The sequence below is a fragment of the Cottoperca gobio genome, chromosome 24 (assembly GCF_900634415.1).
Source record: "Cottoperca gobio chromosome 24, fCotGob3.1, whole genome shotgun sequence".
Taxonomy (NCBI): Eukaryota; Metazoa; Chordata; class Actinopteri; order Perciformes; family Bovichtidae; genus Cottoperca; species Cottoperca gobio.
Genome location: NC_041378.1, coordinates 6730749 through 6874927, shown reverse-complemented (window position 1 = coordinate 6874927; position 144179 = coordinate 6730749). Strand labels below are relative to the sequence as shown.

General features: G+C 43.4%; 6 protein-coding genes across 13 annotated transcripts; 2 read left to right on the top strand and 4 right to left on the bottom strand.

The window, feature by feature from the left end:
• Positions 1-40791: 40791 nt before the first annotated feature.
• Positions 40792-43589, bottom strand: mrpl19 (mitochondrial ribosomal protein L19). The gene is made up of 6 exons (XM_029425412.1): positions 43433-43589; positions 43106-43220; positions 42887-43005; positions 42367-42501; positions 41509-41690; positions 40792-41317 (listed from the first exon to the last, which is right to left on the bottom strand). Exons 1-6 carry the CDS (start codon positions 43509-43511, stop codon positions 41090-41092), a joined length of 858 nt encoding a protein of 285 aa, XP_029281272.1. The 5' UTR covers positions 43512-43589; the 3' UTR covers positions 40792-41089.
• A 601-nt stretch (positions 43590-44190) lies between these two features.
• On the top strand, positions 44191-113450 carry eva1aa (eva-1 homolog A, regulator of programmed cell death a). 6 transcript variants are annotated; one of them, XM_029425936.1, is made up of 8 exons: positions 44191-44548; positions 63473-63696; positions 65655-65778; positions 68175-68327; positions 76715-76858; positions 107337-107471; positions 110006-110188; positions 111056-113450. In XM_029425936.1, exons 1-8 carry the CDS (start codon positions 44440-44442, stop codon positions 111433-111435), a joined length of 1452 nt encoding a protein of 483 aa, XP_029281796.1. In that variant the 5' UTR covers positions 44191-44439; the 3' UTR covers positions 111436-113450. The 6 variants fall into 6 exon arrangements, with proteins under 6 accessions (XP_029281796.1, XP_029281802.1, XP_029281801.1 ...); XM_029425942.1 differs by lacking the exons at positions 44191-44548; positions 63473-63696; positions 65655-65778; positions 68175-68327; positions 76715-76858 and adding an exon at positions 86946-87020 and having other exon boundaries at positions 111056-113445; XM_029425941.1 differs by lacking the exons at positions 44191-44548; positions 63473-63696; positions 65655-65778; positions 68175-68327; positions 76715-76858 and adding an exon at positions 86948-87026 and having other exon boundaries at positions 111056-113445.
• Positions 113451-113632: 182 nt separating this feature from the next.
• efhc1 (EF-hand domain (C-terminal) containing 1) lies at positions 113633-117728 on the top strand. The gene is made up of 10 exons (XM_029425698.1): positions 113633-113879; positions 114506-114727; positions 114829-115116; positions 115252-115401; positions 115927-116119; positions 116269-116492; positions 116606-116746; positions 116851-117064; positions 117307-117459; positions 117609-117728. The coding sequence occupies exons 1-10, from the start codon at positions 113814-113816 to the stop codon at positions 117635-117637; spliced, it is 1680 nt and encodes a 559-aa protein (XP_029281558.1). The 5' UTR covers positions 113633-113813; the 3' UTR covers positions 117638-117728.
• Positions 117729-117900: 172 nt separating this feature from the next.
• tram2 (translocation associated membrane protein 2) lies at positions 117901-127288 on the bottom strand. Of its 2 annotated transcripts, none has more exons than XM_029425699.1 (11): positions 127075-127288; positions 124687-124750; positions 124358-124467; positions 123197-123313; positions 122960-123018; positions 121817-121901; positions 121515-121585; positions 120176-120280; positions 119901-120044; positions 119175-119332; positions 117901-118995 (listed from the first exon to the last, which is right to left on the bottom strand). In XM_029425699.1, exons 1-11 carry the CDS (start codon positions 127192-127194, stop codon positions 118883-118885), a joined length of 1146 nt encoding a protein of 381 aa, XP_029281559.1. In that variant the 5' UTR covers positions 127195-127288; the 3' UTR covers positions 117901-118882. The 2 variants fall into 2 exon arrangements, with proteins under 2 accessions (XP_029281559.1, XP_029281560.1); XM_029425700.1 differs by having other exon boundaries at positions 117901-118959; positions 127075-127285.
• Positions 127289-127997: 709 nt separating this feature from the next.
• xkr5a (XK related 5a) lies at positions 127998-133641 on the bottom strand. The gene is given in 8 exon segments (XM_029462618.1): positions 127998-129945; positions 129947-130167; positions 130500-130611; positions 130826-130995; positions 131408-131620; positions 131718-131902; positions 132117-132300; positions 133411-133641. Coding segments are annotated over 8 exon segments (1944 nt in total). The 5' UTR covers positions 133544-133641; the 3' UTR covers positions 127998-129219.
• Positions 133642-134678: 1037 nt separating this feature from the next.
• prdm1c (PR domain containing 1c, with ZNF domain) lies at positions 134679-143116 on the bottom strand. Of its 2 annotated transcripts, XM_029425287.1 has the most exons (8): positions 142866-143116; positions 141190-141444; positions 139723-139842; positions 138578-138830; positions 136239-137260; positions 136000-136128; positions 135510-135570; positions 135117-135370 (listed from the first exon to the last, which is right to left on the bottom strand). In XM_029425287.1, exons 1-8 carry the CDS (start codon positions 142890-142892, stop codon positions 135261-135263), a joined length of 1977 nt encoding a protein of 658 aa, XP_029281147.1. In that variant the 5' UTR covers positions 142893-143116; the 3' UTR covers positions 135117-135260. The 2 variants fall into 2 exon arrangements, with proteins under 2 accessions (XP_029281146.1, XP_029281147.1); XM_029425286.1 differs by having other exon boundaries at positions 134679-135570; positions 142866-143114.
• Between the last annotated feature and the right edge of the window lie 1063 nt (positions 143117-144179).

Genomic DNA, 144179 nt, shown 5'->3' with positions numbered 1-144179 from the left:
GCATATTTGCTTTATAAATTAAATACACTATTAAAGATCCCTTCCACTGTTTTCAGGGTCAAAACCCAACGACATTTCACCGCCCACATATCCCACCATGCCGAGTGCTGCGCTGATTAGTTTGTTTGCAGAGTAGTTAGCTTTGCTTGTTTTATATTCCAAAATGCAAATGTTGCTTTCAGTTAGTGTTTGTAACACTGTCCAATGTGTGCCTACCTTTTTGGGTTTGATTCTCACCAAATGTTGTTGTGTTTTCTCTCTTTTGTTGCTGTTATGTTTGTGAAATGACACCGAAAGTCGTTGCTCCGGCGTCGCGAAGCCAGCGATATCCACTAGTCAACCCCGCTCGAGCAGCGGTGGGCGGGACGAGTCCAGGTACAGAAAGAGAAGGAGAAAGAGTACTTGTGCTTCCAGCCCCTTTTCAGAGTGTTTTTTATTCACGTTCTATGTGTGAAACCCAAGTTAAACTAAAGATTAATCATAGCAGAGTATTTTTTATATACTTTAAAACATTTCTGGAGGCGGACTTTTGAAAAGGATTATCTAATCGCTTAATTGACCAATCATTTTAGAGCTAAATATAGCTCTATATCTGAAGAAACCTTATCTAATCCGGTCTGCTTATATCTGGACACACATGTCTATGTCTGTGTTTTTCCTTTCATCCCGGCTCAAGACTGCAAAATGTTTGCACGCAGCACGAGTTTCCTCCCAGTTTACTAAAGAGAGCCCGTCTTCGCGCTGGTTCTGCAGCTCTGCTCATACAGTGGAGGGTTTGAGTGGCTGCCATAAGGAGCGATGGCCTCAGGACCTGTTGGTGGAGGTCAGTGAGTACAAGAGGCGACAGCTGTAGAAACGCTGGGAGCCCGGTGCAGCATGAATACTGCCGATTATAACTAGCATCACACACACACACACACACACACACACACACACACACACACACACACAGAGTGATCAGATCCTTATCTAAAGGATACATTGTTTAGAGGTCGCTGGAGCGCCGCCTCACAGGATATAGACAACTGTTAGAAAGTGTGTCCGTGTGCGTACAAATGTGGCTCTACAGTATGTGAGTATGCATGTACTGTAGTGATACCAGTCCAAAAGTGTGTGTGTGCACGCTCATGCCTTTTGTGGGGTGTTGATGTAGTTGTATAGTTTACAGGATGTTGAACTGGCCTCTATAAGTTAGTGTCAGTGTGTGTGAGCAACACTGCTGCTACCAAAACTGTGAGATCTCTCGTATAAACGGTAGATAACTGCACTGACTGGGTCGGCTGTGCGCGTGGATGTCTTCTGATGCAATCATCCCTCATTCAAAGACGCTAGATAAATAGAAAGAATAAATGATAGATAGAAATTAAATGGAACTTTTAATGTTTCATAAACAAAAGGTCTAATATGTAAGTGTCACTGAATACAGTTAAGTTCACAGTTAAACTAGGAATAAGAGCATGTGTAATTGTATATTTAGTATGTGGACTTAACTATATGCAGAAGTACTCCTCATACAGCATCAGTGCTGTCGGCAGCTCGCAAGTTCTCTACGTAGATCAAATGAGTCACAAGCAGAACTTTTTTTGATATGTGATTCATGACATAAGGCACTGTGACTGTCCCTTTAGGAGGAACCGTCATCTTCATTACTGCAGCATTAGTCAGTGTTAAATTAATTACAGCAATCCAAGCAATATTAAATCAAAGCAAAGACTTCCTTATTGTTTTTTACAGAAGCTTTGAAGCCGCCTAATTACTCTTCTTTTCATTTCACAATGTTGTTACACTTCTAAATTACTATTGAAAGTATACCTTCACTGAAATTACAGCATTTCTTCTGTGCTGTCATTTTATTGTGGGGGGGGGGGGGGGGATGTGTTATGTAGCTCGTCATTATTATTACAGCGTCATCACTGGACTGTTCAACCATCAAATTAGGCATCTTGAAATTGCCTGAATCACATTTATTGATCCAACACTGCAGATGTTTTCAGAAAGTGGAACATGGTTACTCATGTTTGCGCTCATTTGGTGGCATTTTTGTAACTTAAATACCGGGAAACACAAAGTCTTGAGTACGTCATGTGTCCAATACCACCTTCAATCAAAGATATGGTTTCGGTAGCAGCAGTTTCTCCAATTAAGGTGACCCCCAAGTTTCTACAGACATGGAGCAGTACCTTGCAAATACCGTTTACACGCAAACCCTTCAATACCAATTCTGAGCTTGCTATTAGAAAATACAAATTACAAAGTCACCACAGAGCAAGATCCTCTGGAAACAAATGCCCTCAGCAACACCTCGCAACCTGTTTCCATTTATTGAAAGGGTGTTTTGGTCCCTTAAATGCAAGACCCTTGGCCCTTGGGGAGGGACTGGGGCCACTGACCTAGATGCCCAATGGAGAGGTGTTGCAGCTGGGATAGTACTCTGGAGAGACGGTGCTGGTGCTGGTGGGAGCAGCTGTTGTGTGTTAGACTGTCAACACAGTAATGAAGGAGGGGTTGGATCTGGAGTTTTGCTTGAATCTTATTCTCAGGTTACATTAGTATGTAAGATAGTTTGGAGGTGGATGTCTTTGTTGCGTCGGAGATATAACATGAAATGATTCTCCAGTCGGTGAAACCAATACTCTGGCAGTACCACCCAGCCGTGAGGTATTTAACATGGCTGACTTTTACATTCTGAACATCTACACACCAAAGAACATTGAAGTCCGCTCTTCAAACCCTTCGTCGCCATCACCATCGCTTGGATCTCCGAGCTTCCCCCAGTTCTCGTTCTCATGGGAACTTCACCGCCTCCTTTCAATGAGCCGCCTGGTTCACCTCTCAGCACTGGCCGCTCTGGGGTTAACTCCGGAGGTCAAAGGTCACAGGATCACAGGCTCCACAATGACTCGGATTGTTGATTGTTGATGCTAAGGCGGGCACTGAGAGGAGGGGTAGGACTGAGTGAGTGTGTGTGTGTGTGTGTGTGTGTGTGTGTGTGTGTGTGTGTGTGTGTGTGTTTGCATTTGTTTGATTGTGTGCGTATTTATCTGTTTGTGCATGTAAGCTCGCGTGAGCGCTTGGATTGCAATGCGTGAGCGTCGGCTTTTTCTGCACGCATCCGGACATGTTTGCGGGTGTGCTCATGCATGCCAACGCAGTGCATGTGTGCGCAAAAAGCAGGAACCTGATTGGCCGGACCACCGTGGCAGATGAAACTTGATGGACTGCAGGCTCTCTAAGCTCCTGTTGATGAGGATTTGGAGGCCTGTCTTTGAGGGGGGGGGGGGAATTCAATTTCCTCCCCCTGCTCGCCGGCGCTGTTTGGATAGCTTGGCCCGGGATTGGAGAGGGTGTGTGACACTCCAGATTACTCAGTCACTGAGAGTCTGCTGAGAAAGTGCTGTCTGATCTGCAGCGTGCCATGACTCAGCACAAGAGGAATGTGGCACTGCAGAGAGCTGTCAGTCAGTCTGTCAGCCAGCGTCTGCTACGTCTGTCAGTCCTTACATTTTTACAATTTTCAAAGAGCTGTTCAAAAGATTTCCATATGGCCACAAAAGCTTTATTTAGGTATTCATCTTGTTAGGGCAAAGTTTATGCAAATCTAACCCTTTATTGACATCTGTTGTTTTATTGATTAAGCGTGATCAATGCTTATGTTAAACAGATCATGTGTTGAGGATACTAATTTAGGATGCACTGCGGCAGACTGTTTGTACTGAGTCTTTTACTTAGTGCTGCATGTTAGATCATGTAACGTAGACCTCTATGTCATTCTATTTGACATTTTTTACTAGTTCCTGACACCTCTTTACTTACTTCTACTGACAAATGTACTGACTTTGGTTGCTGTATTATAATACGCCTTTCTACCTTTCGCATCAGACTTGCTTTGTGCCGGTGTGAGCTATTGTTTTTCAATGCGGTAAGTAAAGGTTGGATATGCTCGCGATATGTTTTCTGACCACGACGAAAGGTAGAAGTATTTATACTGGATTTAAATAGCCAACCTTGAAGGCGAGGTGAAAAGCCAAGCCGTCATAGAGAGGAGGGATATTGTTTAAATATGGGGTTAATGGTGCACATTGTCAGATAGTCTCTCCCTGGAAAGCTTTCACAGTGTTGCACTCAGATGTTCGCATGAAGAGTGCCATAAATAGTTGTCCAACAATCGAACCCAGCTTAGTTTCTCACCTCTGTATGCCTGGCCAATCACCGTGTAAAGTTGGTGTGAATGTTGCATCGTCAGTTACAGAAATGGTCAGACGTAATTTCCTTCTTTTCTGAGGTTTAACTGAAATACATAATCCCCTAAAATGGACTTTGCCTCGCTTGTTGTTTTGTAAAGTCAAAGCTCAAAAACGTTTCTGCGACGTGAACACGGTGGTGTCACAACCCCCACAGCTCCCACTGCTGATCATGTGCAGTGGATCTTAGTTCCCTCATTTGCTGTATTCTCTCCAGTTCATCCCCAAAATGTAATGACATGTCATCTCTTCTTCATGATGAAGACAGTCCAGTGAGGGGGGGCTCCATTTAAAAACACATCACCATACAAGGACTGTCGCACAATCATTGTATTTCATGTTAATGAATAGTTGGTCTCAGAGAGCAGGGAGGTGACTTAGAGGTCCTGACTAATCATACATTAACTTAACTCATCTCCACTTGCTGTAGCAAAGATAACACCCTCCAATTGAATTTAAACACTGAGCACCTAGTGAGCCTCGTAATGGCTTATATTTACACTGCACCGAGGTGCTGCGCTGAGTGTGAACAAACAAACATGTACAATCATGTTGGGGGGTTGTTCCAGCTCATCAGGAATGTCAATTACCTCTGCATTGTTTGTACTGTTGTTTGTTTGTTTGTTTGGCCCAGAGGAAAGCTGCGATAGGGATCAGGGGAGGCGGTGCAGTGTCAGTGACACTCGAGCCGTTCGCCTCCTCATTACCCCTCAGACATCTCTCTCTCTCACCTAGCGTTAAAATAAAAGGAATGTCTTTAAAGCCTTATCCAATTTTACTGGAGCACTGACCACTTCATCATACGCAGATGTGTGTGTGTGTGTGTGTGTGTGTGTGTGTGTGTGTGTGTGTGTGTGTGTGTGTGTGTGTGTGTGCTTCGCTGGGTCACAGCGTGTTATTGTTCTTGGAAAACCCTCTTGATGAAGGGGTTTGTTTTCCTGAAGTCTCATATTTACTGCTGGAAACAAAAAAGAAAAGGTAGAAGAAAAAAGTAAACAACAAGTATAATAAAAAGTGAAATGAAGATTCCTTTCACAGAAACGTGATCGGTCAAATCTGTAAACGGCCAGAATGTCCAAGAATATACTGACTCCATTAATGATGCAGGATTCTGGATTTAACAAAAGGACAAGAGACGTAATGGAATAGGTCATTTATTATTACATGTTAAAGTATTAAATGTTTAATTTGAAACACAATTTAAATTCTTTGCTAAAGAGTGATTAAACACAGTAATTACCAGCAGCAGCACATAAAGCTGCGTTCAGAGCTACGTTCAGAACATTAAATGTTCAAATAAACTGTGGTTGTGGCTCTTTATAGCAGGTATTTTAAAATGGCATTTAACATGACTCAGCAAGTCAGAGTCAAAGACTAGAGCTGACATGACTTTAAATATTTCACTAATTATTGGAATGACGTTTAAGTCATAAAGAGAAACAAAGAACAGGTTTTGAATGTGGTGATGGTAGTCAGTTTTGCAATGATTGCCGTGATCACCTTTTTTTTTTGGGGGGGGGGGGGGGGGAGTACTGTCAATGTCAACCTTCTGCGACCCAATTCTTGGAATTCCCCTCATGATACATGTTTTGAAACTTAACTGCAAAACTGAGATTTGTGAATTGTTTAAGTAATGTTACATGAAAAGTTAAGCTGTTATGATCATGGACTTTAAATGATGAATGTTTGTGTTATTGTCCGTTAATGTGTGTCTATATAAATTCCACCTCTTCTACTTTTTGTTTTGCTTTATTACAACAAAGTGAACATGCCACAAGGAGCATCATTTTGTTAATAAAAGAAACTTCAGCGATAGAACCAGCTGCTAATGTTTTTACTTTTTCAGCTCACCAACAACGTCTTTTGTGGTTTTCCAAAGAGAAGCCTAATGTCCCTGTTTCTTTTGAATTTGATACTTTCTGAATATTGTGGGGTACTTTCAGAGTATACAACAAACAACTGCAAAGAAATCGAAAGTTATGAGCTGTTGATCCTGCAAGATTGTGTGTTACAATCAAAAGCTCATAACTTTCGATTATTTGCAGTGTTTGTTGTATACTCTGCAATATAATGAAAGTACCCAGAACATCTACTAAAGTGGAACCTCTCGAGCTCCTCTCCTCTCCTTTCCTTCCACCTCCCTCTTCTCCTCATCCCCTCTCCTTCCCTCTCCTCTTCGCCTCTCCATCCTCGTCCGCCCCTCCCTCTCCTCGCCGTCCCACCTCCTCATTCTCTCCTCTCCTCTCTCCCCTCCGCTTGTACCCTCTACCTCTCCGCCCCCGCTCATTCCTTCCACGCCTCCTCTCCTCCCCTCTTCCTCCTCTCCTCTCCTCCCCTTCCTCTCCATCCCCTCTCCTCTCCTTCCACCTACCTCTTCTCTCCATCTCCTCTCCTCCCTCTTCTCCTCTCCTCTCCTCTCCGCTCCTCTCCTCTCTCTCCCTCCACCCTCGCCTTCCTCTCCTCTCCTCCCCTCCACCTTCCCTCCCCTCCTCTCTCTCCTCCCTCCCCTCTCCTCCTCCCTCCTCTCCTCTCCTTCCGCCTCCTCTCCTCTCACCCTCACTCTTGCTCATCGTCCTCCTCTCCTCTCCTCCTCTCCTTCCCTCTCCTCCCCCCCTCTCCTTCCATTCCTCCTCCTCCTCTCCTCCCTCTCCTCTATCTCCTCCACTCCTCCTCTCCTTCCTCTCCGCTCCTCTCCTTTCCCTCTCCTCTCCCGCCTCCCCTCCTCTCCTCTCCTCTCCTCCTCCTCTCCTTCCCTCTCCTCTTCCTCTCCTCCCCTCCTCCTGTCCTCCCTCTCCTCCTCTCCGCCTCTCCCCTCCTCTGCTTCCCTCTCATCTCCTCTCCTCCCCTCCTCCTCCTACCTCCTCCTCTCCTCTCCTCCTCTCCTCCTCTCCCCTCCTCTCCTTCCCTCTCATCTCCTTTCCTCCCCTCCTCCTGCCTCCTCTCCTCTCCTCCTCTCCTCCTCTCCTCCTCTCCCCTCCTCTCCTTCCTTCTCCTCTCCTCCCCTCCTCCTGCCTCCTCTCCTCTCCTCCTCTCCTCTCCCCTCCTCTCCTTCCCTCTACTCTCCTCTCCTCCCCTCCTCCTGCCTCCTGCCTCCTCCTCCTCTCCTCCTCTCCCCTCCTCTCCTTCCTTCTCCTCTCCTCTCCTCCCCTCCTCCTGCCTCCTCTCCTCCTCTCCTCCTCTCCTCCTCTCCTCCTCTCCTCCTCTCCTCTCCTCCTCCCCTCTCCTCCCCTCCCCTCCTCACTGGCTCTTTTCCCATTTGTCTTCCGTCTCATTTCATCTGTACTCATCTGTTCACCTCCTGTAACTAATCAGGTGTAAAGCACAAGTCTGGGCAGAAACCGGATGCTACTGGTGTTCCAGATATCACTCACACCTCATGACTTCTGTTTCTGCTGGCCCGCGAGAGAAACAGACGCACATATGAAGGCTTTCAGAGCTTCTTCAACGCCTTTGATCTATATTGGTTTATTTGGGTATATATCAATCAGCCTCCACCAACCCCTCTCCTTCTCTTTCCGGCCACAACTTCCTGTCCCAGATTAGTCCTCCATCCTGCCCACCTCAGTGGCTCATGATGCAACAGCACTTCAGGATCACAGGTCAGGGGGCAAGGGTCGAGCAAAGAGCGTCGTAACGATGTCCAGACTGACCGGTGCTCTGGACGAGTGTGTGTGTGTGTGTGTGTGGAGGTAGTTAAATGGTTGAAAGGAAACTGTCCATCAATGGGAAATCTGAAAACAATTTGACTGCATTAAGGCATTTAAAGCGTCTCCACTGATTTCCCTATTGGCCTCTCGTCAGTACCACACACACCCGTTGCTGTGTGCAGCGGGGAGGAGCGCACAGAAGCCCTTTCACAATTATGCATTCACTTGTCTGTTTGCTTCTTCATTTACACATTTGTTTATTCATTTATTCATTTGCTATTGACTTTGTTTTGATCCAGCTGTCGTCCGCTTTATAACGGATGAACTGGGACTTTTTATTTTCTGCATGTGTAACTATGTAACTACGTGTGTGCACGTTCCGTATGCATGTTATGTGTTATTTAAGTGGCTGGAATGCAATAAGGACATCTGAGTGTGAACAGATCTCCTCGTACCAATAATCTGTTTCCACTCTCTAATTCACTCAGCCGTCGATTGTCCAATAACACATAATAACATGATTAATAACTATCTAAATTCCCTGAAAACATGCAGCAGACCTCTATATTAGTTATATAACACTTGTAAAAGGTTCTGAATGCTAGCATACTTCTGGAATGACTCAGCACACTGTCTGTCTATGTGTATAAAATGTGTATGAACACTTTCAGATTTTTTTCCCCCTGTTGTATATGAATATATTCCTCTGTGTACAGTCCATGTTTATGCATCTCCGCCCATGTTTAGCATAAGCTCATGACTCAACCGTTCCAGCGCTACCACCAGGACAGTTTGTCAGCCTCTTCGCTCCACAAACAAGGACTTTTCTCCCAAAACTCTCCAAACCCCTGCCCTTGGCTCGCTGTAGCGGTTCCCATAGAGGAGCCGGTCGATGCCTCTTTTAATTGTAGCATGTAATCTGACTTAAACACAAGGCTGATAATAGTGCTGTCTATGTGGAGGTTAGGCTTAGAAAGGCCCCTGATTCCTACCAGCTCTCTTATTATCCCCTCAGCCCCGGCCACAAGGAACCGAATGGCCGACATGCTTGTTTCAAGCAGTGCCAGTTACTCTGTGACTCATCTAGGTTGAGAAACGCTTGAGGAGAAAGGAGCCCCTGTTTTGGTGTGTCAGCGTGCTGCTTGTGGCTCTCTGACAGACTGCCGTGAGATGTGAAGGCGAATCTCCCTTCATGCTGTGCGAATATGGAAAATACACACGCCTTCACCTCAAGTTATGCAGCTCGACCGTACTCCCAGGGAGCTGCTGTGACTGCATATTTGAGGTACATGTTAAAAAAAGAAGTTACAGTGTGAGCCATTCTTAAAAGTGGAGATGACACTTTTACAGTCATTGCAGTGCTCAGAGCTTCCCAAACACATTAATATTGAGCTCTCTTTTTCAAACTTAGAAAAATACAAGATGTGAGTAATCACATCTCGTATCCTCTCCTCCTATCATTTGATATATTACAGGAAAAAAGCTAGACGTTATTTATTACATATTACCTTGGCTCTGCTCTCTACATTGGGAGGGAGCGCTAAATATAGATGTGGATATGTCTTATACTGTATGTAGGGCTTCTTTCTTTTTGATTTCCATTATGACAACAGAAAGTTCAATAGTACAAAAGTCCAGCAGAAAGTCAAGTAAATAAGATCAAAATAAAACCCTAAAACAGTCAGCCTTACTTATATACATATAAGTAAAACTAATTGTTTAAGGTTGACCTTTCCTCGTCTATATTATAGATGAAAGGTCACAGGTTTGATGGCCAAAGTGCCATTGAGCAAGGCATATAGCTTTACAACTCACACATGCTAAGTAACTTTAGCAGAAGCTAAATGGCCACATTGTAAATATCCATGGCTCATTTGTTAAAAGGTGTTCACTATGGTAACACCTATAGATTAGTGTGCACTCAGCAGTGTGCATCAGGGAATATTCAGCACAAACGCTCCTGATCAATAGACATGTTTAAATCAACTGCTACGCCCCCTATTATATTGATTCTCAGTCCACTGAATCAGCATTTCTCCAGCTGTAGGTAAGATTAGATGAGTACACACACACGCGCACACACACGCACACACACATGCATTTGTAATCACACATGTTCATTCAAACACACGTGGATTCAGCTTGTTTGATGACTGCAGCAGGAGCCCTTGTCTTTATTGATCCTCCGGCCTCTGAAGGACAAGGTCGTCGGGTCATCCGTCACCGAGCTGAGGGAGACAGTGACACACGCACACTTCAAACGGAACTGACGGACCATGCAGTGGCCAGACGTAGTCGGTTAATGAGGGTCATGAGGGAGTGTAGGTTGTGGTTAGGGCAGAGCTAACATTGTTAGGCCGCATTTGATCATGTTGGATCATGGAGGTTACAGGAGATAACCGAAAACTACAAAGGAGGCCTGAGCTGTCAACGAGCTACAGGGGATTTCCTCACCTTTTACCCACTTATCAGATTTGATCATCTCTGTGGACATTACCCGTATCTGGATTTGTAAATCAGTGTCATCAATGTCTGATAAGTGGGGCTCAATGGTGCCAACTGTGTGCATGTTTGAGTGTAGAAATAGTAACTGGGAGGATGTATTTTCATCGACAGTATATCTCCATATTCCTGTTGTATCAGCATATCAGCTGGAGGTCTGGAAGCTGAAATAAGAGAGTGCCTCACTTGAGTCTGCTGCTGAATGCAAAGTATGCCGCTGACACAGCCTGAGAAGTATTCCTGCTATGCTTTATTCTGTTTCCGCGCCGCTACATCCTCACTTTGACATTTGGCTGTGATAAGAGGAAAGCCTTGAATCCCACACATATCCACAGCGAATTCCGACCGCTGCCGAACACTGGATCCTAACTCCACTCCCACACTCTGCCGTACAGTAAGACTACTGCGCAGTCCTCGGACAATGCTCGGATTCAGGCTGTATGCATGAGGCCCATTCACACTTCCTATCGCTAGCATCTGCAATGCTAATGACTGAGTGACAGAGTGTGTTTCTCTCTCTCTGGCAGGGAGTTTGTGTCTTCTCTATGCATCTCTGTCCCTCCATTCCCCCCTCCCCCCTTTCAACAAACTTCTTACTCTCTCCCTCTTCGCTGGGCTCTGCAGTTGCGTAGGCGGCACATCTGAAGCCGCATCAAAGCTCCAGACGTCAAAAGAAGCCGTATGCCTCAGCTGTGCGCAGACTGTGGCACAATCTTGGTAGTAAATGTCATTGGAAAGATTGTTTACTACATTTCTTTGTGGTTGCTCCATCAGATCCATTGTGTGGGCAAAAGCATGGGGCTGATGGGACTGCAGCTGTGGGACACTTTCTTTAACTTTCTCAGCTGATCTCCCTTCAGGTTCAAATTTCCATTCAGCATTAAACAGTTCCTTGTAAAGCCTACTTTATAAGTCTACTCCAACTGCACCGGATTTATTCAACCTGAGAAATGTTCTCCATCAATCTTAAACACATCCTCCCCTTCATACACTCCACTTCCTCATTCTCTCTCTCTCTCCTTGTTTCTGTATGACTCTCTCTCTCTCCATCTCTGTCTCCAACTGCTCTCCATCCACCGTCTCTCTGCCTCCGATTTACACACACACTGGGAGCTTTCTTGGGACTTTGTTGTATCAGTGTCAGTTTTGACTTTCCCCCCTTAACCGGCTGCCGGCCAGGCAGCGAGGAGGACTGCTGGCGGCGCAGGGCCGTGCCGGAGGTGACTTCCTGTTCAACAGCTGGGCCCTTGTTCGGCCCCGGCCCAGGCTACACTGATAATCTCCCATGAGTCTTTCCACATGGGCAGAGAAGCCGCCGTGTCGCACCACTGTTTTTCCTGCCTTCCAACAAAGAAGAAAAGGTGATTGTGTTGAGACCTCTCAGCCCCTGCCCCTGTGTGTGTGTGTGTGTGTGTGTGTGTGTGTGTGTGTGCGTGTGCGTGTGTGTGTGCGTGTGCGTGTAAGCTGTGAATCATTTTGCTACCAGGATGAATGCATGAATCAGCCTTTTCAGTAAGTCTGTGAAGCAGTGGCTGGCTGAGGTGTACAGATCGGGAGCGTTCAGCTGTCACCAGCTGACCTCACCACAGACACACTTTGTGCTCAGAAGCGAAGGAAACAGGGCTTCTCTCTATCCCACCCCCCTCTGGAGAACACTTACACCTCAGTTGGTTATCCTTAGATAATCAGGACTGAGTTGTGTGTGCATGTTGGAGAGGGCAACTTCCATCTTTTAAAAACTCCCTTTTCCCATCGTTCCTCTTTCCCCTCCCCTTGTCATGACCTTTGGCTCATCGCGAGCCCTGAGGCGCCCCTGTGCACAGGAACTGACCTGTGCAAAGGTCACCTGAGTCTGCCTGGGTCCTTGTGTGCACTCATAGGACTTTGATGGCTTATTAGGCAATGTAATGGTGGGTAAAATAGTGGGAGTCCCAGGCTCCACCGCCTGCTGGGCGACTAGACCAACCTGTTATTAGAAGGATCATCGAGGTAGAGAGAAAAGGTAGATCCAGACTTTTCATAACAATTACAAATAAGCAGCTGGGTCTGCTTTTAGCTTAAAACATATTTAGATGTAGGCGTCTGTTGCAAAGCTGTTCTTAGATCAATTGGAGTTTTTGAAGCTTTGTACTTCAGTTTTATCATAAAATATATTAGCCACATCACTCTTAAAAGTCTATTTTTAATATGAATGAGACTTTCAGTTTTAATAAATGCAATCCTTCCTGTCCCCTAATGCGAAGACACGTGCAACCAAAAAGAGTGATGCCGTTGGGTTCACACAGTGCTGTTCTGAACTTCATTTCCAACTGAAAGGCAGATGACACACATGCAGCTACGATTCAACGCGACAGCTGCTCCCAGGATGTACAGAGGGCTTTGATTGGCCTTGGCAGCTGCCCATGCCGAGCTTAGTTTTAGTGCTTGCTAAGTGTGTGTGTGCATTATCAGTGAGGTCACCACTTTACCATACCGCACTAATGCTTTTGAGCTGATGTTTATCCCGCTAATCAAGTTAAGGTTTTGACCGCTGCGGCCATCATTGAAAGGAGGGTTGTTCAAAAAGCTGCTTTGTGTGTGTTGTGTTCGGCGCCTCTTTCAAACATTATTGAGTTGTTTTGTGCTCCGAGAGTTTTCAACCTGCATAAGTGCATTGAGATTAGATGTTGATGCAATTTCCCAGTTTCCAGTCTTGCCGTGATAATCTTGTTTCTTTAAATGCACTTTGTTATAACAACCACTCTCTCCCATTCAGAAAGTTTAGTTTTCTGTTAAAACTCATGAGCTTTTTGTTTCAAAAAAAAAATGGACTTCACCAGCCACCATAGGTTCTCTTAACCGTTTGTCACAACAGGCTTTTAAAATGAGACATTTTGCAGCCAAATCAATTCATTCCAATTAAATCACTGCAATCAGAAGATCCGCTGGAGGATATGAAATGAATCTGTCTTGACAGTGCTGACCTTTTTGAGGAGACAGAGAGCCAGAGGGTTACAAAATGAAGGAAGCTATCATATCGTGGCTTATTAGCTCAGTTACATTATTCACTTTTATTTAACCACCGACGATACATTGGAGTAAAAACAGTTCAACAAACAGAGCAATGGTTTTAAAAACATTTACGAGACAAGATTTGACTGTACAAATATGTCTTTTGAATAAACGTGTTCCTTTGTCAACTGAGCTAAGCTAATGAGCTAACTAGTTTGCTGATTGACCACTAGCAAGATCTTTTGCTTTGAGAGCTATATTTTGCCTTTTTAATAAATCTTTTTGGAATAAAATGGTGTTTAATGGCGAACAAAGAGTTAAAGGGAAGTAAAGTATACAGTAGACAGAAAACCTAGAGAAGCTCCGGGAGCTAATGTGACTGGATAGCGCTAGTCACTTAACGGTTAGCTCGCCAGCTGAAGCAGTTTACCAACTAGGTCTGTGAGTAGTCACCGCGGCACCAAGCTTCCGGCCCCACCTTTTTCACGTGGATGAGCAAATTCACTTTGTGGTGTGACTGCGGCGCTGCAGAAAGAAGAGGTGTTGTAAAATAACCACTAACCAGTTGTCGAAGAAGGACACGCTCATAGCAGATCCTTAAAACACACACAGGGAATGTGTGACCTTTGAACACATGCAAGCTGCAACACACAGAGTTATTCATGGAGCGCTATTGGAAGACACATTTTGAACAGCAACTTCAAGAAGTCACCAGCACCCATCTTCCCTCCCTCCATGGTTTGGTTTGAGCCCTAGCGACAGCTGAAGTGATTACATAATCGTGCTCTTATGAAGGACCGTGCCACCACTGTGGCGGGAGGGGTGCCACCGTGGGCCCTGCCACAGATGGCGGTCCTGCTTGCCCGCACCTGTGAATCATTTGGACCCAAATTGTTTATTTGGCTTTTCTTAAGTGCTACCAGTGTTTCCTCTGTGCATTTGTGTCCCCTCTGAAACCCCCCCGCCCCCTCCCTCCACCCCAAACAGCATGTCCCTCTGGGCGATACACAGCTTCAGCATGACCACCAACAAAATAGGGCCAAATTAACCCAAAGGACACTCCAGTTTCCCCCCCCCCCTCCCCCCCCACCTTTCCTCAGGCTGTCCACTTCCAGAAATGCACAGGCCCTTAACACAAATAAAGAAGTAATTCAAACAAGCTCTTTAGAAGGAAACACGGAGCTGTTGTTTGTTGGCGTTTGTTGCCTCTCTTCCTGCTATTCTAAATGTATTTGTGTGTTTGTTGTTGCCAACGCAGAAGAGGAGGCTGCGATCTATTAAATTAAACATTCCTCTCAACCATCTAAACAGCAGCGTGCAGTGGGTGACTCAAGCTTGTGGTCAACATTTATGGCTGCAAGCTCTGTCTTTAAGTTGGTAGGATGATGCACGCACACACTCACACACACACACACACACACACACACACACACACACACACACACACACACACACACACACACACACACACACACTCACTCCACTTGCCTTGGCTGATGTCTTTCATGTTGATAAAATTATTTTCCTTAACAGCTTTCCTGTGAAATAGGAAATCAGAAATCCAATCATAAAGGTTTATGAGCACTCGCAAAATCTGATAAATCAATCTCCGCACCAAACAGCACCATCCTGGCGGAGCGTTCAGGTGCTAACGAGGTCCACTCAATTTGGTAATGAGATAACGAGCTGGCTAATGAGGCCCTGTAAGAAGGTCATGATGTAATGGGATACCCAGCTCACACCAATACAGTGATATGAGAGATGTGCTCTTCTGGGGAATTAAAGATCTTAAAATGAATATGTAATAAGGTGGTCTATTATAACTCTTCCCTGGTGGGGATGTTTCTTAATAGGAGCTTTGATGATAATAGTCAGGGAGATAACACATACACATATTAAAATAAGGATCAAATCAAATGAGAGAAAAGAAGGGGAGATGTTTGTGTTTACTATTTGTTCAAGAAGAAGAAGAAGAAGAAGAAGAAGAAGAAGAAGAGGTGGTAATTAGGAGAGCAGCAACATAAAAACACACATTTTAGATGAGTACGTGTAAATGAGCAAAGTCACTTGCATTGTGTGTTAACGTTTCTGATGTGTATTAAAACAAATGTGTTACCGACCACAGAGAGCGTACTTAATCGAGTCACATTCCCATGGTTAAAGTATTTCTTGTTGTTACTGTATATTTTGTGGTGTGTGTGTGCAGCCCCCTCGTACATATTTTTCCTTGCACATAGAGTTGCACATATGTGCTATGTGCATTTTTCTGTGATCACGTGTGTAAGCCATGTTCCCCACCATCTCTTTTTCTGTGATTCAGTGGAAAATTCCCAGATTGCCGTTGTGCTGGCTTAGAAAACATAGAGGCTGTAACCAAAGCTCCGGCTGTTTCAGTCATAATCCCTTGTGCCTCTCCCTGCACTGCTTCCCCATCAAAGGAGCGCTGATTACTGGGAACTCCACTGGGAACGGGGCTGGGAGATGGGAAGTGGGAAGTGGGTAGGAAGGGAAGTTGGAGGAGCAGACTTAAGAACAGGACTGTAACCAGTGGATTACACTGTACCGATCAATTGACCGGCCAGTGAAGTAATAAAGTTCTGCAGTGAAGTTTTTTATACAACAGCAGTGAAGACTTTCAAGACACTTTCAGCCACAGTAGCCATGTGGGAAATCTGACTGTGGAACTGCTCAAACAGCAAGCCAACCAAAACTTTCTGACGTGCCAGAAATCCAACCAATCGTTCGGGGTCAGATCATTGATTGTTCAGGCAATTCATTAATCAAGGCGTCTTTATGTCCCTCAGAAGGCACGGCAAACGAAGGGCGGAGCATCATTTTGGCCGCTCCGGGCACCCGAAACGTAAAGGTTTGGATGAATGCGCAATGTGTTTAACACACACACACACACACACACACACACACATCCTCATTTATATCACCGGTGACGTAACATTTGATATTTGAGCGTGCAGGCGCTAACCAAAGTCCTGCTTTTTCGCAGTTGTCATACTATGATTATCTAACCTGACTGAGGGAATCTGCATTATAATGGTATCTCTGCTGTAGTAGCAAAACTCCTTACTAAAATAACGGTTGGTTAAAATCTTCATTTGTGTGAGAAAGAATGTGCTATATGCATTTAAAAGTTCCATCGTCTCACTTGATGTGAAACGTTTCCTCTGAGAAGTGTGGACTTATACAAACACTGTATGTATTTCGTTAAAGTGGCAGCCTTTACTCTCCACTGTATATACACTGGTGGCCTTTTCACATGTCCTGTAACCACATAACAGGCTTGATGATGTTTGACTTCTGAAAGGAAGAGAAAGGTATTCAAAACAAATCACGGCTCTAGAAATGTCTGACTCACTTGTGGCATAGGGCAGGAAGCAAAGCATCCTTTGTGTGTGTGTGTGTGTGTGTGTGTGTGGGTGGGTGTGTGTGTGTGTGTGTGTGTGTATTTTTCAAAGCCTGAAATAGATTAGGGAGTGTATCCGCACATTCTCTCCTCGTGTTTTTAATCTTCCTGTCCATTTGTCCATCATGTAGTGCTGCAGCACTTCCTGTCTGTGTCGCAGCGGTGATGACTGCATGCAGCCAATAAAAAGTCAAACAGGAAACTGAGCGGAGACCCTCTGATTGTTACTGAGGTGTCTGGAGCAGGAGTCCCCATTGTACATCCGCCGTGCTTTTTCCCTTTTAATAACACACACACACACACACACACACACACACACACAAGCACAGAAGTCTACACACAGGCAAACAAAAGCTCAAACAAGATAAGAAGAGAGAAAAAAAAAGAACTTGTGATTATGCAAAATCAACAAATATTAACACAGTCGACCCCTTGTTGTGTACAAAAACATACAAACATGCACGTAGACTCAGCGGGATTGTAATGAGAGTGGAAGTGAGTTGAGGTGAGGAACAGACAGAGGCAGGAAGACAGAGCTGCTGGATATGTAATGGAAACCGGCCAAGAATGGTTGAAAAATCATTCATGTTTTGTTATTTCCTGCACAGTGATGAAAGAGTGTGGTGCGAGAAGACACTTCAGCATCAGGTAGGATGTCAGTCACACTCAACCAGCTGTAAAAGTACGCTAAATTGCCTTGCAGGTATTTCCCCTTGTCACATCCTTTCCTATTTGGTATGCATCAGGGAGACAGATTATTAAACCAAAGCTACAAAATGATCTTTGAGCAGATGACCAGATTCAGTAATCAGAGGGTCTCGCAAAGTTTTGAAAGGTAACTGCAGACAGTTCAATTAGGTGGTCTTGTGTCCCATACAGAGTGGGATGTGTAGGGCTGGTGGCTGGACAGGAGCCACCTGGTGAAAGGCCAAGGCCTGGGCTGTAACCCTGGAAGGAAGTGAAGGTCCTGAAGAGCACATGAGAGGCTATAGGGGGCAGGATGTGTAGGAGGGGATGGAAAGAATCTCCTACTATCCATTATTGTTTGTACTATGAGACCAACCATCAATTATGTTCTATTCGCTTACATTCCCTTCACATGATAGGAAATGTTCTCTGCGCTCACCACAAAGTAGGGCGCAGAGCCCTGGTGTTGAAGGCAGCTAGTTAGTTTTGACCTCCCATGCTCGCCTGTGCCGCTTCATACAGCTGTTATCTCATTGGTTGCACTTTGAAAGGTCAGCGGCAATGGAGGTCAAAGTTGAAATAATTTGAACTTTGGGCGCAGCGCTCTGGGGCAATTTGGAGCGTTGCGCAGTGTTCAATTTGAGACACCGTCCCGTGTAAGTTCACGCTCTATGCAAGAAGGTAATTAGTGTTCACGTGTGACTTGAGACCCAGCAAACATTTTCTGTTCTGTTTCGTTACATTCCTGTTCTATTCTGTTGCGTTCCAGTTACAGAACAGAGCGGGACATTTCAGTTCTTTTCTATACACTTATAAATCAGCATCATGTTGCTTTATCACTGACAAATGTAAAGCATTACTTGGTTGTGTTGCACAAAGTGATGTGCACTGTCCAGCCAAGTACATGACATTCCCACTTAAAGAGTTTGGACACTCAAATTAAATAGCAGACGACACATATACTGCACTGTACAGTAAGTAAGGAGTGACATTATCTCACTTCCTATATTTTTTAGAGGCTATTTTGCCGCTATTTCCTAATATTTCTGACGCCAAACAAATCAAAAGTGAGCATTGTGAATAGGCTCAGTGAAAACTTTATAGCAGAGATGTAAAGCTTTGAGATATACAGTTGTAGAACAGGCAGAATGGAGCTTAAGAGGTAATCACACTAAGTCTTGAGTAAATTGCTGTTAAAATGTGCTGCAGCAGCTCCGGGTGTTCCACTAACAGCAAACTAAAAGCCTGAATGTGTGAAAGCATCTTTTGTTTCTTTCTCACTCCCTCATGCTGCTGCGCCCTCTTTCTCTCTTCCAGTGTTTTGATTCTTGTTGCGTGTGTTTCTGTGTTTTTACGCAACATGCGGCGTCACAACATGACCGTGTGCCAGTTTCACCCATTTTTGCCAGCCTCTCAGGCAGTCGAGCCAAACCCCTGTCTATAGTACGTACGCACGCACACGCACACGCACACACACACACACACACACACACACACACACACACACACACACACATCCGGTTCCTGAAGGCACGAGCATGCATTCACTTGTGTGTTTGCACAGAATACACCCACATGCACAAACACACTTACTCGCTCACTGAGATAAACAAAAGCAATTATTTATTTCCAAACTTTCACACAAACTTATTTTGAGTTATACTCCCAAACACCCTTCTCCACGCACACATGCAAGACACATAAACACACACTCCAGTGCACCTTAATAAACAAAAAGCCTCTGTTTTATGACAATATGATTATATAATAAGTGAGTTTATAGATTGTGGAGCATTATAAAATGTGAGAGTATGGGAGCTGCATGCCAGACCTCAGGCTCACCATAACCAGCTCAGTGTGTCTTAATTGAAATTCTCACAGGCCCGCAACTGGTTATCACTGAGAATCAGCTGGGGAGAGGCTCTGGGGTGTTGCTGGCTCAGGCACTGCATGCAGAAGCTTGCGCAAAAAGCCACCAATTACGGACAAAGGGTTGAGATTTCATTTGGTTTCGATTCAAATGTCTCACTTCATTCTCCCACGATGTCGAGCTGTAAAAGCCTCCGAAGCAAAGTGTATTCCTGATGTAATGTAGGTCACCACTTGTGAACTGGAGGCTCGTGCCAAAACTGACAGGCCCTAATTAGCTGACTCACTCGCTAATAAATGATCAAACTGATGCAGTAAGTTTTCCTCCCTGTGATTTAACGAAACATGATAAACCGTGTGTAAATAAGTGAGGAATGATAGTCGCTGACTTGTAAACAGGAAGGTCTCGTTGATTCTGGAGTACGCTCTCGTGGTATCTGCGGAACGTCACGACCTGCAATAATAAATGAGTGGAGTTATCTAATTTAGCTAGGATTCTGTCAGAGGTCAGGGAGGGTCACCTCTTCGCCTTTGAGGTCTTTCTTGGGGGTCAGCGGAGGTGGAGGCATAGCCACAGGCAAATGCACACACAAATGCAAACACTCCCACACATACATGAGGACACCCACAATCCCAGTCTATCTGCTGATTTCCAGCAAGGTCAACACAAGGTTCTTTGGTGCTTTCAGTGCTTTGAATTCCTGCCTTCTGGTCTTCAGAGATCACAACCAGGGTCAGTAATATTTCTGTATGGTCCACACTGTATGGCACTGTACTGGGAACCCATCTACGGACAAGGTCGAGCCGAACACATCAAAGCTGCCCGTCGGAGACTCTGCGCTGTGGGTTTTTCATAACTGCTCGCACACAGACTCGGTCCCTCCCCGGCGGCACCCCTCGGCCCTCTGACCCTGTGAACTGTGCGTGTACAGAGCCAAGGCGGAACTAAACGGGTGGCTCCGGCGGCGTCATGAGAAGAGCCCGCCGTCATCCATGCAGAATGCGTGTCAGGGGATTGGGTAACTCTGCCAAGGCAAGAAAAGGCAGGCGGCGCACACTGCACACATTGTTGAAACAGAAGACATCTCACTTACACAAGACAAGTTCGCAGTGTGTGTGTGTGTGTGTGGGTGTGTGTGTGTGTGTGTGCACAAAGAAGCATCTGCAGATTTGTATGCATGTGTGTATGCATCTGCATGTGGGTATCTCTGTCTGTTCGTATGTATTTGTCAATAGGAGTGTGTGAAGGCGCAGATTTGTCTATTTATATGCGTAAGGGGGCATCTGTGAATGTATGTGCCTCTTTGTGCGACTGAGTGTGCCTGCATGTGGTTATGCTTCTGGTTGTAACCCCCCCCCCCTGCAACCTAAACATATTTAACTGAAGCAAATGACCCCTCATTACTCAATGTGCCACAATCAAAGGTGATAGGTCACTTGTGTGTGTATGTGTGTGTATGTGTGCAAGAGCATCCTTGCATTAGAGCAGGTTTTTGTCTCTGCATTTAGACTTTGAGACTGTGTGCGTGCGTTTGTGTGTGTGTGTGTGTGTGTGTGTGTGTGTGTGTGTGTGTGTGTGTGTGTGTGTGTGTGTGTGTGTGTGCCGTTTATCATCGGAGCTTTGTTTTCCCTCCCCTCACAGTGTTTGTGTTTACCTGTAGCTCTTATCTGATCCGGCCACACAAGAGGTCAAAGTCACAGCATGCTCAGGGAGGGATTGTGTTGAGTCCATCTGAAGGACAGATCACCGAGGATCAGCTCCCCTAGTGGCGTCACCTGCTCACTGTGACACTTGACAAAGCTGGAAGAGATTTCTTTTTTCTTTTTCAAACACATCACAATGAAGTATACAGACTTGGCCGAAAACAAGTCCTGTTTTGAGTGATTATTCAGGAACTGGTTCTGGTTTGGTAACTACGGCCGGTGGTGTTGACGGATGCGGTTTCATCCGTCTCCGAACTGTCTCTCTGGCTTGTTCGTCCACAAACTCCAGTTCCACCCTGGAAATGCTATTGAGCTGAGGCAGCTTGTCCTCCGTCAATGCCACTTGAAAGTACAGCGTTGCTGCTGTTCACGAGCTGCTGTATGTTCACACCTCAGAAACTGCACAGACTGTAAAGACTGACTTTCCCCCGTTCACTCTTCCTTTCTTTCATCTGCAATTTGGTGACATTGACATTGTGTTAATGTACTACTGATTGGTTTGTCAATCACTGAGAGTATGTTCTTCTAAAGTTTTCCTAGTGTAGGAAGTGCTGCATTTATATACCACACACAAGGTGTGGTTGGGGTGGAGGACGGGCGTACAAAGCTCAAGACTTTAACACCAGTGACCAGGATCCACATCCTGAGTCTCACTAAGGTTTAGGTAACGAAAGCACTTTGATTAAAGTGATGTAATCTCTCATTTCTGCATTTTCAGTTGGAGTAACTTTATGAAATTGGCTTGATAACTTCATTTTCTCAACCTTGAGTTCAGTATTTCAAGTCCCCTCCCCACTGTACTACTGCACCTAGCTAACGCTAGTCTTATTTAGCCGTGTCATTTGGCCATCCTACCCTGTAGTTTAGCCGTGGATAAGAATGATAAAGTGTTTTTTATCTGCTTAGCTAGAGAGGGCAGTTTCATTTGTGCCATAGTGAGGACAAGTATAATTAAATATTAGCTTATTTGTGTACCGGTCTACTACATTTTGTAATATAAATTAAAATATTTTGTCAGTCACACAGATAGTCTTGTAGTTCCACTGTAGGCGACTTAGCTGCTTTTTTTTTTAACTTGTGACAGACTAAAAAGTAACTTGCATAAATCAGATTGATCAACTCTAACATATATTTTCATTTGCCCACAGAAGACGTTGAGGCCTTGATACACAGTTGATGAAAATTACCTCCCTTCTTAAAAGCTACTTCATGAACAAAAACATGAAAAAGCTCAAAACTGCTACAGAGAATCTAATTCGAGCAACTTAATTGCTTAATTGTTGAGTCTGAAGACGGCAACTTTGAAAATGAAATGAAATCTGGGTGTTGGGTTAGAAAGCAGTGAAAACCTCTGGAGCTCCTCATCTCTGCTTGAGGCTACCAGCAACCGAATGCCGGTTGCCAAGTTGCATTGTGGGTAATGTAGATAGACGGCAGATTTGGACAAACAAGATGAATTTGTAGAATGAAAAAGACGATGGCTCTGTTTCTGCTGCATGGATTCTGATCCTATGATCCTTTGATCATCACAAGAGCGGATATTGTAGGAAGACCAATGAACTACGTTGTGTGTTCTGTGTCAACATTTTGTGTCTTATGGCAGATAATTAATAACGGTTCCTCGTGAAGTTGATAGAAAACGTAATCCAGGCTGCATTACATTTCCCTCAAAACATATTTGCTGCTGCGACTCAGCGGGATATAAAAGTAATTTCTAGGAGTTAGGGTTGTTCAGCTGCGTAAGCAGCTTCCTTCTCGTTTAGTTCAAAAGTGATTGTTGTTTTTCTTATCATCATCATCATCATCATCATCATGATCATCATCATCACTACGACCAATCCCTGGCCATATCCGTTTCCTCTTTACCGCACAGTGCTAAAAGACAACAGTCATCCAGACAGCACATACAGTAAACCCCATTATGGGTTTCCTGAGTCACATTCCAACCAAACGACCCAGTCGACTGATGCCCGGCGCAGAGCAGGCATTCCCATCCTCACACTGATCCCTGTACATGCTCCTAACCATACCCATACTTTGAAAACATCCGGGGCCCTATCGGATGCCCTGTGGAACGCCGCCTGGCGACTCCTCACGTCTCTCAACCAGCTGGCTCACATAATCAGAAGCTTTGAGGAGACACCCGGGAACGCCGGCATTCCCTTGGATATCATTCCCGTTCTCGCCAGTGTTGCTGTCAGCATGAGTAAAAGGGGCTCAGGTTCAGCGGCAGCCACGGTAATGGGATGGACAGATGTTTAGATGTGAGGAACCGGGCCCCCCTGGGGCCCCCTACAGTGGTACACTCTGACAGAAAGCAATCAGCTTGATGTGGAGGAACAGAATACTGTACATTCACAGAAAGAGCTGCAATATGAGCCAGGAGAGAGGGATTTAGATATAGGGATGGATAAGGAGGGAAATTAGCAGCGGAGAGAGCAAGCAAAGAGCAACGCACAGATCATAGTGGGTATAAAATATATGTTAAATACTTGAGAGAAACAACGCATTTAAAAATAAAAAGCAGGAAGGATCCACTGCTAAATTATGTGCACACATTCTTGGATTGGCAAGTGATTGAGACTGAGGGTATGACAAAAATGGGGGAGAGGAAAGGAAGGGAGGGAGGGAAGGTGCAGATAAAAATGAGTCATGTTGGCAGGAGAGAAGGGGGAAACAGCTGAGAGGTTTTTGAGGTGCGTCTTTGGCTCTGATCGCACTTTTATTTTGGCTGAAGTAAGGTGATACTTATGAGCAAAAAGGGTCTCTCTCTCTCTCTCTCTCTCTCTCTCTCTCTCTCTCTCTCTCTCTCTCTCTCTCTCTCTCTCTCTCTCTCTCTCTCTCTCACCAACACACACTCGTTCTCTCTTTCTCTCGCCCTCACCCCCTCCTCCCATCTGTCCATGCCAAGTTTTGTCCTGGGAGGTGATGTGAGTGTTTCCACATGTGGTAGGCCAGTGCTACTAGTTTGGCTTGTATCACTGACTCGACACAAAGCCCCCTTATAGAAACAGAAGAACAAACAGGAAAAAGATGATTACCTCATAGTGCTTTACTTTTAACTTGACGGCTCAGATAAAAAAAAAGAAAGGGAGGCTTTGGAAAGGAGAGCAAAGATACTGTAGGTGTACTGTCATCAATTTACCATATTGTGTGTAATATTTTTAATTAATACCATTTCATTTAATTACTATGTATGTGCCTTTCGGTTGCTTTTTTTTCTTTGTATTTCCTTGTGGAACTACTGGGCAGGTCAATTTGACAGTAATTGGTATGGATCAATACAAGATCCCACCCGTGGTGCTGGGCGTCATTAGCGTGAGTGAAATAAACATTAATCTGCTTGGCGTGCTGATGGTGCCGCTGGCAACCGCAGTCTGCCGCGCACTCCATCAAAGAGACAGAGCAAGAGGAACGATGGATGAACACTTTACTTATTTTCTGTGTCCTTACAGTACTGCTTAAACTGGGGCGAGCAGCAAAGGTTGCGTGGTCATTTAATCTAATATTAATATTCTCATATATCACCACTTTTACTCAAGTAAGCCATTCAAACATTGTTGACGCTAATGAGACTATCAATCTATTTGGCTCTTCGGGTCGTGACAGAAAGTTGACAGTTTCGCAGCATGTACTTGTACAGAAAAGTGCTTTATAATTTAATAATTTGTTGTATAAGTGCTTACGTCTGTATTAATTTGTGCATCTGCTGGTACGTGCACAGTTTCTCTCTGTGCCAGGACACCAGGGTGGGGTGGGGTGGGGGGGGGGGGTAGCTGAGCACGATGGAGCTGGGGCGGTAGGGAGGAGGAGGAGGAGGGTGGTGATGAAAGAGAGGGAGAGGATAACACACACTCACACACACACACACACACACACACACACACACACACTTTACTCTGTCGTCCGTTAGTGCCTGCCACCGTCACAGTGGGGGGGCTGTGGCCTCTGCATAGCCTGAGAATGCTAAAGGCTAATCCTACAGGAATGCTCCAGGAATGTGAAAGTTGAGTCAGGGATCGAACAAGAGAGGGGTGGAGAAGAAGTAGAGGTTGGGGAGGAGGGGGGGGGGCAGAAAGAAAAAAAAGGGAGACTTAGAGAAAAGGGTGGCATTCAGGAATACATGAAATGAAAGCGAGAGAAAGAGAAAAGGGGGAGGGGAGGGGGGGTTCAGAGAGTAAGAGGAGGAGGAGGAGGAGGAGGAGGAGGAGGAGGAGAGGTTGAAAGAAAAGAAAAGAAAAGAAGAGTTTGACAAAAAAAAGCAGAGAAAAGGAACAAAGAGAGAAAAAGAGGGGAATGGAGAGATTGGCAGGAGGGCTGATTGCAGAGTGTCCAGTTGTAAGATAAACGGTGGGATGCTTTCTTTTTCTCCCTGGCATTTATAGCAGTTGTTATGGAAACAAGGCCAAAAAAAGCTGGTGTAATATTTTGAAAAGACATCCCCCTGTCCTGCAGGTACACAGAGATCGTCCAGATAGTTTCGCTGGAAGACTGCGCGAGCTTGTCTTGTCATGAAACAAACGAACTTTGTGCAGGCTTTCGTAACAATGGCAGTTAGGCGTCCACCGTTGCAGCTTAGCTGCCAGGATGAGTCTCTGCTTGTCCTCGTTTCCTGGTTCCTGTTACAAAGATGGTTTTTCCACCACACAAGTGTACTGTGACGTAACCAAACCGGCCGGTATGTTCTCCCTTTGTGGTTTGTGCACCCTTGGGTCTGGTTCAGTTCTGCCTGAGAACACGCCGGTGAGACTCCCTTAACAAACATTTGGCACGCTTCCACTTTAAAAGACTTACCTTTTGTGGAAGTGTTTACTTTGTAACGACATCACAACTCCTCGATAACCTCTTGATATTCAAAGCCCTGATGTGGAAAAACCCTTCACGAAACGTCCTAATACAGATCAGACATACGTGAGTGATTGTATTATATGATATCTTCAGTTACGTGAAAGGCAGGTGTGCCCCTGTGTGTGTGTGTGTGTGTGTTTGCCTGAATGACTGCTAGCACGTGTAGGAAGAAAAGTTGTCTACACTGCACATATGTGTGTGTTTTCTTTGTCTCGCCGCTCTTGTGCAACAGTAATTACAGTTAGTTACGGTTACAGTTAAACTTGCTGACAAAACATTGCAGGCAGCACTTGCACAAATGCAGCTGCTCCATTATCTCTATCTTTGTGCGTGGGTCGATGTTTGTGTATATTTATGCAAACGTCTGCGTGTGTGTGTGTTCTGAAAGTAAATAACGGCCTTCTTAATTTGATGAATGAATAAACGGAAACATTCCTTCTGTTTTAATGAGTGTAAACAATACAATTCAAGGTCCTGGTGTTGTGCAATGCTGCCTGTTGTTCTGTCGTCACTTACTGTGACACTTATGAGAATGGAACATTATAATTAATGTTGTTAGTAACACCTGTGCTTTTCTTACTACGGCAGGTAACATTTTCTTCTGTTTCTAAAGAATTCATGAGAAAGTTCAAGTCAAGGGTCCCACTCTAAGGTCGGGTTATACTTGATGAGAAAAAGTTTGTATGACGCGTTGTCTGTTCACCCTTGACACCTCGACTCTTTTTCTGCTTTCTTTTTTGGGCTCCTTTGCGGAGGTGGAGGCATTTAATCATGACATGCATATACTCTAAGAAGCATCCCCTATCGTATCTTCTCTTTTTCTACCTTAGCCGCGCGTAGAAACACATTTTTGTGTCATATTTCAGCTTAAAACAAGTGGATTTTACTGTTTGATTGTGTTTGTTGTTATGAAAATATGATTGGTTTTATATTTCCTTACATGAAATGTATCATTGACTGAAAGAAGTCTGATTTTATAACACAAATTAATAACATGACTGGTCACAATTATGAAGCTTATAATTGATCATTTGTACGAATCCCCTGAATAGATGTGCATCTGTCTCGTGGCAGGTTTGCTTGTGAGTGTGTGTGTGTGTGTGTGTGTGTGTGTGTGTATGATGTAGTGTGTGTCTGCTGGCTGTCAGGAAGTGCTCTCATCATTAGGCTGGCTGGCTTAGTGTGCCTCTGTGGTCACCGGATTCCCCGAGAGACAAACTCCCTAACTCACTCAAGGACAGACCTCAGACTTAAAAAAAACAACACCACAGAGTGAGAGAGAGACAGAGAGAGAGAGAGAAGGAGAGAGCGAGCATCGAGGGTGGGAGGACGAGTGATAAATAGTAAATGTTTGAAGCCAACTGAGAGTGAGTGGGAGAGGAAGTGAGCAGATGGAAACTGAAGCGGTGGTGAGAGATTTGAAGAGGGAGGGATACGGGGAGAGACAATAGGACAGACAGGGACACAGAGAGTCATGCAGTTGGAGGAGGAAGTCCCCTAATAAAAGGTTTCCTGTCTCGCTGAGCGTCCCTAGTCTCTGATGGCTTTTCACCGAGGCCTGCTTGACACCAATTAAACCTGCTCTGGGACTGACTGCACGGCACCTCCCCCCCCCCCCCCCCCCCTCCAGGACACAGCAGACAGACAGCCATGCACATGATGACCCAGGGCTGTGTTAGAGGACTTCCTATGTAGGAATACAATATAAACACGGACGCACACACACACACACACACACACACACACACACACACACACACACACACACACACACACACACACACACACACACAGCTGCACTTACAGTCAGTGTAAATTGATAGAATTCATGATCATTTTGCGCAGATCTTTGTGAATTGGACCATTATTGCAATGAGGCTTATTTGCATTGAAAGGTGACAATGTTGCTTATTTTCCTCAGGTCCCACATCGGTCCAGCTAGCGTTAGCTGTGTCTCTCTTTCATGGCTCCATTTTTTGGTGATGGAAAATGACCAGACTTTCAAAACTCACAGCTGAATTGAATCAACACGGAGTAACTAACATGATACTAGAGTAACTAACGAACAGAGTAACGTAGGGAGTGGAGTGTTCATATCACAGATGAGACTATGAAACAGCTGACCACATCGACCTTTGTGACAGTTGGAATTGAAGTGATATTACAAAAAAAGGTTAATGCCCATCCCCACACAGATCAAATTACTGGTACCAGCATTATCAGTCCAAACCAAAAGAAATCATGCCCCCCTAGAAAGCAGTAAAGAATCTTCCATTTCAAAACAAACACCGAAGTCTGATTTGACTTTCTAAATGACTTTGGTTGTCATACACACTTTTGTGAGCATGGGAAAGTGATTTAACATGTGGCGGTGTAGAGGCTATAAAAACATACATGAGAGATTGACTTCTGAGAGAAGTTCTCCATTTGTGTGGCCCTTAAGATCCTGGAGGATCCGGGATGATGCGGCTCAGGATAAAGGATTGGGACGCAGATTACAGGAAAAAAAAACAAAAAGGGGGTAGATTGGCGGAGGCGGGGGTGCAGGCAAATTGGAAATTGGGCCCAAAGCCCGGCACAGCATGCCACGCTCCAGGCTTCATCCAGCCCCGCTTCAAAGAGCCCTGAAATCTCTCCAGAGCCACTCAGACAAATTATAGTAATAAACAACAAGTCAACCCCCCCCCCCCCCCCCTGATCTCACCGCCTCACCTCCCAGGGGGAAAACAAACGGCCCGGGATCCCGTTGTCCCAGCAACTGAACCCTGACCAGCCCGCCCAGCCACTGACCGTCTGTTTCCAACTTTGTTTGTTTGTTTGTTTTACTCAAAGACACCAGAGACTGCGGCAGCGGGGAGGGTTATCTTCACAGAGCTCAAGCTGAAAGGAGTTGGAAAAAATAAAGAACCTTCAATTACTTGTGATTTAGTCCATCCTGGGGTATTATGGGGCTGGTGTGTTTGATTGGGAGAGATAAGCTGGACTGTGAGTGGGCTCTAATGACCGACCGGCCTACGGGAACGCTGGGTGTGCTTTGTTCAATTGTGTGCTTACTGTAAATCATAATTGTATCCTCATTTTACAAAGCCTGCGTGAAAGGCCGAGGAAACATTTTCTCTCCAGTCTGTTTTCGGACAAATCCAGGAGGAAGCGACGGCGGCGGCGGCGGCGGCGGCCCGCCTTCATGTTGAGTGAAGTGTGGCACACAGTGAGGACTCGTCAGGTACACAAGGTCTCGCCCCAAACTATTGGCAGGTATTTGCCAAGAACTCTGCTTTTTTGACACACACTTGCACGACCCTGCATGTGTTCGGAGGTTAGGAGACTCAAATCGACGCTATAATCCTAATGGTGTGCCGGTGCATGTTTCTTCTGCACGCCATGCCCCTTCCGTCTTTGACCCTCACTTCCCACATCGCGTCCAAAGGGGCAGTAACAACTTAGAATGTATTAAAGGGGAAAGAAATGTACCACTCATATACTTGTGCAGGAGTTGAAGTCTTTACCTCCCGTCCAAGGCCATCGGCACTCAGAAGGTGTGGAATTCGACAAGGCAATAACTCAGAGCCCTCTACTGTAGCTCACATGGAACTGCTAACAGAAAACCTAAGAAGGCTCTGGGCGAAGAGTGGGCTATCAATCACGACTCTCTTCTTTTATCTGGTTTAGCTAAGAGGAAAGCCAGATAAACACTCTCTGGTACCATTTCTCAGAGGTCAATCCCTGTGTGACACTAAAGCCTCGCTTGGAGACCCACCAGACATTCAGGTGACAGAGGGAGAAAGGGATGCACGGACAGACAAAGGAAGAAGAGGGGAAGACGAATAGATGAAAAGATGCTGGACCAAACATAAATGTTTAAGTTCAGGAGCTAAGGGGGGAGTGTACCTCCCAGAGCCTCGCTCCGGCAGATCAATCATGCCAATATCAGACAGTCATGGGAGGAATGTCAACAGCGCTCACCTCTAACCTCATGTGTGAAGGCATTACAGTGGAGCAGTAACCCCCGATTCTCCTCACGGCGACCTCCAGGCAGCCCTGCTCTAATGGAGATTTTATGGATGGTGTTTCACTTTATAGACACTGTAGGCCTGACTCTGCGGCTCTGGGAGCCAGATGTGTTATATGGACAAAGTAGGCCAATTACTTGAGACGGAAAGAGCTCTGGATGCTTTTCTCAGGTACAGGCACTGATGTGTCAAATAAACTTCACTCAAGGCGGAGGAGAGCACTAATGTAAAGAAATTGAAAGCTTGTCTCCTACAAAATACATTTATGTACTAATGATTTTTGCCAATTAACTTGCTTGGATTGCATTCAACTGTAATGTTTTTGTTTTTTTTTCCAAACTACAAAGTACAACATCATACTGTAAGTCATTGGGTTCATGGTTGGAATTTGACACTGGAGGTATAAGGTGCTTTCAAGTAGCGAACGGTTGCTGCCGCCTGGCAACGTCCATGTTCTGTGTTTTGAGTCATAAAAATGAAAACATAGACTGGACTGCATTATTACTGCTACAAATCGTGTACACAGTAGCTTTTCTTTGAGGTAATCTCTCCTCGCATTAAAGAGTTACAACAGTTAAGACACAGAAGCGTGGAGAAGCTGCCTTTTGTTATTATTGAATGCAGAAAAAAGGGGAAAACTTTCTCAGAACCTCTGTAAATGAAAAGAAACATCTTAGGACTGACCTTTTAATTCAGTTTTTAAGTAGTTTGTTCCTTTTTTTTATTGCAATTTGTTTGTTTAAATACTTTAAATGTGTTTTTCTATGCACATTTTAGGTATGACAGGTGCTTAACACATAAGTTACACATTATTATTTGTTGATTTCCAACTTCCATCTAAGGTTTTCTTGTTAGTCAGAGTGAAGACTGATGATGAAAATAACAACAGCTGTGAAGACAGTGTTGGTAAGAAGAAACTGGGCAACAGCTTCCTGATCGTACAACGTCCTCCTGTCAGATAAAGAAAGAGAGTTACTTACTTAACCCAGAGAAGAGACGTTTGAGTTAAAAATCAAGAGAAACAAAGATAGAGAGAAAGAAATACGTGGATAAAGAGCTTCAAAGACACTGCAGGTTTAATTAGGTAACACATATAGAGATACCCGTCCACATTCAAACACTTCATTGGTTCACTGAGACGTCACTCATTTTATTCATTTGACGTCAGATAACAAAATAGGCATAAATACAGGTTGATGATAACAAATGTTTTTGAGTGATGAGTTAATATTTACATTCAAATGGTGTGATGACAGGGTGGGCTACAGGTGATGGGCTCCATCACACTGAAAGTGGCATTCCTGTTTTTGTAAAGCTCCATTTTTCTGGGTGTAATGTAGACACAAGGCCAAATCACTGTGGACATATTCTTAGAGAGAGAGAGAGAGAGAGAGAGCGAGAGCGAGAGAGAGCGAGAGAGAGAGAGAGAGAGAGAGAGAGAGAGAGAGAGAGAGAGAGAGAGAGAGATTCCCCAAGGAGCAGAGAGCTGAGACGTTGGATAATTCCCGGTGCTTTCCCGGTGCCTATAGAGAGGGGCCCCCCTGGATTTGTCAGTTGTGGCTGCAGCTGTCTCCGGGCAAAATGGACCACAGTGGACCTGACACTTGATCTCTCTTCTCTCTCTCTGCCTCTCTTTCTTGTCCTTTTCTGTCTCTCTGTCTCTCTGTCTCTCTGTCTCTCTGTCTCTCTCTCTCTCTCTCTCTCTCTCTCTCTCTCTCTCTCTCTCTCTCTCTCTCGTTAGCAGGGAAGTGGTGGAGGAGAGGGTCACGGCCAGTTCCACTTCCAGTGCCTCCACTGATACCCCTGCTCCACATGACTCGCCCCTTGCAGTCCTGAAACGGGGCAAATCCTGGCGATTCAGGGGGCACAGACCTCTCCCACCCTCCCCTGCTTCCACTCCTTCCTATATACGTCCTCTCATAATGATTTGTATACGTGTGTGTGTGTGTGTGTGTGTGTGTGTGTGTGTGTGTGTGTGTTTAGGGGATGAGGAAGGAGAGGAGGGGGCAAGTGTGAACAGCTGTGATGTATTGTCGTCTGGGGCATGATAATATACCCATGTCATTAGGGCTGGACATTGCTAACATGTGTGTGTGTGTGTTACGGTAGGTTTTAAAACAAGCTAGTCACAGTTCAAAGGAGGCCACAGCTTGCTGGCAAAGTCCGATTACCTGCTGCGCCCGTAAAGGAAGCAGAATGAGGTGAGTAAAGTGAAATGAATGCAGCCTACCGCCACAGAGCAAAATAAAAATGCGGATATTAGTAAGAGAAAGGGGCTCTCAGGTGAATGTGTGTGTGTGTGTGTGTGTTGGAAGGAGGAGAGGGGGGGCAGTAGCTGGAAGGGTGAGAAAGGTAGAAGGTTTTGATGTTTGGAGAGGGAGTGCAGCAGGGGAGCGCATCGTAATGTATCTATTGAAGTTCAGACCTCTGTGTTTGATACAGTACATCTGTACCCCATTTCCCTCTTCTCCCCCAGCTGTGCACTCTCACGTGTGCAGGAACAATAAGACCCGGGCCCATAAATTCCCTCACTCTCTCTCTCACCCTCCCTCCGCATCCATCTCCCTTAGCGTCCTCTTTTTTTTTTTTTTTTTTTTTTTTATCTCTTTTCCTCTATCTCTTGTCAGTCCTCCCCCCTCCCTTCTCCCCTTCTCCCTTTTTGATATAACGTAATGATAGTAGCCTTTTGTTATTAGCTCTGATGTCTGTCGGCCTCAGATTGCTGACTTGGCTGCAGCCCTTCATCGCAGACACCGCGTCGTAAAAGAAAAGAGCTCAAATTAATTGATTTCCTCTCAGTAAGAGGGGGTCATGTCTTCTGCTCTGGTTTCCAACATCCCTTACTTACATCCCCCCCCCCCCCCCCCCCCTTATTCCCTCGACCTCACACTCCCCATCTCCTCACCCCTCACTCTCAGCGCACCCCCTTAACCAAACCCCTCTACCGCCACTCTCCGCAGTGCAAGAGAGTGGAAGTATCAGTTGGCCCCCGTCGGGTCCGCTGGGGTCTGGGTTGCGCAATAAATGAAATATGGTAGCTGTCGCATTAGGAAATCCATTGAAGTTAATTAGGGCCGGTGTTCTCCGCGGATCCACATCTGCTGCTGTTTAGGCGCCAACACCCCCCCCCCCCCCCCCATCCAGACACTACTGGGGGGACTGTTGTGTGGAACAGGAGGGTGGGAGTTGATACCGATGGCGAAACTGGACCTGGGGTATTGAGTGGTACTGGCCAGCGGCTGGCTGGATAGCTGGAAGCTGAGTGGCTCTGAGGTCGTGACCTCCAGGTAATTCGTGATGGTGGCTGCACGGAGCATCGAGTAATGGATACAGCGTTGTTATCAGGGCTATCAGCTGGCTAAGATGTTGTAAACCAGCTACTCCACACCCACATGCTATAACATCAACCAGCCATCTGAGATTGTTTCAGGATGTAGGATAATTCAGCACCCGCTGATTGGCTCATTGACGGTCAAGCAATGTCGCAAAATAAAAGATGAAACTGTCTCATATTATTGTCTGGTAATGAGCTGTGAAACAGATCTTAGTCATTTGGAAGTGAGGGCTATTGCAGGGTAATGGGGTGTAATTTTGTGATGGCAGCTCAGATAGAACAGTCAGAGGGCGTGCGAGGCTTTACCGTACGCCGGAGGATTTATCATACCCCGACAATGTACAACAGCTGAATTACATCAGGAGGGATAATGGCAAGCAAACAATAAAGACAAGACAAGTAAACTTAGTGTGACCGAGCTGACCACTACATCGACAGTAGTCACTGAACTCAAAGGGCAGCGTTTTGTCAAAGAGAGACAGACACGGCGGGGTCAAAAGTTTAATGATAGTGTGTGTGAAGCGTTGCGACTGGGAAGTGTATTGGCATGTAGACAAACGGTTCAGAGCTGCCATGAATGGCCGGTCACAGCTCTTTAAAAAACGAGACCGCGAGTGCCGGAGCGATGGGTCAGATCAGGTTCTGAATCATCCGTCGGATTCAAAGAGCGTCAGGCGGGCCCACTTGGCTGCTCCAGGGTTTGTTTTTATTTCAGGCTCGGGTCAAATATTTTGCCAATTAGTTTTCTTTGACTTTTTTTTGTTTTGTTTTGTTTTAACGTGCTTGGAGTTCCAGATGGGGAAAAGGTTTACTGTATCAGCACAGTTCAAAGAGTGTTTGGTGAGCTGTCAGTCAACAGAGTAAGTCAGTTGACATTAAACTTTTCTGTGTTCATTGTGTTGCCCCACAAAGACCCTCATCCATCTGGTTTCTCAAAGGGTTTAATAAAAAAATAATTAAATAATTCTATGTTTTGGTTCGAGCAAGGGTCGTTAAGGTAGCCCATATGTTTATTCTTTTTTTCACTTGCGGAGTTTAGCCGCATTTTTAGTTTGACATAAATCTTTATGATGTACAGCATATTCATAATAAACAGATGTGTTTAAAAGTCTTCTTAACATGAGGCATCAACTACTGGTTCTTTAAAAAAAAAAAAAACAGTTCAAAGTCTTATTGTATTTAGTGATATGAAGTGAGTGTAGTTGGAACAGCACTGTTGTAACTTCTCAACAAATTCAGCGACTGTTCACGTATCGAGGGTGTAAGGACAGACAGTGTCGTATGTCAAACTGATTGCCAAGCCCTTTGAAGCAAATGTGTGATTATGGGCTACATAAATACAATTAACTTGGCATGACTTTCAATTATTTTCTCCCGGTGCATAGCTTATCTAAAGGTCTACTATTCAGCAGGAGAATGAAGGTGAAGAAATGGTCACTTAACCTTTGTCAAATCACAGAATAACCCACCCTTGGTCAGTCATAGCAGGGGGTCAGTACACCCAACTGAGGTGGCTGACCATCTGTCACCTACAGTTCAGTTCAGGGAGAGTCTTCACTGTGTCATCCATCTTCACTTTGCATTCTAAGTGTGTGTCCGCAGTGTGTGTGTGTGTGTTTCACACCATTTGTCAATAGTTCAGAGTGCATCTTCACTCATTCGTCTTCAGCGAGCATCTTAAGTGTGCATTCTTTGTGTCCATCTCAGGTCATTAGTGGTCAGCACGTATAATGGATGAATGGGGTGGGGGGGGGGGGGCTATCAGGATAATGTGAAGGGTTTCTCTCTTCTGGTTTGAAACTGATTGGACAACTTAACACGATTGTGTTCAAACTGCTTCTTTTTTTTAATCTTATGGCCAAATATTTCAAATGTAGTATACTGTAAATGCCTGAGAATGACTTTGAGACTTTCAGTTCTCATACAGAATATTTTAAAACGTAGAAATCACAAACTCTAACGCAATATTAAAAATATTGTTGCTATTATTGTTAAATCATTCAGATGTTTTCATATTCATCTGCTGAAGGTGGTTTCTCCGTGCTCACCTTAAATCTCTTAAGATGTGTGCGTACTTACTATATTCAATTATTAAACAAGATTTTTGTTTAGTTTTTTGTCTGATGTTTATTCATACATGCTGTGTTTTGTGTTGCGTGTGTCTTTATTTTAATTGAATTTTTTATTAATATATTTATTTACTGAATATTCATCTGTAAAATGCATGGGACTGCCTTTTTTTATGTTTGTGAAGAACATTTCTCAAGGGGATCTTTAAGGTGACCTTTAACCTTAGCAAACTGTGTTAGCCATGTTACCTCACAAGATCTTACAGGCAGTAAGATGTACGGATTCAGATATTCCCCGTATATGTGAATATCTTTCAATCTATGCTGGCAACATTTGACAAAATATACACCTAAGATCATCAGACAATTAAAAAGCCATGCCTCTCAGCTGATAGAAACCCCCCCCCCCCCCAGAAAAGAGGCAGTGAGATGAAGCTGGCAGTACCCGGTCCTGTGAATGTGTGTTCTGCCTGCATACTTGGCATCAGATCAAGGTGAATCTGGTATGAGCGAGGGAATGAGCTAAGGAAAGTGTGTGTGTGTGAGCAGTGTGTGTGCATTTGCAGCCCTCATTAGTAAACTCCAGCCCTGTGTTCACAGTATGAACACACCACTCCTCCCCTTCCCCTCACTCTCAGCCTCTCAACTAAATGAGGTTAATAAACTCAAGCGTTTACTACCATCACCAACACCATCCCTCCTCCCCTGCTTTCTCCTTCATCTCTGCCTCTCTACCTCCACTGCGCTTTGCACTCCTGAGCCAGCACTCCTCCACCTCCCTTTCTCCTCTAAGCCTCCCTCCTTCTTTCATCTCAGCTGAAACGCTTTCTTCCTCTTTTCCTCACCTTGTTTTTATTGTCATTGTTGCAGGGCGAAAGCTCTGGGATTTCCTCCCTCTATTTCCCAGGACAGAGCTGCAATTACAGCTCAGGAGAGAAGAAGACCAGCTGTGCAGGGGCATTGAGAGCAGTACACAAGCGGTAGCAGGGAGAAAAAGATGAGGGCGCCCCTCAGAGGCAAGGATATGAAACTGCTCATATTCCCACCACAAATATTTCTTCCTCAACATCAAAGCAGAAGCATACTTTCAAAACCGCACGGCTGTTTTTTTAAGTACCAGGCAAGGTCACCATGACCAAACAGGAATAAGAACCCATCATAACGAATAATGCGCTGTGTTATGACCTAGCTCGCTCTGTCTTGAGCATTAAAAACACAACTGAACACACACACACACACACACACACACACACACACACACACCGGCTGTGGCAGGAACACGCAGTGATACCAAGGAAATGTGAAGAATGCATCAAACAGCCTTGGGTGCTCTTATCTTGGACTGCATGTGTACAGGGACATCCTAAAAGAAGAAAATACTCAAAATGTGATTAAAGAGAACACATAAACATAAAGGACACATTCAGACAGCTGTGACCTGATTACGTGAAGGAATGCTGTTGGGACTGGGCAGAAATAATAGTGGCATCATGTCATTATTAGCTTATAGCCTCTGGACGTACAAACAATTAGGTAACATTTTTTAAGCATATATTATTACTTATTATACTTTGTTCATATTTTACGGACACGGGACACGTGGACGCGAGAGTAACATTGAAATAGCTTCTGTGATTATCCGACATATCTGACTGGATTACCTTCAAACAAAAGAATTATTTCCACCTCAGGTCTGGTCACAGTGTTGCTCTGATCATATGACTGAGGGGCTGCTTTCATCAAGGCCCCAAGCTGGTCTTAGTTTTTTTTTTTTTTTTTTTTACAGTTTTTCCTTTCATTCTATATTAAGTGATACACAGCGATGATGGTGCAAGTGACCGGGACTTTAAACTGATTACGATCCATTCACTCATCCCGCTGCCTGTAACGGGGATATTCCACACTTCTGTTATTGTCAACAAATCCCATGAAAAGACCAAATCCAACAATACGTAATGAGTCCCTCAATACTTTCTGACTTCATCGTAGCTTTACGTAACATTACTCCAAAAAGGGGGGAAATAGGGCATTTGTTGGGAACTATTTTTAGCTGCGGATTAATACACATCTGGCGCTGGAGTGCAGCAGCAGGATGGTGTAAGTGGGATTGACTCAAAAACTACAATTTGGTTTAAAGTAATGAAGGAACCTGTCATGTGGTGTGGCTCATTGATGTGTTTTTTTTTTTAAACACACAATGGAACTCTATCGCACACTTTGACTACACGGTCAATATTTGTTAGTAGGATCAAGTCATTGTTGATTTTGGTCTTTTCGTGAGATTTATTGACAATAAGAAAAAACATTCACTTTAATGTAAAAGGTTCCAATGACGTTTTCATAAGTGCAAAAATAATGCGTGTATCTGCCCCGTTACTCCGATCCGCTCAGAAATATAATGTGTTCTTGTTCCGCCGGTCTCATGAACATCGGCTCGCTAGTTTTTTCCCGTAATGCTGTTGACAACCAAACAACAAGCAAACCGAACCCAAAACATAACCTCCTTGGCGGAGGTAATTATACAGTTCTCTAAATTAAAGGGGGAACTTAAAGTATCAAAGTCTACGTAATAGTCACAGGGGAGTGATACACAACTGGAAGAAACTGTTGCAGCTTAGTCAAGTCTGAGAAAATTGACAATTAAGTTGAAGAAATTTCAACCGAAAGCCGACGTTACAAAGTGGGGGTGTGGAGCCATATGCAGGGAAGGTATAACAATAAAAGCTATTGAGGTGTAGGGTCCAGTAGCTTGACTGTTAGGTACCAACAGTCAACATAGCTTCTCTTTTCTGTCTCTCTCTTAAATCCCTCAACGTTGTGGAAGCAACACTCGATTGCTAAAACACTCTTTTACGTGACCCCACTCCTGCTTTGTACGGTCATCCCTGCCCTCTGGACATTGTTGAACATATGCCATTTTCGATTGACACTTTTATCTGTACATTTTCCGGATGCTTGGCCCCAACTGGAAATGATCCCCTGACCCTGGCGGCGCTGCGGGACCCACTCCACACTGGATCGCATTATTAAAATGACTGTGATATGTGCCTGTTCAACTTCAGGCATCAGCTGCTTGCAACGCAATGTTTCCGAACAGCTGTCGCACTGCCGGCTTGTCTGTGTGAGTGCGTAACAAAGAGAGAGTGATGGCAGCAGGAGCCCCCGTCAGGCCCATGGGACGGTCGGGAGAGGAGCAGACGGTCGTGTCGTTTCACTGCAAACATATGGTGAAACTCAAGTGTGTAATTTACCTAAGACTACGGGTGGCCCCAAGTAACACGTACACACATGCACAAATGTTCTCACACACACACACACACACACACACACACACACAGTGACAGGGTGTAATTTACCTAAGGCCTATGGGTGGCCCTGTATCCCCTTGCACTTGTCATACACACAGACAGCTCAAGCGCAGTTCACACTTCCTGGCAGAGACAGCGAGAGTGAAACTAATTTCCCCAGGCCTGCAGACAAGAGTAAGAAATCACACAATGACAGAGATGTTAAAAGAGGGTGAAACTCCATTTAGTGTATTGGCCACAGTGGAAGACATTACCCCCAAAATCTCAACCTGTGGGAGTTGCTGCACACACTGTATCACATCCTCTCCGATTCATCAACCTGGCTCCTTTTCAAAGCTGGCGCGGTCCTCCCTCAGAGCGAGAGAGAGAGAGAGAGAGAGAGAGATGAAGGTCACGGGATCACAAGCAAAGGGGAGGAAGACAGATTAGAGGAGTGTGTCCCTCCCTACATTCCTGCACTGACCTTCATAGTAGTGTGGCACTGTAGCTATCATCAGCCCACCATGCTTTACAGTTGGTTGTTATTGAGGGGTGGGATTATGAGGCTCCTCAAACCTGCATGCCCCACCCCGATTCCACGGCAAGCGCAAATGGAGCATATCTTATTTCGCGTGAGGATTGACAGACAGGGGGGGCTCCAGACGTTTACAGTTGGCACTGTTTGAGGTGTCTGTCTGTGAAGGCTGATATGATAGTCTATCTGTGTGTGTGTGTGAGTGTGTGTGTGTGTGTGTGTTTGAGAGCCTGTGTTTGATCTCCTTTCCCAGCCAAGGGGCTTTAACTTCACTCCAGGTGCAGAGAAGTCAACCTGAGGGCATGGGAGGCACATACAGTTGAGATCACAACCCTGAAGTATTCACACACACACACACACACACACACACACACACAGAGGAAGTTTGTAAGCAGTAACTCAGACTGAGTAACTTTGTGGTTTAAACTGGTTTACCAGTCCAGTGGTGTCGCCGTGGAATGCTTCTAGAGAATCAGCAGTGTGCTGCAGGATAAACATTACTGTTTCCGCCTCCACACGTGAACATCAATCAGTCCCAAACAGAAATACTGAGAGTAAAAAAAAAAATGAAAAGGTGAAAGGCCCAGCTGGTTCAGTGGGCAGTATAATGACAATGTGCAAGACAGGCTCTCAGTCTACTGTACACAGAAGCAGAAGGAGTTGGTTTTCTTTGCGGCGGGTCAGCTCTGATTGGGCAGAGAGTAAATTAGGTCGAAAGTCAACAACGGGACTAAACACACTGAATGTGACCCTGACGAGAAGCTGAGACGTAGTTGTTTTGATCTCAAAATAAATCGACAAACTATTAATTCTACCCAATAACGTCAATTGCTGCGATGTTAAAAGCTCTTAACTGCATTTCTTCCATTCCATTACCTTAAATGTGGCGGGAATAATCGCTCTCTTTATTCCTCTGTATCTCCACACAGGAAATCTGTGTGGTCCGTAATGAGCTCAGTAAACATCTGCTACTCCTGTATTAAAGACCATTTTCTACGCGTCTCATCCTGTAATATGGAGAAATTAGAGTGCAGGGACTCATTCTGCGTGTTTATACACACACACACACACACACACACACAGTGAGCAGACATAACATAAGGAGTCCAAGTGTTTTTATACTACCCAACTGACGCTCTAACATACCATCTCAACACCACAATTTTCCATCCACAACAGTAAAACACTACTGGGTGTCCTTGGTGTATGGTCCCTGAATAGTAGAGTTTCTTTTTTCCCCCCAAAGAGCAGGGTACTGGGACCTGATCCAAGAAGCAGGTTTACTGATTTATCTGGAAATATTTAGTAATTTAAACTCAGAAGCTCCTCAAAACTGGAATGTAAAAAGGTTTTACATCAGATAACTCGGTAAAGATGCGTTTTGGGAACAAGCTCCTCGTTATTTGTTTAACTAAAATAATACACTGTTGTTTATTTAGCATGGCAGCATTTCCCTACACACAACACTGTGGGACACAACAAAGACTCGGTTATGCAACTGCTGCTTGATGCAACATATAAAGAGGAATAGCACCACCTAGTGTCAAGACTGTGTCACTCCACAGCAGTACAGTACACTCCACTTACAGGCTTGTAACTAACCTAAAAGCAAAACAGAAACAACAACACAATGTAATGCAAAGGCTTGGCAGGTTTAACAACTTTTATTAAAGAAACCACGTAATGGATGTCATAACTAAGGCCAGTGCCGTCATATACTGTACAACAGACTGACGAGACAAAAAGAAGAAGACATGACTCCTACAACATCAGTTTCCATATTGGCTCCTCCGCGTATATACACTGGATCGGCTGTGGGACACCATCTGGATTACCTTAATCCAGCAGAGTGTTCCCCATCCGTGCAAACCTCATATTCCAGCCTTTTCCCATTCCAGAAAAAGTCAGTTGGAGGTAAAAAAACTGAACAACGTTTGCATCTTGAGATCACCCTTGCTTGCTCATCTCCTGCTGGACCTCACTGAGGATCTCCTGCTCCAGTTTGGACGTGTCGTACTCCTTCAGCATGTCGTACTCGTCCCAAGGTTTCGCCCACTTCTGCGCGTGCTCCATCTTCTTTTCGCTCATCGACAGGTCAAAGCGGATGCCCTGGATGTTGAACTTCGGTCGTTCCCAGCGTTTGGACCATGGCTTTGGGAGCATCTTTACCTTGAGCTGGTGAATAGACAGACATGCTGAATATGCTGTAGTGCTTTTAGATTAAACCACACACTGAAGGCACATTTGTGTCAGTATTACTTAGAAATAATACCTGCATTTATATGAATTATGATGCATGCAGCATTGTAAAAAAAGTGACTAGTGCAGTTAGTTACTAACACGGATCCATCTTAAAGTTCTCTTACATCGTTGAGAGGCACCTCTCCAGTGAGGGAGAAGGGCTCAGGCTTCATGTCCTGGTCCACGGTGCTGTATTCAGGCAGAGCGTCTCTCAGATACATCAGGTTGTCATCCAGCCTCTTCTCAAACCTCAGCAAGTCAATCTTCTGGATACGAGGGCTGTACATGTCGTAGCAGATCTCCACGCCTGAGCCACACACGTGAAGAAAACACATGATTGAAATGCTGAAGGCCACCCGGTTCACTTTTTGTACATGTGAAGAAACTCAGGATGGAGAAAGTTAATGAGCAAGCTTTTATTCGTCCAAGTTATCAGTGGTCAACATCAAATGCCTGTGCTGCCTTACTAATGAGAGAACACACTTGAATAGAGGGAGCTCATGCTGAGCAGCAGCATACTGTGCGACTACAGACGAAAACCTAAAAATCATAGACAATTATGGAGGGAAATGGACGATCGGACTTACTGTAACACTTATAATATGCGAGAACATTTTGGTTTACTTAAAACTAAATATTCCTTCATGCCAGGAGACAGTGATGCCAGTCTGTTCGATGTCAGTAGGGCTGCAACTACCGATTATATTCTCAATTAATCGTTTGGTCCATCAAATGTCAGAATATATTTTTTAAATGCCACACGAAAGTCACAACTGATCTTTTTAAATGTGTTAAATATTGTATATCTCCATATTTCAGTCTGAAAACAGCATTTTTGCATGAAGAATTACTTTAACAATTAATCGTTAACGATAACCTTTCTGTTGATCAACTTATCGATTCGTCGACTAATCGTTGCAGTTCTAGATTTCAGTACAGTTCTCCGTTACTGAGAGCTTACACAGAAAATAAATAAACCTCACCTTGGCTATCAATGATGTTCCTCAGAATAAATGTGGCTCCCAGCCCCTTTCCACTCCTCTGGGTACAGATGCCAACAAAGCGGTTAATTTTGCCACTAGCATTAATGTCGGCCATGGTCACTGCCAGGATGCTCCCTGAAGACAATCAGAATAATTTACACCATTAACAAAAACACGTTTTAAAATATTTTACAATATATAGAAGGAAAACCAAAAGGAAAACAACAACAGTGGAATGATTGAAAACGTTGTAACTTGTGAAATAGGGGTGTAAAACAGAAGTTGCACCACAATACGATATTATATCGATTCTTTGGACAACAATACAATATCTGCTGATATCACCAAGTCTGCCTTGATACGGTTTCCTTTTGATGTTCATAAAAGAAAATATGTCCTCCTCTGATTGTAGACTGACAGCTAGGGCAACATAAATATTGGATCTAGTTGCATTACTTTACCTCTCTTCCAGACTTATGGGAGAACATGTGCCTGCTGAGTGATGAAACTGGTTTCTTACCTACATAGAATTCAGGGATGGTGAGCACTTTCCTCCTGCGGATCATGTCTATCCTCTCCATGTAAAACTTAAAAGGATCTGTTCTCTGTCTGGGAGGGATGAACTCTGGGCTCAGAAACCTGAGAGGGAAACACAGCACTTTAAAAAAAACATACTTTACAAATAATGCAGAGCTAGTATGTGTATGTGGGAGTGTCGGACAGAGAAGCACTATCATACTTTCTCAATGATTCTGCAGTCAGTGTTTTATCCATGACGACAGGTTTGGGTGGAGGGGTGAACTTCGTTGGCTTCTCGTCAGGAGCAAGTCGACACAGAGACGTGGATATGGACCCTGGGAAAACAACATGAATATAAGAAAACAAATGAGTACGTCTGTTAAAGTCTTGGTCGCTATTAGGTTGAAACATTGCAAGCTAACGCTTCACCGTTAGCTACGCTAGCTTATAGTTCGAGGATGTACATTACAAGTACTGCACGTCTTCAAAGCCTGACAGCAAAGTATAAAGTATAACGGAGAAAGGAAAGCTTGTTACATATACTTACGTTCATTTCGGAGCCGGAGGTTTTGAAATAACCTCGTTGAAAACAGAATTCTGTCGAGCCCTTTCGCACAGACAGCCATGTCTGACCTTCTGTTGTCACATGGGAACTTGTACGGAAGCCGTGTAGGGCAAATCTCACTGAAACGCGATTTGTTCGAATCTGCAGGAAGGTCTACTGTCCACAAGATAGCGCACCTGTTTCATCAGCTATACAAGAGAAAGATAAGAAATGGCACCTAAATAGTCCACTACTAAATTAAATTAAATTAAAAAGCTTGATTTATTGAGATGACAGACTAATATATAATATATAACAAATAACTACCTTGTTTTCTTTACAGATATCATGTTTATATATTTGTGTTTTTTTTTGCTTTATTAACGTAGGCTACATGTTATTAACAACACAGGGAGGGTAGATTTTATCTTTTTTATTTTTGTTGGATTTATAGATGTTTCTAGCCAGATTTTTAAAGTTGTTTATTTTTTTTATTTTTTTTTATTTTTTTAAGGTTTAAAAAAAGAAAGAAAAGTGATGTCAAAAGTAGTATTGAGATCCTCTGCTTCAGTAAAAGCAGCAATGCATACTGGATACCCCATTACAAGTAACGTTATCCACAACAGTATTAGGAACAAACATTTACATTAATTATCTAAATGTAACGTCCTCATTGGTGCACAAATGGCCCCTTTCATATTATTGTGGCATGTGTCTGGTAAGGAAGTCTGGGTCTTTGAGACCATGCAGGGGAGCGGCGGTCCTCCAGGTGGGTTGCCTCCACAACACTGCACGCAGTTAGAAATGCACTCAGAGAGTAGTGCACTGCTCCTGCCCAGAGGAGCCTCGATCCACACCACAGACTCACAGAAGTGTGGTGGAGGAGGATGAGGGAGGACTAGAGACATGGCACAGCGCATCTCCCGCACGCGACGCTGAACCTGAAACCCAATGCAGCTGCTGGACTTTCTAATGCTACGGAGAAACTCAAAAACTTTGAGGCTTCAAGGATGTTCTTCTCAGATGGGACTCTCTCATCCGTCAGTTATGCGCTCCTGTTGGGAATAACGTGTGTGAGCGTCCTTTGCGATCTCACCAAGGGCTCTTCAGACTTTTCAGGTTGGGAATTATTATGTTATATGGGCTTTGTATACAAACAAAAGTAGTGTACAACCTCTTTTCCAAGCTTTAAAAAAATCAACGATACAACAGCATGTTGAGATGACCGGCACTTGTTTTATTCTGCGTCTGCCTCATCCCATTTCACGATAGAGAAGTACACTATTTGCACCCTAGGAAATGTAAAATTAACTCGGATAAGTCACTACGCATGCTTTAAATCGTTGAGCGCGACTCTCAAAACGAGTATAAGAAGTTGTGTTGCACGACCTTCTCCTCTCATGACGACCCGTGCCTCTGGCGTGCTGCAGCATGCACACTCAGATGTTTGTTTCACAAACCGAGTAGTCTGGAAACACAACTTCAGCATGCGGAAAAGAACCGCGTTGTGCTTATCTTTTGGGCAATTCTGACCCACATAGGGCACTTCAAACTACAGGTTCTCCTTTACTAAAGCCACCTGGCTGCAAGGATTAAGGGTTCCTTTATCAGTGCAGCATAGATCTGCAACACATATCCCATTGATGCAATTGAGATAAATGGGATCATGTGGTTAATGTGTTACTAGATGGGAACTATTGTCTAGACCAAGTGCTGTCATTTGCTGCAGATTTACAGCTCAGAGAAGAAAGCAAACAGAAGAGCAGTTTTTTTCTTATGCTTCATATACAATCAGTGTGAAAGGTGAAGTCATATCAGTGCCTGGGAACTGCCAATTACCTCAGCTTTATGTGCAATCCAGTGTGACGGAATCTGTAGGCTTTTATGTCTGCTAAGAAAATGCAGCATATTACTAAAGTAATGAGTTATTCTGTGTTGCATTAAAGGCTATTGAGCTCTGCTCAGCTCAAGGCAAGCCTGCAGGTTTTGTTTACAGTGCTATAAAACAGGAAGGGAGCTTTGTGTCGGCGTTAATTGGCCTCTAATGGGTCTAATGGTTGGAAACGAGCAGGCTAACACTGTGGGGAAAAGGTGCTAAAGAGCAGATGTATGTAACATGCCCTACGTGTATGATTATGTGTCCATGTTGCGGCCTAATGAGCTGCTAAAGATCACGGTGTAGTGGAGGCTGTTAACAAGGTTGCATTTCTGTAATTGCCATGCATGTGATACTATGATTGAGTAGATTAAATGGTGGTTAATAAAGCACGAAGGGTAAATTATTAGACCGGCTGATTCCAGATTTCCCCTGCTCGGAGCAGGTTCACCACCCCTGCTTAGACATGATTATGCAAATACTATGTTATAGGCAGGAGTTCATTTGTTGAAATCTCCGCTTTTCGTGCAGCATTTCTTTGCTCTGGAAGTTTACCTCTGGACATTTCAGGGGCTAATTGAAAACGTAGCTCTGCAGGGGGATGAGGGATGAGATCAGTTTTGAAGGGATGTCGTTGTTGAGTCCCCCAGATGCAATTCAGTTCAACCATCAGGGACTCTGTGCGACATGCTTTTACAGAAATGCTGACAATCAGTGAAATGGAATGAGAAAGGGGACTCCGAATACCTTGGGGACAAAGAAATCCCTCAGTGTTCACATTCTTGACCAGCTGGAGTCTCCCTGGAGACTGAGAGGAGTGCTTTGATTGACAGGTGGTGCCAGGGTGCAGGGTGACAGAAGTGGTAGATCTAACATCTGTCGCTCAGAGCTGTGTCGGTCAGTGATGGTGGACGATCGGGTCACATCAGTGAACCTGAGGGGAAGCCAACTGTTGCTCTCCAAAGGAATGTTTGTAGTAAAAGATTTGCTCATTTTTATCACATGCTCATTTTAGCTCATGCTTCTCTGTGTGTTGCGTTTGCATTGTTTGTTGACAACTGGAGGAATGGCAGTTTCATATGTCATCATGGAAACAAACTACTGCATCATTTGATTCTGTGTCTTTCCCCCCCCCCCCCCCCCCCTTGTTATCATCTTCTATTATACAGCTGCCTGAGCGGCTAATTAGAGGTGTGGAGCGAGCCGTGCAACACTTAAAAGTCCCCCAGGCTAACTTAGGTAGAAGCAAGCTATATCAATGTCTTACCAGGTACCAGTACTTTGTTTTTTCTTGTTTTTATTAACCGGAAATTCATAAACGCTCACAACCTTATCCTTATCCTATTCTCAGGGATACTCGAGCTTCTTATGTAACTGTTCTTTATCAGACAGCGAGCAGCAAAACAACCATTACCACAAGTGAACGTCACTTTTCTTTGCCTTTTTGTGCAAATACAGACCTCATTGCAGCACAGGTGTATGGAAGGTATCTTACATGTTTTAACACAAAGAGTGAACTAACAGGATACATTGATTCATCTAGAAGTGGAAAATGAATCTGCACCCTCATACATAGGATCTGCTGCTTTTCTTTGTTTTTAGTTTGATGTTTTATTTTAGTTTCGCTTGGACAATTAAAGAAATTAGAAAATGTCCTAGTGATAGGTGTTATGGGTATTTTCACATTTAAAAAAAAACATTTTACAGACAGATCTGCATATTCATCAAAAATGAAATAACTTTTGTTCTCAGTGTCTTTAGGCAGGTGTGTGTCCGAGGGGATGCGACTGTAAGTACTGGCTGTTATTTCTGCTTCTCTGTGTCCTACTGGATGACGTTATCATGTAGACAGATTATAACTTTTGTCAACACATAGGTGTGAAGGTAAGGCGTTGGCGATGAATGGCGGACTATGCCGAAACAATAACAGGAATCTAGCATTTGCTACAACTGGGCCTTTTGACTGCGAGTTACTTACAACACACAGACGTATTGTGTGTTTCTTTTAACCATAGAACATTTTAGAATCAGTTGTCACCAGACAAACTATATGACGCTGCTGAATGGTTACAGTGAAGCAACTTTTCTTCTCTTTCTCTGTCATAAAACCCCGTAGGCAAAACCCTATTTAACCTCAGTCAATGGGATGTGAGGCTGTTGAGGGGCCAAGGGGTCAACTGAGGTCAACCCATAGTAACTGCGAGTGTGTGGTTAGGGGGGAGTTATCATCCATCTTTGCTCTTTGTTCCCCTCTGTCGAACCTCATCACACATGTCGGGAAAGGTAGAAAGAAAGTCAACACGACACTGTTTTCTTAGGTCATGAATTTAAATTCAGTTCAGAAGAGGATGAAGATGTTTGAATAACTTCAAAGTAAGGCTCTGAAGTCGTGTGAGATCGAATTTATTTGATCAGTGTTGATGTTTTGCATTTAGATCTACTGATTTTCATTCGTAATGGTCTTTAATGAAGATATTTGAACATCTAAAACCCACTTTAATTTAAACTGTACGTCACAGAGGGCCGGTGAACGGTTTGCAGTCCGTTTAAAATGTTCATTTGCAGCACACTTAATTTGTTCCCTGAGATCGTTCATCGTGATAAATGACAGATTATGATGACTTATTCTTTTCATTCATTAACTGTCAAATGATTTGTATTATCTTGGGTCAGAACCTCTGCACCTCTGTGCTCCCATGTTTACTAATGGCCAGGGTCAGCTCTGAAGATATAGATGCTGGAGTCTTCTGGATTTACATGCAGAAAGCTTAACAGGAAAACATGTTGATCAAACAATTAGAGCTGAAACAATAAGTCAATGAATCAATTGGTCTTCAATTTAAAAAAGGAATTTATCAAGCAAAAATGTTAAACACTTGATGCTTTCAGCTTCTTAAATGTGAGGATTAGCAACATTTTCTATTCTGAAATCATAGCAACATGCAATAAACATGCGTATATTGAATAGCACGCCACTTTTAAGGACTTTTCACGTGTCAGACCTGTTATCATCCCCGACTGGTCACATACGGTTGCAGTTTTAAACACGTGCTTTAATTAACGTTGTGAATTCAAACGAAACAAATTGGTTATGTTCAGGAAAAGACCATGATTTGGGTTCAAATAAGTACGTTTGTTACGTCAAATTCAGGTTGACTTTTGGTTTTACACGTGACACGATCACTTGTTTCCTGAGTGAAGGTCCTGAGTTTGTTTGACCCATCCATGCACCCTCATACGCCTCCCTACGAGGACTTTCTCCCTCTTTATGCTACGTCACCTGACACCAGCACTTGCTCTGAGTGTCTTATATTGCTGCAGCTTAAAATGACATGCAAAAAAAAGCTCATCACACGTGAAATTACTTAAGTAAATTGGCAGGTTATGCACACTTAACTTTGTGATACCAGGTTGGAATAGGTCGCGCTTGGCTTCTGGGAAATTATGATGGATATTTTTAAATAATTCTTGATATAGAAAACAATTATTTAACTAATGGGGGAAAATAATCACTAATTGGAGCGCTGCAAACAATGTAACCGTGAAATAAATTCACTGGCCGCTTGATCTTGTGATGTATAAAGACTGGAGAGCTCGATCCTTCCCTAGGTGACAGATCAGCTGATTGCTTCACTATGGGCAAGCGCTCTAAGTCAACACACACACACACACACAGACGCACAAATCCACCTATGCTATTACCCTATGTCCTAGTCCTGGATTAGGCTACCCCCTAACTGCTCACACATACACACAAACGCACCCCTCCACCTATTACTGAGCGCTACTCAAGGCCCCTCAAATCTTAATCCGCTCTGATTTTTGAGTGGCCCTGGATAAGGGTAGCACACTGAACCCCTCGCTCTCCTCTCTCAGACCCTTCCCTTCCCCCTTCCCCCTACTCACACACTCCTCAGCTCCCCTGCCTTCTTGCCCCCACCACCACCTCCTCCTCCTCGCTGCCTCTACTCCTCCCTAGGGCTTGCCTGATCACTGTTTCTGTGTCTGTGTGCGCCAGGTGAGCTCTGTCTAAACAAATCCTGCCTCCCACTTGTTTTGTCTACTGCGGTGAAGGCAGGCGGCTAGGCGGACTGCGAGGGCCTGGCATAAGGCTGCTTTTCTCTCCAGCTGAATAGAGAGGGGGTGCTGCTTTTCAAAGAGGAGTCTCTGTGAAGGAGGGAAGTGTCAAGAAATTTCGATTCATTGCATGATAGTATCAAAACACACGGAGGGTGTCAACTAGGGAGGGAATTCTTTCATGTGTTGTTCTGCTACACACTGAATATGTTTGAAGCACCACACAAGTTAGGTTTGAACTTCAAACCTTTATTGTTTTTAATTTGTTAAATCCACCGACATTCTCTATAGACAGGACACACGTTGCAGAAGGATTAGGAAAACGTTTTTTTTTTTTTTTTTTTATCAAATCTGAGTCTAGTTTTGAATCCGCTTATCAAATCTAAATCCTTTCAAATCCCTTATTAAATCCATTTAGGTGTTGCTTTCATAATATTTAAGTGACACAAGTTATAGATAACTTAACAGTTAAGATTGACATTATAAAAGGGATGACACGGTATACGATTCAATAAGAAATGTGTTAGTGGGAGAACAACTGAGAGCTGGATCTAAAAGAGACCAACCCACAGAAAGTTATTTAAATCGAGAGTGTAATTGAGACGGAGGCGCGTCCAGCTTCACATTACAGAAAAGTCTACGTCCAGAGTGCTAAGAATTCATCGCTGAGATTTGAAACATCATATCCAGCCATTTATCTGTGCGTGTTGTGGGACATGTAGCATTAATAGCTGAGCGACGCTGGTTATATATATAACGCTGTAAATCCCATCTTTAGAGAGACTTCTCTTACATCCAACAGTCAATAATAAGTAAAGGGAAATGTGAGCTTTTGGGAGATGTAATGTAGATAACTTCTAGTGTGTGTGTGTGTGTGTATGTGTGTGTGTGTGTGTGTGTGTTTGTGTAATTTAAAGCGGAAGTCTGGCACAACATGATAGCAATGAAAGACATGACCTACTGTGTAAGTTCCTCCTCCTGGATACAATAAGCACATAAACAAACACACACACATAAAGCAACAATGTCGTGTTGGTGATGATAGATGGGTGTTTACAACAGGAAGCAACTGTTCCCCTCTGCTCCCCTTCAGCATGAGGACATTAAATGATCCCACCTCCACACGGCAGTAAACACACAGACGCTTGACAGTCAGAGCTTCACTTAATTAAAAAGTGTTTTATTCAACTGAAGTTTCCTATCTGCTCTTTTACTGTAACAACAATGAGCTGAAGGGAATTCCCGAACCAAAAGGACAAAGCTTTGAGTACAAAAGTATTGACAAGATTAATGTGAATGTGTTCAAAGTAGACGTAACTGAGTCAAGTCCCGGCATATAAGTCATCTTAACGTGCACCAATCAAAATATGTCTCATTGCCAAGATATGTGGGGGAAGAGCGCACATCCTGGCTGAGGTAATGCTTAATAAGTGATGTGGCTGCTGTTGGGGAAATATTACACTAAATTAAGTCCCTGTATGTCAGTTATGCCATAAACATAACTTCGCACGGAGCTTTCATCAGGAGGATGTTACTTACTATCTGGTTATAGTTGCAGTTTCACAATAAAGCTTTGGTATTTTCAAAATAAAACTCGCAAAAAGATGGTCGCAGCAGAAGATTATTGGTGTGGAAAAAGTGTCAAAAGTCTCAACTCGCTGCCCGTTTAGTTTTGTTCGTTTGGGCCGCTGTGGACCAAACAATCGGTCGACCATTACTTAAAGATGCTTGTTTTAGAGAAAGTGAAAAGGGGTCCTACTACTAAGTGCTTGTGTCCTACTCCATGTTGTGAGTGTCGTCCAAAGCCACTGGCGATGGAGTTTGTGAAGTGTTGGATAATGTAGCAGTAAAGGCCCATCCTGTTCCTTAATATAGTGGAAGAGTAACTGTACAATTATGTATAAACATTTCCCGTCATTTGTGACGTGTCACAAGCCAAAAAATGAAGTTTTCTTTATCTACACTAACACTAATGGTCCGTTTTCAGTGACTCTGTTTGCGTGTAGACGAAACGCATATAAAAAGCTATGTTTAAAAGAAATACCTGTGTAGGTGTGGACTAGGCCTGACTCAAATAAAACCTAACTACAGGTGTGAAGCAACCTTAGCGTCTCAGCTCTATACTGTAATGGGGTGTTATCGGTGTAACAAATCACTATAATCTTGAGTGAGAGTAGGTGTCCCTTTTTCAAACAGTGTCTGTCTCATCCCTGATTTTGGGGCAAAACTCCCAAATTAAACTCAGACAGGATTGAGAAATGACCTACGTAGGCTGTGAAGGAGTTCTAACTAGCGGCTGAATGAGGCTGGATGTCTTAATCAAGACTTATAATCAGCAGAAACCAGTCAGCCCTTAATATGATAATCATTATTTAGCATAGATTTCTGTCAATCCCTAAAAACCACCCAAATGTATAGTAATAACTGTTATTGGGGAGAGAAGAGGGGGTCTAATTCCTAAAGCATTTAACTGCAATGATGTATATGTAGACATCGCAGTTGTGTGTTTGCACTTGCCCTCTCTTGCGTAGGGGGAGGTGTAAGAAGCTCCAAAGAAAACACGGAGAAACGTGTAAGGGAGATTCTTGAGTGACACCCCCGGCACGCAGCTGCAGTTCAGCGAGATATCCTCACATATTTGCCATCTCTGTTTAACCAACAATTGGTGCAGTTAATTAAAGATCAAGTCTCAATTGTCACATTTCGGGCACGGACCGTATTTTTTGTGTTGTTGGTGGGGCAATCAGATAAGCTGTGATACCTGCTGCTGCAAGAACAAAAGAGGGTTGCACCAACCAATTAAAGGATGAAACTGAGCTGTAGATAAACAGAAACAAGTGTTGAGAAAGAGACTTGTGGGTGTGTGTGTGTGTGTGTGTGTGTGCACTGGCAATTATCTCCTCATGTCCACCCCACCTATGTGCTGGCTGTTGAATTATGCTCTCAACAAACCCCACGACACACACTCACACAGCCAGCGCACACACCTTTTCTGCCACTGCATCTCAGAGAATGTCAACCATGCTTTGATGCCCCTCCTCCTCCTCCTCCCGGCCGTCTATTTTTTTTTCTGTCTTTCTCTCTGTTTCCTGGGAGCTGATTTATGTTTGGTTTCGGAGTCAGCATGTCCGCCTTGATCTGGCGTCCTTTTTATCTTTTTTTTCATCCATTCTTCAGTCCTTTCTTCATGCCTATAGGAGAGAGAATAACACATTTTATACACCATTAGTTTTTATGGTTTGATTAAACCCCTAGAGGCCAAGAGAGAGAGAGAGAGGTAGAGAGGTGGGGCACAGTAGGGCCAGTCTGAACAAGGAGGCATTGTGTAGCCCCCCAACTGTGTCGGACTGACAGTCTGCATTACCGCACGCTACAGCAGCCCGCTCCCCAAAGCACTGCTAATCTGTTGCTTACTGGCCCCTCTGGCTAGCTCAGGTAATGGGGGAGGGAACCGGAGAGAGAGATCTTCTCTTGTTTTTATGTTTTAGTCAAAAATTATTTGTACCAGGCATCATCTTAAAAATAACTTGTTCGACCTGGAAGATAAGACCTAAAGTTTGGCTGAATGTAATAGTCGTTATTTGGCTCACTTCTAATATCTCTGTCCTGTTTAAATAAAATATAACTATTTCACTTTTAGCTGATTAGTTGGTAGAAGCTCTGGCTTTGACGTCAGTGGTTGTTGCAACTATTGTCAGTTTATAGATGTTTGCTGGGAATTGCGATATGAGTTAATTTCTTCTTTACAGCTGTGCTTTGAGCTAAATGCTAACATCAGCATGCTAATGCTAGTTTTTTTCAGTAAGGACATCACACAGGGGACAGGGTGAGGGCAATTTGTCATAGTTTTTATAATTTGAGAACGTACCGATCGACAGATTAATCGACAGTGAAAATAATCAAATTTATAATTTAAAAAAAGCAAAGGGTTTATGTGTGGCGTCTGATATTGTACAAATCGGAGGCCATACATTCAACAGGCATTGAGTTTTACCCAAAGAGACCCCAGTTACTTGGTAGCTACAAAAACAAACTCTCTGTGAAACTCAGAATGAATAGAGCAAGGTAAGCTCTCACATTTAGTCAGGTCATTGCTGCAGATCTTTCCGGGTTTGTTGTAAATGGAAGGGGGATCTTGCCGCTAAGTCCCATTGGACATGCTGCAGACGGCTTTTCACTCCCTCAGCTCCTCAGGAGTTGTTCTATTGCTTGTTTTCACAGAACAGCCCCCCGATAAGCTTGTTAATTCCCCAAAAAGCTCAGCCTCTCAGTGCCCACCCACTTCTACCTTCCTTTTGTGTTAAAGGAAAAACCTCTCTTTTCTTCACATAGCACGCTTGAACCTTGATAGAGGTATGCTGTCTTGCTGTTATTGCATTAAAACTCATTACAGATTTTCTTTTTCTTCTTCTTTCTGGAGGGGGGTTAGTGGGCTTTTGACAAAAATAGTTTAAGGCAGAAGTATTTGGGAGGCGACTGGATCTCAGTGATGCCAGACAGCCAGAGGGTGTAGTGAAAGAAATAGAGTGGCAAAGTGCGAGAGTCCCGGGTTGTGGAAGTGAAAGTCACTTTAATTGTCCCCATAAATATTGGTAGATGAGGTTGTGGAGCGCTGAGGATAAGGATAAAGGCAAAAGAGGAGCAATTGTGTAAGAAAATATCTGGTTCTTTGATAAGAAGTCAAATAAAAGCAAAGAGAAAAGTCAACATTGACTCCCAAGAAGCATTGCAGTGAGCAGAAATGTAGCACTGCTGGCAAAATATTTTTTTTACAATTGCCTCTCAGCTGTTTCGTCTCCATAGCAAAGGAAGCTCATACTCATTGGTATCAAAGTACCTTAGGCGCTATATCTTTGGTCACTTATGGAAGATGTGTTCATTTATGTTTTTTATTAAGAGTGGATTAGTTCTCCGGCAGAGTCTTTTCCTCCAACTCTGACCATTTGGTCAATTCTTTAAAGTGTGAACAGCAGAGAAAACGAGTGAATGGAGATCATTCCTTTATGACCTTTCTGTCACAACCTCACTTCTCATACCCTGAGGCCTCCGCTGCCCCACCCAACAATCACTTAAGTCCGCTGTGGTGAGGACAACTGAAGAAAGCTACATCTGTCGTTCTCACACACTGATGCATCTGTCTGGTGTCTGCCGGAGCTCGGTCAATGATGGGCCGTTGAGACTGCCACCCAACTCTCCCAGATCATAAAAGTGACCATTAACATGATGGATTCCTCTTCCTCTGGCTCTTTCTCTCCATCTCTCTGCGTCTTCCTTTCTGTCACACACTTTCTCTGTGTGTCTGGACATGCAACTAAACATCAGGGAGGGTGTTCTCAGAACCTCTTTGCCCTTCACTCTTTCACCCCTCACCCCCACATCCAATCATCTTAATGATAAGAAACACACACATGCTCAGAGCCTCAGAGTAAAAGCGTCCTCTCGCCTAGTGCCCTTTGACCCCCAGGGGTCATAAGGAGAGGCACGTGCTTACAAAGGTCATGGGAGGGCTTGGGTGGGACCAGTATTTGGTTTTTGGGGACTCCCTTGGGTAGATTTAGCGGCCACTTTCTAACCGTGAGGCCATCCCTGAGCCCAGCAGATGTTTTATACCCAGTCACCCCCTCAGGATGAGCTTAGACAACAGACCCAGAGGGTGGAAGTACTCCCATTGTCTGTAGGAGTTAGCTGACGCCGATATCCTGAACCTTCAACCGTGGCCTTGTTGCTAACATGACTTTATTAGCCTAAGCTTCTCTTGCGGTTTCATTTAAGCCAAACTGTTCAGTGTGGATCTGTTTCCTCGGCTGTGAACGAGCAAGAGGAGCACACCGTGTTCCCGTTCTCCTCCAGAGCATGAATTCCTCGTCCCGCCTGATGTATGTCTGACTTAGCATGTGACATCCCTCCAGTTCTCTCTATTTAATCCTCTTCTCTTGTGTTTTTTTGCCGGGCAGATGAAACTCCACCTTGTTGTAAGAAAAAAAACTAAAGCAAACATCAAGCTATCACTTCATTTCATTGACCTTTCACATACAAACCCAGTTGTTGTTTGATGTGCACGATATCAACTAAGAGTAATCATATCATAATTCTGTTTCAATTGTAGTTATCCAACATTTATTTTTGAAACTAAAAACAAATGTATTTCATTGCAAAGTTTAGCAGGATCAGTTTCGTGCAGTTCAGTGTCCCTTGAATTTATTGCCATATTCGATGATTCTGCGACATATGATTTACGTCCAATGCCAACGCTCAGTGCGAACGCAAAAGGTTATGTGCACGATAAGTAGTGAGGTGGAAAGTAAGTGTGTGGAGGCCAACTATCATGCAGGAGCCATAAATGTTTTCACTTTTATTAACCATAGCCATGATCTTTCCCTGTAAAGTTACTTAAAAAAAAATAAGCCCACAAGCAACAATGAGTGGGAAAACAAATGTCTTTAAAGAGCTTTGTTGGAAAAGGGAAACTACCCAATGAGGAGACATTTAAAAGACAACATCAGGAGTCCACCTGTAGCGATAAACAATTACTGATGGTCACCAGTGCACTGAGAGCGTCATACTTAGTGCCTACCGTGTCGCTAAGAGAAGAAACCTTTTACTATTGGTGAAGAATTTATAACCCTATATTGGACCGGCTCGTTACAGAGACACGAGCTCAGGGCTCCCACTAATTCAGCGTAATGGTGAGTGTTTTATGCACTTTATATTTGTTTTTATGCCGGCCGTATCATTTTATTTCATCATATTTATTCCCCCCCCCAACACCTTTAAAATATTTTAGACTGACATGTTAGACAACGCTCTCTACCACCATCGTCAAAACCCCCCAATAAAGGAATATCATTTGGAAGAGTGGTGTTAATCCCACCAGTAAACCTAAACCACACTTATCTGTTCCTTATATTCAGACAGGAGTAAATCTTCCAGCATGAAACCCCTGTTGCCTCCGCTGTCTGGTCTTCATTTCTTCTCAGTCTTAACATGTACTTCCCTGTTGGTATATTGAAATACATTTGTATAGTTTCAACACACAACCATTATACGCCTGGGAGACTGCATACATTATGCTGTGTGCAAATAAATAAGCCGTGTTCAGGAAAACTGGGGCCAGGGGTGAGTTTGGAAGTTTGAAAGTCATGTCTTGTAGAAGTTTGTGTGCCTCTGTGGGTTTATGTGTATATGCATATGTGAGTATAAGTTTGTGTGTGTGTAGGTGTTGGAAAGATAAGCCATCTCAAAGAGAAGGAGAGGACCGGGCATGTGGAGTGTTTGTGTTTGTGTCTCCGGTTTTAATGACTTCAGCTGCTCGGTCTCCAGCCTCTTGTCTGTTAGGGGAGGAAGGGGTGTACGTATGTTAGCAAACTCTGCCTTTCAAATTAAAGAAACCGCCGCCTGATGATGTTGATACCCACCTTGAGACAAGCCCATGTGGGTATAAAAAAAAAAAAAAAAAAGGATAAACATGTTAGCACATACTCATCTTCTGCCTCTGGATTCCATACCACAGCGTTTTAATGAACCAAATCTAAACATGTGGATTTGTTTTGCTTTTCATGGCTGATGAATGCAGGTTCTTAATGCTGCATGCACCCATGTGTATGAATCTTCACAGCTTGTTACATCAAAGGTCAGTGTCGCTTTTATTGGCTGGAAGAAACACAGAGGACTTTCCTTCTTTGTTCCCGCCACACTCGTCCCAATCTCATTAGCTGTTGTCTTTAGCGAAGTCTGATAGCAAAGTGTAAAACGCATGCTGGGTTTACATCCTGGGGAGGACGGGAGGATACCCTTTAGTGTGAAGTCAAAGTAAGAGCAAACCAATGCTGGGGTTAAATCCAGGGGACCGGCCTCATGTGAGTAAGCCCCCTCAGCTGACACCCCCCAACCCGCTCAATAACTGTGTGTACAGTGTGTCTGTGTATGTTAACATGTTCAGTAAGTATTCTAGGAATCCTGCACCACACTCATCACGTGCCGCCCGTTAATGCTGTCAATACATACAGCCCCGGCTTCTCACTCACACTTTTCCACTCGTACATCAGATCTCCATGCTACCGTTGATTAAAAAAACCTTTTAAAACCCAATCAACAGTCAACTAGTTTGCTAAAATGTTGCTATTCGGTGTATCTTGAACAGTTTTCTCCTAATACAGTTCATCCAGATCTTTATTTAAACTTTGTGTAGTTTTTCACGATTTATAGAGCACCTGAAGTGGTTATGATCAATACTTATATTAACAATGGGTCGATGACTCATCACCTCAGCTCTACAAAGCCTTGTATCATCTTTCAGCTCATTGTTTTGGTTGTACACTCATCAACCTCGTTTTTGATTGGCAGAAACCATAGACTGTGTAAAAGCAGCAACCCAACCAACCGGCAACTATAATTGTGTGTTGATTCAATTGTTTCATATACGTTAAATCACATTTTTCCAACTGAGCCTGGCCCAGTGAGAAAAGCACAGACGAAAAAAACACAAATCGACAAAAATAACAAAAATGAAATAATAAAAACTGTACCAACAGAAACCGTTTGTGTTCATGTGCTACCCCATCACGCATAGATCCTCAAAATCTTCAGATCACGCAACAATCCATCCATTGCTCTGAACCAAAATGGCAAGCTGGTGCATGTTTGTTCAAATTCATGCACAGAATCAGATGGTTTTACTCAGCACTTTCTGCAGCACTTGAGTAGTTTTAAATCCTGCTCTGACTCAAATGTAACCTCTCAGCTTTTTATCAGAAATATCTCTGCTCTTTCTCGGCTCTATAGCGCGATTCGCAAGAAAGTAGGCTAATCCAAAACGTGACTATCGCAGCAAGACTAATGTATTGTAAGCGGAGGTATGCAATGTATTTTAGGAATGCATTTTTTAGACACAAATCTGAATGGCTTAGCAGTGAGGACTGGCATCTTGTGCAGCGGCGGTTTGCTCGTAGCCTTCCTTTGACATCATGTCCATTGTGTAGCGGCGTGTCCTTTGTGGCGTACATGTGGACCTTTGCTCCTTTCGCTTCATGTTTGAGGTCTCATTTCATGTCTGCACACCTCATAAACCTGTCTTATTCGGCTATCATACATTCAGCTAAAGTTCAGGTCAGAAGAGGTGAATGCAAAGCTTTTCTCACATATGATTTAGAACCGGTGGTTGCTTTATCTAAATGCCATGCCACGCTTCAGGCCTCTGTGGTCTGTGGAGAAAAGTAATTGCTACAGGGCCTAAAGCCGCCCGCTCTGGCCTTTTGGACCTCTGCAGCCACATCCCGCGAGCAGTGGCTTTCGCTTTTAAAAGATCTCTCGGCTCGCTGTCTTTCTCTTCTCACGTCCAGTTAAAACCACCGCCATCTTTTTGGATTCAACACGTCTTAATCTAACGGTTTCCTTCTCCGCTCATCTCATCTTCTTCTCTACTTCACAACGTCCTCTTCTTCCCCTCTTCCTCTAGAGTGTTGCCAGAGCGCGGCCAGCGTCTTTGAGGGAAACCTCCGTTTTTCCAAGTAATCACCACTTAAAGGGAATTCCTTCTCCAGCAGCAGGCCTGCAGCTCTGCATCTTTGAACATTTGATGGTTTGATGGCTATAATTTGCCTAAAATAACACCAATAAAGTCATGAAGCTGTAAATGCCTAAATACCTAATGTACCAAGATGAAACACGGTGCAGCCTTTGATTTTGTAGCTTTCAAGAACGTCTCGGTTACTTATTTCCTATGGAGTGTGTTTTGATGTGTTGTTACAGATATATCTTTATTACATTCATCTATTTAAAGTAGTTGTAGTTCCGACTCTTCTTCGATACAGGCTGTTGATTATCTCTGGAACACATTGTAAACTAGCACCTTTGAGCCATTAAGCTAAGCTCTGATCGCCTAAAATTCTGCAATATTAACCATTCTTGCCCAATGCAAGAGGCTTTACAAACATTACTTAACAAGCAACATAAAAGTGAGTTAAATGAGTAGGCAGCCTTAAGCCTGCGCTATTATAACACCTCAGTAATACTTCATGCCACAGTGCATTGTTCATTCTCCACGCTCGGCCAATAGGAGAAGGCGGCATCTTTCAAAAGCAGGGGAAAGCCCTGAGCGTGAGTAACAGACAGACCCTCCACCTGAGCTGCCTCTGGAGTCAAGACGCCCTCCCTCCTCTCGCCTTCCTCGCTCCGGCCCACATGTTCATGTCAGAAATACCTGTCGCACTCGTTCTTATCAGACATTGAACACCTCAGCTCATAGTGGACCATGAGTAGTTTGAGCTTCCTCCCAGTGTGGCATCAAAGGAGAGACAGTTAAGATTGTAGTGCTGGCTCCAGCTGGGGGAGAGCACTTTATATAGAAGTAATAAAGAAGCATATTTACACACACTCTGCTGTAACTTTGCATTGGTATGTGACCTGCACCAGGTTGCGACCTAATCAGTGACTCCCAGGGAGGAAAACCTTCTCCAACAGGCCTCTTTCTGCGTCATGTTGACACAACAAAGCGACCCGGCACTAATCTCCATCATACCTGACCCCCTCCATCGCTGGGTCACACTTCAGGGTCATCGCATGACCACAGACAACAATCCCCAAGGGGCCTCTAGCTTTTACCTCTCTAACTTTACAATCGGCTGGAAGATTGCAGCTGTAACGTGAACATTCTTGCTTATTCGGACAGTCGCATCATATGACAAGATCCCATCTGTGTCGGGGGATAGATACAAAAAGGCAGGTGCTGTCGCATGCGTCTATGTTTATAACAAATCTCTATGCTGCTTGTGCGGAGATTAGTTGGACCTTGCACACCTTTCAATCCAGTTCACGACAAGAGCAACCTGTTTGTACACGAAAGGCAACGCGACCGCAACCTCCTGTCTTTTAATGGCCGAATAAACAAACCAGCAGACATAATAGTGCGCCGCTTTTGTCAAGGGAAAGGGCAGAGAGCTAGTTAAGGAAGGAGTCTGGCCCCACATGAAAAGGAACAGGGAGGAGGAGAGACGCCTGGGTGTTCCTCCAGCATTGTTCAGCCTTCTGCCTCAGAGGGACACCTGTCATTGGCTGGGCGGTTTACACAGGTGCCTTAACCCCGCCTGATTTGTTGGCCTTGAAAGGAGGCTTCAGTCAACAGGTAGCATGAAAGGAACAATAGTGACGATCCTGAAGAAGAGAGAGAGAGTGGGAGGAGGGTGGGATGGTGGAAAAAGAGACATGGATTCTTTAGAAAGCACCTGAGGGTTTGTGTGAGATAATCTGTTAGCCTCCACCCACAGTCCCACTCCGAAAGGGTTGAGGAAGACATATCGGTGTGTTGCTCTCTCTCTCTAGAAACTCCTCTAAGTGGCCTGTGCAAATTCAATCATCCATCTTCAGTTCTCTCCGTTTCACCCTCTTCATAACCTTGGCCGTTTCCGTGGTTGCACCGCTGTACCCGAGGCTCGCTATAACTTGAGGGCCGCGCAAACTCGTGGTCTCTCATGGCACTGGAGCTTTGCTAACAACCAGCCTTAATAATGTGATACTGTTACACCACACACCCTGGCCTCAAGAGCCGAGCGGCGAGGCTTGTTCCTACCACGTTGTTTTTGTTGACGTTTTCTATGCGTGTGTGTATGTGTGTGTATGTGTGTGTGTGTGTGTGTGTGTGTGTGTGGTCTCGCAGCCAGGGGGAATGCCAAGTTCCCTCTCACCCTGTGTGGAATGTGGCAGGCAAAAGAGATCTGTGTGTGAGCGAGAGATCACTGCGGGAGGGGGAGAAAGTAGTTAAGCCCACGCGACTGAAAGAAGGAATCAACATTTTTATAGCATTATTATCGATATAATATCTGTGGTGATATCAGACTAGATATCGTTTTAGATTTTGGATATCGTGATATGGTATAAGTGTTGTCTTTTCCTGGTTTGAAAGGCTGCATTACAGTAAAGTGATGTCATTTTATTATTTTCATTTACCCACGTAGTCATTAAATCCACATTACTGATGATTATTTATCAGAAACCTCATTGTGTAAATAGTCAACGCTACAATATTTTCCATATTTCTCAGCCCAAGTGCAATTTCTAAATCGCATCGCTTTAATATCAAAGTGAAAATAATGTTTCTACCATTCAAATCTAAACACTTACATATATCACAAATTATTTCTTTAGCTGTAAAAAAAAATTAAAAAGGTGGTGTAGATAGTGATAGTTTTGAAAAGATATATTTACATTTGAGCTCTGATGTAAAGATGGCTGCTGTTTCTAGTTCACACCCTGATCATATGAGATGCGGCATTCAAATAATCTCCAAATAAATGTAAGAATAGGATTGCATGTGCACCTGTTCTCCATTTTCACAACCCAGCCACAGGTGGAAACCTGTTAATGTGAGCAATGGGGGGGGGGGTTTAATAACCATCTCTATTTAGAGAGGCTGACCTTTCAAAGCCTGAGAATGTCTCTTGTTTCCCTTCCTTCTTTTAACTGTGGCCATGGCGATAAGGGGACAATGTGTGTGTTTTGTGTTTATCCACGTGTGTATGTGCATGTGTGCTAACGTGTGTGTTAGAGAACGCTGTTATTTCCTCTTCCCTAACAAACACTAGACAAATACAGGTAATTGAATCACAGTGTGTCCACTTAGCGAGTGTGTGTGTGTGTGCGTGTGTGTGTCAGCGAGTGTGTGTGTGTGTGTGTGTGTGTCAGCGTGTGTGTGTGTGTGTGTGCGTGTGTTGACTTCCCTGTTAATGTGTTTGCAGAGCACTTAGTAAGAAGCTTGAGCTGGCTTTGGAAGTTGTTTGCAGTCGTTGAAAATGTAAAGATTGTTGCATTTATTTACTGAATAATTCCATGAAATTGTCTCGGACACAGATACATTTGCAGTGCAAAGTTCAGATATGGGAGTGTCTGAGACTTCAAACTAAGTGTTTGTTCCTCCTCTGCAGCAGCAGCCAGCACTTAAATGGTCCAGAAAAGTCCAGAAAGTCATTATATGACAGATGGCCGGGGGATCAGCTCTCCTTTATCTGCGTTTTCCTTCTCACATGCTGGAATGTTAATGGTGGCTTTGTGATGGGTTCACTTCTCCCGTGTGACTGACAGGTGACTGGCAGTTCTCAAAGACTCTCAATGGGAAAGTAGAGAGACTTCAGTGTTTTAAAAGAATCAGAGCTTTTATTGGATTTGAAACAGCCTCTAAGGTTAAATGAAAGTTCACGTGGCGCTTGTTCCATTGATGTAATGTTTCTATTTACAGGCTTGATACCAGCTGGTTGTGTTGTGCAAGTAAACATTTGCTACTGGCATGCAAATAACATGCTAATAGAAATTGAGCCTGAAGAGTGGCACAAAAAAAGCTTTTAAGAAAGAGAAAGAGATATCTGGGTAGGAGTATCTGGAGCTTACAGTTCATCACATTATCAGAACCACATTGAATTGTTCTTTGGTACAAGCTGAGAATCACACGGCCTGGTAGCATTTTGCGGAGCTAGCAATGCCACAAACATTCTCTCAGAAATCTGTTGCAAATCTGTAGGAAATCTCCAGTAAGTATGCACTGTGTCCTTGTATGAAAGAAATCTAATAATGTCAGGCTTTAAAAAATCCTCCCTGGCAGGCATTTATTATTATTATTATCAAACAGATAAGAGTATGTTCTACAGCCATGACTGGAGGGCTGACGCTAACAGCTAAATAAGCTGAAGCTTTACCCTCTCAGTGTTATTGCGGATTTCTATGCCCGGAGGCGTCTTTTAGATGTAAGCAGTAAATCTGTCAGGGCTTGCAGACATGCAGCACTACTAAATGTCTGTGGAAACACCTCGTTATTGAGCAAAGAAGATCATTGGAGATCGTAGTATGCTACCAACTCCTCTCTGCATATGATAGTATAAACGAGGGATTGAGAGGTGATTTAGATCAGGAAATGCAAAACCGTGGTAGGGCGTTAGTTTTAATCTAAAAGCATTTTGCTCCTCATTGGTTCTAGTGCAGGGAAGTTAAATGATGCAGTCTAACAGATTATGCTATAGGGCTGCAAGAAAGTCTTCCATGTTGTGTGCATGCAGTGATGGTCAAAGTGTCTGAGGTAACAGCTGATTTGGCATTTTGCTGTCTCTTAGGTTACCTGTCCAAAGTGTTGAGGAACTACACCGAGCAGGCCTGTGACGGCGACTTCCTGTCTGTTCGCTGCCCGCCCCGCACCACCATCTCTGTCCAATCCGCTTTCTACGGAAGGAGAGGCGCCTCTGACCTCCAACAGTGCCCTCAGACCTACCAGGCCCTCTTAAGTTCTTATAACGCTCGCGAGGATGATCGATATTGTTCTGTGTCCACCGCACTACAGGTAGATAACCGAAGTCACACATTCCTAAAAAGTCTATCAGAAAAGGCCATTTTGTTATAATTTAGATTCATCATCATTTTTTTAGAAATAATTTGTAGCCTCAATTAATTCTCTCAGGTTCGTCCCCAGTGTCTCCTATTTGTCCCAGGATCTGGATCACAGCGCTTTTTTCTTGGCATTCCTCCCACAGTTAGTCCACTCTTCACACAAACACACACTCTCACTTGTGCGCAGTGAATCCTTCTAGGGGAAAGTGTCCTGTAAAATGGTCAAATTTGCCAAGGGTTGTATTTTGGAGGACCACACTGATTATGTAATGCTTTGTGAGGACGTTTTCCGGCAAATTACACTCTCCAAAGAGTAAGCATGCTTGTTCCCATGACACAAAGCGATTTCATGGGGTCTTTGCCTCAGCATCCTCTCCTAAATTGGGATGCGGCTGCACTAGAACCCTCGCTTTGCAGCACCAATACAAACATACACAAACACATCCTGTTCAGCATTCATTCGGTTGTTTAGTTTATTCTTAGTCCCCCTGCCTTCTCGTGCCGAACACCCTCCGTTTCCATAATAGACAGGACAGCCATGAATGCACAGACACAGAGAGTGCATTGTGCCGAAGTGAGAGAATGACTGACTGCTGCGCCACCCCCATTAGTGCAACCCTGAAGAATCCCATTGTACCACCTGTTCATGACCCCTGGTTTGTTGGTACTACATGAATGTCTCCATATAAAAAAAAGATTTCTTCAAGGGTATCCCAACATAATGATTATTTATCGTTTAATATATGAAATGTCCATGAATAAATGAATAGATCATTAACAAATAAGGACCTTGTACCAGTCCCCTGAGCACAAGATGCCATTTTCAGAAAAGTGTTTTTGCTTGTTGTTGTTTTTCTTTCTTCAAAAACTAAACGTATTTGATTAGCAACAATATAAAACAGACAAAGCACATTTGGCATTTTTACGGTATTGATTAAATTATCCTTAAAGTGGTTGCAGATTGATTTTATTGCAATCAAGTCATTAGTTCATTTACTTAATTGTTAGTAATACTAGCTTTATTTTATATTTTTCTTATTGTTTAAAAAAATCCTATAAAATGACCACAATTGTGTTCGTCCATCTTTCAATACGTTATGACTTCTCTACTCTGTCTGTGGCACCCTGATCCCATACTTTCATACCAGAGACGTACATCTTTTTATACAGTTGAAGATGTTTAAAAGGAATTCTTCACCCACAACGTGACCAGTTTTATATCAATTACTTTCCCTGTGTCACCTTGAATCTTGAAGAAAACTTTGTTTTTCTCGCATGCCTTCACGCTGAATGAAGAAAAAACGGAGAAAGGTCTTGATGAATTTGTTGATGAACAAAGTGTTCAGTATGATCAATATGTGGGTGGAGTATTCCTTTAAGTATTTTTCCTAAAACAGCTGGAAATGGTTGTTTTTTACGTGACTCAAACACCTTGATTTGGTGCTGTAGTGAGTATTCCCAGCAAGTGTATGTTGGACGTAATGAAGGGAACATGTTTAAAACAGGGGGAATACACAGATATCTCTTTTTTCTCCATCTGCATTCCTTGATCTATTGTACCAAATGCTTCTCCTTCATGTTCAGGGGAAGGCTCTGAACAGAAACCATTGAGTCATTCTTCCAGCGAGGGGGATTTCAGTATGGGAGAAGGTATTGTGTTGGAATGTGCTCACCTGGGTTACAGCTGGCTAAAGATGATGAAACTAGAGAAGCAAGAGGACGCCAGGAAATGAGTGGAGTGCAGCTTTCTCTTTACCTGCTCCTCTCCTCCATATTCCCATGGCCATAAGCAGCCTGTTTGAAGTGGTTTTAGGTTTGCTTGCTGCTGGTCTCACCATCGTTGGCTTATTGTTCTCCCTCTAAACCTCTCTTTGGTCTTCCCCCGCTCTCTGTCACTCTTTCCTTCTTTAGAAAATGCTGGACGAGTGCCAAGACAGAAGGAGCTGTCAAGTCCTTGTCAACAGCCGCGTGTTTGGGACAGACCAGTGTCCTGGCAGCAGTAAATACCTCATTGTCTGGTACAAATGCAGACCTAGTAAGTCCCTCATCGCCTCGTATCTTGACAGTGACACACATTTCTGACCCTCTCGGGGCTCGGACGGTTTCTTTCCCCCCTCTTTTCTCACACACCTCCACATTTAGTCAGAAATACACCAGGGGTGGGGTCACATCGTTTGAATTACAACGTTAGCAGTCAAATTCATTGTAGTTTGATTGTGTTTCAGAGCATTTCCTAACTGATCAACCCTCATTCTGCCCCGTAGCTGTTTATAAATGGTAATTATTATTCCTATTATTATTATTATTATTATTATTATTATTATTATTATTATTATTATTATTATTATTATTATTATTATATAACTGATCACCCCTGATTCTGATATTTTTAAACTAAAACATACATTTTTATTATACAAAAAGAACAATTTTTTTTTCGATTTTAAGATAAAAACTCATAGAAAATCCATCAAGTGGTGATGTATACTCAGTATAAAGCAGCATTGCAAGACATGAAAATGGGACAGAGCAGCATAAGAAGATTATGATAAATGTCCGGTCTGCTTCTACTGCTAAAATGCATTTTATACCAAAATGTGTATTTGTCCTCTGGATGCATTTCCTTATTTGAGTGCATTACACTAAACTATATTAAAGTAGTTGAAGAATGAAGTTGGCGCTATTCTATATCTTTCTTATTTTCAACAAATCCCAAGTGCATACATTTCAACTTTCAGCTCTAAACCTATTGTTTCCTACTGAAGATGTAAATCTGAAAAAGAAAAGGGGCACAAATATTTACATTCAAAAAGGCTTAAAGGTAAAACAGAGATTTCTTGAAAAAGCTGGACATTGTTTTAAGCAAATGTTACATAAACTAGAGTAAATGATATATTTGTTGTGGGCTTTTTTCAGCCGTGTATTAAACACATTGGAGTGTTTACAGCACCAGGATGATGTATGTGGAATTGACTCTAAAACTACATTAACCCTGTTTGTCCTCATAAAGGAACATGTCATCCAGTGCAAGAATGTTGCTCATTGATGTGTTTTTATGGGGACACCAATGGAGGAAGAAGCTCTAGCAGGTTTTTATGGCACAGGCAATACTGTACTTCATTCATTGCATTTGGTATTTTCTTGTATTTGCTGATCATAAATAAGAAAAATATTGAATTTCTTCTCAATTGACCGATTTCATCTCACTTAATTATAAATGTTAAACTTAATCAAGTGTCACAGTATCTATGTGAGTCTTTCCATCTTCTTCATTACATTTTTTTTTATAATAAATCTTTTCATGCCTCTCGCTTTTTCCCTCTCCTTCCCTCTCCCTGTGAGCCAGGAAGCTAAGAGTATCACTCCAGAGGGGAGCCACAACAGTGCAGTAATCCCACCCAGATTCTAGTCTCCATTCATGGCTCAGTGCTGTGGTGAGCCGAGCCGCACTGAGCTGTGCAGCAGTTCACACTAGAGTGACCAGAAGTAGGCATTAATCCACTGATCCCCCTGCCCTCCCCACTTTTTCTTTCTCCACCGGACCCCGGGGCCAATCAACAGCTCTTTGTTCACTGTCACTTAACCAATGACTTCTCAGGGGAAGAGAGAAAGGCTGCATGGGGTGTTAGTGAGGTGCAACGGGCAGGTGTCACTGCCTCTGAAAGGAGAGGTTGGTGGAGGATAGAGGAAGTAAAGGAGAAAGGGAGGGAGTGAGAGTGAACAAGAGTGAATCCGTCACCAAGAGATATAACAAACCAGGTCCTGCCCCTTTTCTCAGCTCTCTTCCTCTCTCTTCTTTCTGCATTCCTGTTCCACTCCCCACATGGATGAAGCAGCGGCGGCTGTTGTGTTTTTCTTTGCTGGCCAGTGGAGCTGCTTTGGCTGTCACAGGTCACTGTGGCTGGATGTGTGTGAGGAATGCCTCTGCATGGCTCTACATGTCCACTGAGCAACTCCACCTCTGTTTCTGCCTGTTTACACAGAATGAAGCCTTTATGTCAGTCGTCTGTTTTCGGTGCTTATTAAAATCTGCTCTACAGAGATTTGATTAAGTAAAAAAAGATGGAAGAAACTGAAAAATAATTAGCAAATACTCTTTTCATCAAGTAAAGACAACCAAAAGATCACATAATGCATTGTTGACAAGGCAAGACATGGAGGTAGCTGAACCATTGTGTACCAGCTCATATATTTTGTTCATTTTAGTGTTTTAGGGATCAAATTAGACAGAGGAATATCTGTACATAAGTCTATTTTTTAACAGTTATTTCAGATGTACGAGCTTCAAATTGATTTCATTAGTTCAAACTTGAGTTATTTCGTTTGTTTTGTATGAATTGTAGACAATGCTTTTGGGAATAAACTGGTCTCTTGGTTTTGCTTTTTTTTATTATTTGTAACTTTCTGTATCCTCTCTCCCTCTATCTCCAGACGAGTATAAGAGTAAGGTGGTCTGTGAGGAGGAGAGGATGAGGCTGAGCTGCAAACGGGGTATGCAGATCGCCGTTTACTCCGCCATGTTTGGCCGAACTCAACAGGGCACCCTGGAGTGTCCCCTTCACCACAGGAGGGCCCCGTCAGTAGGTGAGGCTCTTTTCACTCTCACACTGGGGGAAAGCGAGAGTGGAGATTTATACTTTCACTAAATTAAAATATAATGCAACACACAAACTACTTCTTATGTGGAGATTAGATGTCATGTCTCGAAATATATTTGCACATTCAAACTGTCAGGTGTAAATGTTGTGTAGCTAACCGACGGAGCTAAATGACATAATTAACGTTAGCTTGCTAACACATAACCTGATCATAGATTAAAAGAGGTAATATAAAATATGGTCGACCTAACACTAAATTGTGTTTAACAATGATGTAAACTGGGAAGATTTTAAATGACATTTCACAACAATTACACACCAATAACAAAACGCTAAGCTAATGACCTCAGACTAAATATCTAAGTAGCGGTTAGCATTATCAGATTCCCCAATTACTCTAAACGGCATGAATACTACTAACTCTGATACACGTATTTCTTCATGTACATATAAGTAAAACAAAGTCAAGTTTAACATATCACTTCGGTTTCTAAACCTTTTACTTTTGGCAAGTGTAGCTTAAGTGATGCTACAGTGACTTCCTATTCGTAAAGTTGATGGGCTTTGATTTAATGGCGCTACAGTTTTACACATTACTAAACGATTTACTAGTTTATTGGTGCAATTTTATTTTAGTAAATCACTAGTTTGCTAGTAGTACTGGCAAGTATTTAGCTAGGTAGGCTACTACGCAGACTTACTAAAGCAGTATACCAAGCTAACTTTGTAACTGCTAGCTAGCATTTACTAAGGACTTAGTAAGGACTTCACACACAAACTTGATAATGGATTTACGAGCTAACCCAACCCTGGTCTTTGGTGCTGCAAGACACTATATTCTTATCAGATCCCAAAGTCGATACTGTTTGACATTATTATCTTTCGCTCTATTCATAGCATCAGTCTCGGGGTCAGTGTAAGGTCAGCAGAGGAATGAGATTTCTTACATGAAGACACAAGCTGGGAATGCAAATTGAGTCTGCTTGCGTTTGCTTGATGTTAAAATGAGTCTCCTTGTCCTGCTAATGTTCTTATACATATTAATGATTCGGGGAGAGTGGAACTTCAGGTCACGTCGGGCTTTGATTTTTTTCTTTTTGCCAAGATTTGTCTGAGCTATACATCCCGGGCGTTATTATGCATTCAGCAGATGGAAAATTAAATTTTTTCATTGATGAGTTTTACACGTCAGGACTCGAGCTCCTCTGAACCACAAGTAGAACTACAAACACTGCCAGACTCATAACTCTGTCCTTCATGAATTTCTTTGACTTGGGTGATGCTGCCTTGAGATGCTGTTGTGGTTTGATAGATTTTATAATTTCCTCTACTGCTTCTTTGCCTCAGGGGCTCTTGAGCAAACACTGGCCTGCCACAGACATCCTGGATGTCAACGGTTTACGCTGTTCCACTGCGATTACTCATTGATCATTTAACTTTTTAGAAACATACCACCTCAATCTCGTTATGTAAGCAAGCTGAGATATATAAAACCACCACTTAAGCTCATAGACACACACAAACATAGATGCACACATTACCAGGGGAATTGGGCTGGAATGTAGATCAGGTGTCTCTGTCATCCAAAGCGCAGAGTTTGGCCCGGTAGAAAAGGGACAGTATTGAGTTCCCTGTAAGTGTGTGTGTGTGTGCGCGTGTGTGTGCGTGTGTGATTACACGGGATATCCAGATGTACCCTCGCCCTTGTTTAGGGGAATGTTAATGACTCTAAGCTTGGATCCAGGACAAGTATTAGTATAACCATAGCTACCATGGTAGCCCCGGCCTCTTTGCTGGGCAGCTCATTTATTTGGTTTTAGCCTGCGCCGCCTTTTGTAACGTTAATGTATAGAAGGAAATGTACACTGTTTGTGCTTGTAAATAAGTAGCCCGAGCAGGTGAAAGTTAACTGTGTGTGTGTGTGTGTGTGTGTGTGTGTGTGTGTGTGCGTGCGTGTGTGTGTGTGTGTGTGCTAGAAACAGACTAAATATCATTTGTCGTGATTCACAATTCGAACAATGCACTACGAACATGCCCTGAAGAGTGTGTGTGTGTGTGTGTGTGGGTGTGTGTGTGTGTGTGTGTGTGTGTGTGTGTGTGTGTGTGTGTGTGTGTGTGTGTGTGTGTGTGTGTGACAGACAGAGGTGACAGGATGGGGTCGAAAGGCTGACACAGGCGTCAGTCACCGGGTAATCAGAGACAGATATATAAAGAATGGCATTGTGTGACTGTGTATACGTCTGTGTGTGTATTCTATATGAGCATTGAGGGCTGCTTTGAAGCAACCTCAGCCGATCCTCCGCATGCAGGTGGACCAGGAATGTGCGACAGGTAGATGAGACAGGGCTGGCCTGATATCTGGTTTCAGACTCTGGATTAAATACAGTAACGGAGTTCTCCCAGCATTGATGGAACATGGTACTCTACAGTTACAGTTGTACAAAGGACAGATTAGAGCAGAGGAGAAGTTGTGCTTACTGTCAAATCTCATGTTAACCTTGTGTGCGTTTACATGAACTCAGACTGTCACAAACGCCTTGTTGTTCTTTTCACCCATTATTATGTCTGCCAAGGAGGTTATGATTTTCATATGGTTTGTTGTATTTGTTTGTTTGTCAACAGGATTACGGAAAAACCACTGTCCTGATTTTCCTGAAACTTGGTATAAGGGTGCACCATGGGCCAAGAAAGAACCCATTACATTTTGGAGCGTATCTGCATAACGGTGGCAGATATACACAATGTTCTTTTACTTATGGAAACTGCGTTGGCGGAGGTCTTGGCTCCCCGGGTGCCCTCTTAGTACGCCATGTTTTATTTTTTTTATCTCTCTATGACATACACACTCCAACCACCCACAAATGTGTCCTCAGGCTGTTCCAGACAATCTAGCGAATCCCTGGTGGGATTTTCCCCTGTCAGCTCCGTCTTTGATGTGGCTCCCATGTCACCAGGAGCAGGAAGCGAGGGTGTCTTGAGTGACAGCTCAGACACACACCGTTGATTATTTAAAAAAATTAAAAACGAACCCTTTTTGCCTCTGGGTGTGTGGTGACTCGCATGTGTGTGTGTGTGTGTGTGTGTGTGTGTGTGTGTGTGTGTGTGTGTCTGTGGCTCTGCATGTCTGAATAATCTTGGGCTTGGTGGTCGCAAGTTTGTTTTGTTCCTATTTTGATTTTATGTCTCCTTAAATGTGTGTTTGAATGTGCCAAAAAGGAAGGTTATAGTCATTTCCTAAACCACATCGTTCTGGCAACCTCACCACTGCCTGAGGTGTCAGATCAACGGCTCAACTCACACAGCTGGCTGCACCTGCCCAGGTGAACTACGCTTCGTGTTAGAAAGATATTGCAGTGTATAGCAGCTAGGGAATCACTAGTAGACTATATATTTTCCTATTTCCCTGCAAGCATCCTCCTTACATCTTCTATTTCTGTTTCATCCAAAGACTAGAATTGCAATTGAACGTCAGCCACCTCGACAAATATGTGAAAAGCAATAAGATTGTGTATTTACCACCATAGAGAGGCGTAGAGAGCCGCTATCTGGTTGCTTGTTGAATCCAAAAGCCCTGGAAAAGTACAACAGACAAAAAACAAGTGCATACGCAGGCATGTGCGCACAAAAGTAAGACCTCTTTGATGTCGTCCGTTCCTTGGTTTTGGGGTGGGGTGGGAGTGGTGGAGTTGGACAGGCCTTGGCGGCGATGGAGAATCCTCAAAGCAAAGGGGCCTGCTTCAGCCCTCCTCTCTCATCTGCCCCATTACCATCACACACACCTCTTGACATCTAAATAGCCCCCCATGCTTGGCATGCAGGGTCTCAGACTGCCTTTTTTTTTTGAAGGCCACTGCGCTTTCACTTTTGTGTACGTGCTTCAGACACAGCAAGATGTTTAGAACTGTGAGCACGAGCTGGTTGGTGTCCTATATGATCACAGTAGCTTTTAAAAGCCCAGCACGCACAGCTGCCGGTCAAATTTAACACTTGGCTTTTAGAAGCCTGTTCCAGTTGTTAGGGTGCAAGCAGCTTCACTGTAACTCTATCTGCATTTCTCTCTGACTTTGATGCTTACAGAGCAGAGAAGTAAGCAGGATGTTGGTGTTGCTGTGGACTAGGTTAGATAACATACAGTTCTGTGTGGTTGACACCTGTCCCATAGTCCAGCTCTAGTTGTACAAGTCAGATTCCAGTCTTTGGATTCGTAGGTGGCAATTGCTTTCCCTAAACTTCTCTAAAAAAGTCGATTATATTCCGGCTACCAAGAACTTCGATGTTTTCCAGGATTAACAGGCTCATACAAGGTTTAGGACAAATGGTTACCTCTGATTGGAATTCAGATGTGGTGTTTAAATATATGAAGTAACATGTTGTAAGTGATAACACACAAGTGCCTCTGACTCTGCTATCAGCTTACAAACACAGCTGAAGAGAACTCTCTGCAGTTGTGTGTGTGTGTGTGTGTGTGTGTGTGTGTGTGTGTGTGTGTGTGTGTGTGTGTGTGTGTGTGTATGTGTGTGTGTGTGTGTGTACAAGCTGGACTCTCCAACACTGAAAATATCCTGTGTCAGTCAATTGAAATCCTACCGAGGTGAACACAACTTATTAATACAACTTACAGCAAGTGTGTGAGTGGGAGAGCCGTTTCAAATTCATTAATGGCTTTCACAGAAAAGCACTTGCCGTGTGTACGGCATCTGAAGGTAACTTTCCTATCAAACAAAGACTTTTATTCCCACAACAATGACTTAAGCCTCCATATCAAATGATACGCATCTCAGGTGAGTCAGCGTAGAAGAGGAGATGAGGGCTTTTTTGTCCACCGATTGTTTTGGAAATTCCAGGAAGCGTGTGCGTGGGTGGAGTCACTGTGAGAATGTTCTGGGAAAGGTTGTTGTCTGTGTTTATGAATTTCTGTGTGTGTGTGTAGATGGGTGTGTGTGTCTGGATTCGTGCTGTGCCCCGAGGTGTATGTTTTGTTTGGTGTGTTTTTAGCATAAACCGCACCCACAATACACCCCATATCAGTCTTAAAGCCACGACAAAACAACGAGAGCTGCTATTTGATGATATTACTGTCACGCTGTTGCTTTGTAAAATGAAAGTGGGACACAATCCAAGGCTGATGCTGGTTTCACGCGAGCTAGGTGTTTGATGACGGATGACTGATGTGACGAACGGAGCTGAGCAACAAAGCGGTGCTGCTGGTACAGGGCAGCGTATCAACACACACCTAAGAAGCATGAAAGACAGATTCCTCAATCCAGAAGAGCTCAGTTTTAGCAGGTGTCAGTAACTTTTGAGAAGCTGTGGGGTGATCAACCATGGGTCATTTAAAGAAAGGTTTTGCCTTTTGTGTTTTCTTCTTTGTCGTTCTCTGTCTGTACGTGTTTCCCGCTGTGATCAGTCATGAGGGAGAATAAGTGTGTGTGTGTGTGTGTGTGTTTGTCCAGGAGGTTTCTCCCTTCTCTTCTGAACCATAGGCCTGTCCTTGTTGGGCGGTTGGAGGCTAGAGGGTTGTGCAGCACAGGCTTCTGAGGTGGTTGAGGGTAAAGGTTAGAGGTATGAGGGGTTATTCATGCTCTGTGTGTGTGTGAGAAAGAGAGAGAAGACTGTGTATGCTTGTCTGTCTGCATTAAAGCCACTAATGAGAGCCAGAGGAGGTCAGACCCTGAGGAATGCTCTTTTAAAGTGCATAGAAATGTGTGTGTGTGCACATGTAAGCATGGAGAGCACGGAATAAATGTGTGTGTTTCCATCCTCTTGTCTCTAGAAGTCTTTATCTGTTCGGGAAACTAGCCCCCCCCTGCCCTTCCTACCCCACCCGTTCCTCCACGGGCCCCCTGCTCAACTAATCACCCAGTCAGGGAATCAAAGCTGCAGCTAATGGGGGCCTGTCTGTCAGAGGACTCCCTCGTAGCACAACCACGAGCCCTCTGGGAAGGGAAAGAGAGAGGGAGAGTAAATTAAAGCACATCAGGCAGACCAGGATGCAGACCAGCGCCTACACATAGATAAAGATACTGATATATAAATATATACATATATATATTTAGTGGCAGCCCTGATCTTAGTCGACAGCTTGTTACAATTGCACGGTTTGTCTGACAAGAGCAGAGGATGCTCAACTGATATGGATAATAACACCTTACATTCAATGCTTCTTGTTGTCATCCCATAGATACCTTTTAGGCATTCGAGTCCTTTTTATCTGCCTCCGAATAATATACAGTACTTGAGTTTATCACGCTTGGATCAACATTCATTCATTCCAATTAAACTGATGTCAAACCACGTTTGGGTTAAACATATATATTATACAGCGGTTTATATCATATTCGTCTATGTCGGAAACTGATGCAGGCACGTTTCAGACATGTTTCTACCGCACTAAACAAGCAGGAGGGTAGGTGTGTCTGTACGGGGAGAGGTGCACCAGCTGCATTCAGTTCTTTGGACACCCTTTCCTCTGAGACGTGCGGTTGGGCACGTACAAAGCACCAGGGAATTAGATTCTGCCAAAAGAATCCATCATAGTGCCAGCAGTACCTCGAAAGTTTCCTGAAATCACTCACGACTTTTGAGTTCGCCGTCCGCAAATCCACACTGTTGTGTTTTAAGTGACAGTGGGAACTGGCTAACCTTTGCGGTGTCTCTAAATGGTTATCCAGTTACACTCACTTGTTCCCACAGGCTTCCCTCCCCGCTGCATCCTGGTGCGTCGGCTCCAGCCAAGGAGTGTCCGGTTGCCCCTTCGAACCGCGTCCAAGTGGACAGACATTGATTTAGATTCGCATTCTTAAGGAGCTCTCTACACGTGGTCTTTGATCTGTGGTTTTGCTACAAACAGTCATTAACAGGAACTAAAGCGTGGCCTTTGATTACGATTGTTGCAATCCAATAAAAACTGGGAATGCACACTTATGGAGTCAATGAATTCCCAATGTTGACACTGTGCATGACCACTGGATTGCCCTCTATCACTTCCATTTGTCCTTTGACCTGTGCCATAACTCATCGTGGCCCGTTGACGTGTGAACCAACTCTTAACTAGCCTGGTCGCTCTACCTGTCTGATCTCTCTCTCTCTCTTTGGGGCCCACCGGGGCAGACAGTGCGAGAGCCCAGTGTCCACTTTCAAAGGCTCATCTCCTCGTGTTGTTTTTTAGGGGTGAGATGGACCGTGGGGGACTGTGGGAGGCATCCGTGTGGAACCACGGCCCATCCACATTCCCACAGGACTCAGCGGGAGGTTCTTTCCACTTCTTTTTTTTAGCGCTCCTCGCACCTCAGTTTGGGGTGTAGATAAAATACTGATTCCACTAGAGTTAGTTCAGAGTATGCAGCTCCCCGTTTCGTGTCTTTAGAAACCATTTATTGGATTGAACCACTGGGATGTTTTATAGGTTGAAAAATAATAGTGGTCCCAGCTTCTCAAATGGTAAGAGATTGATTCATCAAGAGAATATTGACAAGATGAAGTAATAATGAGTTTAAGCGTTTGTTGTACCGCCTACTGTAAAACCTGGGCGTGTAAAGATGGCTTTATGAGATCTAAAAAGTTGAGAGAGGAAAAAGGAAGGAGAAGAGCCTCAGAACAAAGGGTCTGGAGGAGCTAGCAGGTGCTGTAGTGATGATGTATGAGAGCCACATCCATTACTCTGTCTGGTCCACACACACGCACGCTCCACCATGGGAGCAGAGGCCTTAATGGGAAGGAGTGTGTGAGATGTCCCCTTGTTGTAACCAGAATGTGTGTGTGTGTGTGTGTGTGTGTGTGTGTGTGTGTGTGTGTGTGTGTGTGTCTCTGTTGTAGCTGACAGAGACTCATGTAGTACATTTGTGCCTAAAGTGCTAAATAAATGTTTCATACTGATATGAAAATGTGTAAGCACCTGTAATAGTTTCCAAAGAGAACTACTGTATGCAATTTGGCACCAATCATAGGGAACATAGAGACAATGTTTTAAGCAAGACCAACGAAATAATATACATAGTTGGATAGAGTTTATAAGCAGTCATTGATTTATAGAAACATTTCCTTCAAAGAACCTCTAAAACCTAAAACCATGTTTGTTCTTTTTTGTGGAAGCTTTATTTTTTATATTTGTTACACTCTGAAAGACAAAATGTACATGTTTGTATGTAAAGCTGACCTGCCTAAAACTAACAAAACCAACAAATATTCACATTTGACGAGCTGAAACCAGTGTATTCTTTAAGTGGTACTTACACTTAGAAAACGACTCAAACATCCAAATGATTAGCTAATTACTGTTTTGTTGATTGACTAATTGATTGAATCAATGTTCCCTTTTTCAGTCTGGATGTCTAACAATAATGTAATACTTCCTGCTCTCCATCTTTCTGTCAGACTGCCATTCGTCTGTGGCTCTGCAGGTTCTCACTGCCCGCTGCCAGGGAAGGAAAAGCTGTCTGGTTCGAGCCTCCACCAGAGACTTTGGAGACCCGTGTTACTCTGGCACCAGGAAGTACCTCAGCGTCATCTACACCTGTGGTGAGTCACAAAACACTTTTACTGAGGGCTTCATCTCCCTACCACCAGGGGGGGATGTTCACTCACGGATCAGCTTCCTGTATGTCTTGTCTAGGATGTTCTCTGTCTGTGTTTCAGAGTTACTAGCTCTAAAACAGGCTCTGTGAAGAATAATATGTCTTCTCAAGGCACTATGATTATGCTGTTTGCTGCACACTTATACAAATCTCTCTCCCAGTGGACATAAAAGGTTCATATATGGTTTGTTTTTTAAGTGCCACAAACTGCATTATGGTATCCTACTCTCATTAATAATAGAACATACTTTTCTATTTACTTTTAACTCAAAGTCAAGGAGAGTCATAATCACTTTTTAACTATAAATGACTTCTGAAATGAATGCAGTGGGTTTATTAGTTGAAGCAGTTTCTTTAATCAGACTGAGCTCAAACAGGAAGTTCAAAGCCTCTAAACTTATTTTCCAACGAAGGAAAACAACTTTGGCCTTTCGTCTGTGCGGATGAGGGAGAATGATGGTGTTCCTTTTTTTATCTGTTCCCCCACCCCTGGGCTAATCCTGACCTGTCATGGCTGTAATTTATTAACCACACACTTGGAGACACACTCACACACACACACACACACACACACACACACACACATGCTATCCAGACACCTCCAGCACCAGGAATTGATCAATCGGCACCGTTGCCTGGAGCCTCTCATACCCACCAAAATCCCTGCCACATAGACCCAGATCCAGAGCAGGGCAAATGTTACGCCTGGCATTTTAATGTGATTTTTATGAGTTCTAATTTTAAAGCTTGGATTTCACGAGATATGCGTCTGTCCCCACTGGGCCTGAATATCACTTATGTGCCTCGTAGGACTATAAATGAATCAAATCCTGTGTGTGGACTGAATGTTCCTCAGCTCTTTTTTGTTGTTGTTGTAGTTTTAAAGATCCACCACCACCTTTGTCTTGAAATGTTTGTCCGATTGTTGTCCATCCTTTATCTCAGTGCAGCGCGCGGACTGTTCAGCTGTGTTTTTGGAGTCGTTTGGCTCTGACTGACCTCCCTTATCCGTCGCTGATAACACAACGTACCCTAGTGCCGAGTTGGGTCAGGACATGTGTGAGGTGTGTAGGGGATGTGGGGTGGTGTAAATGTTCGACAATGTGCTGTGGGGGGGGGTTTCTGCTCTGCGGAGGGAGTGGAGAGAGTTGAACGTGAGTAAATCAGTCTAGCTGCTGTAGACATGAAGTCACTGGTTGCTGCAAAGTGGTCATTTTGGGGATCCTCTTTCATTGGTGGTCGAGCGTGTGTAGGATTGACCCCATTTGTGTCGAAGTAGGGGATGGAGGATGTCTGTCTGCACATGATTGGTTGCACTTATGTGTGTAAGTGTGTGTGTGTGTTTTGTTCCAACTGAGAAAAAGTGGTACTTACACAAAATGATTGATAGCACAAGATCTATGGACTTATTTATCTTATATTAATATGAAGAGAAGGCTTTCAACAAAAATACGATTTTGTTCTGTTCTAAAAGTTTGAGTAACACTTTGATTCTATACCATTAAGTGGGTTAGCATCAAGCAGGAGGCCTGAAGGAGGTTTTAACCCACTTGCAATGTTATTGTCCCCTTTTAAGTGCTATTTTAGGGGCTTTTGCAACCTGCCAACAATTAATACATTTAGGGGACAGCGTTTTACGAGTGTGTGTGTGCATGTTTTTGGGTTGGCGTTGGGGTGTACCGCACACACATGCAGAATAAAGAGTACACGTTCGAGTCACATTATGGACTCGCGATCGGCCTCGGCTTGCCTGTGATTTATAAAGCCGTCAACCCTCCGAACTCCGGCTTCTTCCTCACACAGCCTCAGGGGCGGACTCTCTCCTGAGCAATAACACAGCAGCAAATCGCCCGGAACCTGCCATCAGTCTCCCGGCAGATCACACACACTCCGCGCAGCCGCCACTGTCAGGCTTCATTTACATCCACTCCCCCCTGGAGGAAGTCCCTATGGTTTGTTTGTTTGTCAAAAGAAAAGTACTGCAGTTCAACCGATCACAGCTCTCTGTGTTTGAACAAGATGAAGTTTAAATAACTTTTGCAGCAATGAGCTGTGTCTTGCTAATTATTAATAGCTTCAACTTGGAAATATTTACCCTCAGTGCAACTGTTTGATGAATGAGCCTGCTCGGGGCACTTTCTTCAAAAAGCAAGGTTCCAGTTTGGCCCCTCTTGAACTTTCTTTCTCGAACTATTGTGTTGGTTACTTTGTCAGGGTTTGACCTACGCCTTTTAAAGCAGCAGGAATGAGAATGTATCCATCTGTATGTTCAGTCCAGTCCTGGCTAATGTTGTAAGAGTAGTGTAAAGCGTGTCCTTTTGGTCACGTGTAGGAAGGGACCTATTTATACAGCTTGCTCCACCAGACCTCTGAGGCCTGTCCTGCAGCCCCACAGCAGCATCCTTCCTTTGTGTTGTGAGCCAAAAGAGACGCAGACCTGAGGGCATCCTGCTTCACAGCAACACGTTTAAACTTCATTTAACAGAATGTGATTTATGGACGTCCACGCTGATCAAATCGTATCCAGAAGAATCTTTCTCTCCTTCCCCTCCTTGCTGCGTCCTTCCTCCACAGAGTGCAGTTCTCTTCCTCCCCCGAGAAGAATTAAAGCTTCAGACTTTATATCAAGGCCTCTCTCCTGAACTTCTCTCCGAGGTTTCCCCTCAAGAGTGTTCTCTGCGGTGTAATGGATCACCCCGAACAAGCCACATAGCCTCTTTTGAACCACGCAGAGCAGAATTTCAGGGGATAAAAGGTTATGGAAAAGCCTAATGAACAGGTCTAATATGTGAGGAGGAAATGGATTAATTGCGGCTCTTAGCTGGTTAACATGGGGTCTGGGTTTGGAGGAGGGGGGGGGGGGGGCAACTCAGGCATTTCTTACCCTGGGGTTGAAACCTCAAAATGGAAATAGGATCCCTAATGAAAGTATAATGTGTCATTAATATTCTATTTGTGTTTCCATATTTCTTCCACTTCTACTGCTTTTTGACTGGGTGCAAAAAGAAGCTTTGCAGCATTACTATAAATCAAAATGAACGACTCTTATGACAAAATAGTCTCAGCTTAAACTAGGTTGAGACTGTCATCTCAACCTATTTAAGAAAAAGTCATGTTGAATTTACACAAGTACATAAGACCTAAGTATTGTAATACTATTACATTACTGGCGGTTGTCGAAAGTCACTTCTTGGAATGGACTAAAATAACAGTTCTTAAATTTAAAATTCCCTGTTTGTTCAACATTTCCATCGTATTTTTGTTTGGCAGAAAGAATTCATGCATGAGCTCGTAACACTGTAGTGACTAAACTGGTCACTGGACTGTGCTGCTGGGGTTTTTAACGGACACAGTCCGAGTCGCGGAGGCTCTGGCAGCCTACACGTGGCTCAGGGGAAGGCTGATTTAGACGTCACAGGGGGAACTACAGGAAGATAAAGATGTAATTCAGAAGCTTGAGGCTTTTGGATTATCCCAATTGGTTATGCAGACGCATACACACAAATATACATGCACAAAGATACTTGAGGTACACATGCGGCCGCTGGAAGCCACACACTCCTCCGACTCCCCTGCACACATTCATGTCGGCAGAGGAGACTGCGGGGAAGATGTTTATTTTGGCCCAGTTGTGTGGAACTGCAGCCCAGGCAGGCAGGCAGTAACTTCTGCTCCTGTGGGTCCCGTCATTCTCTTTTATAACTCATCCTGTAGCTGCATCTTACACTGAAGCAAATTAACACTTTTTTCCAGTGTTTTTTAATCTGAGGTTTGCACACAAAGTTGACACGTAAATGTGACCCGATTCATGCATAAATACAAATCCAGAACATTTCTTAAGTGTGTAAGATTTCATTTGAGCCCAAGTTGTCCTTACTACTACAACTAATGCTTAATGTGGACAAAGTTCTTCACTTTTCTCAAATCAGAGGAATTCCAGTTACAAATTGATGCATTATTGGCTTTTTTATTATATCCAGGAGTTTCTTTTTTTCTTCGTGTCCAATTGTTGTGGCCCTTTATTCACAAAAGCACCTTTGTTTCATTAATTATTTTGTATTTATTTTACTTTTAAAGCACAGACACACAGTTGTTTTTATTTCCTTCTACCAATTTCTAGGTGTTCCCTGTGGACTCATTTCCATATTTCTTGTGAAGCTTAATTTCAGGGTTGTCACTGCTGCTTGATTTGATTACGTGCGACTGATCATCCGCTTGTGATTTCATTGTCAACTTGTTGAAGCTTTCTGGAAACAGCAGTAAAGAAAGTAGAAAACATGTGCGGGCTGGTGTTGCTCATTTTGAACCAAGTTTAGTTTGTTCTGTCTTAATACCAGCCATGTCAATTCGTTGTGCTGTAATATGTTGAAGCTGTAACTTGTTAGCTCAAAAGAAAACAAAGAATTCTTTGAGTATGTTCTCACCTGAGTGCACGGCCAGATTGGGTGTGGTGTACAACAAAAGGCAGAATCTAATCGTGCAAAGTAGAGTGTCAATCACGGGGGAAAAATGGCCGAACTTATCCCTCAAACACTTTGGTGGTAACGTCACACTCTCATTCGTCTCATCTCCCATTGGGTGTTTTATTAGGGTAAAACAAACCAAGACCCAGGAAAAGGTGTTTTTAAAAACAGTCTTTGACCTGAGTGTGATCCGTGGTGTGTCGGTTTTTAGTGAGTGGAGAGGCAAGCAGAAAGGAATGAAGTGGCCCCTCTGAAGGCTCCCCAACCTCGTAATACAAACCTGACTCTGCAGAAACCCTGGGATAACAGCCACAGCTGGCACTCTCAGGAACACTGCTGCGAGAAAACACAGAGCATGTGACCTCATCTGACCTGTGTGTGTGTGTGTGTGTGTGTGTGTGTGTGTGTGTGTGTGTGTGTGTGTTTGTGTGTTGGTGTTTTGCATTAATTGTGGTAATGGTTGGTTCAGCCAATGCCCGTAAAAGGCTCAGAGTTAGATTGGTCCAGTATAACATCATCTCTAAAGTCTCTAAAGTTACTGGCTGGAAGTCGAAACCACCCAGGGTGTGGTCCCTCCGGAGCCGAACGAGTAACATGGAGGGAGTTTTTTGGCGGGAACACACTGTTGCCGTTGTGATTTGCTGACGCGGGTGGAGGGGGGGGGGGGCGGTTGTGGGACTGTGCTTTGCCAGCATGTTCAGTCAGCTGATGTCTGGCCCTGCAGCTCGTCTCATCGACTTGAATCAGCTGGTATCGGCTGTTCGGTGCACACAAGCAACATGTTACACCACACACACACACACACACACACACACACACACACACACACACACACGTTGGAGCACACACATGAAAGTGAATAAAGAGCGGTTGAATCACACCTCCTGGCTATATACTTTGTGGTCATACATTACAAATCTAGTTTAATACCCAGCCAATGTGGTCACTGGCCCTGAGGGAAAGAACGTAAGCAGATTAATCAGATTAAAATGCTTATTGAACTAAATGGACAAGGTGTTTAATTCCCTTTTAAGTTCTCACAGCGTCCCGACTTTATCCTTTTTGCTTTCTTATCTCGCACTCACATGGTTGGCTTTTTTCACTATGCGTGGTCGGTGTCTGCCGGCTTACTCTGTCCCCTTCAGTGTTCTCCATTTCCTTGTCCGTGTCACCCTCACAGCCTGCAAAGCACTCTGCCTTTCATCTCATCTGTCTTCCTTGTTTTTCTTCTGTCTACATTCTGTCCACCATTTCCGACCGCGCAGACGGAGATTTGCCTCGAGGGTTAGAGCTCAGTTCACGTCCCGGACTATCTGAGGAAAATATGAGTTTGGTCATTGGGAGTGATTGAGTTACTCGGATACTATTTCCACAGTGCCTTTGAGCAATCCACTGAAGTGCCAAAAGCTTCCCAGGTTGCTCAGTGCCACTCATGCAGGCCTTAAAACAGCGTTCTAAGAAAAGCACCATTACTTGACTTGAATCTAATCCTTTAATCATTGTTTTTATTTGATATAATAAAATGCAACTTAGTCTAAATGTGTTCAAAGAAAAAGTTTATTACTCAATTACTCAGAATTAAAGACCGCAATTTCTCCAATGCAATAAAAAAAATAAAAAAGAGAGTTTGAATTTGATTACTTTCTTTAAAAGCAAAACAATAAAGCATGGACTCGAAACAACAGGACTCGTTATACTTTCTGCTGTGGTGCTTAATAAGTGTAATAAGTATCATTTGTGCAGTAAAAAGAAACTGAAGCTGAACTGACTTACTAAATCACAGTAAAGAGATTTGTTGTAACTCTCTATTTGGACATTTGGTCCCTGTAAAAAAAGCCTTGTTTGTATCTTGTTACAATATCCATGACTAACGTGAGTTAAGAGTGTTCTCAGTCTGTGCTTTGCATCCGGCGTTATTCACTTTGTGTCATAGCACCAAAAACCTTTCTATGAAAATAGAAAAACTTCAAATGGAAACTAGACTGTGTGCCAGCCAGACGCTTTGATTCCACTATCTACAGACAGCTTAGTGAACAACAGAGCGTTGTACTGATACACAGATAACACAGGTGACTGCGTGATACTGTAGGAGCAGAGCCAACAGCACTCGCCAAGTATCATTAACTCAATTCTAACCTTAGAGGCGTTCAAGAACTCTGTTAGCAAATGTCAAAAATGTGCATCATCGCCTGCAAGATAAACCCATGCAGTGATAACACACAGTAGTTGTACATGTACTCAAGTATAGTTTCCATTTCATGCTACTTTATACTTTTATTCCTCTACAATTCAGAGGTAAATACTTTATACTCCACTGCGGTGGCTTAACACGTACAGTTACTTTACAAAAAAGACCTTATAGAATGATGCATGTTATTAGCTCCACATGTAACAACTACAAGAGTATGTTGCTACTTAAACATGTATGTACAGGCACTGATAATAAAATTCTACTTATGAGTGCGTGAAACTTATTAAGTGCATTTGTGTCCGTGATGATGAAGGTCACGCCCTATAGCATTAGGATCCAGAAGTACGTTTCTACTTGTTTATGGTTAGAAGCTGTTTGTATGCCACGGTGGATGTATTTATTGTATTGCTTGCTAAGTGTGCTATCAGTGGCATTATGTGGCGATTTGTACTTTTGAGCTAATTATTGATTATTTCAGCACTGCGGTAAATTCAATTTGCAGAAATGCTCGCTTGTTAGATTTCCTTCCTACTTTTCTTCCCCCCCCCACCCTTATCTTCATTCTGCAGACTGTCTCATGACATTGTAAATAATGTTTGTCTGCCCGGCTCAATCCCAACCGCCCAGTTCTACCTGACCGCTGTGGCACTTCTATTGAGGCTATATGTCTCATTAGCACTGGTCTTTATGGGAGTGGGAGAAAGAGGGCCTCTCTGATGATCATTTTGGGGTCTGTCGCTCTGCTGCCGCTAGTCAAAGCCACTTATGTCCCTGTAACTGTTCCAGCCCCCAACATAGCAAGCGCTTTCCAGAGCGGAGGAATGTTCTGCGTTTGGCTTTAGGCTGTTTGTCTGCTTTAGAATTGTCGGATAATAGGAGCATGCAGTCAAGTTAACGTCCACACGGTCACATGTTTGCACACAAACACATGTATACACATGTACAAACATAAATACACACATTAAAACAAGCATAAATAGATTATCCAGTACATGCACAAACTGAATGCGCCCCCCCCCCCCCCCCCCCGGCCTGTGTTTTTTTTTTTACTTGGCCTGTTTTCCCAAATGAGCAACTGCTTCTTTGTTGGTCTGGAAACTGCAAAATAGGCAAAGCTCTGGATGAGAACTCGCTGCCAACTTTGTCTGCTTCACAAAGTCGTAAACTGTGTACACTACTGTTTTCGTGTCACTCTGCGCTCTCGGCGAACACTGCTCTCCACCCTTTTGTGATCCATCGTTCTTGTTTTCGTTTGTATGTAGAGTGTGTTGAATCGGATGGGTGGTTGGGGGGGGGGGGTGGGGGGGTGGAGTAGGGGGGGCAGACTAATGCTTTCCAGTCTGTGGCTGGTTTCAGTTTTCCTTCTGCGGTGGACGAGGACAGAGGGAGAGAGGAAAGGAGAGGGGAAGAAATAGTGTGTGTGTGTGTGTGTGTGTGTGTGTGTGTGTGTGTGTGTGTGTGTGTGTGTGTGTGTGTGTGTGTGTGTGAGGGGCAGTCTAGGGGGTGGGAACCAATGGGAGAATTCCCAGGGCATCTTAGGCTAGAATTATAGTTCTGCAGGATACATGTCTCTGTGGATCCATGCAGAGAACTGAGTAACTATAGGTCTCAGAGGCTCGCAGAGGAGTCAATGCGCACACCTCCTAAATGCTTTTTCTTTCGGCTGTATCTACAATGACATGTCATGAACAGCAACAGTGATCAGGGGGGAGTGTCTCTATATAAAAACATAATAAAGAGCATGTTACATCATCACATTTTAACAGCAGATTTGCCAATATTGTATTTTGTCGATACAATTTCAAGTCACGGCCGCGTAGTTTGTGACCCCTAGTAGCACTGTTGAGCAATGTTCTCGAGAGTAGGTCTCTGTTTTGTTTGTATCCCGAGCACATACACAAGGACGTACACACACATGACGACATGATACACATTCCTGCTGACGCTTTCACGCTGTCTTTTAGCGATTTGACAGTTCACAGCCAAAAAGTGTCAAGAAACAAAGCAATGCTGCAGGGAAGAGGGAGAGTGCAAGCTTGCAAATGTGGGCTAGATCTAAATGTTTCATCTTTCCTTTTTTATGAGAAAGGGACAGGTGAGAAAACACAGAATGTAAGTATAAAAAATATTTTTTTAGGGAAGAAATTCTCGCATTCTCTGCCCACAACTTAATAACTTAATGACTATTATTGTTTATGACTCTCTCTCTCTCTCTCTCTCTCTCTCTCTCTCTCTCTCTCTCTCTCTCTCTCTCTCTCTCTCTCTCTTTGTCTTAAAGTTATGAAAGAGAACAATGGCAAAAGAAATGCTTCCCAAATCTGTGTCCAACAAGCTGATTGGTTGATCCGACTTCCTGTCAGGAAGACGAACCACATTCACATTACACAATTAAAGGATGTGTCAATATCGATATGCATTTCACAATTAAGTACATTGTATAGTAAATCAATTAGCAGTTCTGCTAATTGATTTGCAGCCCTGCCCACAGTGGCGTAATATTACAGATATTAAAGGGACAGATGTTATAAACCTCAGAAAGATTTATGTTGTCTCACAGTATATATATACATATACAGGGGTCATGCTGCCTAACCTTACCGCGTGTGTTCCCCTACATGCAGCCATGCAGGAGCAGCATGTTCCAGCTCTTTACACACCACAGTCTCAGATCTCCAATTGGAGCTGAATGAAAATTTCCTGGAGCCCTCTCTCTCTCTCTCTCTCTCTCTCTCTCTCTCTCTCTCTCTCTCTAACACACTCATGCATACACTCATAGCCCCCTCCTCCTCTTTCCCCTGCTCCTTCCCTCCCCTTTATACCTCTCCGTGACTGCTCACTCACACAGCAGTGGGCTGTGTAGGTGGACACTACTATGTCCCGGCTTCTGTCTCTCTTTCTCCCTCTCTCTCTCTTTCCCTCGCTCCCTCCCTCACCACCTCATTCTCTCTCCCTCGCTCTCTCCTGCTGTCACATTCCAGTTGTCTAAAGCCGGGTTTAACTTTCTCTCTCCCTGAGAGCAGGAAGGAAGGGGAAACTAAAAGAGGAGAAGCATTAGAAAAGCCTTTTTCTCTCTGGATGAGAAGAAGAAAAGAAGAGGAAACTCTCTTCATACTCCATTTGGCTTAAACAGGAGGAGAGTCATCGTAAAGGAGCATACCTTTTTAAAGGGGCTATCCTTTTTTTCTTTCTTTTTTTTACTCCCTCCTTTCTTCTTTCTTTTCCTTTTTTGGGCCGTGCTCTCTCATTCTGGTTGTACCCACGGTGGACTATTCACGTGAGCGCTTGTTTTTACGGCAAAGCTAGTTGCAGCTCTCCTGGCGGGACGGAGAGGAGGAGGAGGAGGAGGAGGAGGAGGAGGAGGAGGAGGAGGAGGGGGCAGTGTTTGACAAGACAGACACACAAACACGCGCTCAGGGAGAAAGTAACTGCCTGGACCCTGGACATTCAGCAATGTGTGTGTAAGTGTCACCTCGTCTTCTAGTCTTCTGTTCACGCATTTAAACCTCCCTGCTGTTGTCTGGCTTATTTGATGGTTTCTGTGCTGAAGTTGTGAGACTTTTTGTGGGACCGTCGCTCTTGTATTCCGTCCTAAAAGCTTTACGCTTTGAATATTTCAAAGTTATTTCTCTGCATACTTAAGCTGTCGCACGACTCTGTTTTTACCTGCTTGTTGTGGAGTTTAAATGCCTCACCTTTTTGCGACGCCCTCAGGCACGTCCTCGTCCTCCTCGCTGTTTAGGATGTGAGAACGTATGAGCCGATAACTTGGTGTCAGTGTTAATTATCTGGAAGATGTAGAAGAGTATGTGTTTGAAACACGAGGAAACATCATGCGCTGAGAGGGAGACTCGCTAGGTTGTCTGACTGGGAACTGTAGGTTTCATGTGTGGACAGATGAGGTAACAACAGTGTGAGATCACTTAGATACGGACACATCGCATGCACATGACTAGACTGATTCCCGACAACACACCCACTCAGTGTTGGTACCTTTAACAGGAAGAGTGAAACTTTTCATGCATTCTCCTCCTCTGTGTGTGTATGTGTGTGTGTGTGTGTGTGTGTGTGTTTCCATAGATGGTCATTGTTTTTTCCTAATGAGCTGCTGCTGCTAGAGAACCGGCTCTGCAGGCAGGAGATTGACTCCACTGTAATTAACCACCGAGTGCATAATACAGTAAAATCAACAGGGGCAGCCGGGGCGGTCACACAAATACAAATACGGGTGCTGACTCAGAGCCTGCAGCAGGCTTTCATTACCGGTTAAAGGTACTGATTATTTTCTTAATTCATCAAGTAATCATTTGGTCTATGAAATGTCAAAAAATAATGAAAGATTGTCAATTTTACGAGCCCGAGAAAACGTCTTCAGATTCTCTTATTTTGTTCCGACCAGCACATCCAGATATTTAGTTTATTATTTAGCTTTAGTTGCTTTTAGCTTGAAAAGAAATAGTTGCCTATTCCTTTTCTGCTGATCGACTAATCAACTAGCTGTCTAATCATTTCAGCAACAATTATTATAGTATTATATATATAATATTATGTATTTCTGGTCTTATTGGTCTGAGAATATTTGATAGGGCTGGTTGATGTGATGAAATCTATATCATAATACAATGGGTTCTTTTCATCTGGTGCTGAACTCAAAACCGTGTTCAGTGTTTAATCCTCATGCACAATTGTAGCACCCGTCTCCCGCAATTCAACACATGCTTTTCCACAGAGGCTTGCCTTGGGCTCAACGCAACTGCAGGCTTAACTCCCGGCGGTGCATGCCCACCGCCTTAACGCACGTCATCATCCCTCGTAAACAGGACCCAGCGAACCGCTTACACCAGACAATAGCGCAGTCAGTTCCTGGGCTCCGAAATGACAAAATTACTTAGATGGCTTCCAAATGGTGTGTGTGTGTGTGTGTGTGTGTGTGTGTGTGTGTGTGTGTGTGTGTGTTGTGAACATGTGTGTACAGTAGGCCTGTGCTCCTGCCTTCCTGTTTGTGAGACTGTAAGTGTGTGAGCCTGTTAGTGTGTGCATGCATCCACACCTACCCAGGTTTCCCTCTAATTGACACGTAGCCGTTTCGCTGTAGCGCCAGTTCGCAGTGCCGGCTCGGTCCCTCCCAAACCACAAGGGACTCTTTGTTTGTAATTTATGAATTAGTGTGTGGTTTGGGTTACGAGAAGAGAGAGTAGGCCAGAGGCTGACGGAACAGGGATAAATCAAGCCCGCTCCAGCGCTCATTTTGATTAGCTGGAAGCTAACTCGATTTTTTGTTTATTATTCCAGATTAGCATCCTGGATGTCCTCTGGAGATGGAGGAAGAGATTAGGATGACAGTGGAAATGATTAATGGGGAAGATGAATGGACATCTGTTTATCTTTTTCTCTCTTTCACTCCACACACAGAGATGTGACTTCATGTTTGACAATGCTGCGATAATCTGTGTAAATCTGTGTCCGGCCATCAGATAACGCCGACTGCTCAGTTGTGAAAACAGAGAGTGCAGAAAGTCCGATCTTCTCGTCTTATGACTTGATATAGCTTCATACCCCCCTGCTCGCAGTGTTCTTTCCGCCATCCATTGGCTTCCTTTTGCTATTTTTCATCAAGTGGTTTTATTTACTTTGTCTAGTCTGAATGGAACCTGGCGCTGTTCTAAGCTTTGGCCTGGTTCTCTCACAGAAAAGCAAAGCCCTCTTTCCTTTCCAACCCCCATCTTTTTTCTCTACCCTTGATTTGATTTGTATCCTTTTCTTCTCTGTTCTCTGTTTTTGAAACTCAGCATGCATTCCTAATGGCTTCAACTCTCCTAGAGGAGTGTTTTCTTTTTTCCTTCCTTCCTTCCTTCCTTCCTTCCTTCCTTCCTTCCTTCCTTCCTTCCTTCCTTCCTTCCTTCCTTCCTTCCTTCCTTCCTTGAACAAGTCCTACTCTAAAAAAACATACAAGTCATTTTGAAGTGTATGTGGAGGCGCTGGAGTCGCCTAATAGCCAAAGCAGATGTGCCCCCCCCCCCCCAAAAAAAATAACTTTCTGACATTCTTCAGCACCAACATGCAGCTGCTTGCAGGGGGTGCTGGGGTTCTCCTGTGCCCCATATCTCACCCTATACTTCCCCCCACCACCATCTCGGTAATACCTACACATCCTCATACCATTATCTGTATGGTTTTGGCCCAAGCTCCCCCCCCCCCCCCTCCCTTCTACTCTATGGATCCAGTGTCTCTTCATAGTTGCCAGGGACCCCCAGTCTCACTTATTATACACCGCAATTCTCTGTTAACAAGCTGACTTTACAGACAATAGTTCTGCTTCCAAGGGGTAGAGCCCGTTACTTTATAGTTGATCTACAAGAACTTTTCCTTTACTTTTGGGCCAATTCTTTGTGCTTTTAAAAGTCCTCCTGGAGGAGCAGTATTTTATCACTCCTCTGATGTCTGCGTTATTGCCCCGACTGGCCCTCGATGGAGAGGGATTTGTGGAGCCTCGTAGCTGTGGGGAGTCGTTCATCTCCCAGTCAGATTGTGGGGGTAAGTCCCCTGGATCCTGCTAGATTTAAAAGGTCAGTGAGGTGGGAGAGAGAAAATACGGCGGAGTTTGTGCACATGGAGCAAGCACGGAAATGAACACCTGATGATGCAAAACACACACTTGTACATTCACTGCTCTGCTGCTGTGAAGATACACAGCATGCATACATATGCTGTTAATGCATGTTTGCCAGTTTTGTTTGATGTTGAATGTTGAATCTCTTAAATGGCTTTATTCAGCGGGCTTTCTGCCTTTTTAGTTCTCCTTTAGCAAGTCATGCAATTAATTTTCTCTCCAAGGCACCCAGGGTGAAAGACGCTGCCTGTGCGTGTGTGCGTGTGTGTGTGTTTTCCTGGATGTGCTGGCCTTAGAAGAACCTTGACGGCCCAGTTAATTAAACCAAAGCATTGCACCATGAGGAGAGCAGAGAGAGGACAGAGTTGAGATGCATTCCAACTATTGTGTGTTCATGTCAGTGTTTTGTCCAAGGTGTGTCTGTTTGCTCACTTGCCTGTCCGGCCAGGTCTGTGTGTACCAGGCGTGGGTCAAAAAGATGGATAATGTTTGACTCTGCGATGTATACTGGAAGTTGCGACAGTTTGAAAGTCTCTTGACAGCTGCCCTGACTACACAAATAGCTTCTGTAGACGTTAATACAAACAGGATTGTTCAGTTTTCTTTTTAGGTTCAGGAAAGTGTGTGAAGTCACCCAAGAGAATCACATTTTAAGACTAAATTCCTCATTAAAGTAACATTTAAGATGTATTTTGTTTTGCCATTTAATGATTTCCTGAGTTAGTATGAGTTGGTTCTTGCCAGCACATATTACTGTTGGATTTGGTGGAAGAAGTAATGCTGCTGTTCTCCTTGTAGGGGACTGGCATTGAGGAGCATGTGGTGTGTTTTTACAGCCCTCTCTTTGCCTTCCCCTCTCCTCCCCCTCTGCTCACCCTGCCTCACCCCCATTAAACTCAATTTGTTCTGAGAGGCAGGGATCGCTATGAGTCCAGGAACATGTGCTGCACGGGCTGAAGAAGGTAGAGAAACTTCATTTAGAGGAGGATTTAGTGGTATAGTGGGAAAAAGAAAAGGACTGTTGGCTCAGAGAGGGAGGCAGATACATTTATAACATACATATTAAGTAGTTAATCATCAGCATATAGTTTAAATATATGAACTGTTGTCGGCATGCTTTGGCCAACAACTTACAGAGATGGAAACAAAGAGAGACAAAGATGGACAGGGAGCGTAGGCGAGACAGAGCACTCCTTTCGTATCAACACAGTGTTTTATGTTTTGGCTTGCTTGACTCCTTATTAGAAGTCTGGAGACTTTCAAAAAGGCCAAACACTCCTCAACAATCCACCAAGACTTCCAATAAAGGTTGAAATGTTATGCAGCAGGATTACACGGTGGCAATTTAATGAAGACTCAAAGTCTCAGTGAAGGGTCTCTGAGTGGAGGTTTCTATCTAAACATGTGTTTGAAGTCGGCCCACATTTAGGAGGTTTCAATATACTGTAAACATGTGTTTTGGGTTGTGTTGCCTTAGTAATTTTATCGCTGCTGTATTTCAGGTTTTAGAAATTAGCAGACGTGCTTAATGATGTCTGTGGATTTTACAGCCCAGAGTGTTTGAGCTTTAAATGACTGGCTGCAGATGTTAGGCAGGTTTTCAGATGTTGAAGGAAGAACGTCTGCTGTGAAGTCAATTTGTGTAAGTGATATCTAATGAAGCACTAAGTTTTTTAGGGCTGAGTATTATCCCATCGCTGTCTCGACTTCAAAAAGTGTAGGCAATAAAAAATAAAAATAAAAGGTGTTTTACTAATGCAGTATATTGTGTATACTTTGAAGTATACAGGTGAAATCCATTGTTACATATAACTAGTAATAGCATAATAATATGTCATAGTATATGTCTGTATATTTTAAAATGGAAAGATTGCACCTGTTAAATCTGAACTTGATGGGAAAGTTTACATATTCATAATTCTTAATTTAATTCAAATGTTTCTTTGCTTAATTGAGCAGCAAGATTAAAATAGTTGCATTACATGCTCTTACATCAAGTAAAGGACTATGAGATCAGTCAAATTAATCAATTACGTGTTTTAGAGTCCCTGACTGAAGGATTTACGAGACATTCTAGACATCAAATGATTTGACATGGTCTTGGCATGAGAAGCTTCACAACGATAAAAATCTGACATTAGAGATCCGGAAAAACACAGGACACAGAGCTCAAGTAAACACGTGAAACAGCCAGGAGTCAGTCCACTTATCAATGCTTCCTCTGTGGAGGGCAACCTCACTCGAGACAATATTGATCTCTGATAGCTGTTTTCAGGGTCAAAGGTTATCTGTTAACCTGCAGCTGATGGGTCGGTCCTGTGTACCTGGCAAAGGGCAGGAGGTTGTTTTGGAGGAAGTACACTTCACAGGTCTGTTGAACGTGTCTGGTGGTATTTTATGTATCACTGAACTGTTCTCTGTCTGTTCTTTATTGGTAGGTATACCGTATAACCAGGAAGCTATCAGGATGTTGTTCTTTTAAGGATGAAACAAAACAGATGCAACTTTATTAGGGAGCTTTAGAAATGCTGATAGGTGTATTTTTAAAGAGTGAGGATAGCTGCTTCCAGTCTGTATGCTACGATAATCGCCAACAGTTGAAATGATCTTACAGAAATAACAGGGGCATCAATCTTCTCATGTAGCTCTCTGCAAGAAAGCAGTAAGAGTATATCCCAAAAGGTCAATATTGCTTTTATTAGATCTTATCGTGCCATATGTCATCTATTCTCTCTGATAAATAACTGTAAATGTAGCACTTATATTTGTAGTGTAAATGTTAAACGCAGCACTTGATAAGAATGTTATTCCCTAAAAGCTTAAAATATATTCTCACCCATCGGGACGTGTCCTAAATAGCCCGCAGGCTCTGCCCAAGCCTAGCCCAGTATAGTAGAGCCATGCTGGGCTGTTATTTAAAATTCTCCCAGAGAACTCCATCACTCTGATCTCAAGCCAGAGCCCACGGATCTAGCCTCCAAACACCACCTCACTCTTCCTTTTCCTTCCAACCGAGGATGAAGGGATGAGGGAGGGAGTGATGGAGGGAGAAAAGGGGAGGAAAGCATTCTCTCTGGCCTTCTTTGGCATGCTTCTTTTCCTTTTTTTCCCCAGCAGGCCATCTGTTTCCTGTCTGCAACATGACACCAGCGCCCGATTGGGTTCTGCTACTCTTGAGGTGTGTGTGCGCGTTCGTGCGTGCGTGCATGCATGCATGCGTGCGTGCTATTGTAGGCTCTGTGATTAGCTGCTATCCTAATACAGTTAGTCATTTATGTTGGTACTAAGTGGCCCATGTGCTCTCATGTGATTCAAGTGTGATATAGTAGACATGCTTTGCCCGCGAAGTGTGTGGGAACCGCTGACTCGTGTATCATTGATTCATATTGAGTGTTCTCAGTGGCTAATGTGATGTGGCAATGCATTATTTTCTGTCCCTTCCATCAAGAGTCTTGCAGTCCCACTTGTTTGTATGGACAGTGTGAACTAATGTGTACTCTAATCGAGTATATAGCATTGTAATAGTGGCTGGTTCGTTAGGTCTGGTCATTTCTCTACTGATAACAGTAATAGAGCTGGCTGGCTCTCTTCTTTCACTTGCACTCTATGACAATGAAGGAGGGAAAGTGAAAGTCAGCATTCAGCTTTACTTTCAATTCAGTTACTGTTTAAGTGGTAAATTGGCATCTCGGCATTATAAAGCTCAACAACAAAAAAAGATTAGACTATATTGTCCATCAGCCAAAAGTAGCTTCACTTCTCAGTCTGTGTCTTCCACTTATTCACTCACTTGTCCTCCGTTTAAGCTCGTCAGATGGAGATTTGCCACACTGAGAAGCTGGACGTCTCTCTCTGCCAGTCTGCTGTTTGTTTTTTAATCGACGTGCGTAATGACGTCCGTCATCTAAAGTCAAGCCAGACGTCCAAGTTGTGTTTGTTTAGCCAGGCCGCTGTGGATCCAGGCGTCCGTAGTCAAACCAGGCAGATTTTGGGGATGCTATTTCTATGCAATCCAAAATATTGGTACAGTAGCTGGCACATCAGGGCTCCCAGTCAGTACCAGAGTCACTGTAGCTTAGAGAAGCCTACGTTTAAATACCAACCCAGAAGTGAGGAGGTTGGCTTTAAGTGGATTGAGCTGTTATTAGTTAGCATTTTGTACTTTAAATAAAATGCATTTATGCAACTGATCTCTAAGATGTGTTGATTATGAATATAAATGTAACAGTGGAATGACAAGAACTCCGCCACAGAGAGAGAAACACTCGTGATGGTAGATCAAATGTTGCATGATAAAAGTACAAAGACTTTTTAAAGACCCCCCCTTTAGAAATGTTACAGACCCAATGCTCTATGTTTTGATCACAGGATTTCTACGCGTCTATTTGCCTAATAAAATTCCTGTCAGTGTTAATATGACAGTTGCCCTATAAAGGTCAGTGCTGATGAATTCCTGGGTGGTCCTCTACCTTCGAAGAATCCTTTTAGTGTAAACCCTGGCTCCTCACAATGTTGCCATATCCTGGACCCTGCAGGCATGACATGCTATAGTGAAATTATTGTGGTGGGAAACAAAGCACTACTTTTCATAAGCGTAATTTCACATAAGCAGACACTTCAAAATGTTGCTTTCTTGCTGAGAATAAGATGAGATACCGCTCTCGGTCTCCACCCTGGAGAAGGGAAAAGGGGAAACCGCAAATAAGCCTATTTAGCTAAATGTTACTTTCTGTCTGCACGTTTCTCATCTTTCTCCTTTCCAAGTGTCATTTGTATTCCTCATGCAATAGCCTATGTAGTAGGTATAATACTTATGAATGGTCTATCGATATATTAGATACAAATATTCCAGACCGTTTGGTTTATTTCAGCATCACCCTCATGGAAAGTCCTCATTTTCTTCCTCCCTCCTTCTTTTTCCATCGCTCCCCACACCTTTTTCCATCGCTCCCCACGCTTACTTCCTGTCTTCTTCTGTCTCGGGGGTTAAAATATGTGCTGAAAAGGTGTTCTGCGTAATGTGTGTGTGAGTCAAAGTGCCAAGTTTTGACCCGAGTGCTCCTGTGTGTGTCTGCCTTATATCAAGTCCGCACCGAATCCCCCTGCAGCAAGACGATGGGAAAAAAAAGGCACAACCGTTGCAGATCGAATTGCATTTTCTTACTCTGTAAACCACAGTTGATACCGGAAAGATTTACAGCACAGCTGGAAGGAAAGTACTGCAGGCAGGGCCGAGGGATTGAGAAGACCGATCTCCTCAGCTGCGACAAGGGGTTGATTGTTGTTGGGTTGAGCGTAATTTGTTACTCTATTCAGCGTTGTACAGTAGTGATAAAGAAGGGTGGATAAAGCGACTCCACCTGTCCTTTAGCCCTACTGCATTGTTGTCCGGCTAACATTTAGTCTTTTTACCTCTCGAAATCTGTTATTGGCTTCACATATAGATGCATTGCACATGTTTTAATATAGTCTACTATTTACTATTAAATCAACTCTTTACAACCTATTTCCCCATTAAGGAGAATGGTACACAACCACATGTATACATCTTGGATCGCCTTACAGTAACGGCACTAATGGAGTCGATACAACCTTGTGACTCATTTTGCTCATATGGACCAGAGATACTGATATGATGACTAGTAATTGCATAAAGTGTATAAGTTTGTCCTCCTGTAGCCAGGTGCTTTGCATTCTGGGATGTGGCTGAATGAAATCAACAGTTTCTAGAAGACTGCATCAAGTTTAGCAACCCACCCCCTCCTTCTGACCAGAGCTTACCAACTATACATTTGAAAAACGCCCTTAGTTCCCGTGTTGCTGCGGTGAGTTGCTGGTCAGTCTGTGTTCACAGGCTCTACAAAAGAAACTGCGAGAGGGAACCCAGTTTGAAGCATCAACAGGTGCAAAGTTTGAGTAAATCATCACGGGTGCTGAATTTGAGAGGTGGGCAAACGGTGCTTTATGTGCATTGGCCCTCTGCTACTGCAAGTTTGACGTGTGTGTGTGTGTGTGTGTGTGTGTGTGTGTGTGTGTGTGTGTGTGTGTGTGTGTGTGTGTGTGTGTGTGTGCGTGTGCTTCCTCAAGCTTGTACAGGATATCCAATTGAGGCTTGAGGACTTGAGAGATAGTTTGTAATGTTGTAACTCTGTTAGCTTAGTTTCATTATCTAATCACAGCCGTGCAGTTACAGACTGCAGGATCTCTGATGTCCCTCCGGCACTTTAGCCACGGCAGCAGGTGTTTATTTTAAAGACTGGTGTAAAAGTGTCTCTGGCAGCCCCTGCGTCTATCACTCCTCTCTCTCTCTCTCTCTCCTCGTGTTCCTTCCGTCTCCACTCTTAACCCTTATAGACATGCATCTGCATCTGTTGTGGCTCACGCTGTTTTAAGACCATGGCTAAGTTGAGTGGGGCAGAAGAAGAAGACAGGACACAGATTGGATTTAAACAGGAAATATAGACAGCAGGACAAACCGATGGGGCACTCGAGTTTCCAAAGCTGGAGTTGTATAATCATCTACGATCCCAATGAGTGTACTGCTGGACATAATTGTAAGAAACCCAGAACATTATATGTATTCAGTGCTCCTGTGTGCCAAGAAACCTAAGCCGTAAGGGGAGAAAGGAAAGGAAATGTTTATGGAGGTTCTTCTCTCCTCTGTCCTCTCTTCTCTCTCGAACATAAACAGCTGTTCAGTGTCTATTTGCGGAGTTGGTTCTAATAATAGTCCATTAATGTCAAAAGTCTGCTCAGATGGGACAGATTCGGCCCAGTGTGTAGGGTCGGCTATCAAACCTCTGTGCTTTTTTCTTTTTTTTAATCTAGGTGGAGTTCTTGAACAGCTGCTTAGTATTCAACAAGTTGGACTTATTTTGTCAAATTACAGTGTTGGTACCAAAACAAAGTATAACTTTGCCACTGTTTGCATTATCAAAAGTCCAGCGTTGAAGTAGAAGACTAAACTAAAGGTGGAAGGCTAATATGCATGTGTGTGTGTGTGTGTGTGTGTGTGTGTGTGTGTGTGTGTGTGTGTGTGTGTGTGTGTGTGTGTGTGTGTGTGTGTGTGTGCACTTGTGGTGATAAGACCGATGACAGACTCCGGCTGACCCAGACCTCACCGTCATTATCTCTGTCCATGCCTGACCGTTAATACGGCCTAGGACTGTCAACACATGCCTCCCTTTCTTATACACATGCGAACCAAACTCCCACAAACTGCTGAGGTTTTCATCGGCTCTTTCTCAGTGGAAGAGGTAAGGTATAACTCCAGGTTGTGATTCACTCTCACTTATCTCACTCGTCTAATTACCTGACAATGATAGGGCGCGGAAGCTCCTTTGATATACAAGCGCTACGTCGGGCAGGTGGTAGTGTTTTACCGAAATGATAAAGAGAGAGCGATAGAGTGTGTATCAAATCATAGAGCATGTAATGACACACAGATGCTAAGACAGCGTGTGTTGTTTTGTTGTGGGTGCGCTGTATCTTCAGTCGTTCAGCACAATGGCTTCTAATTCAATCCGGTTGTTACTGAAAAGCCAATGCGTCATGTGACACCGAGGTGATACTCTTGCACTGTCTCAACTATCGTTACATCTCGACTCACTCAAAGGTGTGTGCACTGTTCATTTAATATAGTAGTGTGTTAAACTCAACAAACCTTACTTTACCAGCCCCAGGATAACTGTCTTTGCACCGACTGTGTAGGGGGAGAAGGAACAAGTCTTAATAGCCATCAATAAAGAATATCACATAAGTATTGCAATCAGAACATGGACATGGACAGAGAACACTTCAGGGACATGTCAAACACAGCAGAGAAACTGTATGATTGTATCAAGGCAACACTTCACACACCAGACACTGGAATGAACATCGATTATCTTATTGTCACTTTAGGGCTCTATCAGTCACACCTTAGCACACCATAGAGCCAGAATGTCGACAGTCAACATTCATCCAACCCTTGTAACTGCCACACGTTTCACAAAGACGTCTGTACGCTGCATGAGTTAAATAATGAACTGGGCTTTGATCTTACTATACTTTATCTTTCACCAAAACACCGTTCATTCCTCAGGTCCCAGTAGACTGCACGTGTTGATTTTATTAACCGCTGCGTACGACCAGTTGTTGCCGTCCGCTAAAGATAGCGCCATTGTTTGGATCAGGCCGTGACATATGTTGGAACATGCTTGTTGAATGCTGCTCACTTTATTCCTGTCACGATGCTGTCTAGACAGGTCGGGCCACTATCTGTCCTCTCTCTCTGTTCCATGTCAGCGACAACAAATGACAATCTCCGTCATTTGACGACCTCAGCAGCTCTCTGATCCAATCGAAACCCAGCATCCCATTACCTCACAACTCTGATATGAAGGAGTGAGTTTAGGCAGGCGGTGTGGTTTGATGATTCAGCGTCGGTCACATCCTTGTTGACCCAGTGGAACATCAGATAATGATGAGGCAGTGCTGACTTCGACAGCGCACCCGCCTCTCCCACGTCCAGGCGATAAAGACGTGGAAACATAAACATCAGAGGTATCTGAGGGCGGCATTCAATTAAGCCGCTCCAGTCTGCCGGGGTCCGAGGTCATCTCTAGCTTTAGGAGTAACTTACAGTGGACTAACTACAGGGACAGTCCACCCGGAGCAACTCAGGGTTAAGTGGCTTGCTCGGGGGCACAATGGTGGCAGATCCAGCATCCTTCTCCCGAGTAAAATGATCCAAGATTACAGTTTACATCACGGCGGTTGCTTTTTGTAAGATAAAGCTGCAGTCATTAATTGTTGCACGTATTCAGTCTGTTCACAGTACAACCATTTATACAAACTGACATAATCAGTGACAAATGGAAAAAACAACGATGATGGAACGGACGTGTATTTCTGTGATTATCTTACTCGGCACCTCCTTTTTTTTGTTGCATATGTCAGTGGTATTCTTGTCTGTGTGGGGTCTAAAGGGGGGGGGATCTCCACAACTGAATGATTTCCTCAGTCCCACACTGTCAACAGAGCATCTATTCCTATCTCTGCATCCACAGTATGTTAACACCAACTGTGTGCGCGTGCACATGTGCGGTGTGTGAGGAGTGTTTAAATAGCCTAAAACAGCTGGGATCTTTGATGGCTGTGGTGAAGTGAGAGTGATTACGTTTAGAGCCCGTGCTGTGACATCAGTGTGTGTGTGTGTGTGTGTGTGTGTGTGTGTGTGTGTGTGTGTGTGTGTGTGTGTGTATGTGTGTGTGTGTGTGTGTGTGTGTGCATACATTTGTGTGGGTGTCTCACAGCAGAGGGATGTGTGTTATCCATTAAAGTAAATGAGGAAAGTTTTGAATGTAGGGCAGGGGGCTCAGTGAGGCAGGATGGGAGGAGGGGGGGGGAGGAGGAGGAGAGCTGTTCTCTCTCCATCCTGGAATGTACTCCCAGCCTTCCCTACCCCGACTCTGGATGCTTTTAGACTGTTGTCACCACCCAGTTATGTCCTGCTGTGTTCTATCAAAGAATATGTGACTGAGTACAAGCCTCTTTAGCAGACAGATCTTGTCACAAGAAGCTCCTGCCAACAAAAGGGCTTTTCTAGCCCTACACGATCCACGCTGACTGGATAACTTGAGACCGCTGATTTGATTAAGAGTTCACGCATCTGAGCCAAAAGACAAAGCTTGAACGTTCCCTGAATCTTCCAGGATTTGAGGCTCGGTTCTCATTACCCTTCGTGAAGATTTCCTTCTTATTCATACAGTGTACTTTCTAGCATCGCAGAGTTTTCTACCAGTAGCATTAGATGAGCTCCAGAAGTGCTTTTGGCGAGGACGAAGCATCTCACCAAAGGACCCATTGACGGCAGTTCACCTCCTGTTTACGTCCCAACTCGTATTCATTGTTTGTCTAAAGACAAGCTTGTTCAAATGTCATCCATATGTTCTGTATCTGTCCCCACATTTCTGCTACAGGTGATCAAATTGACTGAAATATGCAAATCCAAGCCTTTGTGTTTCGTATAGCTGCACAGTTACATGAAAAAGAAATATCTTGTGCATTGTTTAGTAAAATGAATGTTTACCAGTGGCTGTCTTGAAGGTCAAGATTTAATTGAAAACGTATGGCCTGCATTAGGAAATTGTCAACAGTCATGTAAATTAGATTAGTTTTTAAGTTGCTCTTTAAAGCCTCCTTTAAGGTGACCACAGTCCCAGTGTATGTTGTACTAGAAACACACACACACACACACTCGCAACGAAAGCTAATAAAGTAGTAGAGGAGGTTGTATTAACCACACTAACATAAAAATAGAGCAGAACCAGAAAAAGCCCGCAGCTCAGACCACCGTTCCCTCGATAGAGTTCATATTACCAGGTCTACTTTGCACACGCAAGACGAGAATGAGTGTGTTAATCACATCCTATGACACGCTCTCTCTCTCCGTCATGCGAGCACACATTCATTTAGATGTGTAGACAAGCGCTCATTTTCACAGTGTGAGGTCTGGGAAGTGCATTCATTTGTGGGAAGATAAACATGACAGTGTTGCCTCAGCTTGGCTCAGGTCAGGGAGGTTTGTATCTTTTCAAGCCACTCACATCCTCATAGTGTGCCATCGTCATCTTAACACGACACACTTTTTATCTGTCTTTTGAATATACAGTCCATATCTCACGCGTGCACACGTACACACGTTTGAGTGCAATCAGCTGCTGTCAGCTGGATGCTGTTAGAGTGTTACGCTGGGGGTTAGAGGGAGAAAAAAAAGAAGGGAGAGAGAGAGAGAGAGAGGAGGAGGAGGAGGAATGTAATCTCAACACCTTCAGCTTCTGCCCTATTCACCTTGCATGTTGTTGTGCAGGAATGCTATTAGCTCAGTATAAAATGGTTGTGTGTGTGTGGATGGATGTCTGCATGCCTGTCTGTGTGGTGTCTGAGTGGGAAGCGGGAGAAAGAGCTAAAACTAACTTTGTGTGCATCTGAGTGTGTCTGCAATGATTTGAGTTGTGTGTGTGTGTGTGTGTGTGTGTGTGTGTGTGTGTGTGTCAACTCAATGTTGGGTCTCATACAGCACTTTAATGTTGTAGATTAAGTAGGCACTGGCTGTGTGCTGATTGAAACCAGACGTTTCTTTGCTCAGACTTCTTACACACATGCTAACATATGCCAACACATTGTTTCCATGCACCCTTTTGTTTCTCCAAAATGCTTTATTTCTCTTCAAGGGAAAAATTATTAACCATAGTGGTTTGCATTTTGTCAACTAAAGACTTAAGTTATCCACCACATAACTGCAAATCTCCATGTCGTTATGTAGCAGCAAATGAATCCCATCTCCTGTCAAACGTTTCTCACACACTCTCCCTGTCGTCTACTGCAGTTGTATGAATATATAGTACATTTCAAGAAGTTGCACAAACTTCTTGCTTCACCTCAGATAGAATATACAGTCATTTAGATAAGTGTCACACCACATTAAGATGTAAGCTTTGAGTGCATCACAGAAAAGTCATAGTGTAGATTAAGCTGTCTTTATTAAGGCCAACATCTCAGAGATCCAAAGCAGACCAAGCTTCAAAGAATGCCTCTAAAACATTGGCCCAGGTCTGATCTCATTTCAGATTTAGCATGGTTTAATATTTCATTATAACCCCGCTGGCTTACGGGGCTTTGTCCCAACTGGGTTCTGCATCGGTCAGCACATGGGCCACGAACAGACGCACACACGCACACACACACACACACTCACACACACACACACACACACACACACTTTGGCCTGCAGAGCCCAGTGAAAACAAAGCAAGGCTCTGCCAGTGTAAACACGGCCCATTGTTATGGGCACTCTTTTCCCGCCTCGTACCTTCGCACCCCGTGGCGGTCCAGGACTCTGAGAGGTAGAGGGCTGGCACTGGTCCCGGTTACCGGAGTTATATTAAGACTCATTTGCTTATGCGTTTATGTGACCATGTCATTATAATGCTGGCTGTAGAGTGTGATTTATGTCCTTGGTTTCTCTCCCTTGCACTCCTCTTTCTCTGTTTTATTGCTTCACTTTTTACTGCTTGGCTCCTTTAAGTGTGGTTTGCGGCCATTTGCTTCGAGAGGTTTCAGCTTTTTTGACAATTATTTTTAGACAAGCAGCAGTCAATTTACTATAATGTACCAGCTTCTGCCAACAAAGTAAGTCCATAGAAAAACATGGGGACTGGCTGTTGGGAAGGATAGATGTTCTGATGATAGACAAGCGCGTTGGACCGTGTGCGTCTTTGCACTTGTGTGCTCTATGTATGCACGTGTATCAGGTGTGCATGTGTATCTCAATTATACATCCCTTAATTGTGTCAAAATGGGAGTGTGTGTGTAACATCATGGCATCTCTCAGCTGTGACCCTGGGCCACATGTGCAGCCAATTAGGGCCAATCAGAAGGCTGCAATCAGGGCGTGGCGTGGGGATGGTGGCAGCGTGGCAGTGGGGGAGTTTTAAGACCCGTGATTAGTGTGTCAGGCTGATGAGGAAGGACAGGGGGGAGCTGCCAGGCCAAATCCCATTTCCTTTCTCTGCGTTTTTCACCTCCACATATGGGAGACTTTGTTTATTTAGTTTGTGCCAACCACGCCGGGATAAAATGTGGGTTTCAAATTCTTGGTTTTTAACCTATTTAGGCAACAGATTGGTGCGGTGTGCCACATGAGATGATGCAATGACAGAAAGGTATTTAAATGTAAGAGAAGACGTCTCCACAGCTGGCAACTCACCTAACACCATATGAATTCTCCTGATGCAGTACGGTGAACCCTGTGCAAGCAGAATAAAACATTGACCAGAAATATTTTTACTACTTCTATTAGAAAACCAAAGGCTGGAACCACATCCAGCCGAGGTGTGCGAGGTCTAAGAGTTTCAGTAAATCAGCTCTGTTGATTGGCTCTCAGATTTCCTGCAGTGAGATAAGTGAGATAACTTCCTCCTCTCACATGGGCATTGCTGCAGACAGCTCTCTCTCTCTCTCTCTCTTGTTCTCTCTCTCTCTGTCTCTCTCTCTCTCTGTCTCTCTCTCTCTCTGTCTCTCTCTCTCTCTCTCTCTCTCTCTCTCTCTCTCTCTCTTGTTCTCTCTCTCTCTGTCTCTCTCTGTCTCTCTCTCTCTCTCTCTCTCTCTCTCTCTCTCTCTCTCTCTCTCAGAGAAGGACTAAGGTGTCACTTTATCCTAGAGAAGTTAATCAATTACTGTTCTTATTGGCTGTACTGCAGTGGGAGAAAGTTTTAGTCACTCAGTTTTACTCAACTTTGAACCCAGTGAAGCAATAGAGCGTGCAGAGTCACAGTAGATGCACGATATAGACTCTTTGTTATGTGTGTGACTGAAGGGCTCAAATCTCTCTCATGCTGTCTTATTTAGCGAAGAGAAAATCAATCAAACATGTTTTACTTTGGGGTTAAAACTTCTGTAATGCTGGTGTTCACTTGCCACATGTTCAGATTTAAGTATTAATGTTTTAATTTTTTTCAGCTGAAGAAATGAAAATTGCGTTTAATAGAAAAGGCAAGTTTATTTATATAGCACATTTAAACAGCCAAGCAAATCTGCTTAAAACAAAACATGTATAGCGTTGAGACAAAGTGCAAAAGAAGAACATTAACATAAAATTAAAACAAGCTGAAAAGAGAAAAAGACAATACAAGAATAAAAATGACTTTTCTTGAATCATAGCACAAACCACAACTGCCACAAGTTCATCACTTTGGTGTCACAAAGACATGTGCACGATGCAAAGGATCTTAGGTACAGCTGCATATCTTCTCAATCTTTACTGCCAATTATCCAATAAAGGCAAATGCTGTATGTCATAAAGCAAGCTGTATCGTAAATGTCAGTCCCGCTCAGTCTTTTCATCATTGCCTACAATTGGAAAATGCTTGTAATGTTTCCAGGGCATTAGTAATATCCAGTGCAGGGGAGCTTTGTGAGGTCTGCTCCGCTCCTTCCTGCACTTTGATTGACTCTTGGATCACAGCCAAAATCTGTCTCTGGAAATCTGATCACAGTGTTTATTCATCGGCCTTTAAACAAATGGTCCATTTTTACCATCAATCACATGTCACAGTTTCACTATTAGTGCTCCTGCTGTCAGTGAAACCGGGCAGCTGATTGTTTTTCACTGCCTATTTGTTTGTCCGGAGCGATGGAAATCTAAGAACGGCAGACGGACAGACAGACAGACAGACAGACAGACAGACAGACAGACAGACGGACAGACAGACAGTCAGACGGACGGACGGACGGACGGACGGACGGACGGACAGACAGACAGACGGACGGACAGACAGACAGTCAGACGGACGGACGGACAGACAGACAGACGGAAAGACAGACAGACAGACAGACGGACAGACAGACAGATGGACAGACAGACAGACGGAAAGACAGACAGACAGACGGACAGACAGACGGACAGACAGACAGTCAGACGGACGGACAGACGGACGGACAGTCAGACAGACAGATGGAAAGACAGACAGACAGACAGACAGACAGACAGACAGACAGACAGATGGAAAGTCAGATAGTCAGACAGACAGACAGACAGACAGACAGACAGACAGATGGAAAGTCAGATAGTCAGACGGACAGACAGACAGACAGACAGACAGACAGACAGACAGACAGACAGACAGATGGAAAGTCAGATAGTCAGACGGACTGACGGACGGACAGTCAGACAGTCAGACAGTCAGACAGACTGACGGACTGACGGACGGACAGTCAGACAGTCAGACAGTCAGACAGACTGACGGACTGACGGACGGACGGACTGACTGACGGACTGACGGACGGACAGTCAGACAGTCAGACAGTCAGACAGACTGACGGACTGACGGACTGACGGACGGACAGTCAGACAGACAGCTGGAAAGACAGACAGACAGACATACGGACAGTCAGACAGACAGACGGACAGTCAGACAGACAGACAGACAGACAGACAGACGGACAGACAGACAGTCAGACGGACGGACGGACGGACGGACAGACAGACAGACGGACGGACAGACAGACAGTCAGACGGACGGACGGACAGACAGACAGACGGAAAGACAGACAGACAGACAGACGGACAGACAGACAGATGGACAGACAGACAGACGGAAAGACAGACGGACAGACAGACGGACAGACAGACAGTCAGACGGACGGACAGACGGACGGACAGTCAGACAGACAGATGGAAAGACAGACAGACAGACAGACAGACAGACAGACAGATGGAAAGTCAGATAGTCAGACAGACAGACAGACAGACAGACAGACAGACAGACAGATGGAAAGTCAGATAGTCAGACGGACAGACAGACAGACAGACAGACAGACAGACAGACAGATGGAAAGTCAGATAGTCAGACGGACTGACGGACGGACAGTCAGACAGTCAGACAGTCAGACAGACTGACGGACTGACGGACGGACGGACTGACTGACTGACGGACTGACGGACGGACAGTCAGACAGTCAGACAGTCAGACAGACTGACGGACTGACGGACTGACGGACGGACAGTCAGACAGACAGCTGGAAAGACAGACAGACAGACATACGGACAGTCAGACAGACAGACGGACAGTCAGACAGACAGACAGACAGACAGACAGACAGACAGACAGACAGACAGACAGACAGACAGTCAGACGGACGGACGGACGGACGGACGGACAGACAGTCAGACGGACAGACAGACAGACGGAAAGACAGACAGACAGACAGACGGACAGACAGACAGATGGACAGACAGACAGACGGAAAGACAGACAGACAGACGGACAGACAGACGGACAGACAGACAGTCAGACGGACGGACAGACGGACGGACAGTCAGACAGACAGATGGAAAGACAGACAGACAGACAGACAGACAGACAGACAGATGGAAAGTCAGATAGTCAGACAGACAGACAGACAGACAGACAGACAGACAGATGGAAAGTCAGATAGTCAGACGGACAGACAGACAGACAGACAGACAGACAGACAGACAGATGGAAAGTCAGATAGTCAGACGGACTGACGGACGGACAGTCAGACAGTCAGACAGTCAGACAGACTGACGGACTGACGGACGGACGGACTGACTGACGGACTGACGGACGGACAGTCAGACAGTCAGACAGTCAGACAGACGGACTGACGGACGGACAGTCAGACAGACAGCTGGAAAGACAGACAGACAGACATACGGACAGTCAGACAGACAGACGGACGGACAGACAGACAGACAGACAGACAGACATCTGTTGAGCTGTAAATCACCGCTGATCTAACTGGGCAGACCGGAGCGTGGACCGGCCTCCCTAACCACATGTGAGCGGGCAGGAATGTATAGCCCACTGCATTGTGGGTTTGTGTCTGCAGACTCCCTGACTCACAGGACACTGTGAGTTTGGGGGATGTGAAGGGGTGAGCAGGAGGAGGAGGGGGGTGCAGCATAACTTTCGGGAATCAGAGTGCAAGGTCAGGAGGAGTGTGTGAATCACAGCCATCATGCTGTCTCATTTGTAGCTCCTTACTCTTCCATCGCAGTATATTCTCAGTTTTCACTCTCATTTCAGTTTCAAATGTTTGAGAGATTTACTCGTGTGTGTGTGTGTGTGTGTGTGTGTGTGTGTGTGTGTGTGTGTGTGTGTGTGTGTGTGTGTGTGTGTGTGTGTGTGTGTGTGTGTGTGTGTGCGCACGAGGGAGGAAACTTCCTTGTGCGCAACAACCGAAGCTAAAAGGTTGTGTAACTCAATTAACCATAATTAATGCTAAAAGTAATATTTAAATTGTGTCATAAATGTAAATAAAATACAAAATCTTGACATGTTTTTCACTAAATAAACACAAAAATATATTGATCCAAAATAATTCTAAATGTAGAAACATAAACAAAATATTTAAACACGGTTATTTACACATAAGAATAGCAGCTGTCCTGTCATACCGATACATCCATACAACATCTAACTAACATAAGCAGATAATATTGCCTAATCGCTATTGGTCAGTCTCTGTGCAGAACTGAAATAGAAATGACTTTTCAAATAACACATAATCTAATTATCCTTCTATGTGTCTTTCTTTGATTCCCTCTCCCCCAAACTCCCCTCCTTTGCTCCACCTATCCTTCTCTTTGAAGTCCCAAAGAAGTTGCTACAGGAGCAGGGACCCAGACCACCGGTGTACTCCCCTTCACCCAGCGCCCATGACCCCAACATAGTGGGAGACAGCCCTCCGGAGGGGAGCTCAGTCATAAGCCCCGACGCTGTTCCAGGTAAGCAAAACGACATAAGCTTTTCCCCTCTCACCCACAGCCACTGACACTCAGTCACGGCCCCCCATGGAGAGCAGTTAACACTAAACAGTCCCGAGGCCTCCCAGGCATCAAGAGAAACGGTAATTCAAGTCTTAAGTCGGGGCATATATGGTTATATATTTAAAGTCACATGGGTTCAACTGTTTCCATATGTATCCGAGCAGAGCCATCAGTTTGGACCATTTATGATCATTGGTCTTAAAAATATACAGCTTTCCAAGGAGCCAATGATGTGACCACAGTCTAAATCAGTCTGCTATACTGCCCTACTCCTTGTAGAGAGAATGAGGGAGAAGACCGATGAAGAACAACGAAATGAAAGGGTGAAAAAGAAAAAGAAAGGAGACGCCAGCGAGGAAGGAAACTTAAACAAAGCTTTATTCATGAGGGATGGTGGCCTGCGTCCAGCACACTAATTACTCTGCTCAGCTACCGGCACTGTACTGATGAGGAGGATAGACGAATGAATGAGGAGCTAAGAGAGGGAGCGGACAGGAGATGTGTGCTGGCAGTTCCCGACGCATGAGTGGCTTCACTTCCTCGCACCCGGACTTCAAACGCTTCACCTGAATGCTCATCTAGAAAAACTTGTTTCTGATGTACCAATAGGGGATACAGCACATGAAGGCAGAACAAGAAACATTTGACAGTAAATTTGACATTTGACAATTTTCTTAACTTATTGTATTTCTTAAAGGAACAGTTACACATTTTGGGAATTAAGCTTGTTTGTTTTCTTGCTGAGAATTAGATGAGAACTGTCATATACCTTTGTAAATGTTTTGATTTCCCCCTTCTCTTTTCGCTCAACTTTCATACGTTTCTCCATGTATGTATTTATGGGTTTTTAATCAAGCCCAAGATGTCTTTGGAGATTTTCTGGTTCCCCCTTAAAACTTGAGCCATGACTTATTTGTGTCTTTGAAAACGTCGGGATCTTGTCTAGAGTTTAGAAAAAACACTTTGTGAATGCAAAGCACCACTGGGCAGGACAGGAACATTTAGTAGAAGCAGACCGACCCGTTTGAAAGGTTAAAGACGTTAAAGTTGAAAACCACAAGATTATGGCCTTTTATTGTCTCCAATCGTCGGTCCAAACTGCCGGTTGCTGTGTGGGGTTTCTGCTCTGCAATTCCCAGAGATCTTTTGACCTCTTTGGTGTTTTTCTATTTCCTGGAATTTTCTTTCAGTAAAGTCCGTTTTTTTCTTCTCCTCCTCTTCAGCCATGATCATGATTACCCAGTTCCTCTTATGTCTGTTCTTTACACACCTCTGGTGCTGAAAAACATAACATCCTGTATACTGTACTTTTTTTGTGTGTAAAAAGTATCAACACAGATGCACCATTTATGTCAAATTTATTTGAATTATTTAGATTAAAAATGAATAAATAGATTTTTTAATGATGATTCAACCTGAATTTATAATGTTAAAAGTATTTAATAAAAAAAATGATATACTGCATTTCCATAGTTATGTTTTGTGTATTTTTCTGGCACTGTAAGTGTTGTCTATTGATGATTCGTCTGCCTATTTTTACGTGCGTTTAGAAAGACAGATTGTGGTCTGTTGGTTGAATGTTAGCTCATGTCCGCACCACAGCAGTGGGTCCAGGTGGGAACATTTACCTCCTCGGTGAGCAATTCCAATCTAAACTGCATTTATCAGATAAAGAGAGCCTCAAGGAACTCTGCAATTAGAGGTCATTGCTGTGTGTGACAGTTCACCTGCACCAACACAAAAATATATGTATATATATGACTATGCACACCTAGGGCTTAGGTCATACAAGTGAATGCTTCTGTTTATTTTATCATGGAGCTTAAGGTACAGCAGTTACATATCCCACCTAAACAATTCTTCACGTTAACTAGATGCGACTATACTCAGAAACATCTACGTAATAAAATTCTCTCATCCCGGCACTTAAACACCGAAAGAAGTCGAACTGTGATGAAAATCCAGACGAGGAAACAGTCGTTCTCATCTATAAATAGATTGTTTTCTGAGATTTCTTGGGAAACTTTGGAAATGTTGCCAAAGTGCAAACGTTTCCCATGTGGTTCTATGTTTTCTCTTTAATGGCCTGAGTCAGGGTGAGTGTGACAGAAGTGGATGTTGTGTTGTCTTCTGAATCACGCGACTGTCTGGGAACATGTGTGCGTGTCTATGCGTGATGCATCTTTCTACAGAAGCTTATCTCCGAAAAATCAAAAACCACCGAGGGACTGTGGCTGACTCAGTGGTCTGAACGCTGTAGTCACAATACCTCAGAGACAGTACACTCTTTACTGTAATATTCTGACTGTACATGTGGTAATGAAATGTTTAAAGCGCACTCCCCCATTGCATGTGGGCCCACGGATTGTGTATTCATGTTCTATTTCCAAATCAAACTCTGTGTCTAAATGAAGAGTTCAAATGTTAAATGAGCTATCCTCTTAGAATATGGCTCTCTGTGGTTAAACTGCATTTTTTTTCTACTTTTGCAGAGAGGAAGAAGGTTAGGGAGACTAACCCCGACGAGGAGAAGTTTTCAGAAGCCGGTGGAAGAGGAGGTGGAGGAGAAAGTCCACTGCGGCCCCGAAACATGAATCCCGTCATCAACCAGTCCACCTCTAGCGGCAGCATGGCCCTCATCAGCAACGCACTGGCAGCCTACACTTATATTTCAGGTAGGGCAACATTCATACAATCCTGTGTGACATCACAACACACAAGTAGCTTTAGGATGAAGGTCAATTAGAGACCTTAATCTGACCTCTGACCTCTATTGGGAAAAGCTGAAATTCCACCACAGGGAACATTATTAGTCGAGAGCAGGGCTGGATCTTAATATTCAAAGGCCGTATCAGCTGAAGATTACTCCTCGGACAGCGATATTAGCGACATTGGGATTTGAGTGCATGGTTTTAATGTGTGGTGCATGTGTGTGGCGCGCTATCTTTTGGGTAAAAACAACCCTGTTTCCTTTTTCCTGGGACTCAAAGGAGGGTAAATGTGGACCAGAGGAATGCAGATGTCAGACCGAGATAACAGCTACATACACACACTACACACACTGCCAGTCACCTGCTTCAGCCAGCTGCTAAAACATATGCTGCAATAGTTTGGCTGTTTGGATACTTCCTGTTTTATTACCTCAAATAAACAGCTTAGACTTAGTGAAACGCATAAATCATACAGTCAAATAAACATACACTGCCAACAAAGAGAAGTTACAGTAATCAAGCCTGAAAATGATATGAGTTTGAACCAGATGCTGCGTATATTCATTCATGAGAAAGATCTGCGGGATGGAGCAGTTACTGCACAGCAGATCCTCACAGGGTCGCAACAGAAGGTTGCAGATGCATGGAATAGGTGTCACAAGAAAGATCATAATTAGAGTAAAAAGGAAGAGCAGCTCAGTCTTGTCCTCCTGGAGCTGGAGGTGTTTGGTACGCATTAATCAACATAAACAACATGTGAAAACCAGATCCAGTTAAATGTTTGACATGTAAGAATAACTAAACTTGCCACTTTCTTGTCCTCCCAAACAGACCATCCGGAGAGGGCAGCGCTGTTCTTCGTCTGCGGCGTGTGTTTGGGCCTCTTCCTCACACTCTTCGCCCTGGTGGTCCAGATCTCCTGTCGCACCGACTGCCAGCCCCGCCAGCGGCCTTCTGTCAAGAAACGCGCACGCCCCGCCGACTCATCCTCCGATTCAAGTGACTCGGACTCAGACTGGGAAACCACCTCGGATCTGTCGGCGCGGCGGCACCGGCGGTTCGAACGCACGCTTAACATGAACGTGTTCACGTCGGCGGAGGAGCTGGAGAGAGCGCAGAGGCTGGAGGAGAGGGAGCGCATCATCCGAGAGATCTGGATGAACGGGCAACCTGACATCCCCGGGACACGGAGCCTCAATCGGTATTACTGAGGACTGCTTAGCGGCTTTTGTTTTTATAGAAGGCTTACTTGACTTGAACAACATTTTAGGACGCACTTGGGTTGGAAGGGGGCAAGAGACATGGCCCTCTTGAAGCTTTATAAGCAGAAACTGTGGACTCACACTGATGAGAACAGTGGAAGGTATTTTAGATTTTTGGGAAGAAAGTCCTCCCCCTCTGCTGGCTTGCATACTCCTCTGGGTATCATAAGCTGTACCCCCATTCAGTAAGAGAATAAGCTCCCACTCTGCATGTTAAGCTTGCCTCTTTCTGCCGGAAGCGAGGGGTGAAAGGCTACACTGCCTTGCCCGTGACCTCAGCAGGCCTTTTTGAAGTGGGGATTTATGGGTTAGCTGCCTTAGACACACATAGGCCTGTAGAGACTACATAGGGACTGAAGGACCAAGGCCTCAGATGGGTCTGTTTTATGCAGGTCATCTGCAAAAGACTGTGACACTTAGAGCTTTATGCTCAGCACCCTCCAGTATTCAAGTGTGGACTTTACAGAGGGGCGGCATAAAGCAGAAAGAAGTGTAACGATGGGACAATGTAAGACAATCTTTCCACAGTGAATAACCATGCTGCCTTTATAAAACCAAAATATATTTTGGGGGGAATTCATCTCAACCCTCATGAAATCTATTTTATAATATTTAATAGTTTATTGATGTTGTGTATTTTTGTTCTCAAGTATGGTTTATTATGAGATATTTTTATACTTGGCGAAGGTTTGTCTGGCACCTCAGGGATGCAATCCTAGTGTTTCTGTGTTTGGTTGATGTGTTTGCTTCCTAAGAAGGGGATCAGCCCATTTAAACAGCTAATGTCAGCATTTAAAGAAAAGAATTAGAAATATCATATAAAGAGCCTCAAAGAGGTTTAGTGATTCAACCTTATTTTTGATACAGTATGTTTAATTCACAGTGCAGTGCCTTTTCTAGCTATTAAGTCACTGTTGTCAAGAGTGCAGCTGGTGTTTAACCCAATAACTGGTTAAATTGGATATTCCAAATTTATTGTATTCCCCTTTTATCATTACTGTTGCTTTGCTGAAGTGGAGCATGTGTAAAAGCTGTCTCTGTCATACGTTGCACTTGCTGTTTTTCCCCCGGATTTAAATGTGCGGAACCAGAATATGCCAATTTTGTACCGGTGAATTTGCTAGAAATTATTTTTCTCGTCCTCACACAAATTTCAGGTCAACCGTGCCCTTATTTCAAAGATACCAGTGCTGAACCAGATGCTCGTGGTACTCTCTGCTCATGGCCATCTGGAGAAGGAACCAGCACTGAAAGAAGGTTCACAGTGGACGTGCAACCTGCGTCTCTTAAATCATGTTGCCAGTTTTATAAAATAAGCTATTGTCAATCCAGCTCTGTTTGCATTGCCCTGGATTCAAGCGTAGAAATAATTATAGTTTTCATTAAAAAAAAAAAAAAGCTTGGTATTTTCCTGACTGAAAGTTTAATTGAGAGTACACAGGACATATTAGGGTCATCCACATAAAGACTGCCACTCTATATAGTCTTTTTTATAAAGACAGATTTTGTGTTTAAATTTGAATGGTTAAAATGTGCCGATAGCTGGTAAAGTGAGACCAAAATATGACTCCTGTGCTTGGAATAAACTGTGTTCAAAATAACTTGCCCACTGTTTTGTTTAATCGTGCACATGTTCTTGTATTATAGTCCAGTCACGCACAAAATGAGCTCTGTACCGTGGCTGCTCTAATCTCATTAAAAAAATATCATACTGCAAATATAGAGCGTAAACTGTACAATAAAGGGCATCACAACTCACAAGATGTGTGCTTGTGATGACCTGTGGGCACTTCTATCAGTGATATGTATTGGTGTTGCGCGCCCCCTGCTGGTGAAGTTAGAGCTCTTCAGTTTGAGTGTATGAATACAAGTCACCTATTTAAGTTATTTATAGATATGAAAAATGCTTTTTCTGATAGAACTACTTGAATGGATTGTAGCACGTTTTGCTACTCGCCGCAGAAACTAACTAAATAAAAACAACTTTGATGTTATGGAGGATATGCTATTTTACTTTTGTATTATTTTTGAATGTTTGTCAATAGCAATTCATTCTGAATATTAATTTATTTCCTTGAGTTTCCACTCATACATATATTTAAGTTGTGGTTTTTCAGAAATATTTGTTTACTTTTTTTGTATTTGCTTGAAAATGTTGCTGTTGTGCCGTTTCCATGGATACCGCAAACTTACCAACACGGAGCTGTCGTGTAATTTAGCTTTTACTCGGTAACAAAAACCTAATGAATTCCACAAATTGTGGAAAATATACTGTTGAAATATTGGGGAGGTGAGGAAATAGAAAGAGAAATACTTCAAGACCAGCCATGTCTCACAACTGGAATAGCCATGGACTGCCATTTATACCAGGATACAGTTTTCGGGATGTAACGGTAAGACAGTTAAACATAAAACTAGCTAGGTTAGCTTCATTGAAAATGCATTTAAGCTAGCTTAATGTAAGGCTCTAACGTATTACTAACATTAGTCCAACTTTAAACTTATTCCCGAAGAGAATGAGCTGTTCTCCTTCTGTAACGCAAGTGACATTCCTCCAGTTTGATGCTATTTCGACGCCAGGCCAAAAATGCTATTAGCTAAAATTCGCGAGATTACATTTTATGTATAAGTATTTTTTCCAGACTTGTATTAAATTGCATTATCATGTAGGCCTATATGTGTCACTGTTCTTCTGCCCACCTCTATATCTTACACTTTATGTCGCACAGAATTGTCAAATTGGCCTTTGAGTGTAGTAATAATAATAATAATTATAATAATAATAATAATAATAATAATAATAATAATAATAATAATAATACATTTTATTTATCAAGCGCTTTTAAAAGGTACTCAAAGACGCTTTACAGGTACATATAAGATTCAAAATTACATTAAGAAAAACATCATCAAAGTAAACATCATCATTTAGTACACTTGCAATCAGTGTTCCAAATATTTGATGATGATGATGATGATGATGATGATGATGATGATGATGAATGATCTTTCTCTGCAGAAGTCAGCCTTCCATCGTCCCCAGACACTGGACTATAAGCTTGGCTATGCTCTGCCCCATCGGCCCACTGTGGGCATTGGACAGGATCCTCTTTTATCAGAGCAGCTGATCCAGCAGGAGATCAGTGAGTTGTCCTCTGAGACACCAGACATTACTTATGGCTCCTTTGACCAGAGTGTAGTCAGAGACTTCATCCCAGCTCATGTGGCCCTGGACAAGAAGGTACAATAAGGCCTAGAAGACCAGTATTTGAATTTTCTTTTTTGTTGCTGTCCAATTACTTCCTTGTTTTGTCTTTTCTTCACCACCCTCTTGTATTGTAGGTGCTGCGCTTCCATGCATACTTTCAGGAAAATATCCTGTTTTCCCCTGAAGAGGAGCTTCGTGTGCGCCCCGTGGTCATTTACTACTACCTCGAGGATGACAGCATGTGCATTTATGAGCCCAGGGTGGAGAATTACGGGATACCACAGGGGAAACGGATCAAACGCCAGCGCCTGCCCAAGAATGAACGTGGAGAGCATTATTTATGGAAAAACCTCAATATTGGCATGGACCTGGAGGTGTACGGGGTCAAGTACCACATCACACAGTGCGATGCTTTTACAAAGGTACAACCCCGACCTGCGCGAACGCTCTCGCGGTGCCTTGTGTATCTTTGTCATCTTCTCTGTGTGTCTGACACAAACATATGGATATGTTGTTGTAAATACACTCCGTCTGTGTCTCTCATTCATCATATGTAGGAATTCATGGAAAGCGAAGGCATCGTTCTGAACGACCCCGAGCAGATGCCTGTGGATCCTTACGACAAACGTCGCAAAAACCCTCAGCCTTCCTACGCAAAACCCTCCAGACTTGACCACATGCACCAATTCCTCACCATGGATGGAAAGGTAAAAGGAATTCCCTCCATTCCAAACTCACTAGGTAATTATTACAATCCTTAATCTGAACATCTGGAGACAGTGGAGCGTACAATAACATATCATACTCAAGCTATTTAGGAAACAAAAATGATCTTATATATATATGTTGTATACCTGCCATGATGTTATATTTGCTTTTGAGAATGCACTCACAACATCACTACCAAGGTGGGCGTGATGTATCTGTTTTCAACACCTACGTCACCCAGCCTAACTTTACCCGTCTTATTTAATGTTTGGTAAAGTTTGAAGTTTCTTCATTAAAGATTGAGCCTATATTAACCGTTACAAATGAAGCCAATTGAAAAATCAAAAAGCGATTTGAACCTTATGCAAAAATGCAAAGTCAACCGTAAAATAAGTGAAGTTCTAAACAACTGTGTCACGTAAGTAATCTAATGATGTGAGCTTACATCATTTCTTTTGCACCCTGAGATTTTGCATTTGGCATGCTAATTCTAGTTTCAAGCTTCTTAACCTCTTCTTGGTCAGGTGCTGCGTTTCTTCGCCCTGTGGGACGACGCTGACGCTCTGTTCGGACAGACCTTGCCCGTTACCATCCAGTATTACCTGGTGGACGACACGGTGGAGATCAGAGAGATCCACAAACCAAACAGCGGCCGGGATCCCTTCCCCATCCTGATGCGCAGACAGAAGCTGCCTAAGGAAATCAAACCGGCGTCTGGTGAGACTCAACGCTGCCGGTGTCTCTTTCAGCTGTGTAATATGTGATTACATTAGATCTGATACAGTGCTTTGGTCAGGTGTCTTATTTGCATCCAGTGCCTGTACAGTAAAAGTGAATGCCTTTAGAAACGTCTTATTTCTTTCCAGAGTCCTTTCCCAGCTGTGTGTTGGAGCTTTCAACAGCGGAAGTGGAGGAGTACTACTCCCCCAAAGACTTCCAGGTGGGTCAAACGATGAAGCTGCTGGGCCGTCGCTTCCTGCTGTACGACTGTGATGGCTTCACTAAAGAGTATTACCAAAATAACCACCCTGACATAGAGATGAAACCCTCAGAGGAACCTAAGAACACTGACCTGCTTAAGAAGAGAAAGGTTTGTTGTACTTTATGAAACTCTATCGTCTGTATTGCTTGAAGGCATGTGACTTTTTGTTATAGTTATTTGTCTCTCATTCAGTACCCCCCCTCTCCTGTCCCTTCTTACAGGAGGTTCCTCCCTATAATGGTTTTGGTTCTCTCGAAGACTCTCTCCAGAATTGTTTGTTTTTAATTCCTAAGCCTCCCAAAAAGAACGTGCTAAAGATGCTGGAAAACGACCACAAAGTGTTGCGCTACAGCGCCAGGCTGGTGAGTCGAAATGTGCGAGAACATGTTAGCGATGCTTTTTAACATTTTTGTCATCCACGACAACAACAGATGATTTCTCTCCGTGCTTTTAACCGTCATTCCAGGACTCCCAGAATCCCGAAGACGAGGGCCGACGGTTCATACTGTCCTACTTCCTGTCTAATGACATGGTGAGTATTTTTGAAAGTCCCGCTCGCAACTCCGGCATCATCGGTGGCCAGTTCCTGGAAAAGACGCGGGTCCCCAAGCCGGCCTCTACAGTGGAGCATCCTGAGTTCTACTCGCCTGCGGACTTTGCTATTGGAGCCACCGTGGAGGGTAACATTCTCACTTTAAACAGCCTGTATTTATTCTTCTCATTTCAAATGATGTCTTGGTCTTTATTAAACAGCAATGTATAACTCATGTTGCTACTGTAAGATGTACGTCTTATTAGATACATTAAGCTGTTTGGGGATTATAATTTAGTTACATTTCCCAGTAAGGTATCAATAGAAACTAAAAGGTTAAAAAGCTCATCTCACAGCTTCTTTGTCCTGTCGTCTTGTTTTTTTTTGTAGTTTTCAGCCACCGCTTTGTGTTGACGGATGCGGACCACTATGTGCTGACGTACCTGGAGTCCATCGCAAGCCAGATCCCGTGTCGGACATTAGATTCTTTGCACCAGAAGCTGCGTGAGGGAACGGCAAATAACCAGCCAGCTGACCAAAATGGTAGAAATTGAAATCAGCCATTTAGTAAAACACGCCTCTCTAGAATTGTATGTCAATTAGAGTTTTTTCCCCCAGTAGATGTCACTATTTATTGTTTTTGACTTATGCAAAAATGTAATCCCATTCTGTTTTCCATTCTTTATCATCAGGTGCTGATGTAGCAGAGCCATCTTCTTGATGTCAGGGAAGGCTGGATGTCCTCAAGAGTTGTTCACTCTCCAATAAATCAGATCAAAAAAACCAAAGCCTTTTCATACTTTACATAACAAACAAACAAACACACACACAACAAACACTGGGCCGGCTGCAGAAAAGTACATTTGCTTGGCTGAAGCTTCTGGAAAACTGTTTTGTGTTGGGTGTGGTTGAATCTCAAAATACCCTCTATATAATATATATTGGACATATACCAAGAGGTCTGATCAAAGATACAAAAGTATGTTCGAGGAGTACATTTTATCTAGAGAAACTTATGTTCTCTCAGGCCACATAAAACAGACAGAAGACAAAACCAGGGACACGTTAAGCATTGTGTAATAACAGCTAAAAGCACATATTCAGAGACCCCCTGCACTACACTCAGAATCACACTGCCGTTTACTCAATTGTAAAAAAAACAACTCTGGAAATATAGAAGCTTCCCATGTGACCAGTGGTTGATGACATGTCAAGTGTATGAAATGAAAACAGAGAAACATGTAGAAAAAAAAAAAAGATGCATTATTTAATAAAGTAATTACCAAAGAAAAGAAAATGGAATGGCATGCAGTAATATCCAACATACATACTTGATGCTTATCTGTTAAGTGAACAGCGACTAATGTAGGACTTTAAGCAGACAAATCATTGGGGAGGAGCCCAGGTGACCGTTCCCTTCCCTCACATGGTAAAAGGGATAATGTTAAGGCCAGCATACAGTAAGCTCATATCCTACCATATCAGTAACATCGTTCCGCTCCAATGGACCAGACTAGAAAACAAGCAAAGCCGGCTCAATGGCGAGCGCTGCGACATCAGTCAATGCTACGACCAATACAGTACTTACATATGAGGATATTCTTCAACACATTCAACATCGACACACACACACGCACCGTAACATGTGTGGCGCATACTGTGCTCACTTAACATTTGAATCATTCTGCATACAATGGTGCTCCTTATCCGTGGGATAGCAGGCTGAGTGGATGTATAAAAAATACTGATATGATGAGAAGAGTAAATGTCTGTTGGGCTCGAGGGATTTCCTTGGATTTCATTTTTTTTTCCAGCAGTCTAAGTCTGTCGCGACTGAGTCCCTTTAACATCTTAGGATATACTCAACAAGAAGCTCGTTGGCCAGTGGCCGCCAGCTTTCCTGTTGTGCTGATGAGAAACCTTAGCCGGGGCTTAGGCCACTGTTCAGGCCAGTCAGTGTGTTGTCTTAGGGGGATTTGAGTTTTTTGGTCCGAGGAGAGGCTCCATTCTCAGCTTTAAGAACTCCATTTTCATGGTGACCGACTAGCAGGAGAGACAGAAGCGAGAAGTCAGGATCTACTAATGCAGCACGTATCAGAAATTAAGAAAGCAGGGAATGAAAAAAATATGCGTTTTTAAGTCAGGAGTCAAGTCACATTCTTGAATATTGTAACAATATGAAAACAGTTGTTGCCGGATTATTATAAAGATGACATCAGAGTGTTAGGAAACATGCGAGCGAGGGCGTTTATACTCACGCGAGTCTCTCTTCAGTGGCCGCAGGGGTTGTTTTGCAGCAGTCTTCTTGCGAACAGCCTGTTCATGTCTGAACTCCCTCCAGCGCCTCAGCTGGAAGCGGATAAACTTCCAGAGTAGCCAAGATTGGGTCAAACATACCAGCAGCAGAATAGTGATCCTGAAGGGGCCCCCGAGGCAACAAGATTAGTGCAATTGTGTGTTTTAGAAAATGGACTTGACATTGCGAGCTGAATTAATCAAAACTACTTCCTGGCCCTGGCCCTGGCGTGTGTGTGTGTGTGTGTGTGTGTGTGTGTGAAAAATAAATTTAAAAAGGTCTGAAGAATATTTTATTCCTCAAGGTTTGACAAATCAACTATTTATTTATTTAACAGATAATTACATACATTTAAAGAGATAGATATATCATCTCTTTAAATGTATGTAATTATCTGTTAAATAAATCTAAATAATTGTAACTGCAGGTATAGTGAACCGTTTTATTTTGAAACCAAATTTAATACATTTGTTGAGACGTGTTTTTATGTTGAAATCAAAGAGTCATTTTCTGTCAGTGTCAACATTCCTGGCGACATCCTCTGTAAAGTTTATGTTGTAAAACAATAAAACATTAAAAAGTCAACACTTGTTTATGGGCACTAAGTGTATTTTGACTATACAGTTGTCACAGTAGCGGTGCCACACAATGAATCATTATCCACAGCTGTGGAACATAGGGTCATTACCTTATAAGTACAGTGTTGAAGTTGCCCATCTCCAAGTCCAGCCCCTGGTTCTCCCCACGAGCCAAACCAAAGCCGACTGCCAGGAACATCAGGGTCAAAGTGACCATCCGTGTAAACACAAAGCTTATTGCCCACATGTCAAACCTGAAGCACGACACACAGCAGAGATGTGGTCAATGACAAAAAGGGGGAGAGAGATTTCAGTATTTGTAATAAGAACATATCAATAAATCTTTAAAGTTAATAGCAAAAAAAAACCCAGCGAGGTAACTTACATTTTCTGATGGCTCTCATCAGTGAAGTAAAAGAGTCTGGCGATGTGAAAGCCCAGCTCGGACACAAACTGGAGGAAGAGGAGAACCAGACCCACACGACTCAAACTACACAAGACAGAAGAGAGAAGCAGGTGATGGATTGTAAACGTTACATTAAACGTTACAGTAAACGTTACATTAAACGTTACAGTAAACGTTACATTAAACGTTACAGTAAACGTTACATTAAACGTTACATTAAACGTTACAGTAAACGTTACAGTAAACGTTACAGTAAACGTTACAGTAAACGTTACATTAAACGTTACAGTAAACGTTACAGTAAACGTTACAGTAAACGTTACATTAAACGTTACATTAAACGTTACAGTAAACGTTACATTAAACGTTACATTAAACGTTACATAACGTTACAGTAAACGTTACATTAAACGTTACATTAAACGTTACATTAAACGTTACAGTAAACGTTACATTAAACGTTACAGTAAACGTTACATTAAACGTTACAGTAAACGTTACAGTAAACGTTACAGTAAACGTTACAGTAAACGTTACAGTAAACGTTACAGTAAACGTTACAGTAAACGTTACAGTAAACGTTACAGTAAACGTTACATTAAACGTTACAGTAAACGTTACAGTAAACGTTACAGTAAACGTTACAGTAAACGTTACAGTAAACGTTACAGTAAACGTTACAGTAAACGTACAGTAAACGTTACAGTAAACGTTACATTAAACGTTACATTAAACGTTACAGTAAACGTTACAGTAAACGTTACATTAAACGTTACAGTAAACGTTACATTAAACGTTACATTAAACGTTACAGTAAACGTTACAGTAACGTTACATTAAACGTTACATTAAACTTACAGTAAACGTTACATTAAACGTTACAGTAAACGTAACAGTAAACGTTACATTAAACGTTACATTAAACTTTACAGTAAACGTTACAGTAAACGTTACAGTAAACGTTACATTAAACGTTACATTAAACTTTACAGTAAACGTTACAGTAAACGTTACATTAAACGTTACATTAAACTTTACAGTAAACGTTACATTAAACGTTACATTAAACTTTACAGTAAACGTTACAGTAAACGTTACAGTAAACGTTACATTAAACTTTACAGTAAACGTTACATTAAACGTTACAGTAAACGTTACAGTAAACGTTACAGTAAACGTTACAGTAAACGTAACCTTCAAACTGTTTGAGTTGGGTTTTTTCCTGTTGTGTCTTTTCTCACGAACCATGCATTTGTTTTTTTCCCTTGACAAGGATTTGAAAATGTTTTTAAAAAACGACATTATGTTGGATGCTTACTTTAACAAATAGGCTGCAGCGATGTGCAGCAGATACAGGCAGATGTACTGGAGCTGACGAGAAATCTCCTCCTGAAAAAAAAAACCAACAGCCTTTATTTGCAAAAGGTATTTTCAAATCTTTGTCTCTCTCTGTGTGTACGTCCTGCTGCTGTATGCACGTTAAACACACACACAGACACACACACACACACACACACACAGACACACACAGACACACACAGACACACACAGACACACACAGACACAGCTTATCTAGGCACACGCCAGAACTCCTCCAGTTCCCAGGGCCTCCTTACTGACCTTGCGTACTTTCTGGAAGTAGAGCTCCGGTAAGGCATGGAGCCAGTAGGCCAGCTGAGTGAGGTAGAAAAACTTCACCTGAAACCTGCACCACAAACAGAGCGGCAGAAGGAGAGGAGGTAGGGGGGGGGGGGGGGGGGGGGGAGTCAGTCAGATTTACACAGCTGCCACAGCGACACATTCTCGGTTTGATTTGTTTCTTGAAACTTTAGTTAAGAGTAGACAGAAAGTAATCCAGCAGAAATGTCTCTGTGTTAAACTTAAACTAGTTATATTTAATCCCCTTTTCTTTTCTTTTTTTAAACTATGTTTCATGTTCCCAAACTGGAGAATAAATCAGACGATAAACTGCATGTTATTAACACAGCTGGTTAGTTTTGGCTCAGCGTGCGAGGTGTATGTCAGGAAATGATGATAAACTACAAACCATAGGCGGTAGAGCAAAACTGGATTACCAACCAACTAAAGCAAGACAGTGGGGGGCCCCCCCAAGGTCCCGGGTTTCACTTTGTGGCAATTATTTTTGGAGTACTGATTTTTCAAGCTTATTCTGAAATAAACACCATTCAAATACAATATGAACTGAGTTTGTAAGGCTCCTGCATTTTCCTTTTTCTTCTTCAGTCGATATTAACAGTACACATCGCATATTATAACCGGCCCTGGGGTAGAACAAATAATGTTATCTTCTCTGAAAAAGGAACTGATCTGATCATCTGTCTGATGTGAAAGAGGTAATGAGCACTTTTATATGCGACTTCTTCAAAATCAACAGACACCTAACCATGCTTTAAAAACACATTGCAAAATACAAGTGCGTCTTAAGAATGCCAAAAATGCACCGCTTCCAAATGTTCTCATATGTGAACATTTGCTGGTTTTCTCCATCTGCTATGATGATATTAAACTGAATACATGCGGCGTTTGGACTATTGGTCGGAAAAACAAGACATCTGGATGTTGACTTAAGCGCCAGGAATTCTTCAGGGGCTTAAATAAAATAAAAAAAGGGAAAATAAACTTTAGTAAACAGCCCTGTAATATGGTTCTATAAATACTTATTAATATTAGTATTAATGGACGATTGCAACAACAACTAAATGATGTTAATCTATCAATGATAGAGTCAGTCAGTCATCATACCTGAGGTGTACATGGGGATAGTTCTCCCAAAGGCTGCTGGGATGCAGGAGATATCCTTCCTGTGTAAAGAAATCAAGAGGAAAGAACACTTTATAATGTCGTCCATTAGTGTGTGAGTGTGTGTATGTGTGTGTGTGAAGAGAGAAAAATACACTAGATACGTTCTTAAAAATATACGTGACATTTCCTTAACTGGAGAGTTGTCACTGAATGCAGTACGATAACAATCTCACTCACTGTTATGAGGATGTAAAAACTCCACACACTCGACACCAAGTGAAACACACCCAGTTGACCCGACTCATTGAACTTGGTATTCTTGCTCTTGGAGAGGTGGAGACGCCGGTTTACTTTCTGCAACAACACAAAGAGATCATGTGAATGCAGCTGGATGCAGTCGTAGCGGACGTCCTGTTTGATTGACTGCTGAACTCGTCATCAATGAGGAAGTGTCACAGAAAGATAAACTAGGACGAGAAAAACAAAGAGAAGACAGCAGGTTCTATTTATGGCTGCTGTTGAAAACTCTCCTCTGAAGAAGTATTCCTTTCAAGACACTTTGGAAACTGTGGTGATGGTGCTAAAAACACACACACACACACACACAATGACACACGGGTTCAAACCTTCAGATGGATTGAATGCCGTTATCTCTCGCTTCTTGAAAAACAGTCAGCATGCTGCTCTTTTTGATGTGGTACGTTTCAAACTGTGCTGTTTAAAATGTCATTTTAAGTGCAGCTGGATGCAAACATTGTAAGTATGCATCTTCATCCACTAATACACATTTATAAATAGCTTACTCTTACTGAGGAAATGGTGAATAGGATAAGACATCGAGATTTCATGCGTGTTTTTTGGACTGCATATCATTTTCACTAGAATATCAAAATGCATGTCAAATAAAAGTACCTTATGATATTAATAGTAATGCTGATAACTAATGTGTAACATTTCATTTCAAGTTTCCAAAACATTCCTTTGAATTTGGTACTAATTATAGGAAACAGTGTTGAATTTCTACACTAGCAATTATTTATTTCAACAAATGCAATGCACATACAAGTCAACAAATGTGTATAGTAAAATGTTCAATTATTTAAAAAGAATATTGATATTTTAATTGGTTTAAACTGAGCAGTCGTTTCAAAGAAATTCCTATTTTTCCTCAAATTATTATACATTTTTTTTAAACACAGGAAACTTCCTAGGAAAGCCTCTTTTTATTATTTACTCATCGCTGCGCTGCCTCTTTTGGTTACCAGGAAGCCATTTGCAATATTATCCATCTTCGCGTCTATTTCTGTCTATCCCTCAGACTGTAATTGCAGAATAGAAGGACCTCTCTGTCTCTTGTTGACTGACTGATGCGTTGCGCCACAGTGACCGGGTACTTACATCCAGAAGATACTCCTGCACTACTGCGTGGAGGATGATGGTGATGAAGAAATAGAAGAGAACGGTGGCCGAGTCCTTCCATCCGTAATGGTATAACGTCACCTCGCCCTCTAAGCACACATAGGAGGGTGTCAAATACACAAAACATACATGTATACACGCAGCACATGAGCGCAATCTGAGGAGTGTTAAACATCCTGGAGCAATGTAAACTCATTTTGTAAATCACAATTCAGAGGCAGTAATATATAATGATGCAATATGCAGGAATAACAAGTTAAAGACTTAAAGTGAGTATTTTATAAGAATGTCTCGACTGCACCACATACCTGGTGATAGTGTGGTGACATTGTACTGAGGCTGAATGAACAGTATGGCCGTCTTGGCTGTTGCCTGGAAATTAAACGAGATGGTAATTAGCAACATATTTCAGTGAACCTCGAGAGGCCGGTCATCAAAGTCTCATTGAAGTATGCATGTGGGGTTGTGGCAGGTGTGTGTGTGTGTGTGTGTGTGTGTGTGTGTGTGTGTGTGTGTGTGTGTGTGAGAGAGAGAGAGCTTTTCAGAATTAATGAGGTTGTTTATAATATTGTCAGTCAATCCTCCCCAGTGGCATCATAATAACCTGCTGGGAGCTGAATTCCTTTAAGTAGTGCTGCTGAAAACGCTGTGTGGCGTGACAAGGCTTGTGTTGACTTGGGACGTGGAATCGGTATCTGATCCTCCCAAATTATTCTACAACAAGAATCCACACAAGGACGTTACAACAGCGTTTCGCAAACCTTTTTGGCTTGTGAGCCCTTTAAACAAAAAGCAATATGCAGCTGTGGTCCCTTGTCACAGGTTGTGGAAATTGAAATTGAGGATTTTTAATCTTCTTTTAAATGATTTTACACACGAGTAGTGGAATTTACTCCCTGCATTTAATACTTCCTAGAGTTAGGAGCAGTGTCTACATCTATAAACTGTGACTAGTTCAACTTTTGGAGGCCCGGTGAGGCAGAACTATCCAGTATCTCAAGACAAAATACGGTTAGCTGCAGCTAATGATGATTATTGATTCACGCGTCAATAGCTTTTTCTTCTTTTTACAATTACTGGTTCATTATTTAGTCCGTATAATATCAGAAAAATAGAGAAAAATGTCCTTCACAATTTCCAAGGCACATGGTATGTTTTTAAACACCTTGTTTTGCTAGACCAACAGACAAAACCCCAAAGATATTCAATATACAACAACATTTTTAAAAAGCAGCAAACCCTCACATTTGAGGGGATGAAACTAGAAAATGATTGCCATATTTTGTTTGATAAACTAAGTTTTTTTAAATGGTCAAAAACGTTGACTACTCGGTTGTTTGACTAATGGTTCTGCTGTTACTACAAAGATTGGAGAAAATGTCGCTTCTGAGCACTCAGTTATCTTCAAACCCTTGTTAAGGTCGAATCAAGTTGGGAACATGATGAGACACTTTGTCTCAAGCAATCCCATTTTAGTAGATAAGACTCTATACATAATGATTGAGTCATCCTTAAGGGACCCTGTTGGTCCTCTGGCCTTAGATTGGGCACCACAGTACAACAAGTTACCAGTCAATCCTTGCGCGCCGAGGCCACAGGTGACCTGTCAACATCAAAATGTCAAATTCAAAACTAGCTGTGAGACTTTAGTTCTCTTTTCTCCGAAACTAGAGAAATGGAGGAAATCCCCTACGTATGTTTTGCTCGAACAGCTGTGTGATCACAACCAGGGTTCCGGATTGAAACTTGGCCTGGTGGGTCTGTTAGTGCACACGTAGCAGAAACTATTAGCTAATAACACCTCATTAATACAGTTGTGTATGTCAATGGAAATCCCTTCTTAAGGTCAAAGCAGTGTTTGGAGCGGATGAGCCTACAGAGAGCCAGCAGCAGCAGCTCAAAGATTGAGACGTGGCAGTTAACTACCACTATAAAGCTCGCCATGAAAAGTCATACCGCTTCTGTCTACGCTTTTCAAAATAAAACCCCTCGCTGTCGAATGTCATTGAATTCCAGTCTACCCAACAGCGATGCTTTTAATTTGAAAGCTGAAAACGCTTTACTTCCTATCTTAACTGGGATCTCTTTGGTAAACTGACAAATCTTGAAATCAAAATGTTGCAGCGGTCTACCTTTGCTGGAAACTGGAACAAGACCTTGTCAAAAGGGTAACACGTACATTTTAGGAAACAAATAAAACTACATTATGTTGTTCATGAGTTGCCACGTATGCTTATGGCAACATATCCGTTTTCAGTTGTATCCCGGTCTATGAAACTCCTTGGAATGAAATTATTAAGAGGAAGAGACACCGACATTATTAAACATATAACGTAATAAAAAAGTGTAAAGTTGCAGTTTATACCCTTCTGTGTCAAGCTGTAACTTTCTGCCTCAGTTTTAAAATCATAAGTTGCTACTTTGAATGCGTAAAGAGCAACATTCATTGTTCACTAAACTTGTAAAAAGAAAAAGTGCAGCAAGCAGCCACCATAACGTTATCCGGAAAACGGATTCCACTGATGGAAAGCTCAAATGCAGTCAAATAAGCAAACATTTGTACAAAGCAAAAGATCATTTCGGACCGAATAAGTTCCCACTTCGCCACCAAGTTACATCTTTGAATGTGCAACGGGCTTGCCATCTTAAAAAACAGCTGAGACGAGGGAAGAAAAGAGAATCTGAGTTCATCTCACCTCAAACATCAATCCAATCAAAATGAAAATCACCAAACTGAAGACGATGTCCGCATGGTTTTGAATTAAGAATTCCTGGCTGAAGAAAGGGTAACTCTTGTTTCTTCGGCGAAATGCCATGTCAACTGAATGGTGTTTTCCCTGCTTTTTTATAATTCAGAATTTTCCTGACTACGAAGTTCAGGAGTTAACTTTCTCACTGACTTGCGCATGCGCGACTTTCTTAAAGGGCGAGTGCCATAAATACCTTCTTTTTAGACCATTCACACAATAAGTGCAGTCTGTCATGACAAAAAGCCATTTCAACCTGAGTAATTACCAGTGGTGGAAAGTAACTAGGTACATGTATTTATTACTGTACTTAATTGCAATTTTAAGGTACTTTACTTGAGTATTTCATGTTGTGCTACTTTATAGATTTTGAAGGCAAATATTGTATTTTTTACTCCCCTACATGTACTTGATAGCTTCATTTACAAGTCACTTTACATGTTTGAATTATTAATACAACATAGAAATCAATTAATAAATTATGATATATTATTATAGGTTATGCAACCCAGCACTATATCAATTAATTGAAATTAGCTCCATCTTTACATTTAACATTAAAGTAATTTTCACATTAACCCATCATAATCCAATATATTATATTTTTTTATGAAATAGGCTGTGCTGCATAATGAGTACTTCAGATATAATATAGTGCTAATACTTATACCTAAGTAAAACTTTGAATCCAGGACTTGTACCTGTAACAGAGTACTTCTTTACTGTAGTACTTGCAGATCTGAATACTTCTTCCACCCCTGGTGGTCGCAGAGCAGTGCACGTTTTAAATGATCAGAAACAGTTCAACTTACTTACTTTCATACCATAAATATAAAAAACATCAACATGTAAATGATTACAAACACTTGCACTTCAGTCACCCCAATATGTAGGCTATTTATTGCTTATTTAAAGCCACCAGTGGCCTTTCACTTCACAGTTCAAAATGTCATATAGGCAGTCACCTGGGTGCAAGAGAAAACCCAGCATCATTTCACTGCTTTGTTTGTAGATTTCATCCATTTTACAGAACAGTAATGAGCAAAAATGCGTTTGTGCCCTAGAAATAGCAATCAAAAGCACATAAAAAAGTCACTACAAGTACCTCATTAGCATATTTTCATTTTGTTACACAATAGGCATTTGAAAGCTTTTAAAGTCAGTGCCTGAGACATTATTCTTTTCAACATAATGTAAATTCAAAAGACATTTTAGCAATTACATGGTCAACATGTAAATAAAGATAAAACATCAAACACACTAGCCCTGCTCAAAGCAATGCCAGTTGACATGATTATACAAAAAATACAGTATGTAACTCTCTGAGGGGATTTGTTCTTTTTTTATGGGAATAAAAAAAAATCACAGCAATACACGTATGGTACAGAAGATATTTGTGCTTTTAAGAAGCCAACAAAGCTCTGGCTTACGCTGAGATGGTAAAGATTCAGAGGTCAGACACTCCGGTCCCCTTTAGATGTAGGAATAGTTTCTCTATTCTAATGACTGCTGGCAATTATTAACATGAATAACAGCAGTTTCGGTATGTAATATAGAGACCATCAGATGTCCAATATCATAAAAGAGCTGCATATTTCTAATGATGTTTATTGATATAACTCATGGCTACTTCCTCAATATGTAATTACAATCTGGCACAACCAGTGTCCACTTTGTTGCACAGTATAATTCTTGAGAGGCTTAAGTTAATTGCTACCAAAAGAATAGAACATTTTTTTAATCAGGTAGAAGATGTGTCTGAGCTCCAGACTCCACCTTTGTGACCAATTAGCTCTTAAATGATCTTCTTCATGTCTGATGAAAAACACTGCTGAATGTTTCACCTCTGTGTGTCCAAAGCAATGCTTTTAAAAAATAATTTATGACTTGAGAAGAGTACATGCTCGCTCAGCATTATCCCAGAAGTGTTGCATATACTATGCCCCACAGTGTACTAAACATCTAGACATAAAGAGGTGAACTTCCTGCCAGCCCTCTCATCCTACAGCTCTGAGCAGATGTGAAAGCTGGTGTACTCCTTTTAGTGTTGGAGAAGTTTCTGTTGCTCTTTCCCTGATTCTGTTTTTGAGAAACCTAAAAGTTATCGTCTTCATCTCTGCGGGACATTATAAGCTGTCTCCTGGGACCTGTGAGATGAGGGACACTAGACAGGGAGTCCAGCACTCCAGAGTCCAATTTAGGAGTGGAAGTACAGCGCTGCCCGACCCGACCCATGAGCCCACGAATATCTCTGTGAAGGGCTGGATCGCTGGGGATTGAGTTGAGGCGCACCCCCTGCTCTAGACCCCCAATGTCCCGGTCCAAACGCTGGTTACTGGTACTGCTGGGAGACTGAGGATCAGCGCTGAAATATAAGGTTGAACTCGACTCTGTCGGGCAGAAGTACGGCTCTGGACTGTCTCCAAACACAGACTTGCCCTCTGGTGAGCTCCGTTTGAAATCTGATGTGGGTGACTCCATCGGGCTCTCCATCTCCAGACTGTCGTCCTCTTCGTCGGGTTGTTCGGTCGACGTGGGCTCGCTCACGCTCTGGAACTCGTCTTTGCAGTCCGAGAGAGGTGCCAGGCCTTTCCCCTGAGACTCCGAAGTGGAGACCCCCTCGCAGCTGCCCCCTCCTGTGATAGTCATGCCCTCGTTACTCTTGAACTCCTGGTTGTACTCCTCCATGTCCAGTATGGCCGCTGCTCCGCCGGCCCCATATGCTCTGTTGATCTTCCCCAGGTCTCCTGTTTTTAGAGCCAGCCGAATCAGGAGCCAGTGGTGGTGGTAGCAAGGGCAGGAGCTGTTAGCCCGGACCCCTACAGGTTCCCGGGTGCTCCAGCAGAGAACCAGCCACACCTGAGAGGGAGAAGCTGCCGTGGTTTTGAATGGAGGCAGCTGGCAGGCTTTTGTCCCTGAGAGAGAAGCAGGACTCCCCTCGTTCTAAACACGTGCTGCCCATGTGGTTGTGGTTCGTACCCTGGGAGATCTCTGTTGACTTAGGGTGGAGGAACCGGTAGTATAGGACAAGAGAGGTAGCGCCTGGGATGCAGGGGACAGGAAACAGCTGATTTTAGAACACTGTGTATCGCTGTTTATTTACTATATTAAAAATGAGAGAAAAAGCAGAATATCCTGCATATATTTTGCACATAATATCTTTGTTAATCATCAATGATGTTTGTACTACCACTGATATTTAACAAGTAGCACTTAAAGAGTAATTGTAATGCGTTTTCCAACTTCATATAATCACCATTGGGGTTTTATTACTCAGATGGCACAGAAACTATTAGGCGTTGCATTGACTATCAAAGCATCGGAGACAAATCTGTTCCAAAACAAATGCAGCGCAGACCGAGAGAGTGACTCACCGAGGACAAAGCTACACAGCACAGTGGTGGGAAGGGTCATGCTGTCCCATGATGCTTCGCTGAGGAAGTCGGAGGCGGCCAACAGCAGAGTGGCATTCTCTACGAGCATGAACTGAAGGATGAGAGAAGGTTGCACCATCAGTCATCTGCAGACAGCTTTACGTCACTGTAAGCTAAGCGTGTGGCAGAGGTGAGGATGACGATGCAAACTATCTGCCTGTGTGTGTATGTCTGTGTTTGTGCAGCTGCCCCGTGTGTGTAAGTCAATAAGGCAGTGCTGTACGTAGGAATACAGAAACAACATATTGAAAACATTCACGTCTTACTGCATAAAAACTGGCCATGCGGAAGCGCGAGGGTCCGTCTTTGACATTGAGGAAGAGGAAGACGTGGACGAGCCCCATAACGCCATTAAAGGCACGCCAACACCAGGGGCCGGTGCAGATGTCTGGTTGCTGTGATACCAGCCAGAAGGAGGCCGTGAGCCAGTGGAAACCTGGAGGTCAATGTAAAAATAGACTAGGAGATACAAGCGCAATAGGGAATCCATATGCAGTGTATCAAGCGGATGCACAGGAGCAGGTGAATAAATAGATTAAGAGGAAATGCTGCATCACTCTAAGGATTAATACATTACTCAGTTACTGTAACTCAGTCATCTTGGGTTTGTCATTGAGCAATATTTCCATTTGTGTACTATATACTATATACTAGGGATTTGAGTATCGAGAATTGTTTAATTCCACTGGTATTGGTGTTAACTACTACAGTTCTGGTATTGCGACATCCCTACTTACTATACAGTCATAATTTCCTATCATTTCATTGCACCATTTCTCTTCCATTCAAAAAGGTGCCATACTTAAGTGTCAGCAACACAAAAAGCACCCATGGAGCTTGCTGCTCACCTGCTACTCCACAGACCCACCAGTTAAAGACCCTGGCAAAGAACATGAGGCAAGTCACCCTTGCACCCAGCATGCCTGCCCTCCACACCAGCTGGCACAGAAGGGCTGCCGGAGGCATGGCCAGGTGGCCCGGTCGTATCAGACAGCAGGCTCTGCTGTACAGCACCAGGGCCCAGGAAATAGACAGCACACACAGTCCACAGCAATAGGCCACTGAAGGTAAAAAACCGAAGAAGAAAGTATGAACAAAAAAATAAAACATGCCACAAACACGATGCAGAGCCAATAATTCATGCTAAGATCAGTTCACCTGGGGACATGATGCCCACATCAGTGGACACCACGACATATGCCTGCAGCAGGCTCTGAGGCAGTGTGAGGACGAGGGCCTCCAGCAACCAAAGAGCAGCAACATCTGCCTGCTGCATGACAGAAGCTCCGAGCTCGGCCACTGAGCCCTGCATGCGCAACACAGACCTCATGCAGTCCCATAGCCTGCCAGAAGAGGGAGACAGAGACGTATACCAGATACAAGTGATAAACTGTATCCTCCTTGTGAAGGTTTCAATGACATAATTATTTTTCTTCTGTGTACTTGATTGGTTTGTTTCCTACAAGGGCAAGCTGGATAACCTCCTAACAACATATTCTATACATGCAAATGATGCTATATTTCATTATACAACATCTGGATTTGCAAAGATCTTACCTTTTGAAGATGCCCAAGTGTAGTATGTGTATGATGGAGAGGTAGCATCGCCTGTCATCACCGTCGTCATAGTACCATTTCATACTTAGCAGCTGAACTGCCGTCCCCGGTAGAAAAAGGCCGAGAGTGAGGCCCGCCCACTGCGTCTCCTCATTCCAAAGGTAAAACCCTATACAGTAAAACACTAACAACAGAAAGAGACATGCAGATTCAATGTGGTATAAGTTTTCTTTGAGACATATTTGTTTTCAGTTAAGAATTCATATGATTACAGTCTGATTCCATGTAGTCATGCAGTTGAAACACATAATACCCAACATGTGTTGGAGGATTTGTTGAGAGCTGCAGAAGCTAGCAGAGTCCTTGGGGGAAATTAAGGAGCACATACACCTTGCTAAAGTGAATTATCCTTTAATTTAAGAAGAAGCTGTACTAATGGAATGATAAGCTCCACCAAGAAAAGACTAGAGTGTGACTCCTGGCTTTAACAGAGCCGGCAATTAGTTGTCTTTAATTGGATAAGACCAATTGTGCTGTGAAAATAATAACGTATTGATCATGTTAACTAATGTCTACTATTTCTGTGACACACCGCAGTGGGGAGACAAAGCACAGCAGCACAGTATTTTTATCTTGTGGGAATGGTATACCTTCTGAAAGCAAAGTCACACTTTGTACACACCCAGTAACCTCTTCTCTCTTCCTGCCCTTGTCCCATTGATCTGCTTAGTCAGGGAATTATCACACCTGAGGGTGCAGCACACTGTGTTCAATTCCAGCCTCCAGATGTGCATTCATCACTCTAGTATTAATACTAAAAAGATTATTAACAATTATAATAAATAAAATGTAATATTTGTTTAAGGAGGAAGAGATATCTAGATAGATATTATATCTATAAGCATCAAGGACAGCCTTTTACTGCGGAGGTTATAACGTTCCGCTCTACGACCCTGATTACCCCTGGGGGTCTCTATGGCTCCAGATGGGCTAACCAATGACAATGTCACATCGCTATGTATTAAAATAAAAAATATATAAAAAACTCGCTAGGTTTGCCAATTCAATAGTAACGGCTGTGCAATAGCGTCATCATTTGAATTGTGTTACTACGGCTGCTGCTGGAAAGCTCCAGCACGAAGCACAATGGCTGAGCAACGGCATTTGTCATTCTTTCAAGCCAACGAAATTCCTCCACACCAATACAACATTCCCCCTGCCATATTATTATATTCAGCCCGCTCCAGTAAACTAGCACCCCGCTGGCGCGCGTGCAATTCCCATGCCCACTTACGAGCGGTCCGTTCGGCCACGATAACCAGCGCCGACACGCCGAGCAGGACCGCCTGACACCACGCTATCCAGCATCCGCTCCGCCGGGCCACCGACGGCATCCTGCGGGCGACCGCCCCAGCAGCGTTTATCATGACACGGATAGGTGGGAGAGTGAATGCGCCGGTGACATTATCCTGGGCATCCTTCACCCTGGATACATCCTGCTCCCTTCTTCTCCCGCTGCCTGCCTCCCGTCAAAAATATGTGACGTCACTGCGCGGTTTTAAAGGGGCATCAGTTTACCAAGCGTCCGCTGTAGCCTACTGTTACTGTACACATATCACCTTCCCTCCGCCTCGGAAACATTACCTCTTCTCCACATCACCGCTTTTTTTTTTTTTTTTTTAATCATAAATGCCCTAATGTTTCATTGCATTCTTACCTTTTTGAGTTTGAATGAACTGTCATATAGAGTGGTCATAGGTTAGGGTCCGAGTCTGCATGGGTTTGCAGGAATCTCTGTGGGTTTTTAATTGTATTACCCAAAACATTTGTACAGCACTATCTTAACAGATAGATACTATTGTTTGTTCTTCTTCCATAGCTTTACTTGCAGGGAGGCAAAAGCGCTCCAGAGCAGCCGGTGTGCTTTGTCCAACCCATTGGATGGCCACTTTGAACTTCATGCCACCTGACACCCTTTTTAAGTTGTAATGTGAAGGATCACAGAACGCTACTGCACAGAAACTCACAGAGCATGCCATTCACGTATTATGATATATGTATGTATCTGTGAAGCATTCATACATGTTTGTAAGCTATATGGTTGATAAATGTTCCTTTACAGTTTAAAAGTTCTACTCAGAAATAATCTAGCATATAGTGTGTATATCCCGGAAGAAACTGTAGAGTCATCTGTTGTGGGTGGATTGTCTGTCAGCTGATTAATACCGAAACTAAAATATGGAAGTATATGTACAAAATTAGCAGCTAGATATCATTGACAGTGAAGATAATTTTGTCGTTGTTGTTTTTATCCAGGGTAAAGGGATGGCACTTACTGGTGGTGAGTGTCCCAAGACTCATAACAGGATGTTTATCTATGTCTATGTGTTATCACTTTAACACTTAGCTCACTGACACGACATACGGTACTTGTCACTTTAAATAGGTGGCTTAAATATACACACACACACACACACACACACACACACACACACACACACACACACACACACACACACACACACACACACACACATCATATATTTAGAAACACTCACACAGTGAACCACAAACTTTGTTTATGCAAATGTTTAGTCATTGTTCCGTGAAGATGTTCCAGAGATACAAAAAATAGAAAACAAAAAATGTCACAAAAATCACAGTTTCATACATTTTAGATTAATGTCAACAACCGAATAAATTAACAAAGATGTATGAATCAACCAAGACACTGTCTCCATGCTGGTAAAGTCTTGATTATTCGCACACTACAGCCTATGTAGAGTATAGGCTAGGCAATCCATGATTGAGATAAGGCTTTACTTCAAATAGGGCAGTAACAGACAGCTGCTGAGCTGACCTGTAAGGATTATGGGGCTGGATTAGCAAGGCTGTTTTAGGGCTCTGATATGCAGCCTGACTCCAGCTTGATACTGGTTGAATGCAGAGGTATAGGGCTGCCATGATGCAGCTGAACAGCAGAACACTCCTTTGCTGATTTGTAGATGCTCAGCTCAGTCTCCTCATCTTCGCCGTCGTGGTGTCCAGAGGTGTGAGTCTCCATCTTCTTTATTAGGTTAAAAACATTCCCCTTGTCCATCTCGGCATCTGCGGCCATGGCCTCGAGCTGCTCGGCCGCCTCGCTCATGTCGAACCTCTCAATCTCCGCGTTGACTCGGCGTAGCTCCTCTGGCGAGTGTCTGCGGGAGGCCGAGGGGGAGAGAGGGCAGAAGCCTTGGAGGTGCACCTGGAGGCTACAGTAGTGGAGATAGGCACAGGGGCAGCAAGGACACCTGTGAGGTCGCTCTCCAGTGTGGAGGCGTTTGTGAAGCTTGAGGTGTACGAATTGAGTAAAGCGGGCTGGGCAGAGCTTGCACAGGTAAGGCCTCTCACCTGAGTGTAGCCGCTGGTGGGTCTTCAAGTTACTAGTGCTACTGAATCGCTTATGGCACACCTGTGTCAAAACAGAGCCAAGGAGAATACGTTTCAGAATCAGTTAGGATTTTTGTGTCACAGTCACTTCTCTTTCACTTTAATACTGTAACAAAATAAAAACATTCAGGATGATTTTTGGACTTTAAACAAATAGTTATACATGATATGTGGTAAATGTCTAAGGTTAGGGTTAGACTCCACTTCTCTGGGCCAAGAAATCATACATCACCCAATGTAAAAAGTCCTTCAAACCTTGTATGTATTGAAGAAACAAGATATAACATGAGCTTTAGAGGTGCTTTTAACAGAGAAGCTGTTTCTCCATGTTTCCTGTCTTTATTCTAATTGACTGCTGGCTCCAACCACATATTTACTGTACAAACGTGAGAGTGGTATAAATCTTTCCCAAAATGTCAAACTATGTCTTTAATTTCAGATTTAATCATACCTTGCATTCATGAGGCTTCTCTCCAGTGTGAACCAGGTAGTGTTTCTGCAGGTGGGCCAGCTGAGTGAAGTTCTTATTGCAGGTCTGACACCTGAAGGGACGCTCTCCGCTGTGCACTCGCAGATGGACCTGAGGATGTCAGAGATGAGTATTTACATTTATTTATTCTATCAAGCTCAAGAAACATTATTGAAGCATTCTTCCCAGCCTTCTTAATATTATGATAAAGAGGAACTAACCTTGAGATTGGACAGCTGCCCAAAGACCTTTCCACAGACATTGCAATCATAACGGATCTTTCCATTCTGCCTGGTGAGGGGGTACGACAGGGTCTTGTAGCCAATAATATGACCACCTCGTTTAATCTTCCTGAGGTCCATTGCATCCTCAGTTTTGCTATGAGTGGCAGATGTGGGTTTGGAAGGGAGGCAATCTGAAAAGGCAGCCATTCCCACTGGTGGTGAGCATCCTCCAGGCGCAAGACAGGGCAGTGCTCTGCGGAGTGAGGTGACCATGGATGAGGCACTACATGTGGCAGGTATAGTGAGGTCTGTGTGGACATTGGTGGAAGGAGAGCGTTTGAAATCTCCCAGGTCATCCGAGGGGCTCCTGAGGTAGTTTGTCCTTTCTGGTATGAGGTCCTTGTTGTCTCTGTGCTCGCTGGTTGGTGAATGAATGAGGTCTTGTTTGGTGTTGGATAGCGCAAGTGTCAAGTCTTTGTGTCCATTGGCCAGAGGATGCATGAAATGTGCATAGGCGTCAAAAGGCAGTGAATGAGATGAGAGTGTTACGTGAGGTTTCATTCGATCCCTGAAGAATGGGTATGAATGAGGTAGAATGCTGTTAAGGCCGAGTGAGTAGTGAGGCAGTAGATAGTGAGAATGCCTCAGAGCGGGATGGACTTGATCAGGCACAGAGAGCTCTTGGTAAGGTTTGGCTATAACAGGGCCTTGACTGTGGTGAAGGGAGAAGTGCAAACTGGAAGGACCACTTAGAGCTGGTCGTTTGGCACCTGGAGGGCTACAGGATGGCAGAGGTCGTAGAGTTGCATATCTGTGGCTATGGATGGATTCTGAGTGGTGCTGGATTGGGTAGACAACACGTGGACACAGGGGGAAACCTCTTGAGAAGTTGGTCTGGGACAAGGGACGATCCAGACGCCTGTGGGGGGTAGGCAGCGATTTGGAAGGCTCATCTCGGAGGATTTCAGAGACGCTGTGTCCTCGTTTCCCTGATGTCTTCTCCTGAGCTTGACTCTGTTCTGTGGGACAAATAAATGGAGAGATGACATCAGAAACAGGTGGAATAATATCTTGAAGTTAAGTCACAGTATCATCATTCAGTCACATACACCCATGACGATAACGTGATCATGGACGAGTTCCTTTTTTAAATCCCTGTATATCTCTACTTTCCAAGGTACTTGCTCTAATGCTTCTAGACTTGCCCCGGCACTCTATGAAAGTAGACACCACATGTCAAATAGGTACAGATAGCATGGAGTTAGTGGGTACAGTATGTGTGTATCTGTTGCACCACAAGCAGGACAGGATAAGAAGTACTTTTTATCTGAAAGTGACTGACAAACCACAGATTTCCCTTTGATATAAATAATCCTAAAATGCTTGCTAGAGTGGAAAATATACCAACCGACCTATGAATAATATTTATTTCCCTCTAAAGTCTGCACACAGGTCAACTTTATGAAATCTGGATCTAAATCTGTATTCCATCTGAGCAAATCTTCCCACTTTTTACCCCAGGAAGTGACAACTAGAGATTCTGCTTTATTGACTTGGTCCAGAATAGACAAAGGACGCAAGCTGACAAACAGAGGAAGACGAAATACAGAAGTATGCTTGCACATTTCACCTACTCCTGGACACAATTAACATTAACCCACACGAACACAGAGCAACCCTTATCTTCTGTGTGCTCCCCCGTGTCACCCTTCCCCCTCTCCTGAGAGGCCAGCTCTCAGCAAACAAACTGCCGACACTCAGTGAGATATCAATCTGTCAGCGGGTCGTCTTGTCAGGAAGTTCAAGTAGTCACTGGAGCGGTTCCTACCTCTCTTCCTCCTTAAGAGCCAAATAAATAAGAGGAGTCGTGCCAGGATGCTGTCAGCACCTCAGGCAGCCTCTTGTGTGTGAGCGTGTGTGTAAATGACTATTGTGGTGTGTGCATGTGGTCTCTCTGCCAGCATATGCACTCTTTGTGTTTGTGAATCTAAGCCCAATTCTTTTGGTTGTCAAAGAGCTGTCAGCTGTGTTTCTTTTTGGAGTTAATAAGGGAAACTGAAACATTGCGTTAAGTCATGAAATTGGTCTCATCTTACACAGATACTATGGCTATACCTGGTGACAGACCCTCTCTGCTTTCAGGATTCTACTCCCCTCCTTTGTGTCCCGCTTTAACAAAAGGGCTGTGGGTGTGACTGAGTAACTTCTTAAACACGCACACAAAGAGTGTGTCAATCGACCGGGCGCTTTGATGGGGAGCCTTACTCCACAATAACAGATGTGTCTCAAAGCGTGGGCACAGGTATTGAATGAATGTATACTACTCACACACTTACCAATATTGTCAATAGCCAGTTGGCCCAGTGGAGGGTAGTTACAGCGCTGGGCGAATTCAGGGCAGTACCACACCAGGAGCTCCTGGCCCGGCTGAAGTGGTTTGATGGTGTAGAAGTAGATGTTTAACCTGCTCTGACATGCAACCAGGTTCTGTTCCTCCACAGTACAAGCCGGGTTGACATAACGCATCCAGTTGCTTCGTTCTTCGTTCAAACCATCCAGGATGTGGTGTAAATGCCCCTCTGAGAAGACCTGCAGCGTGAGATATAACAAGACGAGAGATAAGTCGGTTGATGATGATGACATGCCCTGAGTCTGAAACCATGATGTCACAGGTTTCCTGGCGCCTTTATGGTAGAAACAGTTTGTTCTTTCAGCTGAGATAGGTGCTCCCTCTGTTTGCGGTTCACAAGTCATCTAGAGTTACGAAAGCAAGTAGAATTTCACTGTATGACTGGATTGTAGAATTGGGTATACTATCTCGCCCACTACACTCTCATCTGTTTCCTATGTAGTGAAGCATTGCTGACCTTTAAAAAGATTAAGGCCTATAACACTTTTCTTTCTGCTTTCTTCTATTTGAAGCTGTGCTGTCACATGAGTCATGGACGTAATATGAACACAATGTCTGTGTTATGGCTGTGAAATTTTGGTTGGGGTTGCACGATTTCATGGTTACTGACTCTAAACTGTTGAATTACACAGGCACTTGTGTGTAATGGAAGATGTCCTGATGCTGTTGATTTGTAACATAACAGTTCTCAGGCTCAAAGCCACTTCCTTGCTTAGTCAGTGTGAGAGTTTATGAGTCTGGAGAAGCGCGGACATGTGTATGGTGTATTTACTGGCAACGATACCGCTGCCGAGAGAAGCGGAGAGAGAGGAGAACCGCTGCGTCACTGAAACCAAACAGCTGTGTGCGTGTGTGTGTGTGTGTGACATCAGGCAGCCATGCAGAGATCTAGCATTCACGGTGTGTGCACATTCAACCCCATCTGATTCAGCAGCATTTAAAGGTACCCAAGCAGACCCAGTCATACTTTCACAGGATGTCAGACGTTTGGCCACAACTTCTCTCTCGTGCCACAAGACACATTTCACATGCAAGCACTCAAATCCAGAGACTCACAGGCAGCTCACTCACCCTCCAGAAGTACTTCCTGTCAGCGTCGTTCAGAAGCGTTTCGTTGGTGTAGCTTTCCCCCACCAGAGGGCCAAAACGTGTTCCCTTAGGAATCAGCTCCTTACTGGTCACCCCAAGCACCTGTTCAACAAGAAGGACATGAAATCATCAAACAACACAGTGGCTCACAAATTGGAGGCCTGGGCAAGCGCCGGATGCACTCGAGTTGAAAAATGTAATTATAGGGATGAGATTCTTGGAAATGCAGCCCTTCTTATCTGACTCAACACCCCGTGCTGGTTTCTTAGTGATTAACCAGAAGGATCAGGTCAATTCACTGGAAAATGTCGATGCAACCAAGCAATTTGTTGTTATTATGCTTTTGTGACAAACCTTCCTCAGAGGAAACAAGACATCTGCTCAGCTGTGACAGAACGTGTCCGTATCTTCATCTGCTGAATATTTCATAAGCCAATCGACCACGTTATCTTTAGTTTCTCTACCATATTAAAATTTTACCAGCACTCTTGTTCTGCTACCTCCAGGTGTGAAACTCACTCCTCTGTCTTAAGCCTTCAGGGTGTGGAAGGGAGGATAAGGTGTCATGGGCACACCCCGACCAGTCAACTGCTCTCTGAGCTCCGTGTTCAAATCCCCTGAAGCAATGGTAATGTAGTCTCTCTTTCATCTTGGAGCAACGCTGGCATAATGCATGTATCTGAATCAACCACTACATGCTTAGCCATAGAGTTTATCTCCAATCTATCCAGCTAATTTTACCCTCACTTTGTCAGACTGCTCCATTGGAGGTGCCCTTGTGTCACAGATTGCTGTAACGTATCCTACTCTTTGGTATCAACTAGACTCCAGACAGACCTTATTAGAAGGTCAAAGTGGTGGTTCAGGTATTTAGCTGCAGACGCCGAGGCTACTTCCTCTGATCTCGCCTGACAACCATCTTTCATCTACAGGGGATCAACCCTAATCTTGCATAAGGAAACCTAATGTTTCTTTTTTAATAGATAGCCCACTGGTCTAATATCAAGCATTTACCACACCATCTGCAATTTCCCCACCCAGTTAAACACAAACTATCCTCCACTTTAAGTCATCGTAACTGCAACACACTTAATCCGGCAGATAGTTTATGGTGTTATAAGGTGGGTCCCGGTGCTGGTGCTCTGCTTTACGGTGTAATTGTGTGCTGGGACAAAGGCTTGGGAATCTGGCGTAGCTACTAATCATAGAGACCTCAGGCTGTGTGCTGAAGGACTCGCCTTTCTCCGTCTTTGCCTCAAACCATACATAGCAGAGAGGAAAGGCTGAAATTAGACAACAACATGTCAAGTACTTCCCGGATGAGTGGTATGGAAGGATGTTGGAGTGACGCAAGGAGTCGGCAGTTACAAAAAAACATAAACAACTGCAGTACATGCTTACATACCACTCAGATGTATTGGAATTAGAAAGACCTGCTTTACTGCGTACCTCTGATGGGCCATGGCAGCGTTTGAGGGCCAGGTTTCTGGGTAAAGATCTCTCGGCTCGTGTCTTGCAGTTGTTTTCGGACCCTTCCTCCAGAAGTTGGTCCTTCACGATATACGTGCACTTTTCCTCAAAGTTTGCCTCGCTCCATGAAGTTATGTCTGCGTCCTGTGTTTCTGGCATTGCGGCTGCGATGGCCCTTGTGTTGTGCGGGGAACTTTCTGATGTTAACATGGCTGTGGCGTACTGCGAGGAGGCCTACAGAAAAGATAAAGACAAAAAGTAGTTGTCAAATGTCCGTCATTCCATATAAAATCTAATAAACTGATGATTCTGGCAATGGGAGGGACATCTAATTCTTGACCAAAGGCACCTTTTTTCTTTATCTTTAATGTCACAATTTAAGGAGGGAAAAACACAGACAAGACAAACAACAGCTGAAGGGAAGTCAAGTTTTGAATGGAGCTAAAATTAAATCCCAGAGTGTGAGATGTGACACAGAGGGGGCAGGGGCAAGTCGGTGAGAAAAAGTGGCGGAGAATTCAACTTTCCCATCAACAGCTACTACCGGACAAACAAACTTCAAAGTTGAACCTTCATGCTTGCTGCGCCATTGCCCCCACTGTCCCATACATCCTGTGACTCTCCAAATCCCAACCCCTGGGCTATAAAGGAGGTTCCTGTGCACGTCAGCCCCGGAGCAGGACCACTTTCACAAGGAAATCAGCGCTCCCAGTGAATCGACCAGACTTCCTCTGAACTGACTGAGACTTGGCTCTCAGCCAGGTCTAAAGTGTCTTTCTCTTTCTCTTACTGCCTATCCCTCCCTTCTCAGGAAGATTGTTGTCATGCACCTCAGCTGTGACAAAGGCAGAGTTCCCCGACTGATGGGATGAAATGGGGAAATAGTGAAAGAGAAAAAGATATAGAAGACTTGTGATTAAAAGACAATGGTCAGATTTGCCCTCTCAGAATCTTCTTTTCCAGACTCATCAGTTTGCCTCTGAGATAACGATAGATAAGATTTGTAAGATCAAACTCAACTCAAACCTTAAAGGGAAACTTGGGGGAAGCTTTTATGGCATACAATACCATAAATCTGAACAATTACACTGTAGACACATCTTTAATTAGCCTTCCTAAAAGGAAAAACTTTCATTCAGCTTTTTTTTTTTTTAAGTTCTGTTAATTACTCAAAAATCCTTCAAAACTCACACAGTAATCATTTAAATGCAATAGTGGCACATATGCTGCAATAACCAAATATTTCATCTTTAAAAAGAAGAAGAAAGGAATGCAGATCAAAGTGCAGAGAGAGCGAGAGATGAGATTTATGTACAACGTTTCGCCCTGTGTTTCTCTGAAGTGCGGCTCGGTATGACTGTCACAAGTGTGAAAGCTCACTCCGAAAGCCTGTGACAATGCAGAAAATATATTCTCAAAATCAAGACATGAGTCACAGCTGTGTGGCTCGCAGCAAAACATGTAACCAGTTGACTCTAGAAAAGCACTCTTCACCTTACTTTGACATTATGTTAGGCGGGACAGTGTCGTTATGCAAAAACAATTAATGATTAAATAAGATAATACGTTTTTAAAAGATCAACTCCGGTTCACACTGGCAAATCATTTAGAATAACTACATCAAATGTACATTTAAGAAAAAGATGCGCACTTACTGTGAAGCCTTGAGAGGAGCCACACATAAGGCAGGCTGTCAGTGCCTTCCTTGAAAGCTTGAGTGTGAGTGAGCAACCAGTGGCTGTCCTCTCTCTCTTGTCCTCTCTCTCTCTCTCTCTCTCTCTCTCTCTCTCTCGTCGTCTCTCACCCAAACTCAGTATCCTGTGTACCTGTGTGTGACTGACCGCGCAATCGAACACTCAAGTGTGTGACTCTTCCTCTTGCTGCTTACATGGGAGGAGAGAAGGTGTGTGTTTGAAACAGAGAGAGAGAAATGCACTCCCTTTTCCTCTTGTGCTCCCTCCCCCTCCTCCCCTTTGCCCCATAACTCCTCCTTGGAGAGTGTTTGTGTGTGTGTGTCACTCTCTTGCCCCGGGGCGCGAGGCTTTCTCCAGGGCGGTGCACTGGCTGTCACAGAGCTATGTCCGGATCAGAAAAATACATCTTCATTTTCCAAGTCAGCCACTCCATCTTTCGGGTGAGGAGAAGGCATACCTGCGTTGTGTTCGGAAGTCAAGGACACATCGCAGAGGAGATGAGGTCATGTTGGTGTTTGTATAGCGTGAAGGAAGGTTTGGAAAGTTTCTTTAAGAACGACATTAGAGTTCAGTTCAAATCAACTCAGTTTTTCATGTGTCATAGGAAATCTTGTTTGCGTACAGGATTAAATGCAGTACACCATATTGTCACACCAGAAACCACATAGACATGAAGACACTTCCTGAAATAACTCATGATCTTAGCACTGTTCCATCATGAAAAAAGTCAAATTTGAAGCAAAAAAAGTCAAATTTGAAGCAAAAAAAGTCTCATTCTCCATCATTTCTTTGAGTTCTGAAGTCAAAAATGCAGTTTGTTCAGTTAAAGTGACAAAAAAAGAAGGATAAACAAGTATCTTAAAAAAAAGAAAATAGAGTAAATATGATAATAACTTCTGCTTAGGGCTGTAGTGTAGTGTAGGATGTGCTCATTCTTACATTTAAGAACCTTTGTTTTCTTGAAAATGAGACGACTAACCATCAAAGTAGTTACTGACAATTTATTTTTCTATTAACTTGTTGAAATTGACAATAATAAGAATATACCTTTGCTTAAACACACAATTGGAATATTATTACTCTGTCATAGTAGACACTTTGTATTACTGCATGTAAACGTTTGGACACAGATAAAATAATTCTTGTCTGCTCTTTTCTTCTTTTTGTATGATCACTTAAAATGCAGATACATGAATACATGAATACATGAGGGTGTGTGTTTTGTGGTGCATGCAGGGACATTTTTCCCCCTGTGTTTCTTCCCCCTTTTCAGGG

Excerpts from the sequence above, each read along its gene's own strand:
- mrpl19 (XM_029425412.1), bottom strand. The coding sequence starts at position 43,511 with ATGGCTGTCTGTGCGAAAGGGCTCGACAGAATTCTGTTTTCAACGAGG. Across the intron at positions 43,006-43,105 it reads ACTGCAGAATCATTGAGAAA|GTTTCTGAGCCCAGAGTTCA; the intron begins GTATGATAGTGC and ends TTTCCCTCTCAG. Across the intron at positions 41,691-42,366 it reads GAACATCATTGATAGCCAAG|GCGTGGAGATCTGCTACGAC; the intron begins GTGAGGTTTATT and ends TGTGTGGCTCAG.
- eva1aa (XM_029425936.1), top strand. The coding sequence starts at position 44,440 with ATGTTCTTCTCAGATGGGACTCTCTCATCCGTCAGTTATGCGCTCCTG. Across the intron at positions 63,697-65,654 it reads CTGTGTCCACCGCACTACAG|AAAATGCTGGACGAGTGCCA; the intron begins GTAGATAACCGA and ends TTCCTTCTTTAG. Across the intron at positions 110,189-111,055 it reads AGCCTACACTTATATTTCAG|ACCATCCGGAGAGGGCAGCG; the intron begins GTAGGGCAACAT and ends CCTCCCAAACAG.
- efhc1 (XM_029425698.1), top strand. The coding sequence starts at position 113,814 with ATGTCTCACAACTGGAATAGCCATGGACTGCCATTTATACCAGGATAC. Across the intron at positions 115,117-115,251 it reads AGTGCGATGCTTTTACAAAG|GAATTCATGGAAAGCGAAGG; the intron begins GTACAACCCCGA and ends CATCATATGTAG. Across the intron at positions 117,065-117,306 it reads TATTGGAGCCACCGTGGAGG|TTTTCAGCCACCGCTTTGTG; the intron begins GTAACATTCTCA and ends TTTTTTTTGTAG.
- tram2 (XM_029425699.1), bottom strand. The coding sequence starts at position 127,194 with ATGGCATTTCGCCGAAGAAACAAGAGTTACCCTTTCTTCAGCCAGGAA. Across the intron at positions 124,468-124,686 it reads TGTCACCACACTATCACCAG|AGGGCGAGGTGACGTTATAC; the intron begins GTATGTGGTGCA and ends ATGTGTGCTTAG. Across the intron at positions 118,996-119,174 it reads GCCACTGAAGAGAGACTCGC|TAGATCCTGACTTCTCGCTT; the intron begins GTGAGTATAAAC and ends GTGCTGCATTAG.
- prdm1c (XM_029425286.1), bottom strand. The coding sequence starts at position 142,892 with ATGTGTGGCTCCTCTCAAGGCTTCACA. Across the intron at positions 139,843-141,189 it reads GCTGCCATGGCCCATCAGAG|GTGCTTGGGGTGACCAGTAA; the intron begins GTACGCAGTAAA and ends CTTGTTGAACAG. Across the intron at positions 136,129-136,238 it reads GGCAGCTGTCCAATCTCAAG|GTCCATCTGCGAGTGCACAG; the intron begins GTTAGTTCCTCT and ends TGACATCCTCAG.